Source organism: Eleutherodactylus coqui, chromosome 11 (genome assembly GCF_035609145.1).
Source record: "Eleutherodactylus coqui strain aEleCoq1 chromosome 11, aEleCoq1.hap1, whole genome shotgun sequence".
NCBI lineage: Eukaryota > Metazoa > Chordata > Amphibia > Anura > Eleutherodactylidae > Eleutherodactylus > Eleutherodactylus coqui.
In genome coordinates this window covers 120,035,218-120,179,396 of record NC_089847.1, presented here as the reverse complement: position 1 = coordinate 120,179,396, position 144,179 = coordinate 120,035,218, and the positions used below count along the sequence as shown (strand labels likewise).

Genomic DNA, 144,179 nt, shown 5'->3' with positions numbered 1-144,179 from the left:
ATGAAGGTCTCTGAAAATAATTCTATTTCTTAATTTGATGTATTGTCCTCCTACAAAAAAGTCACTTCTCTTTCAGAAAAACAAACATCTTTTTTCACACGCTGACATTGACAAATGGACCTCATTAGGTGACTCTTCAAAATGTGTGACTGAAGAAGACCCACAGCCTTACAAGCCACGCTCATCTTGTTTGTTTTCCTTGGGTTACGGAATGAAGCGCCGTTCACGGCTGAGTTCTTCCATCTTTCAGCAATTTGAACATTGGTTTGTTGATCTCCTATAGAGATGCATCAATACTTCATGGGTAATATGCAGGTTTGTGGAACAGTAATAGCCCCATTAGGCACATATTTGCTATAGGATCTCCTAGAATAATGTGGCTGCCTGGACCACCAGAAACATTCATGTAGAGACTGGTGATTAGAGATGAGCAAATTTTTTTAAAAGGTCCCTCGAAGTTCATCAAAACATTTGTGGTGGTGCTCAGTGGTTGGCACTGTTGCCTTGTAGCGCTTGGGGTCCTAGGTTCAAATCTGACAGACTACATCTGCATGGAATTGTGGAAGTGCAACACCCCAGAGGGGTGACCCTGGGCACCTGGCTAATGTGAAGAGCTGGGATGGATAAGTGCTGTCTCGACACGGTGGCACTTACCACCGGAGGGATTACACGCAGCCAAGGCCAGAGCAGGATTGCAAGCCAGCTTCGACCCTCTTTTGGCAGGGAGTGCCAATAAAGGGGATGATAGGAGTAGTACTATATATCACTCGTGACGCCACCGTTCCCGCACACCGATATTCTATGCGGTGGAGTAATAAACACGGAGACTTGTGTGTAGTATCTCGGGTCCCTAGGAACTTTTACTAGGTAATAACTTGGTATAACAGGTAATACAGGTACAATTCACTTTAAGACACTTACAGGCTACGACTCAGAGGTAGGGAGGATACACAGGATAAATATGACCCTACAGTCTACGTTATCTGTATGTCACCGGTTCTGGATTAGGAGCACTCTGGAGTAGGAAGGAGGTAGAGGTCACTCCGCATACACTGTGGCAAAAACAATTATTCAGGAAGGCTTAGCCAATATACACCCCGCACAGCAGATGCGTGGGTGTCTCATTAGAGTACCTCTGTGCGGTGATCCTAATTATGGACGGCCGCACAGGAAAAGCCTGTGGTGTGAACGGGTCCCTGCTTTAGGAACTGGGTAGTTGGCTCTGTCTCTTTTTCTGTCTTGAAGGAACTCCCTCTTCTCACTTCCACACTCCAAACGTTACGGGATGTCGCTCTTCTCCCTCCATCTTCACCTACATGGAAGCTGAAGGTGCTTCCATATGGCCCTGTGTTAGCACTCTGTTGGAACTCCTGAAGATTGACTCCTTTCCCGCTCTCAATCTCTTTCATTTATCACTTCACTTGTACCACATGACAAGACAAACTGATACATTTACAGGCATACAATGATTTTCGTAAAGTTAACCCTTCAGACACTGCAGCTGTGCAACACACATACAGAAAATGACAAGACAGCTTTGCACAGGGCACCCACATAAGACAATACATGTATGACATTCATGGAGGGGACCAGGATGGTGTTCTGGGCCACTACAGAAGGATGTTTTTCCAGACTCGCCCGCAATCTGTAAGTGTTCTGACCTAAGTGCATAATTAAGTAGTGACTGTCATGCAAGAAATGGACCCGGCATCACCTGAAGTGGGAAGACAGACAACCTCTGCTGGTCGGGTAACCAGACCCAATCAGGTAAACCCATAGGGTTTCTACGAACCCCAAACCGACTCCATGCAGACCGTTGAGTTGTGCTACGCTACAAGAAAAGAAAAGTTGTATCAGATAGTCACAATAAATTATCTCAGTAAGCAAAGAGTTAAAGCGTACCTACACTTACAGGTGAAGTTTCAGAATAGAAATCTGTGTGTATACATGAGAAATAACACTATTCAGCCATTATGTGACTTGTATCCTGTATTTATCACCAGTTTTACCTCTGCACAGTGTCTCTAATTTTCGCTCCTCCCTGGCCGGAGGAGCCTGCTGTTATGTCTTCTATACACAGCACATGGAGAAAACTGAATTCCTTCTTCTCTAACTCATTATAGCACACACAGAGACATAACAGCAGCATGGAGGACAGTGTATGGCAGTACTGAGCAGTGGAGATGTGAATTTAGTGTCTGTCAGACACAATAATTCACTCACCAATGCAAATGCAGTCCTGTCTATCAAGGCAGAATCAACTGAAAGAATTCCTGTTGATGAAGCTGTGAGAGTTTGCTGGTATAAAACCTTAAAAAATATGTGTTTTGAATGAATTTCTGATCTTCCTTCATACACACCATTTTTGTAAAGTTTTTTTCTGGCTAGTAAAAATACGTTGAATTTCATGCATATTTTAGAGGTTTTTTTTTTACATTACACTTTTTCATGCACACATGTGGTTTTTCCTGCATTTTTTTTTTTAGGCTGGGTTCACACACATCGAAATCCCGGCGGAAATCTCGCTGTTTGGTTGCAGCGAAAAACTGCAAGATTTCCGCCGGGAGAAGCTCTGCTTCAAAAGCCATGGCACTTAGCCGCGGGTTTTGAAGCGGCCTGGCCGCTTGCTCTTCCGCTGCGGCTGCCGCACCCATAGGGGAGGGCGCGGAAGAAGACGCACACCCACAACAAAACTGCATGCAGCACGCACATACACACACAGAATACACGCATGAATACACAGAGAATAGAATCCGTTGATTCCAGTGACTTCATCCCCGCTTCCTTTTCTTGCGCACTTTTTTGTCGTGCGTGCAAAAAAAAAAATAGTACCTGCTGTCAGCAAAAACTCATACGCCCGCGCGAAGGAGCCTTTTGTGACATCTGTCCTTTTTTCACGGATCGAAATTGCATCCGCCCATGTGAATTAACGCTTTAATGTGTCCGTTTGCTCTCCACGTTCAGGGATTCTTCAGACAGGCATTTGCGCAAATACACTCATCTCCGTGGAACGTATTTGCGCAGTGAACGAGGTTGTATTACGCGTATCGACACATAGTACTGTACTTTTGCGCAAGCAGGGCCTGTTCACATTTGCACATGACTCTCCCCCTGCCCTGATTTGAAGGCCTAATGAGGTCCAGATGTGCTGTGTGTTACACGGAATGTGTTTTCCGCGCACATTTGCGCATCTCCCATAGACTTCTATGGTCTGTATATATGTACAAAATAGAGCGTGACAGCTTGACCTTTTTTAAAAGGCTGTGCCGCCTAATTAGTCCTGCGCCATTTCACGGAATCGGGTGCGCATAGACTTCTATGCAAGTGCGCACGAAAACAAGGCATGTTACGTTTTTTTCTTATACGCACAAAGTGTGAATGAACCGCCTAGGGCGGCTGCGCACGAGTGTAAGCGCAAAAAGGCTTGCTCCTGCACAATGCATTAGCACAGTAAGGGCTTCGACAGACATGCACGTGCGCAAATACGCTCGCCAATAGGGGGCGCGTTTGCTCATAAACCAGTCAAAAATCTTTTTTTTACCGTTCAAACTTCACGCTTTTGCGTCCGCAAAGAAAAAAGAGCAGAAAGAAAGGGCGATGCCTATTTTTTTACGTGCGCAGGAATATCGCGCTTGTACAAAAGAGACCGTTGAGATCAATGGCTTCACAGCGTACTGCACGGGCAAAGATTCACAGTGCGAATACGTCCGTGGGCGGCCGCCCTTAGGAAAAACACGAACAGCCCACAGATGGGATCAAAGTGCGTGTAAATGAGCCCTGTCATCTCCAGAGGTCAGGAATTAAACCGGCGTCCGATCATTATGGAGGGTGGATGGGATCTACTTAGAATGTCGCCCATGACGCTTCTCTTCGTACGTGATGCAGAACATGGCGGCCCCGTTCCCATGGAAACCCCCGGCCCATTGATATCATTATGTTCTGGATGCTAATTCCCATTAGTCGGAGCAGCTGGGCACTTGTGTGGCTCCCTTATAGATGGCTTTCTATAGCCTAATCCTCGGGGTGCGCCGGCCGCATTCCTACATGGGGGGCGATAATTGCAGAGCGCCTCCCCCCCTTTCATCTACCACAGACGGAGATTAGGAGGAGAAAGAGGTGATTTGTGAATGGAAGGCAGGAGCCGATAGAACGCCTCCATGCAGGATGCTATTGGCTGCTGCGCTCATTCATCCCCATTGTGAGGGCTCGTCCCGCTGAATGGAGGGTCCTTCTCCGCACACAGAGGAAGCCTTGTATTCAAAGACTTACATCCCTGCTGCCCTGCTCCCTCGCCCACTCTGCAGTGCCTGTGTGTCAGTCTTTACTGATGCCCTAACATGCTATTCGTGAAAACAGAGAAACAATTTATATAGAAAGTGCAAAATCTGTTTGTTTGTGTGTTATACAAATCCACAGTTCTGTCCGATTCAAGTGAAATATAGCCTGAGCGTTCTTCAGCACCGGGAGACAAATACGGGCGGAATTAAATATTGAAGACTCACTGGCTGTCATTTTTGTTGCCCCTAGCAACCAATCACAGCACAGCTTTCATTTCTTATACTGCTGAGGTGAAATGAAAGCTGAGCTGTGATTGGTTGCTATGGGCAGCAGCGATTTTCTTTTGGACAGCTTTCACACTTTTCTGGCCACTTTGTATATCCCAGGACTGATATTCATAAAATCGCCATACAATGTAGCGGTATATCACCTAGTATATATATATATATATATATATATATATATATATATATATATATATATATATACACACACAACGCAGCGGTATATCACCTAATATATACTGTATATATATATCGCTGTATATGGGATTTTCACATTATTTCAAAAGGAAACATAAAAACTTGTATCACCGGGCTCCGGCGCATCTTCTCTCAGCAGTCCCAGCACTGATCTAAAGCACTTTCAAGAGGCTTGTCTGATTGGCTGAGTGACTGAGTGCTCAGCCAATCACAGGCAGAGCTCAGCCATTCATTGAATGACAGCTGAGCACTGCCTGTGATTGGTTACAGCGCTCAGCCAATCAGAGGCAGCGCTCAGCCATTCACTGAATTCAGTGCTGTCACGGTGTTCAGTGATGAGAGGACTTCTCGCAGGGATTTTTTGGACCTTCTCGGTGCACGGATTTCCTATCTTTTGCAGGTGCGAGTATTTTGCGCCTCTAAAAGACGGGCATGTGAACACACCATAGGAAACCAATGGTTCTATCAGACGCGCTTTTTTGCGCCCACAGCAGCGCTGAGAAGAAGACAAATGCCGCTCTGAACACCAGGAGTAGGGTAAGTATATGGGTTTAAGGGGTGGTGCTATTACTACTGGGGCTACTGTGGGGGGGGGTCTATATAGGTGACACTATTAGTAAGAGTAGCCCCTATTTGACCCCAAGTAGTAATAGTATTAGCACTGAGACCACTGTGGGGGTTATTATGACTACTGAGGCTACTGTGGGGGTCAGCATTACTACTGGCTCCACTGTGGGGATCACTATTACTACTGGGGTTGATACAGAGGACACTATTACTACAGTGGCCACTGTGGGGTGTCACTATTACTACTGGGACCAATATTGGGGTGTCACTATTACTACTGGGGGCCACTGTGGGAGTCACTATTACTACTGGGACCAATATTGGGGACACTATTACAACTGAGGCCACTGTGGGGGTCACTATTACTACTGGGGTTGATATAGAGGACACTATTACTACTGGGGCCACTGTGGGAGTCACAATTACTACTGGGACAAATATTGGGGACACTATTACAACTGAGGCCACTGTGGGGGTCACTATTACTACTGGGGGCGATATAGGGGACACCATTACTACTGGAGCCACTGTGGAGGGCACTATTACTACTGGGGCCGATATAGGGATATCTATTACTACAGAGGCCACTGTGGAGGTCACTATTACTACTGGGGCCACTGTGGGGGTCACTATTACTACTGGGGGTGATATAGGGCACACTATTACTAATAGGGCCACTGTGGAGGTCACTATTACTACTGGGGCCACTGTGGGGGTCACTATTACTACTGGGGCCACTGTGGGGGTCACTATTACTACTGGGGCCACTGTGGGGGTCACTATTACTACTGGGGCCACTGTGGAGGTCACTATTACTACTGGGGCCACTGTGGGGGTCACTATTACTACTGAGGCCACTGTGGGGGTTACTATTACTACTGGGGCCACTGTGGGGTGTCAGTATTACTACTGAGGCCACTGTGGGAGTTAACTATTACTACAGGGGCCACTGTGATTGCACTATTACTACTGAGGCCACCGTGTGGGACGCTATTACTACAGAAGCCACTGAGGGGGTAATTATTACTACAGGGACCAAAATTGGGGACACTATTACTACAGAGGCCACCGTGGGGGTCATTATTACTACTGGGGCTGATATAGGGGACACTATTACTACTGAGGCCACTGTGGGGGTCACTATTACTCCCCTCCCCTTCTCCAAAGGCTTCTCGCTGTCAGCGCTCCCCAGTTTCTGGTTCCCAGACTGGTCTGGTGCGGTACCGCTGGTCTGGTGATGAGGGTCAGGTGACGCCACTACAGGCCACTGACAGCGCTCAGGGCAGAGCAGATCAGTGTGCAAAACCAAGGCAGGGGTCCAAAGCAGATCCTCGCAGCTAATCCCAAGAAGAAGTAAAGCCTTGGCAGCATAGATTTGGTGCAAAACAGCAAAGAAAAATCTAAGCTGCCAAGTCTTGACTTCTTCTTGGCATCCACACTTAAGCTGACTCTATTAGAAGCTGTTCGGTTGGGACATTACTCTCATTTAAAAACCAAGGAACTGTTCTGGATCTTTAAATTAAACACCTTCGCCCCGAACGGGCCCAACGAGGTCTTAAAAAATGATGGAATTGACATTTGCAGTTTTATATTATTTGCTTTAGATATTTTATAATGGAAAGTTCCTTTTTCATCCGTCCCGCTGTACCCGCCCCCCTTTGTGGAATCGCTTTATTATATACAACTCTTCATTTTATGAGGGGTAGTTTATGATTTTAGGTATTTTATGACTTATCCCGTTACCCCCACTTTTTTTAACCCTGAAAGATCTCCATGATACCTTATATATTAATGTGTGTTACGTTTATTATGCATTTGTGTGGATCATTCTCCTTACTATGGTGCTTATGTACTTTATTTTATCCCTTTTTAACATGTTTCGCATTTTAATATATTTTTTTTTTAATTGTTACATTGTCCATTTCTTTAATTGTGTATAAAGTTATTCAAGCATGCGCCTTCCTGGGATGGGTCACGCATGCCGCCATGATAACGCACTAAATGACGTCCCCTTAGATGCGGCGGTGCATGCCTCCACCCCCTGCCTCGTTCCCTGTCTACTGTAACGCAATCCTGCGTTCCATACTAGGTGCGGGGAGGATCGCCGACCATGGAAGCTTGGCATTTCAAAACTAGGGTAAGTTAAGAGTGTTTTACACCCGCTATAAGTATGAGCGCAGAAGGCTTTTTTCCTCATATATCATATATATTGTCTTTTCCAAGCATGGCTAACTGTTTCATTGTTCACCACCCAGAGACAGGTGGCGCTATCGTTACAGGTTCCGGAATGGAACTGGGTTGTCTTCAGTGATGAATCCAGGTTTAATTTCGCTGCTGGCGACGGTCGTGTCCGTGTCTGGAGACCTCAGGGTGAGCGCCTCAATTCTGCCTTTGCTATGGAGCGGCACACTGCCCCCTGCTGGTGTGATGGTCTGGGTGGGGGGGCCATCGCATACGACAGTTGGTCCCCCCTAGTAGTGGTATGAGGGACAATGACAGCTCAACGATATGTTCAGGACATCCTGCAGCCACATGTGTTCCTCTCATGGAGGCTTCCAAGAGGCAGCAGGATGATGCCCGGCCGCACACATAAGGGGGTCACAGGAAGCCCCCACAATATCGGCATACTTCCGTGGCTGCCCGGTCAGCAGAATTATCACCAATAGAACATGTATGGGACCAACAGGGTACTAGAGCCTCCATGCCCACTGGTATAACATAGTGTATACAAGCTAGAGGTGGTACAACAGGGTACTAGAGCCTTTATGCCACCCGTATCACATCTTGTATCCAAGCTAGAGGCAGTACTACAGGGTACTAGAGCCGCCATGTCCCCCCATATCACATCTTGTGTCCAAGCTAGAGGCGATACAACAGGGTACTAGAGCCTCCATGCCTGCCCATATCACATCTTGTATCCAAGCTAGAGGCGGTACAACTGGGTGCTAGAGCTTCCATGTCCACCCGTATCAAATCTTGTATCTAAGCTAGAGGGGGTACAGCAGGGTACTAGAGCCTCCATAATTGCCCATATCACATCTTGTATCCAAGCTAGAGGGGGTACAACAGGGTACTAGAGCCTCCATAACTGCCCATATCACATCTTGTATCCAAGCTAGAGGCGGTACAACAGGGTACTAGAGCCTCCATGCCCACCTGTATCACATCTTGTATCCAAGCTAGAGGTGGTACAACAGGGTACTAGAACCTCCATGCCCACCCATATCACATCTTGTATCCAAGCTAGAGGTGGTACAACAGGGTACTAGAGCCTCCATGCCCGCCCGTATTACATCTTGTATCCAAGCTAGAGGCGGTACAACAGGGTACTAGAGCCTCTATGCCCACCCGTATCACATCTTGTATCCAAGCTAGAGGCGGTACAACAGGGTACTAGAGCCTCCATGCCCCCTGTATCACATCTTGTATCCAAGCTAGAGGCGGTACAACAGGTACTAGAGCCTCTATGCCTGCCCGTATCACATCTTGTATCCAAGCTAGAGGCGGTACAACAGGTACTAGAGCCTCCATGCCCCCTGTATCACATCTTGTATCCAAGCTAGAGGCAGTACAACAGGGTACTAGAGCCTCCATGCCCACTGGTATAACATATTGTATCCAAGCTAGAGGTGGTACAACAGGGTACTAGAGCCTTTATGCCACCCGTATCACATCTTGTATCCAAGCTAGAGGTGGTACAACAGGGTACTAGAGCCTCCATGCCCCCCGTATCACATCTTGTATTCAAGCTAGAGGTGGTACAACAGGTACTAGAGCCTTTATGCCACCTGTATCACATCTTGTATCCAAGCTAGAGGCGGTACAACAGGTACTAGAGCCTCTATGCCACCCGTATCAAATCTTGTATCCAAGCTAGAGGCGGTACAACAGGTACTAGAGCCTCCATGCCCACCCGTATCACATATTGTATCCAAGCTAGAGGCGGTACAACAGGTACTAGAGCCTCCCTACAAGGGGTCGGTTCTCCTTAATAAACGCTCCTTTTGCTCTGATATTGCAATCACCTGTAACAACGTTACAATCACACAGAGAAAGCTTCATTCCATTCCGACAACTTCTAGGGGAGGGATCGGTCTGACAATGAGTGTATGTATATATATATATATATATATTCCTTCTAGGGGAGGGATCGGTCTGACAATGAGTGTATGTATATATATATATATATATATATATTCCTTCTAGGGGAGGGATCGGTCTGACAATGAGTGTATGTATATATATATATATATATATTCCTTCTAGGGGAGGGATCGGTCTAGGGGAGTGTATGTATATATATATATATATATATATTCCTTCTAGGGGAGGGATCGGTCTGACAATGAGTGTATGTATATATGTATATATATATTCCTTCTAGGGGAGGATCGATCTGACAATGACTGCATTGAGAGATAAATTAGCACAGAATGTTGGATTTATTTAGATACAACAAAACCAAAATGGACATCAGGGTGGACACTCCCTTTAAGAATAACTATTAGCGGTGAGAGTGGGATTAGTGTGTATCCGGCTGTAGTGATCTCTACTAGTATCATAACAGGGTGCACAGGTCCCTATAAGGACAGCTACGCCATAAGTGGTCACAGCAGCAATGTGGTGGCCTATTATAATGATCACACAGTGATATTAGATGTGGGGGGGGGGGGGGGGATTCTGCTGTAGGTGTTGCAGGGTCACTAACCTTCAGACTACAGTAAGGGGACAGATTGGAGCTCTTCACAAGTAATACAAACCTGTATAATCAGCACCTTGGGGTAATAGCATATAATACAACATGCCACATACTAGGAACATGCTGTATACGGGCGTACTGTGGAAGGCACAATGCTGCCACCTACAGGGAAAAGCAGGACAGAGACTCTTGGTTACACGCACAGAAAACCGGAAGCAGGGCTAGATATGCAGGGAATATGCAGCGTTTCAGTCTGTGAAAAGGCTGCGTATTCACGGACTGAAAATTGCGTACGCCCGTGTGAATGAGCCTCGGAGTCTTAGGATGTTTTATTCATATACTGTGCAGGGTTATTACAAATTATCCTCCACACCTCCCGTGTAATGACACGCAGATACAGAAATGTCATATCAATGGGAACAGAAACTCAAAAAGTTTAATTTAGCAAAACTTTCTAACAGTAAGACTTCCTTGTAGCCCAACCAATCACAGCACAGCTTTTATTTCTCAAGCTGCTGCTGTAGAATGAACGCTGCACTGTGATTGGTTCCTCTGGGCAAAAGGGACCATCTTACTGTTTTACCAAAAAGGTTTATTCTTCCCTAGTCATCGCTAGGGGGATATGAGACAAATATGGCTACCAACAAAGACAGTCCTAAGACGGGGACATTCGGCCGCGGGGATTCCCCTTTCCCGCCCTCAGAATGAAATGGAACCCCCAGTGCCGGTGTGAAACCACCCTTTCAAATCGGGAAGATCTATTGTAATAAATGGGAAGCAACCGCGCCCATTAGTCCTGACTCCTAATGTACATGAAGTATGTTGGGAAACTGGAGAAGCCGGAGGAAATCCTTGCAAATGTGGAGAGAAATGCAATTAAAGAGCAGTATCAAAGCAACAGGACTAAATCTTGTCCTGAGACCAGAGGGGTTAACTGTAGTGGTTCTTCTTTGCCCCTCCTCCAATCTGATGCTTCCAGGTCTTGTTTTTGGCCTTCACAGATGGCCATAGCAATTCTCTAACCAGCTGATGCACACTGTGCACTGCTCTAATTGGTCGGTGCTAATCATGTGAGCAGCTCTAGCCAATCAGAGAGCAGGTATAGTGCATTGGTAGTCTAACACTAGCAATACACTGTGAGGATGAGTAGTCTGAAGATCGGAAGCACGGCAGAGAAGAACAGCTGCAGGTAATACCCCTGCCCCTCGTATCCCAGGCCAGAATTATGTCCCCAAACCAGAGGGTTGCTTTAAAGGATTTTTCAAGGCGAAAACTGTTAGTGATTATCCTCAGCATAGGTCACCAATATCAAAATTGTTACGTCCGCCATTCAGGACCACCACCAATCAACTCACTGGAAGGAGCTGCAGACAACAACTGTCAAAATGTAAGGAGGGAGCCCAGGTTCCAGCTGTAATGAGCTCTGTTCTGGTTCCTATAGTTATGAATTCTGGATGGTATAAAGGCGACTTCTACTGGCCGTTATACGTTACTGCAGTTTGTGTATTTGTCTATGGAGTATTGTATACGGCTTCCTATTGGCTGCAGAGGTCAGGTGGGAGATCTGGAGGACTTGAGATCATGGAGAGCTGCAAGTCGGAGAGCAATTCCACTGGTACTGAGCCTTAAGAGTGACTGCATTGCCAGGAGAGAGAGCTGCCGAAGGAGTGAGGAGTCGGCTTAGGGAACCGTGTGCTGGAGAATCTGTACCTGTGTGAGAGGGACAGTTGCACAAGAAATGAGGCAGCCACAAGAAAGCTGATAGCCCAACATTGGTTGGAGGAAATGCCTCCCAGAGTGGGAGAATTTATGACCAAAGTTAATTATCTGTTACCCTGGGGGAAAGGGATATATCTCAAAAGAAACAATGGCCACAAATGTGACAAGATATTGGGGAAACGGCCGAGTACCCTGGGAGTGGCCAATCAGAGACTAGCTGTTAACACCTAGATTATAGCGCTGTCCCAGTCTAGGAATGAGAGTTTGGGATCTGCTCCATTGTAGTGGGGGTACAAACTTATATTTTATATGGGTCATTTGTTATAGTTATCTATTTGATAGCAGAGGGGATCACGCTACAAGATGCCAAAAGACTTCTTACATCTAAGGACATTATGTATCGGCCACTGATTTACTGGCTGGGAATGCAGGAGAGAGAAGAGTGGGGGGAGGCGGGGAAGACATGAAGAGGGTTAAAAATGTAATTTTATGTTTGGAAAAAAATGTGAAAAATCAATAGAAATTATTGAATTAAAAAAACCCAAAGGAGGGCAGCCAGTGTGTGAGAAGCGTAGCTCCATAACACTCCAGAACCAGCGTCGCTGAGAGAACAATGCCGGACGGACAACAGCTAGAGAGACTGCTACAGAGAGTCCACATTGTCCTGCAGCTACGTGAATCGCAGTACCCCCGTCCAAAGATGCATTATGCTGGGGATATGTAAGTGAGGTTGGGCCTCAGGAAAAGGCCCAACCTGTGCACAAGGGTAGTGACATAAAAGCAGGCCTGCCAGTTATAGCAAGCTCGAGCCGAGACCAGAGGAACCAGGGGCGTAACTATAGAGGATGCAGGGGATGCGGTTGCACCCGGGCCCAGGAGCCTTAGGGGGCCCATAAGGCCTCTCTTCTCCATATAGGGAGCCCAGTACTATGAATAAAGCATTATAGTTGGGGGCCCTGTTCCAGGTTTTGCATTGGGGGCCAGAAGATTCAAGTTACGCCTCTGAGAGGAACACATATTAATCCGTCAGTTGCAGACAAGTTATTGGACAACACTAGGTTGAATTGTTGGGTGGTGATACCCTACACCACTCATGTTACAGTTAAGCGTTCTCCTGGTTAGAGTCAGTTAGATTAACTAACGTTTCTGCATAACTGCATACTACTTATCTATTAACAGAAGCTTCTACGGCAACTTGTCCACATAGTCGCCGGATTCCTGTGTTGCCTGAACCTACCGAGACAAAAACACCATCCGTAGCGCAGTGGCCCAGTTTGGTAGTGCAGCCCTTTCGCATTCACTTCAAGCCCTAGTGAAAAGAAGTCCTAGGGTCGCATAATGCATCCATAGACTGAAGGGGGCGGAGCCACTGGTAGGGGGTGGAGCCCAAGGCAAAATTGATTATTCCTATCAGGCTTACCATTCATGGGAATACCTGAAATTGCAGAGCTCAAGCACGCAGCTACCTCAAGCAGTCCCACTGAAATGAATGGAGCAGTTGTATGCATCCTCGAGCGCCACTCCATACATACGGGGACCTTTGGGATCGCACTTTCGGGGTCACTGTGTTTGGACCCTCACAGATCAGATAAGTAATAACTGTAGTAAGTTATAAGGATAACTTTCCATCATGGCATAACCCCTTTACCATTACTAGTAAAAGATAGGCCATTAATAGTAAAAGTCTTGAACCACCCTTTAATTTCTATCCGTAGGAGCCATAGACCATTATTGGTACCCCCACGATCAGCAGAAACAATGAGCCACCCATAGCAGAATCACTGTATTAATCCCCACAGCGCCACTGTTATCCTAGTGGCTGCGTATGGTACTGCAGCTGAGCTACATTCAAGCGACGGATCTGCCGCAGGACAGAGAACGGCCAAATCTCTTTACATTTTATTAAAAATTTTCTTGACTGTCAAAACCTGTCAACATTACAGACGTTTATGTGTCAATTGTTCTCGGCGTTCAGATTCCATTCAGCCTCGTAATGTAAGGCGAATGACTAGAACTGACACATGCAAACCTCAGGGCTAAACTGCATCGTAGCAGATGTAGAGCCGCACGAATGAAGCAAGCCTGACATGCAGTCTGTGTCATATATAGGACAACTGAAATTTCCTATATCTCGTACAGGGGTGGACAAAAATATGGAAACACCTACGAAATGCATGGGAGTTTAATCATTAGCACTGAACTGCCCTTTTGACCCCTGCTTGGCTGAGAGCTTTCCCACCAAATTTGTATTTACTTCACCCCTTTCCCTGCTCTGGGTGATTGTGGGAGCCAGCTGGTAACAGCAGCTAAGTGCTCAAACCCCTGACCAATGGAAACTCGTTGCTCAGGCAGATGTTCACCTCTGCCCAGCAGCATCCGTGTCTTATTACCTCCACTGAAATTGGGATTATAAATCATATTTCCATAAGACATGTAGAGACCAATTTTAAGGCACGCATTTTTTGTACAGTGTTTCCATACTTTTGTCCACCCCCTGTATATCCTCTGTGCTGCTGGGGTACGACGATCCTTACATTAGTCTTTAGTATGTGGTCTCTCACTCTTCATATCCTGGAACGGTATATATTGCATATACTACTTCATAGTCAAAGGAGTAGCAAGCAGCTTTCACCTGGGTCCGCACATGTATGCCCTGAAATACTCTGTGCTGCGGTGTAATAATGCTTTATTCCTCTCCCTACATCGTGGCACAGCCCCTATCACATGCGGTGCCGTCCTCACTCCTGTACTGCGATGGCTTGCGTCTGCAGGTCATTGGCCCCCACAAGGGCAGTATATTATCCTTAAATCCTCTGTGCTGCTCGGATGCCTCACTTTTCCCATCCTTATCATTTGCATAATACAGTCGCACTAGGAGTGGCAAAGAGAGCGGAAACAACAAAGTGCAACTGTATTACTTTGTGACTCCCGACCACCCATGTCCAACATCTTTTCTTAAAACTGTGTTGTGCTGCTCCTCTGTTATTCTTCCTGGAAACCTATAAATCAATTGTACAATCAGTACTGACAGCTCCAAACTTTATAAAGACACACCCTATTGATAAAAATGAATGGTATCGCCCAGTTGTAACGTAACGCCCATACATTTCCAGGAGGAATAACAGAGTAACAACTCAGCAAAGATGCTCTGGAATTCCCTTTGTTGGAAAACACAACTACTTACTGAAACAGACAAGTCAGGAGAGGTGAGGGGTCCTTCTTTAAAATGACTCCAAAGTTGGAACATCACATTTATGACTCGAGAATCTTTTACATTTTTAATACTTTTCTTACCAGAAATCTTGTGTTTAAAATTGGCGCATATATATATATTTTTTTTTTTCCAACGCACATACTAGCCTTAGGCCCTTTTCCTGGTAATATGCTTGAATTTCCCATAAAATGCCAATTCTGAAGCATCTTTTCTTAAAACTGTGTTATGCTGCTCCTCTGTTGTTCCTCCTGGAAATGCAGGAAGAAATTCACAACTGGATGTCATCATTACCCTTTTCAACATTCAGTGTCCCTGCACAGTCTGACATAGAACAATCAGTACTGATAGCTCGAATGTTTGAAGGAATGCCATTACTTACTGAAACACATGTGGTGACGAGTCCCCCCGAGGCTCGGAGCACGCTAAAACGAACGTTTTTTTCATACATTTGTAGCTCCGTGTGGCCTCGGTATTCAGTCCATGTTTTTCCTTCTGTATACCCTCCGTTTTTTACATCCGCAAACAAAAAAAAATGATGCAAGCCCAATTTTTTTATGCATCTTTAAAAAAAAAACGGACAGCCCATGGATGGCATCTGAGCGCTATCCGTTTTTTTTCTATCCTCATTGACATGAATGGGCGGGTCTTGTCCATAAAACGGATCTGAATAACAGGTTGCCACATAGAATAATAGGGGTCAGTGTGTTGTCTGTGTGGAGTCCGTTTCTTTTTAAAGGGACTACGCACGGAAGAAAAAACTCTGGTGCGCTGAAAGCCCTACGGTGACTCTAAAGCTGGACTTGCCCAATCGTCATTCGCGAATTTCTTTTAACCCTTTGCAATCCAATTTGGGATTCAGGGTTCCCTAGGGAGCTTTCTCTTTCTGCCATTATACAATGGCGCCATCTGCTGGCTAGAGCCAGTACTGCGGTATGGAGCATTCTGGAGAGGCCTCCTGACCACAAAGCGACCAGTAATATACAGTAAGAATACCCTGCCGGACATCTTCAGACATCGGAGCCTTCAATCAGAACGTCTTCAGACAACAGACAGTAGATTGGAAAGGGTTAATCTTTACTAATTTCCTTACTGGAAACATTGTTTCAAATGGTCCCATACATATACTAACGTACATACTAGCTGTACGGCCCGACATCTGCTGGGCACAGTTTGGGCGTGCGCCATTGTCGGATGCGCCTCTGTTTTATGGGCCCTCGTTATCTCCCGCGGCTCCGGACGCTCACATTTATGAGCCGGCAGCTCTCAGGTCCAAATCAATATTTAATGTCACAACAACCGTAAAAGTGGCGTTGATTCTCCTTTCTTCAGCCGGCCGGTCTGATGTCTGATTTCCACCCACGCAGGCATTTACCTGAATAGGCAGCGCTGCTGTAGCAGCTGCCATTGTTAATATTTATTCTTGCGGCTGATAAGGAGCGCTCCGTTCTTTTATAGTTCATTGCGCTGATACTCCGAATGTTTCCTGTCCAACCTATTAAAGCGATAATCCCCACCGCACACACTGGAGAACATTGTCATGGACTTTGTATCAGGTTCAGTTTGCTATATTGATGTAGGCCAACGCAGAAGAATGTGGGAACTTCTCGATGTGACCTTTACATTAAGCAGGCTGACACTTATGGCTGAGCCATCTCACTTAACCCTTTTACTTCTACCTTTAATTTCCAGTGATTTGTGTATCACTAACATATGCTGTAACGCTGTACACAGATTATAATCCATGAATCCCCATCTATTTCCCTGTTATCTCTCATTGCATACCACTCAGATTTATCAATATGTTTCTCTACCTCTAGGGGACCCGGCACATACACTACTTGCATGAACCGTCCGTTGATTTCAATGCGGATGGTGTAATGCTTCAGTTTTCCTGTGGAGGCACTGCAGGGAAACTGAACACTAGCAGTCTGGCTCCCCTGAAGTTGCTGGGGGTCCTGTGGTCCTATTTACCTCCCAGCTTTCAAACAATTGAAAAAAGAACACAGAAGCAAGAGACAACAAAATATTTTTACGTTATGCCACATTCTTAACCCTGCCCAATCCCTGTCCATATATGCCCAATCCTACCTAGTCCCTTTTGTGCCTCCACAAAGTAAGAGTTACCCTTTGTGCCCCACATACGTTCTTCTTTGTGCCACACAGTAATAGTTTCCAGACAATAATGATGCCCCTTTTGTGACCCCTCACAGTAAAAAAATGTTGCCTTATTGCCCCATCACACTAGTCATGCCTCCTTATTGCCCCATCACAGTAGTCATGCCTCCTTATTGCCCCATCACAGTAGTCATGCCTCCTTATCGCTTTCCTCACAGTAAGTATGTGCCTTTAGTGCATCATTATAGTAAGAATGCCTTTTAGTGCTCAATCACAGTAGTTATGCCCCCTCGTTGCCCCCCTCAGTGATTCCCCTAAGTGATACCTTCAATGTGTGGTGCCTGCCTCTACCTTGACTCCTCACCCACCTTCCTGGCCTGGCTGAGCAGGCAGAAGATACAACTGAGCATGGCTTTGCCCATTGTCTCCACACAATACCCATCCCGGTCTTGCTGCTTCTCCGGGCTCTGAGTAGTCAGACAGTGGCATCTGGGTGTCATCAGCTGAGGCAGAGGGTCCACTGTGCTGGGGGCCACCTCTCCATCCTGTTTTGGTGGCTCTTGGACCTAACATTATCGTGGTAAGACATCCTGCATGGGTGAAGTGGCATTGTCATGTTCTTGGATGGGTCTACCTGGAGGACCGGTTGGGAAAGTCAACTTTGATGGTCGTCACACCCAGAATTTGAGTCAACTGTGGGAACTTTTGGAAGAACTCTTGGGTACATCATTGCTGAGGAAGCAGTTAATGAGGGGTAAATGATGAGCAATGGGCCACATTCTTGCAGGTAACTTTATTAACAACTGGCAACCTCAGCTAATGGCAACGGCAACTCTATGGTAACGTCTCAAGGTGGTGACAGGCAGAACACACAGAGGCAGTTCTTAGTGACAAACTCTCTAGTTATCTTTAAAACTAAATTACAACCCAGTCGCAACTCAATTCCAGCAGCGCCGGCCTCATTAAAATCAAGGGGCACGATCGCTGAAGAAATCCCCTGCTGCAGCTGTAACGGTGGATCCTGATGTTCTCTGATTGTTCTTAATAGAGCCGTCAGCAGCAGCGCCAGTGGCAGGGGACTCCCCGTGGCGAGGATTTTCAGGGGGTGGGGGGGCTTGAAATATATGCCCAACCCCGAAAATAATCCCTAACTGTTGAAAAATAAAAAAGAAATAATACATCACCTTAGAAGCGCTGTCATCTCCGGTGCGTCTTCTAGCAGGTCCCCAGGACTCTTCTTCAGCTTCTCTTCTACCCAGGGATTGAAAAATTCCCAACTCCTGAAAGCACTGCCTCTGATTGGCTGAGCGCTGTGACCAATTAGAGGCAGCGCTCATTTGTCATACAGTGGCCAGATGGTAGATATCAGTGTAGTGGCCCACAGTTAACGGGGCCCCTCCATAAGTATGCATGTGTTTGTCCTGTGCAATGGTATTGTCAGTGTCTTCAATGTGTGTGCATTTGTGATGTGTATTGCACCTCTGGAGCACTGAATGGGTTAATGTCTGGGTTATGTCTGGAAAATGTACCTTGTTGTGTGTCATGAATGGAAGAAGCTGAGAAATTCCCTTCTGCTTGGCCTGGGACCAGCCTACCCAGGATATGCCAGTGCTACCACTAAGCACTGAGTGAGAGTGAGAGGAGCCGCCATGCAGCGCTGAGTGCCTTTTTCCAAATGTGAGTGTTGACTGGCAGAGAGCTGGAAAGAGAAGGAGATTGGCCGGGAACAGAACCCCACAGATAACTAGGACTGTGGACTCATCTGTCATCCTGTGAATCCTCCCTGTCACTCCACCTTAGTGTTTGCACCGTTATCCTGCTGGCGTATGTAAAGTGGTGTTATGTGTGCTGCTGGGATCTGTAGTTCTAAGCTTCCTAGCAGCACATCCACAGGTGGTCAATGGTTAATGATTAAGCTGGCTGGGTGTGGTATTCTCCAGCAGCCAATCCCCCTGAACCTTCAGCACATATAAACCCAGCTCCTTCAGTCTGAAGCTGGTCTTGTGCTGTTTGGATGTATCTGTTATGTTCCCTCTCAGATCTGTGTTTGTAAGTAGGTCTGTGTCCCTCTGCTTCCCTAAAGACGGTTTGGACACCTGTAGTCCTAGTCTGCATTACATGCAGTGCCCTTTTCCCTTCCCTTGTACAGGTGCGGCCTCCAAACGTCTTATGTCTTGCTCTGTGTGTTAGTTGGTGGATCCCTGACACAGTTCCCTGTGTCAGCTCTGTGGATGACTGTCTATCCCCCTGGTATGAGGACGCATAGACTTGCTGCGAGTTTCATCTGTGTTCATGTGAGCTCTGGGTGGAGTCTGTATGCTTTGCACTATATGTTAGAGTCCGTGCCGGTAGAGTCCATGCTCTGGTTGTCTGTCCTGTTGCAAGCTTGCTGTCTGATCTGTGACCTGTGCTCTGTTCTGTACTGTTGCAGCTTGCTGTGTTATCGGTGTCTTGCTGGTTCAGGTCTGTTTGTATGTTTATTTTCTGTCAGTTTTGTGTCAGCTTGCTGTGTGACCTGGAATCTGTGTCCTGTCCTGTTGCAGCGTGCTGTGTGAACTGTGTCCGGTTCTGCTGGACTCCTGGTTAACGTAGGGACTAGCAGTATAACCAGGAGCCATGAAGTTGGCCCGCTAGCTTCCACGTTTTGTACAAAATGTCAACTAATACCTGGTATTTATATTCAGCTTTACTATCTGTTACTAGTGGTTGCATTGTGCCTGCTGTATGCTGTGTTCTCTGCTCTGTGTTAAGGTAAACTGCTTATTGGTTTACCCTGTGAAACTCCCCCAGCAGTAACTTGGTTGGGTCCCGTGCTACCCTCAAGGGAGGAGATGGTAGAGCCCCAGGACAAGGACCCAATCTGCCCCGCTATCTCCTCGGCTGTAGGCCTGCTCTTCGGACGCTGCACTAGCTGTACACAGGTGTTTTGCAGACGATATCTGTGATTACAGTATCGTTATATCTAGTGATCACAGGTGACATCCTCTCTGAGTTGTTCAGTTCCCCTTTTCTTCTGTATCTGGCCCAGACCGCCATGAATGCTTCTCCCAGCCACAACTTGCTTCTGAGGAATTTTATACAGAGACATTTTTGGCTCCTTGCATTTCCATCACCCTTCCTATGGTTATCTACCCCTTTACACAATTCCCCCTACTATAGTACCCAAGATAGTAATAGTGCCACCAGTGTTACCCATTTTTGCGCCCCTGTAGGCCCCACACAGTAAGTGCTGCTTATGGTGACCTCATGCAGTAAAAGCGCCCCCTTTATATTAATAATGTCCTCTTTATCTCCCCACTCAGTAATAATAACTCCTTTTGCCTCCACTTAGCAATACTGCCCCTTTTGTCCGCATTCACTAATAAATTGTAGAAACAATGCCCCCTTTTCAGTAATAATGCCCCATTTTCAGGAATACTACCCCCTTTTAGTAATAATGTCCCCATTTTCAGTGATAATGCCCCCTTTTAGCAGACTTTTAGCATTTGCCCCAAGTGCTAAATACCAGTAGTGCCCCCAACAAGTGACTCTGCCCTGTTCAGACCTGGGCAAAGAAAAGTCTAGCTACCACTTTATACGATCCTCTTGTGGTCCGTGTTTTGCATTCAGATGCAGAATTAACCACACTATGAATTACAATGACCCCCGGACCTGATATTACACCTTATGACTGATCTATATAATCTCCTCAAACCCAAGGGGATCTTCACCAACTGCACTTCCCTTCAATCTGTGTGTGATTGCTATTTAATATTTTAACAGGTCAATTAGCGCAATTAGTATCCTCCCCTCCGCGGGTTCAGCTGTATATTTGTGGCTCCCAATATGCCAGCCTTTGCATCTGATATCGACGCCAGATGTAAGTAGGAGGGGAGGACTGTGAAAGCGGCACCCGGCTTCTTCTACTAATTTTTTTGCCGTGTTTTCTGCAGTAGGGAAGAGTTGTGCCTCCTTTTGTGAGAGGCGAGTTTTCCACTTGGACTGATTCATTCATAGCGCGCTCGCTAGCAGCTGTCTGAAATCCATTTGTCAGCTCCATTGGCTGCAGGTTCTATTTGATCCTCAGGTTAAGCAGTAGTTATGGGATAGAGAGCTAAGTAGGGGACATGTGATATGCACTACTTACAGGAACAAAGAGGAGGACATGTAGATGCAGACGGCGAGAACATAATGGGACGGAGAATTATAATATACGATATATAATAACTCTGCCTTATACGAGATAGGAGGGTAGAGAATAAAGTGCCCCTTCTCTTAGGCATTCTTAATGAAATATTAGGGTAAGGGCTCCTTCGTTGCGTATGAAAATATGGATCTTTTAAAACTAGTTGCCCGTTCTTCATCCGTATTTGTTCGTTTTTGGGTTTTTTAAATTAAGGGGAGTCTGTCTGATCTTTTTGGCTACTAAACAGATAACAGCGCCAGGTAGGGGACTTTGAAAAACGTTTGGTACCGTGTTATCCAGTAGAGCAAAATGTGATTGTTCCCAGCAAGAGAAATCAAGTCATCTTGTAGATATGATAGCTTTTAATGGGTAACAAAAATACATGATGTTATAGTGAGCTTTCCAACCTCTCAGGGGCCTTCCTCAGGCAATAATGAAATAAATCCGAAGAAGCATGCATATATATACCGTATATTTATGACAAGGCACAGACATGGGTGTGATTAATTTGCAGTTAAAAGGTAGGGAACTTTAGCTCATGTGGCATCAGATAGACTGTTCACTGCAGAGAATGGCTTTAATTGATTATGCTAATGTGTCCTCAGCCCGACAATTGCTCCAGCTCTGTAAGCACTGCCCAACACCATCCCCTTAGACTTGATTGAGAGCTTCATCATTCGGCTACCTCACTGTTATTGATTCTGAAATTCGGGCTGCAAGATATTTTTCCTGATGCCCAGAGTAGACAAGTCCACAATCCTACCCAAAGTAAATGAACCCCTGAGCAAGAATCAAAAGTAGTATTTATTTCCATATGTTAATACTTAATGGGGCTCCTTTGGCCCTAATGACATCGGATACTTTCCGTGGCATACTTTATACTAACATCTAATAAGCATTAGCTGGTGCTTCCCTCCATTCATCCTGCAAATGTCTGGAGAGTTCTCTCATAGAAGATGGATGCTATTAATATTTCCTCACCCGATGTTCTAGTTAGTCCCAAAGATACTTAGTAGTGTTTAGGTTTGGACTGCAACTGTGGAGCATCCATATTCTCAAACCAATGTTAACAGCGTTGGATGTGTGACAAGGCACATTGTCTTGTTGGAAGTATGGCCGACCATTCCCAGAGTATTACCACATTGTCAGCAGCACAGTATTATCTAGAATGTCAGGGTCACCTCCGTGTTCATGGTTCTTGTCAATACAACCAACGGACTGAGACCATGCCATGTAACACATTCCCAGACTATAAGGATATATAGTTAACTGTTGGCAGAACACACTCAGGTAAAACACATTTCCCAGGATCCCTCACACCCAGTTACATCCATCTAATGTGAAATTGGAGTAGTGGGAATCATCACTCCATAGAACATTCTCCCATTGCTTAACTGTCCGATGACGACACTCCTTGTACCATTGTAGATGGGATGATGCTTATTTTTTTGAGAAAACTCAGCAGGAAATTGCAGGATGAATGGAGGGAAATACCAGATGAAGTGTATTAAGTTACCTTTACACAGGATAATTATCACCATAGTAATTGCTGGATACAGCTAATTCCGGCGATAGTCATCCCGTGTACAAGCAGTTGCCAACAGGGTACTGAGCAGTAAAACCAAGTGACTGTCATCCGACGTAAACAGGAGTCACTCAATCTTTGAGCAACTGCCTGTTTGCAGTCAACGGAGGCAAGCGTGCAGAGCGATCTCAGGCTCTGCATTCACAGAATGAACATTGCTCCAGCGGAAAAGCACAGAAGCGAAAGCCAATGGGATGGCTATGGAGCACTAATGCGCCCAACAGTCATCCAGAGTAAGGGGTCCTTTAGACGTTAGTAGAAAGGATGCCACAGAGAGTATCCAATGTCATTAGGGCCAAAGGAGCCCCACTAAGTAGTAACATATGGAAATAAATACTACTTTGGATTCTTGCTCAGGGGTCCACTTACTTTTCAGTAAGTAAGAGTTACGGACTGAAACCTTGGAGCCACCACCTCTTCATACATATTAATATGGTGGCTCAGATAATGCTGGACCTGTATTGCACTTTCGATTACAGGAAGGGAATTTCTTGCCTCTTAGCCCTCCCAGATCCTGCAGGAGAGTCCCGGATTTTGGGTGCTGTCCAGCTGCCAAATATCCCAATTTCAACTATATGGTTGCCCTCAACAAGCAGATACTATTAAATGAAATGGAGAAGTAAGGAGCCTTAAGCTCCTTTTTCTGCCATTTGCCTTGTCAGCACTACACTTGGCGGCTTGGTGCTGGCAGGCGCAATGTAATGATGTCATAGCACCTACCGTGCCAAGCCAAAGACAGCACAGGCCAGAGGTGATCTGCAGAGTGATCTCCTCTGTGGGAGCAGGACCGGGTGAGGGTTTTGTTTGTTATTTTAAAGGGAAGGCAGAAAGGTGGCATGGTTGTGTGTGGGGCATCAAAGTGACATCAATATGTAGTGGCCCGAAGTCTATATATCTGGCTCCTCCATAACTGTTATACATGTCATGTCTTCTATGTGGATGCTCTGTGCAAACTGTCTTGTCTTTAGTCATGTGTATTGCACAGCTGCAGCATGTAAGAGGTTAATGTCTGTGAATGGCTGGGATATGTCTGGAAATTGTAACCAATTGTCTTGTCACGTGATGTTGTTTGATATATATGTGATTGCAAGAGGAGAGAGGGAGTTCCGTTGCTTCAACGGTAGAGTGTGGAGGGAGAGTGCCGGCCACATGGGGGTGCCTTCAACCCTCATGTGGTGAAGAATGGAAGCTGAGGAGAGGTATCCTGATATCCCCAACCTAGGACCCCTACTTTGAGAGCGAGTGAAAGAAGGAGCCAGCGTGCAGTGTTCAAACTACTAAATGCAAGTTGTGTCCACCTCCAGTGTGTTTGTCCAGCGGTGGAGTCAAACAGATAACTAGGACTGTAGGCCCAGTATCATCCTGTGTTCTCCTCCCTGACCTTTTCTGAACTGTTCTTCCTGCAGTGGTATGTGAAGTTTGCATTGGAGAAGTAAAGTTCCAATCACTGCCCGTTACCCGTGATTGAGGTATTCAAATATAACTGTGTGTAAACTCTATTATTTTCCCGCCGGACATCCAACGGTATGAAGGAACGGTGGCATCACGAGTGACAACTTCTCAAGTCCACTATACCACTATACAGGTAACCTCTGTCTCAGCATTGCCTGGAAGAGGCCTAGCAGTGCCTACGCGTCCCTCTGGAAAAGATTTTAGTAGAGGCACCATGACAAGTGCCATTTCTCCCCCCTCAGCATGTGCCTTGCGTCTCGGTTGCTGCAGGACACCATGAATAGGGGTGCATTTTCTGTGTGAGGACACTAAGAGGCAGCATTGCTGTGAGGTGGCATTATCATTGCGTGCCACACAATAAGGGCACTGTGAAAGTGAAAGACATTTTTACCGTGTGGGGCACTAATAGAGGCACCATTACTGCATGGGGAACTAAGGAGAGCATTATTATTGTGTGTGCATAAAACTGCCACAGTGCGCTACTCGCATTGCAGCTATTCTCCCTCGTGCTTTGAAAGTTGGAAGGTGATTGCTGATCCACCATAAAGTATAAACTGAATCTTACGAAACATAGTTGACTACTTGTAACTTTAATGGCAAGGTCATTACCCAACTGCAGTAGAAGCCCATTTAACTGACACCATATGGCACAGATAGCTGATAGGAAAAGCTGATCTTTTTCAACCTTACACATACTTATACAGATATTGTAAAGCACTCCATCACATTTATTGGCATTAAATGTGAGAAATAACATAAGGTGTATTTTTTTTTTTTTTTGCATTTGTTGCCGGTTTTCTTCCCAGAGGGGGAATGAATTCTCATTTAGCATTGTGTGCCTTGTGTAATGACAAACATTTTCCGGTCCTCTTAGCCATCCTATGTTTGTCAGTATAGACAAGGTATCCTTGAATAATCAATTGGGCTTGTAAGAGGAAACTGTGTGCTTAATTCCACGGCAAACAAGGTTTGTTTGTTTTTTTGCATAAATCTACAAAATGGCAGAAATGGAATTCATTATTCTCTGATTTACCTATAGGCACAGGCGGCAGAGTTCTTTGCCAAGAGCGCTATGGTTAGAGTATATTAAAAAACCTATTGTCTCTGTCAGACGCGACCTTGTTATGCCAAGAATATCATTATCCAAGTTATCTCACCACTTGAGGTTATGGGTTGGTAACCAGTTCCTTCCATTAGTCAATTAGCATGCTCAGGTTCATTGACCTCCTATTAAATGTGTCTAGAATGTATGCTGGGGATAGGGAAATTAGATTGTGAGTCCCTGTTGGGACAGGGAGCAATTTCAGTAATTTCTTTGTGACCATGTAAAACCCCTTTTATGGGTTGTTTCTGCCCCGTTTTAGCTTTACTTTGGTCATGTGAGTTATATGCTTGAATGTACTTCAGTATTGGTTCCAAAGAACAGCGACTTGGAAGTTTACATAAAGAGGGGCTATCAGGGGTTCTGTAAGCAGGCCAGAAACTTTCTGATAACTTTGGTGGGATTGGACAGCAACCTAATGTGTGTGGGAATCCTGGACCTTCCCTAGGTATCTGATGTTGGGGGAAAGCAACATTCAACATGTTGGATTTGAGTCCAAGTCCAAATTTTAACATCTTTATTAGCTTTTTGTATGTACTTATTTTACAGGGCTGTGTAGGTACCCATTGCGGTGCCCTGCAATTGCAGAGATGGAATAATACTATTAGGCCCTATTATAAAGTATATTTGAAACGTACTATAATCCTAATTTTTTTACAATATTAATGTAGCAAATTGAACTGCAGATACATACCTGGACAGCAAGGAGTAGAAAAGTAGTAAGCTGGGGAACCCACTTAAAATACTTTTCAATGAACATGAATGTATGCTGCTGCGGTCTGGTTTAGAAAACCCATTTTGGAGTTAAACGAGGGGGTCTTGTCTATTAGTCAGCGACAAGAACAACAACTCTGGAGGACTCAGTAAATCTTTACACTACACAGACTGCTCATTGCTTTGAATGAGAAATGTATAATACTTAATTTCTCCTGTAGGGGCACTACAGGGGAATTGAGCAATTGTTGTCAGATTTGACCACAGACCACACAACTGACTGCAAGGAGTCCTAGTAGCAGGACAACCTATGATCAGGTTAATGTTGGTGGAGAAATTCAAAGCAGACACCCTCTTAATTGATGCTACTTTGAGTATTCTCTCCATATCTGTGTCATATGTATATGGTGCTGTGCCTACAAACTGGTACAGTTGTGATTACACAGGCACCAGAGGCTGGTAATAGTTTGAACTGGGTAGCACACCATCATACTGCTGTCACAGATTATAAGATCACTACATCTACTACAGCAGGGTCAAACTCATTTTTACCGAGGGCCACATCAATAGTATAGTTGCCTTCAAAGGGCCGTTTATAAGGGCTCACTCACACGGACTTATTTGTGCTCCGTATAACGCGTGTATTTTTCCCAATCAAAATGCCGGTTTACACGCTTGCATGTTACACCATTATCGTGGAATATAATTGCAATTAAATGCCTAATTAAGGCCAGCTGCATACTTTTCAGGGTAACTCCCTCCTCCTCCCTTCTTTTTGAGCTACCATAGCAGTCTATGGCAGCTTTCTGCATAACATGGACGAGATAGAGCAGGTCCTATCTTTTCTCGGGCGAAGATTCTGAGCGTAAAAAATGTTCGTCCAAACAATCCATTACAATTGAAGGTATCGGTTTGTCACGTTCTATGAGCAAGATTTTCACGTGCGGTTATGTCTCTGCAAATACGTTCATGTGAATCTACCCTTAACATAGCTATGGAGCTCTATGCACTAGAATAGCGTTTCTCTCCTTCCAGCTTTTTAGCCCTGAGTTTCATACCTTGGAGGGTGACTAAGGTGCCTGGGTAGACCTGGCAGAGCTGTGCCACCACTTGTGAGCTGTTGAATAGAGTGGTGTGGAGGTGCACACTGGAGCTAAGAATCCAAGATGGTACCTGCTCATGTGCTGGCGGTGCACCGTCTGCCAAGCGCTAGCCTGTCGTTTGGGGAAGGTGGAGAGCCGGTCCTTCCACGTCCAAACCTCGTTGAGGGACACATAAAATCATGTGGGGCACAGACCCCATGAAGCCATGAATGCCAGCTGCCAACAAGGCACTGTGCAGGTTGGTGGTGGCTCCATACTGGTGTGGGGTATGTTCTCAAGGCATGGGTTCGGTCCACTGGTTCACTTAAAAACATCATTGACCGGTGTTCACTATGTTTCACTGCTTGGTGACCATTTGCAGCCTTTCATGGACTATATGTACCACCAGAATGATGGGATATTCCAGCAGGACAATGCATCGTGCCATCGGGCCCAGGTTGTCTAGAAATAGTTTGAGGAGCATTCTGGAGAGTTCCTTGCAATGGTGTGGCCTGTAAGTTCACCCCACATGAGCCCAATTGAACATTTATGGGATGTAGTGGAGAGGTCCATTCATACCAAAGATGCTGTACCTTTAAATACCACGGAGCTTTGGATGGCTATCCAGTTGGCATGGCCCAAGATCCCTCCAGACATCTTCCATCCACTTGTGAAATTAATGCCATGCCAAGTTGCTGCACTTTGCTGGGCTAGAAGGGTGGAGAGCCGGTCCTTCTACATCCAGACCTCGTTGAGGGACACATAAAATCACGTGGTGAGCCTCATTCGGTCAGCGGGCCTTGAGTTTGACTTGTGATCTAGAACACATCGTGGTCAAGTTCTTACCTCTCCATTCCTCAGCATAATACAATTTATAGAGTATTCGATTTCTCATCCGCTGAACCTCGTAACTGGAGAAGGCATATTGGCAGATGGACGATGGGATATTTTTTGGAATATTTCAATTACAGTTTTTATAAGTCTACCAGAGCTAGACTTTGCTTCATCAGTCGAACAAAGATAAAGGGCCCCTACCTATCTCATAAAGAAGACGAGCCCCTAGTCAACGTTTTGCCCAAGGGCCTTCACCAACATCTGACCCTGGTTTCCCACGGTTCAGAAGATCTTCTACAGTATTTTATTTCATTTCATTGAACTTTTTAACATGATCACTAGTGAATACAAATATTTGCTGCTCATATATAGCCGGTCCCTCCAGGTAGAATGTGTACAATGTAGCATGGGCATTTTTGGCATATTTTTAATTAAAGCTTTTCTTGCGTGAGATAGACTTGCAGAAGCAGTGTGACGGGAAAGAGGAAAACCTTCAGGCTTGTGATTTCTTTAATTTCAGCTGGCTTGATTATTATTATTTATTTTGAAGCATCATTAATTTCCAGGCCCTTTAAATATGCAAACAGGGGTTTAATTACATTATATATGTATATACACAATGAGAGAAACAATAAGCTCCTACTAAATCAATAGCAAATTAATATAGAGGGAGAGAGGACCCTGTCCGCAAGGAGAGTGTAGGTGAGGGTAGAAGGTGGTCATGTTATGGTGGAGGCAGGGTAATTGTAGGTTGTAGGCTTGTCTGAAGAGGTAGGTTTTCAGGTTCTTTTTGCAGCTTTCCAAGATGCCTGATGGGTTGGAGTAGTGGGTTCTAGAGTATGGGGTAAGCACAAGAGAAATCCTGGAGGTGATGATGTGAGGAGCACCCTAGGGTAGCGTAGAGGAGAAGGTCTTGTGGGGACTGGAGGTTACGTGTGGGGTGGTATTAGGAGATTAGGTCAGAGATGTATGAAGTGGTAGGGTTGGGTTGTACAGTATAAAGGAGATTGGCAGGTATCTGGAGAGATGTTTGGAGAGGACCGGTTGTGCACAACCTTGTATGTCATTGATAATACCTAGGATACCTTTACCTGACATACATGATGCAAGGTCCCATCAATGCACACCAGATTAACCTTTCACGCCAGAGGCGCTTGAAAGTTGTATGAGATTACTTTTTTCCAGAAACAGCGCCACATTTGTCCACAGATATATATAAAGGAGTTCACAACCCCCTCTTAGTATTAACCCTTTGCAATCCAATTTGGATTCAGGGTTTCCTAGGGGGTTTTCTCTTTCTGCCATTATACAATGGCGCCACCTGCTGGCTAGAGCCAGTACTGCGGTATGTGACATGCTCGAGAGGCCTCCGACAACAGAGCGGCCAGTAATATACAGTAAGAATACCCTGCTGGACGTCTTCCGACATCGGAAACTGTACAGCTTTCAATCAGAATGTCTTTAGACGTCAGACAGTGGATTGGAAAGGGTTAAGAACCCCAAGAGTGTCTCTCACCCTGGCAGACTCAGCAGGTCAAGGGCATAGTTATAGGGGTGAATAGGAAGCTCTTGCATCCTGGTACTTGAGGGGGGTCCAATAAGAAGATACCAGTTTTGCAATCGGCACACGGTTGGGGCTTGTAACATATTTTATACTAGGGCCCAGGAGCTTCACATTAGACTTCTGCGCTCCATCCACATAATATATATGCATGGATGGTATTTCTGTAAGAGGTCATCTGTGACCAGATGTGAATCCCCTTGGTAATAAGAAGCAACCACTGGGAGTGTCTAAAGCCGGTCCAGACCAATCAGCTGGGAAAAAAATTGCAATACCATCTATGGACAGTAGTGGCGCTGTTTGGTAAAAAAAAAAAAAGTTGACATTTTTCAAATTCCATGCAACCCTTTTAAAAGTAAATCAGAAGCAAAACTGCAGGAAAACCCCACTGATGTCATTAGCCGATGAAGTCACAACATTATTTTTTTCCCGCAGTCCCTTCAGTGTACGTTAAATGCCCAGCAACGAAGGTGTCAACCAAGAGGTTTGCTAAATGTCAACAGTCAGCGCACTGTTCCTCTCCCCACGTTGCATTGCACTTGTTGAAAGATCTCCAGAGTCCTTTCATTTTCCCATGGGAAGGCAAAGAAACAATAGCGCTTACCTTCACATCCAAGTCATCTCGAAGCCAAAGAGTAAACATTGCAAACATGAGACGGTTTGAAAGAAAGAGAAAGAAAAAAAATAATGACACCAGCAGAGAGTTACATTACATGACAACTTTAATTGCTGCGATGGGAGTCTTTCCGAAAACTCCAAATTACAGAGAAAGTGAGCTGTGGCTGGGTGCATGCTTTCAGGCGGCTGTCATCAGTGCCGTATTGTTCCCCCTATTGATCTTGGTTCTGTGGAAATCCCTTTCCGCAGCTATAAAAACATTATGGAGTAGGGATCGGTCCTTAAAATAACTCTGTAAATAATCAGTCATTGACTTTAAAGAGTGCCGACCCCTTCAATCTACTCACTGCATTCCCAACCCTCCTACAGGTATTTTCTTCATCGTAATTAAGGGTTGGGCAGCCGTTGGCGCATTACCCTTATTATCGATATCATGCCAATTGTGTTGTCAATGGGAAAAGAATGCATGGCAGGTAGTCATACTTATTCTCACTGGTCCGTTTATCATTGTCCCATAGATCTGCATTAGGGGCAGCGAAGAACAATGTGTGTGTAAGGGATTGAAAAGGGATAATTGATAATGTTGCTTAAGTGTCCATTAAATCGCTAATCATAAGGTCTTATGTATATCTAATAACCATTGGTAAGGTGTGGTGGGATCCCGAGGCTATAGATAGGTCCAGTTGTTAGAGACAGGAAGGGAAGGGGACACCAATATGACAGGCCAGCGTCAGAAAAAAAAAATCATATATACATGCCAAAAGTCATGGGATTGTTCCCAGCACGAGAGAAACCAAGTCATCTTGTAGATATGGTACCTTTTAATAGCTAACAAAAATACATGATGTTATAGCGAGCTTTCAAACCTCTCACGGTCCTTCCTCAGCATTAGGCCCCCTGCACACGGGCCGAAATTCTGCGGCGGTATTTCCCGCAGAATTTCCGCCCCTGCCCGCCTGCAGAGGATTGCATTACAATATGCAATCCTATGCAGACGGCCGCGATTTTTCCATGTGGAAATGCACGTGGAAAACAAATCGCGGCATGCTCTATTTCTGTGCGGGTCTCGCAGAGGCCTGCACAGAAATGTCACTCCTGGGCCGCCGGCTCCGCTCTGCGCATGCACCGGCTGGCCAGCAGCCGGCACATCAAAGAGCCGGAGCCGCGGGAGAAGGGGAGTGCCGCACTAGTCCCTGCAGGGGCTCGGGTTGGGTCCTGCTTCGAGAATTCTCACTACGGGATCCGACCCGGCCATCTGCAGGTGGCCCTAATGTAATAGATCCGAAGAGGCATGCATATATATACACACATACTTATGACAAGGCACAGACACGGATGTGATTAATTTGCACTTCAAAGAATACTGCAACAGGATGAGTAGAGAAATAAATAAATACTTAAATAGTGCACTGGTAGAGATGTGAAGGCTTATGGTCCCTGAATTAGTGTTAGGGGGCACCAGTCCTGTGTGTTATCTCTGCTATAAATTTCAGATAGTTCCCATTCATTGAAGAATTTAACCCTCTGTTGAAAGTGTCAAAAGTCTTGGAATAGCAATGTAAATTGATTATGAAATGGCGTTATATCAGGTGATGCCTTGGGAATGTCCGCACCTGTATAACTTGTTAGATATCTTCTGAGTGAGGTTGAACCCTGACCAGCGTGCTCAAGGCAAGGCAATGTAAGTTATGGGAGTTCAAACGAGGCATGATAGTGGGCGTCAGACAATTGGGACACTTCATTTCCGAAGTTGTGCGGGCATTTGACATTCCTCGATCTGCAGTGTCATGCATGTATTGGGAAACTGTTCTAGGAGGGATTACCACCCACGGTGGACAGCGCAGTTGGCGCTCATGGGTGCTTAATGGTTGAGACTAGCAGTCTGGCTAGAATTGTCCATGCAAACAGACAAGCGAGCCCAGCAGAAATCGCATCCCCATTCAATGCAGGAGACCCTACACACATATTGTGCTATCAGTGCAGTGTTCTTTAGCTTCCATGAGTTTTGGGAGCAGAAGACTCACCAGAGGCCTCTGTAAACCCCACAACACTGGACACCATGGGCGTAACTATAGGGGATGCAGGGGATGCAGTTGCACCCGGACCCAGGACGCTTAGGGGGCCCATAAAGCCTATCTTCTCCTTATAGGGAGCCTAGTAGTATGAATAAAGCATTATAGTTAGGGGGGCCCTATTACAGATTTTGCATTGGGGCCCCGAATCTTTAAGTTACACCTCTGCTGGACACAATACCTCACCTGGGCTTGTGAGGTTGCTTAATTGGCCCAAGAGGACTGTCAATATGTGGCATGGTTAAATGAATCATGGTTCCAATAGTTTCAGGCTGATGGCAGGGTTTGTGTGTGGCACAGACGCCATGAAGCCATGAATGCCAGCTGCCAACAAGGCACTGTGCAAGTTGGTGGTGGCTCCATACTAGTGTAGGGTATGTTCTCAAGGCATGGGTTCGGTCCACTGGTTCACTTAAAAACATCATTGACCGGTGTTCACTATGTTTCACTGCTTGGTGACCATTTGCAGCCCTTCATGGACTATATGTACCACCAGAATGATGGGATATTCCAGCAGGACAATGCCTCGTGCCATCGGGCCCAGGTTGTCTAGAATTAGTTTGAGGAGCATTCTGGAGAGCTCCTTGCAATGGTGTGGCCTGTAAGTTCACCCCACATGAGCCCAATTGAACATTTATGGGATGTAGTGGAGAGGTCCATTCATACCCAAGATGATGTACCTTTAAATACCACAGAGCTTTGGATGGCTATCCAGTTGGCATGGCCCAAGATCCCTCCAGACATCTTCCATCCACTTGTGAAATTAATGCCATGCCAAGTTGCTGCACTTTGCCAGGCTAGAAGGGGTACTACATGATATTATTTTCTTTCCCATGACTTTTGGCATGCCAGTTTATAGTAGTCTAGTAGAGGCGACACCCTGCTAAGACAGTGCGTAGGATATTGCAGTGAAGTATAGAGCAATCTGTGGGCTAGGTTACAGGTGCCAGCCCTGAGTACAAAGCAGTGCCCAAGCGATGGGCTGTCCATGTGTGGTGGACACCTCTTGGTTGAGGCCCAACATGCTAGTCCAGGTGGCATGAACCTAGCTGTTGTTGCTGCTTATCACTATGAGAACAAATGGGTTGCACATGTTGAAATCCAACTGTCTGATCCTTATTTTGTCGGAGACGAGTCAACATACTTGTTAGAGGATCAGCTGATGTCACCAAAATCGGAAGGGTCACATCCACCCGAAGGGAAGGTACTACAGCTGCTTAGCTGTTGGCCAATTTAGCCTTGTTGTATAAGGCTGTTACTTTACTATTCCAACCATGCGGTCAGATTCTGCAATCAGCAAACAACCCATCGCGAGTTGACAGACCTCTGTCTCTTTCGTATACAACACCCTGCATCCAGCAGGTAACCTAACCAGCCTATATGTTTACAGTGCAGGCATCTAGGGCCAAGCTTTATATCCAGTGTCCTAGTTCCCCTATTTGAGGTCGAAAGGAAGCTATTCATTATGGTCTATGGGACTAGAACTGATAATACACATTAGATAGCTGTTAGCCCAGCACTGCTTTGATGGACCGCTATTCCCTGAATTGTCCTCTCTCATACATGTGCATGCTTGACTTGGCTGAGCATGTATGTGTTGTGAATGGGGAGAGGGGATTAAACTGCCAGTGCACTGTGGGGATTGGGTAGTCGGAAGATTTTAACAGCAACTTTGAATGGCTTAAAATGGGACCTGGAACTGGTGGATTGGAGGGATGACAAAGAACTGCAGGTAATATCACCCTCTCCGGTCATGGGACAGAATTTTGTCCCCAAACCGGAGGGTCCTTTTAAGTAGAGTGACTATATGTGTATGGCCATCTCTACATTGCCAATAGTGGACATGGGACCACCATTCTTTATGTGACATAGAGCTGTTTATGTACGAAGAATGTGGCTCTACAGCAGATCGCATGCGCATCTGCCTGTTCCTAATATCTTTTTAAACTATGGATGGCCCCATTCACTTTGCTATTGAGTGACAAGAGCTGATGCAGGACTCCCACCTCAAGAGGAATTGCATTGCTACCAGAAGGAGGGAATTAGGTAATGGAAAAGGTATGGCGGGGGTAGCAATCATCTATCCCTACCTGCCCTGTAGAGCAAAACTTTGCATCACAATGGGGGAAATGTTAATCTCTGCTATGGGGCCACCTCTCTTCTGCAGGTAACTATGTGCAGAATTGAATATATGTGCACAGATGAATAACTCTTTGTGGGGAATTGCCTTTTTAACAGATGGAGGTGAATCTTCTAATGGGCTCCCCTAAAGGGTCTTAACAAAGGACCAAGATGGCCACTTAAAACAGAACTGGGCATGCTCTCTAGGAACTTCCTAGTGAGATGATGTCACCACTATAAAAGGAATTTCTGCTGCACCACAGCCAGAATGCAAAGACTATGTTAGTGAATGAAGGTTCTGCTGGGAGCCTGCAGAGGAGCTGCTACTGCCGAATAGGAAAAGGCAGCAGGAGCCTGAACCCCTAGATGTGAGAGCAGCTGTTCTAGTTGCTGCTGCTGTATCGTCTATGTGAATCGCAGGATCAAGGAGTAGAGCCATTTAGAGTACAGAGAACATAAGGAACTGAATGGCAGAGTAATGGACCAGGACCAAGACCAAAAGAGGACACCGAGAAGTTTGTTGTCAACAAGTTGTAAGTGCGGACGGCTTTACTAAAAACCTTGAAGTGTGCCCACTGTAGGGAAGCAAACAGTTGAATGGGTTTCCAGGGAGATTAATACTGATGACCTATCCCCAGGATAGGTCATAAATAGTTGATCGGCTTGGGTCCATCGCTAGGGACCCCGACCGATCAGCTGAGCGGGTGCATGCTGTCAGCGCCGCAAATGCACAGAGGTCAGGGTGGAAGCAGTGGAAGTCGGCGTGCCAACCTCCGTGTAGTGGCCGGCGCTTGTAACTGCAGGCACGGCTCTCATTGAAATCAACGTGAGCCGTGCCTGCAGTTACAAACACTGGCCACTACACAGAGGTTGGCGCCCCGACTTTCGAGTATTTGCGGCACCTACAACATAATCGAGCGGGGGCCCAAGCGCCGAGCCCCAGCCGATCAACTATTGATGACGTATCCTTAGCATAGGTCATCAGTAGTATTCTCCCTGGAAAAACCCCTTTAAACAACAGGTCTGTTTTGTAGTACTTGGACTGTACTGGTTCTTGCGGGTACGGACTGAGACAGTGTCACAGGATCTACCAGATAGAAAGACATTAGCGGGAATTTGAACTCTATGTCTCAGTTGGACTATGTTGCTAGTAGCAAAGTGTTAACCCCGTAAGGTATAGACTGTGTTATTTATATTTCTGTTTAACAGGACTGATCTTTACAACACTATGGATGCTGTTTTCCACATTACTGTTGTTTCATATTGTGCTTAAAGTATATTGATCCTAAAGTTAGCCGGACATAGCATCAGGCAAATCTACAGTAAAAAGTAACTACTTGCTTGTTGCTACAACATTACTTGTTTTCATTCCTTTGTTTGTAAATAAGTATTGTATATTTCTGTAACTCCTTCTGCTGTGTCGTATCCCGACATCACCCACCCTCAGCAATCTCCTAAAAGTCCCTTTTAAAGAACTATTCCCACACCGCACAGTAACGTACTCCCTGCTCTCATGCATCATCCCAGAAAATAGATACATGAGGATATGAGTCTATTTAAGACTTCCGTAGATGTCAAGGAATTGCACCTGAGGCAAGAAAGCCAAGTGAGACTTTAAGGAAGCGTGTGACACAAATGCTATTGAAAGAGCAGGGATAAATCAAGTCTCAGATGTGTGGCCCCGACAGGTTTACTTACCAGCTTTAAACATCCTGTACAGTTGAGCCGGTTAGTAGTTAGACCAGAAAGCCTTAGAAAACAGGCATGGGAAAGATCAAGAATGCTATAAGAACAACAAATAGCCACTCCTGGCTTATTATATAGGTCTTTCTATATGGCTCCAGTGGCTCGAAAACTATCCAATAGTTCAGCAGGCGCTTACCAAACAATCAGTCTAAAATAAAACTGTGACTACTGAACCTGAAGCAGGAGGTGATGGGGGAAGCAAAAGCAGTATCTGTCCTTAAAGGCTTATTCAGATGAACGTATACATTAACCCTTTGCAATTCAATTTTGGATTCAGGATTCCTAGGGGGTTTTCTCTTTCTGCCGTTATACAATGGCGCCATCTGCTGGCTAGAGCCAGTACTGTGGTATAGGATATGCTGGAGAGGCGTCTGACAACAGAGCGGTCAGTAGTAAACAGTAAGAATACCCCGCTGGACGTCTTCCGATATCGGAGCTGTACAGCCTTCAATCAGAATGTCTTTAGACATCAGACAGTGGATTGAAAAGGCTTAATACGGTAACCTGTACGCAAAAAGCAAGCGGATACGTCCGTGCTAGACAAAATATTTTTTATTTCCTTCGCGTTTAAAATGCCCGTTGACACACTCGCGTGTAACACCCTTCCCGTGGAATAGAATATGCAGGCTAACTCCCTCCCCCTCCCTTTTTTCAGCTGCCATACAAGTCTATGGCAGCTTTCTGCGTAACTCGGACTACTATCTTTTCGCGGATGAAGATTTTGCGTAGAAAAAGCACGTTCGTCCGAACAAATCTGTTGTAATGGAAGGCATCGCTCGGTCGAGTCATACTGGCGACTTTTTCACGAGCCGAAATAGTTCACACATGCGTTCAGAAAACACCGTATGAAAATGCGGTATTTTATCGCAATTTTGCGCAGTGTTTTCGAACGCGTGTTAGAGCGTTTGACAGCGGTTTTTAATGCAATGCATCACTGCGATGGGTGATGAGGTGCGTTAAAAAAGCACTAAAACAAGCAAAAAATTGAGCAGACGGCTCTTGAAAAACGGCAAGGCCCTATTGAAATCAATGGCGGCGTTGTACCGTGGTTAGCGCGGCGCTCGGGACACTGCACTAATCACAGTAAATAGTGTCTGGTGTGAGAGCAGCCGTAGGCCGCCTGCAGATGGGCGGAAATTCCGCGGCGGAAGCCTGGATAGGATTGTGTTAACAAACGCAATCCTATGCAGACGGACGCGGTTTGGCCGCGCGAAATCTCGCGCAGCAAACAAACCGCAGCATGTTCTATTTCTGTGAGCCGAGCCCCGCACAGAAACGTCACTCACCCGCCACCGGCTCCGGTCTGCGCATGCGCCTACTGCCCGGCAGCCGGCTCATGAAAGATCCGGAGCTTCGGGGCGCGGGTGAGTAGGCGCTGCTCTCTTCAGGGGCTCGGGTCGGGTCCCACGGCGAGAATTCTCGCTGACGGATCCGACCCGGCTGTCTGTAGGCGGCCTTAGTGTCCGTGTAAGAGGGGTGCTGGCCTCTCAGGATGCTTGTGCTAAGAATTGATATAATTGCACCTTGCACAAAGACAGAACATCCACTATTATTTTGGGGAGAACTGATTATAGTATTATTATTTTTGGTCATTGGGTGAGTAACATTATTTTTTGGGAGACACTAAAATTGTGGGATGGACTAAAAGTGTGGAGCTATTATTTTCTAGGGATACTATATTTACAGCACTGTTATGTCTGCAATGTAATATGCAACAGGTACAGTACAATAACGACACCTTGAGTTGCAGCATGTATGCTGTAGGCAAAGTATGGGAATAAGGCAAAGCACTAAGGGTAGCAGCATGATGGAAATGTTAAAGGGAGCAGCAGGACAAGGGGGTTGTATTACTATAGAGGATTGTCATGCACTCAAGAAGCAACAGGTTAAATATTTCTCGGCAGCAAATCCTGCAGAGATGAGTTGAGACTAGGAGAAGTTGTCATAGAGGTCTGGGCCAGGTGGAGAAGAAAGGGAAAGCAAGTGACTACAATCAGAAAAGACGTCACCTGTAAGCAAATGGATGTGATTGTTATGTATTCTGCATGTGACTTCGTCCAATCAGTGTTGTGTTCTCTTTTATGGTCTGCAGTGTGATAATACTCTGCAGATCATCTGTGTAGAACTGGTATCTCCCTACTATATGGTCAATATATGGTGGTAGTTACATTGGTCTTTGTCTGTAAGAGCAACTGTACACCAGAAGCGTAACTTGAAGCTCCCGGGCCCCGATGCAAAACTTGTAACAGGGCCCCCAACTATATTGCTTTACTCATAGTACTGGGTTCCCTATATGGAGAAGAGAGGCCTTATGGGCCCGGGTGCAACCGCATCCCTTATAGTTACGGCCCTGGCCTGACCCCAAACTATATTTAGGAGTCTTTTATGTTCCACCTTGATTTTCTCTCTGGTACTAAAGGTATGAGTTACGCTTTTAGGGGTCCATGATGAACCATAGGCTGTTTAGCATAGTCTATGTATTTCATAGTCAATGACTACATTACTGGAGGTTTAGGCTAGCGCTTGCCTCTTCTTGCCAGTCCCTATAATAGACATTGCATGGTCTTAGTGATATCTAACCCCCAACATTCGGGATGGAGCGGCCATCGCTGAACATACTATAAATTAAGAAGGTTCTTCGTCTCTTACATAAACTGCTGTACGGCATTTAAATGGGGTTTAAGAACGATTGCAGACATTTCTTGGCAAGGAAATGATTCAATGTATCATACTAAAAATATATTGACCATTTCAAAGCAGAGGAAGCAGATGTCTGCATATCCAATATCCCATATGTGCCCTCCTCTGCTCACCATTCCCTCATTCTGGATAATCAGTGTTGACAAAAAGATTAAAACAATGCCATAAAGAACATGCTGCAGGAATCCCTATAGGACATATTAGAGAACCGAATACATAAAAGAGGGCATTAAACGGGTTCTCTCAGATTTTTCCTTAAGAACAGCGCCACTCTTGTCCAGAGGCTGTATCTGGTATTGCAGCTCAACCCCATCCCCTTCAATGGTAGTAAGCTGCAATACCAGACACATTCTCTGTCCCCATAATGGTAACAGCTCATGCCACTTCACCAGCTCGATCCTCTGTGGTAGGGGATGCTCCACCTAGAGTTCCCACTTTCCTATTTGTGACAAAGCATTCTGGCAGTGCTGTGGGTTAGAGAGTTCGGCTGCTGCTGAAAGGAGCTGAGGGAGAACAGGGTGGGAGACACTTTAACTTTCAGGGGGCAAAGTGGGGGCCCAATAACTTTAAGGGGCATAGAGGGGGCGCTATAGCTTTGAGGGAAACAGAGGGGGGCACTATAACAATGAGGGGCACAGAGGGGGCACTATTAATTTGTGGAGTCACACAGGGGCAACTAGTACTATGAACGGGCTCTATTTCTTTTTAGGGCCACAGAGAAGGAAGGCAATATTATTTGGTGAGGCCATAGAGGATGCATTATTACTTTGTGGTGCTATAGAAGGGGTATTATTACTTTTTGGGGCCACAGAGGGGGGACTGTTATTATAGGGAGCACGGTATTGAGAATTGCTGTCAGGAAATAAAAAATAGATCCTTTTTCTGATGCCATACAACATGGCTGGTATAATAGCCACTAGTATATTACTTGTGTATAGGCCATGATTTACGGCATCCATGCGGTTCTGAGACGGAAGGGGCCCGGATTCAAAAGATGAAAAAAGTTCCAAAAAATAACCCAGGATGAATCATAAGACCCTTCAGTTACCATGTGATGTCTTTAAAATCATTCTGCTCTCAGCACCCTGTAACATTTTTCTAAGAACATTTGCATATATTTGCATAGGAAAATGCTGAGTCAGCAAGAAAACAATGCATCGGTACTTCTTTGTTTGTCTACAAAAGAAATAATAGTCAACTCTGTTAGAAAATGATAAAATATTGCATTTCATTTTCCGTCCATTAGCAGTCACGCCCCGTAGCTTTACAGGTTTGTTCTCTAGTACATTATAAGAAGTATAATGCTGCTAAATCTCCCCCATTCACTTCCTTTTTTAACCCTCCTTTTATTCCTTCGGAGGAAGGGGCATTCGGGTCCATTCCTCTTCTTAAATTTTCCCTGCACAGATTCTTAAATGGTTTTTAGGAGAATAGAAGGAAGGGGCACTTTTTTTTAGACACAGCGCCACTGTTGCCCATAGGTTGTGTCTGGTATTGCAGCTCTGCCCCATTCACTCTCCCTCAGCATCACCTCTCACAACCTAGACTACCAAGTAAACCTGTAAGGAGGAACTGAGTGTACTATGGGTTCGCCTACAGATTCTCTCACTTCGCTCAGGGCCAAGACATGGCTTTGGGCTATTTTATGGATGGTCAGTATCCTACAGTTAGGGCTCCGTCAGACTAGCGTAAGCGCAGAAACAATAGCGCGACTTTTTGCACTGAGAAGTTCGTGCTATAGCACGTGTATCTACGCTTTTTACTGTACTTTCTCCGCTGACGGGAACTGTTCACATCGGCGCGGGATACACCTGCGCCATAATTAAAAAGGCTGCGCAGCCTAATTAGTCCTCGGTGTTTCCAACTTCCCTGCGAAATTGCACAGTTCATTGTTCTATTGCGTGGGGATGGGGTGTGATTTTGTGCATCCGCATTGAGTCCTATCATGCCTTTGGTGCGCTAATGGGCACTGAAATAGCGCATGTCGCAGTTAGTTTTTTTTGGCGCGCACTCCTGTGTGTAAGCCCTTAAGGTTACCCCCTGGGCAGTGAACTACTAGCCTGGTCAGTAATTTAGTCTACAGGCTGACGCAGTATACATTTTTTACTGGGCATATTAATGGGCAGTAAAATATGATACCCAGCTACCCTGTCATGAAGCGCTATAACTCACTATGAAATTCCAGGGCGCAAGAACGTACAGTACATCACACAGACGTGAGCGCAAATTAACCTTGTTCATAGCGGCAATACATTGCACTGAAGCATGTGCGTTTAACCTTCTGAAGGAGCCCTAAATGACTAGTGAGCAACTCACTTTCAGTGTAAACAGGCAGTTGCTCATCTTTGAATGACTGCCTGTTCCCAGTATATGGAGTCCGGTTGACTGGAAGAGATCTCCATGAGCCTAGAATCACTATTATGAGGACAAACAACTGTTACTACTAGATTGGTCACAGAATGCTAAGATCTCAGGTTGATACTACCAGAATCTACACAACCAATGATCCTCTACCAACAGAAATGTCTGAAATGCACTAAGAAGACTAGTTATGTGATAAAGGCTGCCTGTCCACGGGCAATAGTTCATTGCATTACCTGCGGCGATAATCCAGTCGCCCCAGTGTGTCAGACCTGACAGCTCTTTCCCCTGCTCCCCTGTGGTGAAATATGAGGTCAGAGACTCATTTCTCAGTGCATAGTTTGGTACGAGGAGGAAACTAGGACTGAGCTAGCCCTGAACTGGTGAGCAATACGGAAATCCCTGCCTAACAGAGAGCAGGGTAATCGTCCCAACAAGGACGGCCCTGAGCTGGAACCTGAGCGTGACTAACCCTGTCACAACCCTAACACCAGAACAGATCGTACCAAGCAGGAACAGAGGCTGAGGATGAGAGTAGGTAACAGAGAGTCTGGCAGGAACCCAAGAAGCAGCTAGCTACAGCAGACAAGAGATCAGTAGAAACAGAGATTACTGCAGGAGCAGCAGCCACAAGCGGTCATAAGGTACAACAACACTGCAGCACTGATGACCAGGTCTGAGGGAGCTTTATAGCAGAGTAATTGGCAAACAGCGTCCAATTGAGTGAAGGAGTCAGAAACTGTTAACTCCGGAGATGCTGGAGCAAAATAAATACCAACTTAGATAACAGACAGAGCAGAGTGTGTAGATGCGTTTCATTCAGCTGGCCCGCTCGATTCCAAAAATATAATTCATACCGGGCTAGGACCTTCGCATGACTCATAATCCTTAATAAAATCTTGGCGCAGGGATTCTGTGGGAACCATCCAAGGTGTCACACCTCACTTACAGGGGGGTTAATTAACATCTCCCTGTCACTGCCTTAACTTTATTGCCATCTGAACAAAGAACTTCCTAAGGCCTCATGATCATGAAAGGCCTGGCAGTTGTGAGGGAGGGGAAAGACAAGGGTTGAGGATGTCAGTTCAACTTTCCAGTATCCTCAACAGCAGCTGATCGGCAGCTGGCTGATAATGCATCAATCCATATACCACATGAATTTTTACAAAAGTTTGGGAAACCAGCCGGACTGAACTTTTCAAAAATTCACTCATCACTAGTTAGTACCATCATTCGTTCCGATAGGGTCAGCTGTACATATTCCTGTTCACGTGCACAGGGGAACAGCCAACCAGCGAGCTCTTTCTATGCCTTAGAGTACTTTTATAAACATTAGTTTCACCTGTAAGGAGTGCAGATCAACGAAATCAGCACTTGTATGTCTGGCTTTTACATAGGCTGATCAGACTATAATAGGTGATGAAAGATTATTCGACTTATCATTTGTCCCCCATGCAGTTTCAACATTGTTGGCAGCTCATGGGAAGATATGCTGCTGGCAATTAATAATTTTTGTGCTGCAAAAAAGATACAAATGCTTGTTCGTCAATTGATTGGCGGCAACTTCAAAGAACTTTAGAGTCCTTCAAAATTTAATATGCGCATTGAAGTTCACCCTTGAGCCTAAGGACCCATTCAGATGGGCACATATCCCATCTGTGTGCTGTCCATGTATTTCATGGAAGGCACATGGCCCCATTATAACCAATTAGTTTATTCATACAAGCACTTTTTTGGACCACATGGAAAAAAATTACTACATGTCCAATTCTGGTCCATTTCACAGACAAGAGTTGGACCTGTAATGTCTATTGCCCTCGCTGCTCGGACAGCACACAGAATCTCATGCACAATTCACATACACCTGTCTGAATAGGGCTTAGGGGTCCCAATTGAATAAATGGTAATCAAAAAAAGCACATCAAAGTGCGCTCATTTACGTTGGCCCAATATTTTCTGTATGGGGACGAACGATAATACATTTCCATAAACGTGTTCATCCCCTGTTGACCTTGGGAGATGTATAGCTCAGTAGCAACGATCAGCTGACTAATGAACATTTGTTCATTCATTGGCTGATTATTGTTCGTTTTACATGGCCCGATGATCAGGAAAACAAGTGAAAGTTCGTCCCTGATTATCAGGCTGTGTACAAGGGCCTTTACTCTTTGTAGAGGATATCCAATGACTCGACTTCCGAGGACTCAGACAAGCATTCCTTCTAGTCTATAGATTATATCTGTTACTCGGTTCTACGTGTTTTGTGTTTGATGCCCCCCTTCCTCCAGGCTCGGTCGGAAGTACGCTGAACACTTGATTGAACTTTTTTTGATTTTTTTCCAATTTTTTTTCTTCTTCTACACAATACAATGGGTGGTGGAATCCAACCACATGCATGTTCCAAGCATTACCTTAATGTAAGGAATGTTTTAGGAATTTATTTAATGTGGGATTTTGCACTATTCTACCAGTCTGAGCAATATATGGGATCCAAATGCAAACAGACGGTGAATTCCAACTGAAAGGTGTCTGTGTTCACAATACCTGGAGGTGGGTGTTTGGACGCTGTAGGAAACATTCTTTGAAGAAAACATCAAAATGAAGATCTCTTCTTCAGGCAACAGAAAACAGGCAACATAATAATTAATCACTTGTACAAAATTAAAAACAGAACTTGAATAATTTAAGAGCGTTCAAGACAACTGTTGGAAGTTCCCTTTGGCAATCGGCAGATATACAACGGTGCTCAGAAATTAAGGATCTGCTTGGAATTCCATCTTCACCCCACCCCAAGTCAGTCAGATGTTTGACATATACTTTACTGGTAAATAGTCACTTTAAGACAACCAAATAAAATTCCTGATGCACATATTACAGAAATGTCTCCTTTTTTTGGCTATGAGCCCATTACAAGGATCTACACCATCAATGATCCTCTACCAATAGAATCATCCGAAATGCACTAGAAGGACTCAGTATGTGATTTAGCCAGAGTAACCAGTCTGGTGTTGCCCTACTGAAGACCCGTCCACATCAGTATTACATTTTTGTGATGGATCATTCTATGGATCCTATGCTTTTCTGTGGGACAGTCTGATACCAAAGTGCACCAGCTTGCAGTAATTAAAAGACATACTTCAAAAAGGGTCTACGGTGGGCATGTCCTTAGGCTGGTTTCATTTTTAGGTCTGTGTTATGGACACACATTGGAATTCCATAGTTCTTGTGAAACAAACTTAGATCATTTTTAGAGATGAGCGAACGTGTCCGTTACGGACACATCCGCACCCGGACACCGGCTTTAGCGAACACTGCAGTGTTCGCGCGTAAGTGTCCGGGTGCCGCCGGGGGGCGGGGAGATGCGCGGCGGCGCGGGCGGCAGTAGCGGGGAACAGGGGGGAGCCCTCTCTCTCTCCCTCTCCCCCCCACTCCCCGCCGCACCCCCCCGCGCTGCCACGGCGGCCCCCGAACTTTTTCGCCCGAACACCGAGGTGTTCGCAAAGTTCGGTGTTCGGGCGAAAAAGGGGCGGGGCCGAACGTGTTCGCTCATCTCTAATCATTTTAGAAGCCTTGACATCTAACTTCAGGTTGGTAGGACCATGGAGGGTTTTGGTATTGCCAGTATGGGAAAAAGGTTCCTTGGGCCCACCAGTGGAGATGATTCTGAGGGTGCACTCTTCATCTATATAGAACATGTGCAAGCTCACTCTTAATTGCATCAGAATCTTTGCTGTTATCATTGTACACACAGGACATGTCATCAATAAGGTATAACAGGTTATTTGTGAATTAACCCTACAGAAATACACTGAAGGGACGCTTTATTAGATATGTCTATCTAGTAGCGCGTTGGACCTACTTTAGCCTCCAGAACCAGCGCCATTCATCTTGGCATCCATCCATAGGTTTTAGAGGACCCAGAAAATATTCCCCAAACCACCTCCACCACACTGACAGGAAGGGGTCATCAATTTATGTTGCTTGCACCCAATTCTGATCTTTCCATCAGCACGGTGCAACAAAAATTGAACAGGCAATTCATCTAAACAGCCAATGTTTTTCCATTGCACAGTGATCCAATTTTTGTCCTTTTTTAGCCCACTGAAGTCTCATCTTTTTGTTTCTCTTAGACAGAAATCGTGTTGGAACTGGTCATCTGCTATTACAGCCCATCCGTGCTAAGAAGCGATGAGTTGTGCATTTGGACACGTTAGTTGGAGCACCAACCTTGTATTCATCTGCAATTTTCTTGACTGTGCACCATCTATTGATTAGAATGCTTCTTGACATCCTCCTCTGACCCCTTTCATCGAGGAGTTGTTTATGTTCACAGGATCCCCTTTCATTGGATCTTTTTCCTTGATCACACCATTCTCAGTATAGTCTTACATCGCTGCACAAAACCCTACGCAGTTGGCAACAAAACCCTGGCCTTGGCTAGTTTAGCACTGATGACCAGGTCTTGTTGGAAGTTGCTCAAGTCACGGGATTTTCCCATCCAATGTGGATTCACATTAAAACTGATCCACAGAAAACTTCTCATATTATTTTATGCTGCAGTCCGGCTCTAATTTCCATACAAGGAAACCCCAATCGTGAAAGGGTCGGGTTCAAAATACCCATACAATGTAGACACTAGAGACAAATGAATGGCTCCAAAGTCACCTTTAATGGGGTTGTCTTCTACTGAACTTTGGGTGTATTATCATTTGAAGTCCCTGAGCCCATCATAGGACCCTCTGATACTCTGGTGGACAGTATAACCTGGGGTGTTCCTGCCATAACACAGACCCTAAAGTATGATTACAGTATGGCCATGTTTAGTTCTGTCTAGATCAAGAGACATAAGGAACCTTTGGTGGATTGACTATGGGTGAAGGATTTTGTTGCTCATGATCAAGGACCCCCCAATTGCCAATTGCCGGTTGACAATGGCTTGTAGTGTGATGGGATCTTGAATGGGACCTCCTTGATAAAGACTGAATTTCTTGTATGCTACTTGTAGCAGAAAAAGGATAATTTTATTGGATACCTATGATCTATATGAAAAGTGGCATTTGCTATATTTGAGACCCATATATGAAATTATGGTTTTCAACCTGTAAGCCAATAAATCCACAAAATTGCGGCATACTAGCTCTATTCAGAACATGGGTTTCTTCAGAACATGATAAGGGAGGAACCGCAGAATCATCTCTCACCAATTAAGTTAACATCTCTCATCTTTTTCATTCATGTGCCAGAGACGTTGCAGCCTTAGGGCAATCATATGGCTCTTTATCATTTAATGGCTTGATTACAAAGCAGGTTCCACGGCTAATGTTATGATGTCTTGGAAACTGGCCTTGCTGAATTCAATGAGTGGGTGTGAGGCTGCTGTGAAAATAAGTACTCATCCCCTCCTCCCAAATTAGATATATGACAGACTTACGAAAATAGCTTCAGGTTTATGTCTTGTCTTGGGAATTGCAACTGATTCCAAACTGGCGAAATCCACACAAAACAGCTTTTATTTGCCAAGCAAAGTATCCTGACTTGAACTGCCCATGGTGCTTGCTTTTTGCCTATGGCTATTAGACCATGCTGGGAGTTGTAGTGTGCACCAGCAACTAAGCTACAACTCTACCAGATTAACTTCCATTGGATCCCCCAAACAGGAATGGTCCTATTCCCTTTGGTAGCAATGAATAAACTTTTCAAAAGTTTGGTTTGGATGGTTCGCCGAATGTGGGCAAAAGGTTTGGGTCAAACTAAACCCAAAATTCACCGATATCCCTAATACTGGTGTATAGCAGTGTCTATAAAGCCATAAAAGCCAGGAAGAGGAAGAGAAGAAGAAACCATTTTTGTGGGTTCTGCCAAGACAAACCTCCTGAGGTTCAGGTTTGCGCTGTTCCAAACTTTTGAAAAGTTCAACCCAAAATCGGGTTCAACTGTTTTGCTTCGCTCAATTCTACGCTTCGGCATCCAACAGTTGATCCAGTAATGCCATATCTTTGGCAATGTGTTATGTGTTCCCCTCAATATAACCATAATGTCCTCCATTCTCATACCTTCTTGAACATTTAAAAGCCACAGGGACCTTGAAAGATGGCTTGTTTGACCATAGTTTTGTAGACGGACACAGAGATGTTGTATAAATGAAGTAGAAATGGAGAGGAGGGCAGGTGCATTTTCCCCAAGACTTCGTTGGTCTTTGCCCCTTATTCGGTGGGTTTGGCCAGAACACCAGATTAGACTAACACTTTGTGTCACCCATTTTTGACTGATAAAACCTTGTGACTATCCATAAATTATTCTCTTCCTGGCCGGGTGCTAATTTTGTTTATTTTCTACTTTTATCAGAAATTTAAAGCGACTCTCCAGTCCTGGACAAACAAGGTTGGCTTCACCACTTCTCTGACTACCTGATGCACATTGCGTTGATTGGCCAGAGTTGCCCACATGGATAGCATGTAGTGTCTAGACTATGAATGCATACTAATGCACAGAGTGCATCAGGTAGTCAGACAAGCAGTGTGACCTTCTTTGTTTGTCCAGCACTGGAGGGTTGCTTTAAAGACAGAAACATTAATGGTGTCATCAAGATAATCAAGGAGCTCAATCCTTAGATTTCGATTCCAGAAGGAAGCATCCAGTCATCAGACACTGTCTATGCTCCAGGTTAGCAATATTAATCTTTTTAAGGAAGGTCTTAAAGGGGTTGCCCAGGATTAGAAGAACATGGCTGCTTCCTTGCAAAAAAAGGAACCACGTCTGTCCATGGAATGTATCTAATATTTCAGCTTAGCTTCATAGAAGTGAATGGTTCTATGCTGCAAATATCATACACAGGTGTTAGGCCTCTTTCACACGAGCGTCATTTTGACGCTGAGTAGGTGGTTCTAAAAGAACCTATGGTTTTCTATGGGTTTTTTCAGATGAACGTTTCTTTGACGCGACGAAAAAATCGCGCCAAGATTTCTCTCCGTCAAAGGAAAGGTCATGTCCTATCTTTTGATGGCACAGCACATGCGGGTCCCATAGACTCCTATGGGAGCCGACTAGCAAAGGAAGGGGGCGGGGGGGGGGAACAGCATTCTCTCTAATAGCAGCCAAGACGTGCTCATGGCTGCTATTCGTTCACCCAATTTAATGCTCAAATAGCCGCACTGTTTTAGAGCGGCTATCTGAGCGATAAAATGATGCTCATCTGAATAAGCCCTCAGAGTGTAAGGCTTAGACTGTTTTTGGAAGAAAGCACCCACGTTTTCCTAATCCTGAAAACCCTTTTATGGATGTCCAGGAAATGTCTACATGTTGAGCTTTCTGGACTCATGAGGCATGCTGAAATGACTTTGGCCCCCATGCACACTAGCATATTTGGGACAATGTGCTGTCCACGTTACTCCACGGACAGCTCACAGCCCCACTGTAGCCTATGAAGCTATACACATTGTAGTTTTTTTATACAGACCGATGGTCCGTATAAAAATAACTCATTGCACGTCTTATTCCTGCAGGACATGCAAATGCATATGAATGTGCTGCCTCAGCATAAATCAGACAGCACACAGACTGGTGTCCATGTGATGTACAACGCAAGTTGCACCTGAGCCTTTCGGGTGCAACTTGCATTCAAAGCTAGTGTGCACCTAGTCTAGAGGGCCAAAGGTTGAAGACCACTGCTTTTTCTCCTACATTGGTCATCTTTGCCACTGTAAGAGCATTAGACTTGGCTGTGCAGATCCTGAAGAAGGTGTTTGTAGATACAATGGTGAGCTTTCTCATCACTTATGTTGACCATATGGGAATATATAACTGTCCACGATACAATAACTTGTTTCCATCAGAGGGGTAAAGTATAGAAAGTGCAGAAGTAGCAATCACAACCGGACCCTGGTGCCTAAGAAGAGCCAAATTCCCTCTGCCAAACAAGAAGACTTCAGTATTATAAATGGTACATAGTAGGTGGTGGTCTTCCTACACATTTTGCACTGGGGCTCAGGAATCTTAGCAGTGCCTTTTAACCCCTTCAAGAACACGCCTGTCTGTGCCTTAATGATCAGGCCAAATTTTGGAAATCTGGCATGTGTCAATTTAACAGAGAATAACTCCATAGAGTTTCTACACATCCAAGTTATACTTAGATTTTTTTTCATTATGTACTGTACTTTATTGTTTTATTTCAACTACAGTATGTCAAATATATTCATACATGCTGTACTAATGCTTAAGAGGATATTTATTTCCATTTGTTTATTTTATTTTGGAAGCACATTTGAAAAAGTTTGCACATTTCTAAGCAATTTAGAAGAATTACAAATTTACATTCGTATTAAAAATGTTGAAGTATCTTGTTTTGCATTTTTATTTAGAATGTTTAATTTATGTAAATGGTATTGATGGTTACATTTAATTAATTTATGTAATAGTTGATGTAATAAATTATTGTAAGCGTACATACATTCACAAGTAGCAGAATTGATGCTGATTTTTGGTAGCAGAAAACCAGCACCAAAATCGGCGGCAAATTCCACATTACATCATTGTTGTGGATTTTGATGCAAATTTTCTGCGGACTTCACCTCTTCATTTGAAAGGGTGATATCAGCTGCGGATCTACGTCAAACTCTACACAAATGGTGTAATGCGGAATATGACAAGACTTTTTGTGCAAATCCAAACCAAAACTGCTATGTAGTATGTTCTAGATAGATGATTAAAAAAGAACCCTGCACTATACAGTCACCTATACTAACTAAATAGTATAGGTGATTGTAGTAGAAGGGGTTAATTTGGGGTTAAGTTTTGTCTTTTACAGTACTGTAGGCTTCTTTTTCCTCCAATGTCAAACTGACGGAAGACCGGTTCGAGAGTGGCTGGTATAGCGCTTAACTGCAGGGAAAGTTTGTTACTACAACAAACTTTCCCTGCAGGAGCTTTGACTGGCTGTCAGGTTGATGACGTCATCGGAATCTGTCAGTAACAGCCTGTTTTGGTTGTTTCACCCTCTCTGGGGCATGTGCTCAATCGCAGAGTGGACAACATAAATTTACGTCGCTGCTGCACAAAGCCCAGCAAGCAGCGACGTAAATTTACAGTCAATTAAAATGGTCCCACCAATTCCTATAGCAGTTTCTTTTACAGAATCACTCCATATAAAGGGTAGGTTCATCTTGGGTTCATTAGAGGTGATCTGGCCCAATGAGTTTATTCTCAGGCCCCGTGTAACACGAAATATAGAAATAGCCCAATGACACGCACATCCTGTGTGTCCACCGAAAACAATTCTTGAACATTGCACACCCTCATCTGCCACGATGATGCTCTTCTGTAAATACTCAAGTGAAAGGAAGTGAGAAAGAATCAAACCTTTGCAGAATCTTGCCCCGGCGACCTATTGGACCATATCTCATATGATAAAAACAATGTTTTACATTGTTCAAAAGTTCAACCAGATGCAAGGAAAGATACTGTGAGGAGGGAGAACAAATGGTTGTAGAGATGTGTTTACATACAGAATAAACCAATGCAAACACAATGAGGGTATTATGGTAGGAACTTAGGAAAACAAAAGCTCCGAAGAACAAAGTAGGATCTGCTTCTGCATGAGTTCATAGTCTAAATATCAGCGTTTGAAAGCTTTGGTGGCCTGTTTAGCCCTTCCTGTGCACACAAATACTGTCAGTGATACCTGGTGCATCAAAGACTTTGGCTCGGCTATAAGGGAAAGTGAGATTATAAAGCGCATAAATGGGCTACAATTCATAGACCCTAATCTGGGGGGCGAAAATAGCTGTTGCAGAGCTCTGGCCGCTTCTTCCATGGAGGTGCTGTACTCTGCTAATATTGTCCATGTCTCTTGTGCTATAGTCCAAGGCATTTGTTGGCCAAATAGTGCTTCCTAGAGAACGACCACTTGTCAGCAGTTTGACTTTTCTTACTTGGTCTGGTTCTTGTATCTCATCTTCTTAATTTGTTTCCTACTGGTTTCAAGGAGAGCATCCAGATGATTCTCATGTGTGACCGGGTACTGGTATATTAATTGGCTCCAAAGGTTCAGTAGAAGACAACCCCACTTGGAGGTAACTTTGGAACCAATCACTTACCATTGGGGCCTATTGCTTATTAACCTATTAGATCTTAACAATGATGCATCCCATGTGAGCAGTAATAGCAACATAGATGACGATGTAATTAAATGTGGACATGTACATGTTCTATATAGAGAGTAACCTTTGAAATAACTTCTCTTATGGACACAAGGGACGTCAATTGTAGCACTCAACAGGACCCATCAATCTCAAGTATGAGAACAGTTAAAGGGGCACTAACTTTTCAGACAACCTCTGCTCACCTACTAGTTTGTGTTAATCTCATAATTTCTGTAATATACTTGCATTAAAAATGTTCTTGCTTTACCGTTATAGATCACGTTTGAAGCGGTTGCCACTAGGGGTCTCCCTTTTAGCTTCTCTGCAATCCACTGTCTGTCGTTAGGGTAAGAGCTTCTGTAGTAACAAGGACACAGGGACATTTCCTTAGCAACAGGGGTTGAAGCTATCTTCACAGGTGGCTTTTTTGCACTCAGAGGCAGCAGGCTGACTTATCTGTAGACACTGCGATAACAATCTTCACATTCTCGGCGGGGTAAGTGTGTACACTTTTTATTGGGTTTACTCACCACATGGCCAGAACGCCTAAATCTTTCAGGGAGAGCAGAGGGGTGGAAACACAGATACTGCCTCCCTGCTTATAGGACCACAGACTGTGCTATGCAGCATGGGAAGTATGGTCAAGGAAGTGCAGTACAGTGTACTACTGGCAGAATCCTAGACTTGCTACATAACCTTAGGATAGGTCATCAATAGTTGATCGTCTGGAATCTACCGCTTGAGATCCCCACTAATTAGCTGTTCATCAGGCCACAGTTAATGTGGTCAGAGCTAGAAGCAGATAGCTCTATCCACAGTGCAGCAGCCTGGGTTGGTATTGCCTTGAATTCAATGACAGCTGTGCCTGCAATATCAACCCAGATCACTACAATATGGATAGAACTGTCTGCTTCGTTTTTTATCTGCACTGACAGCAGCCTGGTGAGCAGCTGATCTGTGGGGATCCCGAGTGGTGGACCTCCACTGATCAACTTCTGATGACCTATCTTAAGGATAGGTGTCACAGTGCAGACTGCAGAGTAAGGATCAGGTCTGGGATGACATCATGTCATCAGTCCCAGCCTACTATGTCCTCACTCCAGTGCATGCTCACTGTCACTTTGCTTCTAGGTGCCGACAAAGACATATTTCCTGCATTTATGGGTGAATTGGTTGGTTGGTAGGTGAGATAGCCCAGCCAGCCAATTGCCATTAGTCTATGTATATTTATTCCAGCCCCTCCTCTCAGATCGTGCAAGTTATACTCCTGCCTAGTTTGGTCTGGTCTGACCAGCTGTCTGAGCTCTTCATTATTAACCTGTCTGATTCCTGTCTGGCTTATATCGGTCTCCTGTCTGACATCGGGTTTACTCCTGTCTGAAGATCCTCTCCCTGAAGTGGTATCTGGTCCAGGCTGCTTTTCCTGATCCTGACTTGTATATTAATAAAAATAAATAAATATGTCTGGTGATTACTTTCTCTGGGGTGTGGTAATATTCATTCCCTGTACATTGTGGAATTATATTATGCATCATCTTTGCCACTTTTCCCTGTTATCATCCAGAGGAAGTCATGACCACCCCAAGTTCCTAACAAGGAGCCGTCCTTATCAGGATGATCACCCTGCTTATAGGCAGAGCTCTTTTCCATCAGTAAGTGAAGGTCAGATTTAGCTTTTCCCCACTTTTGGTTTCGTTCTATATATTTTTGTGTTGTCCATGTTATAATATTGTGTATATACCCATCCATTAAGGACATTATATTCACGCTGGTGTAGGCTGCGCGGGATAAGCCCAGAATCGATGTAACAATAAGTCATCAATAGTAAACTCCTGAAAAATCCCTGTAATTCAGCAACAAAACTTTATTCATTAAATTTTATTCACAAGCAGAGCTATTGGCATTTTTTTCTTTTGTTGCAGCGCCCATTATTGCAAATGTGACCGGAAGTTCAGCCATATTGGTTGTCGCTAGAGATGAGCGAGTGTACTCGGTTCGGGTGTTTTTGCACTCGAGCACCGCTTTTTCCGAGTAACTGACTGCTCGGACGAAAAGATTCGGGGGGCACTGGGGGTGAGCGGGGGGTTGCAGAGGGAAGTGTGTGGGGGGGGGGGGAGAGAGAGAGCAACAAGTAATTTGATTGTACTCCCAGTTGTCACTATTGCAAGAATGGCCACCGCAACAGAAAAGAACATTGCCGATATCTCAGTAAGTAACTAAAATACAATGACCAAACTTTGGCTGCTCCTCTAACTTTTGATTGACTAATATATGGATACTTTTTGAAATTTGTTTGGATGGAAATCTTCTTATAACAGTAAGAAAATCCTGACATTATGATCCTGAACTGTCTGCCTGCCTGTTTGAATGCATGATTATTGCACATTTGTAATGTAATGGTGTTATATGACACAGAATGAAATTAAATCCTATACACTAATGGATTTAACACCCATGAAGATTAAAGGATTATAGAATTTCTAATGTCTTCTCGAACGTGGAGAACAATGACTTTTGTTGCCTATGGGGATATAAAAATTGGAATGGATTTATACTCCCATTAGGAATCTCTAGGGAATATGAGCAATCAATGATGTAAGGTTTATGGGAAGATATAATGTTCTCCTAATTTCTATGCTACATTATGGTCAAATTGTCCACTCCAGCCATACAGAGGTGACCCAACTGGTAGGATAGCTAAAGGGGGTACAGAAGTTGTAGTCATACCCAAGCCTGGTGCTTGAGGGGGTTCAAAAAGTTTCTCTTCCACACAAGAGGACACCAATACTAGAAATGGCAGATGATGGTTAGGTGGCATGATAGCCCATTGCTGGAGAACTTAATTTTTGGTGGGGCAAGTAAGCCCTATAGTCTGAGATGACATCATGTCATCAGTCCCAGCCTACTATGTCCTCACTCCAGTGCATGCTCACTGTCACTTTGCTTCTAGGTGCCGACAAAGACATATTTCCTGCATTTATGGGTGAATTTTGAATTCCTATCAAATAGTACTAAAAAGAGAGACTCTTTAGGTCTTCAATGCATATTATGTCATCAATTTTGGAGAACCATTGGCCAACAGAGAGGGATCCCACTTCTTCCTCACCAAGGGAGAAGAAGGAGCGATGGCTTGCATTGGTTGAGAGACATAGACCTGAAGAAGAGAAGAAATAAATTTAGATCCGGCGGTATGCTCTCATCTGTCCAAGTGGTCACACTTGGTCTTTTGTATTTGGTCTCCAGATGCTTGAGGTTTGCAACTGAAGACAGCTATTGGTAATGTTGTATGCTGTTTGTGAGGTTAAGGTCAGGAACCTGTGATACTCCTCACGGGTTTATCCATCGGCAACAAACCTTGGTAGGTCTACTGCATACCTCCTTTCTGGCCATCAGACAAAACTGCTGTACCATACATACTTTCCTTTTATCACCTTCTAATCACCACCTCAGTGTTGCCAGGGCCCCTACACCAGGTTCCCAGTTTTTCTCTTGAAGGAACAGTTTCCAACATACAAAATAAACAGTTTCTTGGTAAAAGTTTACCCCTCTTGCCTTAACACTGAACACAACCTAAAATTTTCAAAAATTACCTATCTGTCTTTTTTTGAAGGGTTCACCTGGCACAATCCATGCACTTGCCTTTGAGTCTGGATGTAAAAGAGGGGTATACTACAGTTTATTTTACTGTTTATGTATGTTGTTATGTGAAGTTTCAACTGTGACTTTCAGGGGAGCAGAGATGTAGAGAGTTGCTTTGAGCAGGAACAAATAGGAAGTGGGAGTTTGTGCAGCTATGCTGCGGAGTGAGAAGTAGGGATACTCCCTGGTGTGAAAACCTGCAGTGTGGGAATTACTTATGGGCGTGAGCTCCCCCCAGAGCATAGATATTGTTGGACACAGTCCAGGCTTGCTGAAACACTTCAGAGAGGGACTTCTCTTCACCTTCCCTTCTCCAGTACTTGATGTCATTGTGATATTCTGCGGCTACAGACTACTAGGACCAGTACCGGAGAGACAGTTCCAGTGAAGCTGATAATTGAATTGCTTGGTAAATAGAAAGAGTGACACTGGAATACACCTTACAGCTGGATAAAGACATTACCGTTTGTTTACGGCCTAAGAAGGGCAGTTTGTCATCAAACTGGAAGAACCAATAATAACAGAGTCTGTAGAGTTTTAGACTTTCCTGCGACACCTTCACACCACCATAAACACCATGTCCTATTTTTTTTATACGCGACCCTCCATTAACCCCTTTAGTGGCACGCCTGGAAAATCTCCATGGCTTGCTGCACTGACCATGCAGTTAAACCCCGGAAGAGTTCCTTGGACAGCTCAAGTGCTGAAATGTGCAGCGCACTGAACCTTCATCTGAAATCTTCTGGGGTTTTTACTGCATACTCAGCTCAGCAAGCCCTGGAGAGTTCCCTGACATGACGTGCTAATAATAAACCTGCCACTGAAGGAGTTAAACCAATATGGCTCGAACTAGGCTATGAGGCCCTGCCTATGTGGACCAACGTTTCCATGCAGGAGTTGGGCCATAAGGTGCTTTTAGACATAACGATTATCTTTCGAATTCTCATTATCCAGTGAGAATCTTAATGGTTATCTTAGGTGTAAAGGCATGCCCCGAGTGAATGAAGAATGAGACATCTATCACTTCTCGTTCAGCTTCTGCATGCAGAAAACCGAGCCACGTATCATTCCGCATAAACAGGCAGTCGTTCACTTATGAATGACTGCCTGTTTACTGTGACTGGAGACGGGCAGGCCAAAACGTTCCCAGCCCATTTTACCTCCATTCATTAGTGATGCTCGTTTCTATGTAAAAGCACAGGAACAATTACCACTGGGATAGCCTATCAGGCATCTGTTGCCCGATAGATCGTCCCGTATAGAAGCACCCCAACACTCCGTCCCCCAACTGGTATGTAACTCTCCTCCAGAGTGCAGGAAGATCCCAGACATGTCCCTAGAGCCACTTCACGTAGGACTCATAGGTGCTGTAATAAACCACTTTACACTATAGAGTCAATAGAACACTTATTACAGACACACCGGAATAGATTTGTGTACTGACATGCATTAAGCATACTAAAACCTCCATGCCACCTGTGCATTCTATCACTACGACGTTACCCAGCTCACCTTTTTTATGGCCCCTAATGTTTTATTGCCTTCTAAGAATGACTTTTTTTTTTTCTTAATGGATCTACATTTCTCTACAATCAGATTACCATATGGACCCTCGAAAAACCAATTGGCAAGCAGGGAAACAGCATTACAACATATTCTGCTGTTTGCCCAGCTGCCCTGATTGCCTGCTGCACCTGCTTGCTCCGGGCACTCCGCTATGGCCGGAGGATACGTGCAAACACTACATCTTGCTTCTTTATCAGTTTTATTAACTTGCAGGACGTCCGCTGATGCGGTTACACGGGAGCGCAGCTCATCCATCTCTATGACCTGTCAGCTAGATGATTCCGTGTCACGGCTTATGACACGTTTTATGGCGGCGCTGATTTATAGACGAGCGGTGGAAATCGTATAAAGGATAATAGAAGGGGACTTATAGTGGTGGCCGTACGCTGCGATGTAATGGTGGCCCTGCGGCTGAAACACCTGGACCTGACCCATCCATCATCAATGATATCACGCGGGGTATTCAGCGCACGGAAAATATAACGTATATTTCATTTGTCTGGATTTTGCAAAAAATGTTGTATATTTAGGAGAATAAGGGAGCGGTCCGACTGCAAATGTATAAAATGTGGCCCCTCTCTGCTTACATGGTTATTGCACCTGTTTTATATCATTGTGTATGTATGGGCTGTGTAAATGGTATAGGCCCCATGCACATGGTAATGCTGTGTGCATGGGGTCTATATGGAGGCATGCAGAGTCCCTATGCATCTTTATAGGAGCCACACAGTACTAAGGTTGCCACCTTTATTACCCAACAATACTGGCCAAGGTAAAGGGGCATGGTTTGGGATGTGGCTTATCACAAAATATGTTTTTACCTTGTTTATCCAGTGATTTCAGTAATAGTGCTCCCTCTCACTGGCTGCAGTAGTAATAGTGCTCCCTCTCACTGGCCGCAGTAGTAATAGTGCTCCTTCTCACTGGCCGCAGTAGTAATAGTGCTCCCTCTCACTGGCCGCAGTAGTAATAGTGCTCCCTCTCACTGGCCGCAGTAGTAATAGTGCTCCCTCTCACTGGCCGCAGTAGTAATAGTGCTCCCTCTCACTGGCCGCAGTAGTAATAGTGCTCCCTCTCACTGGCCGCAGTAGTAATAGTGCTCCTTCTCACTGGCCGCAGTAGTAATAGTGCTCCCTCTCACTGGCCGCAGTAGTAATAGTGCTCCTTCTCACTGGCCGCAGTAGTAATAGTGCTCCCTCTCACTGGCCGCAGTAGTAATAGTGCTCCTTCTCACTGGCCACAGTAGTAATAGTGCTCCCTCTCACTGGCCGCAGTAGTAATAGAGCTCCTTCTCACTGGCCGCAGTAGTAATAGTGCTCCCTCTCACTGGCCGCAGTAGTAATAGTGCTCCTTCTCACTGGCCGCAGTAGTAATAGTGCTCCTTCTCACTGGCCGCAGTAGTAATAGTGCTCCTTCTCACTGGCCGCAGTAGTAATAGTGCTCCCTCTCACTGGCCGCAGTAGTAATAGTGCTCCTTCTCACTGGCCGCAGTAGTAATAGTGCTCCTTCTCACTGGCCGCAGTAGTAATAGTGCTCCCTCTCACTGGCCGCAGTAGTAATAGTGCTCCTTCTCACTGGCCGCAGTAGTAATAGTGCTCCCTCTCACTGGCCGCAGTAGTAATAGTGCTCCTTCTCACTGGCCGCAGTAGTAATAGTGCTCCTTCTCACTGGCCGCAATAGTAATAGTGCTCCCTCTCACTGGCCGCAGTAGTAATAGTGCTCCCTCTCACTGGCCGCAGTAGCGCAGTAGTAATAGTGCTCCTTCTCACTGGCCGCAGTAGTAATAGTGCTCCCTCTCACTGGCCGCAGTAGTAATAGTGCTCCTTCTCACTGGCCGCAGTAGTAATAGTGCTCCTTCTCACTGGCCGCAGTAGTAATAGTGCTCCTTCTCAGTGGCCGCAGTAGTAATAGTGCTCCCTCTCACTGGCCGCAGTAGTAATAGTGCTCCTTCTCACTGGCCGCAGTAGTAATAGTGCTCCTTCTCACTGGCCGCAGTAGTAATAGTGCTCCCTCTCACTGGCCGCAGTAGTAATAGTGCTCCTCACTGGCCGCAGTAGTAATAGTGCTCCTTCTCACTGGCCGCAGTAGTAATAGTGCTCCCTCTCACTGGCCGCAGTAATAATAGTGCTCCTTCTCACTGGCCGCAGTAGTAATAGTGCTCCCTCTCACTGGCCGCAGTAGTAATAGTGCTCCTTCTCACTGGCCGCAGTAGTAATAGTGCTCCTTCTCACTGGCCGCAGTAGTAATAGTGCTCCTTCTCAGTGGCCGCAGTAGTAATAGTGCTCCCTCTCACTGGCCGCAGTAGTAATAGTGCTCCCTCTCAGTGGCCGCAGTAGTAATAGTGCTCCTTCTCAGTGGCCGCAGTAGTAATAGTGCTCCCTCTCACTGGCCGCAGTAGTAATAGTGCTCCCTCTCAGTGGCCGCAGTAGTAATAGTGCTCCTTCTCACTGGCCACAGTAGTAATAGTGCTCCCTCTCACTGGCCGCAGTAGTAATAGTGCTCCCTCTCACTGGCCGCAGTAGTAATAGTGCTCCCTCTCACTGGCCGCAGTAGTAATAGTGCTCCTTCTCAGTGGCCGCAGTAGTAATAGTGCTCCTTCTCACTGGCCGCAGTAGTAATAGTGCTCCTTCTTACTGGCCGCAGAGTTAAAGTGCTCCTTCTCAGTGGCCCCAATAGCAACATTACTCCATTTTGTGTCTTCAGTAATAACAGTGCCCCCTTTAGTGTCCCAGTAGTAATAGTGCTCTGTTTTGTGTTCCTAGTAATAGTTCCTTCTTCTGTGTCCCAATAGTAATATAGCCCCTTTAGTGTTTCTAACAGTAATAGAGCCCCTGTTAGTGGCTCCAGCAGTAATAGTTCCCCCCATGTTAGTGGTCCCAGCAATAGTATTTTCCCCCTTTTAGTGGACCCAGCAGTAATAGTGCTCCCTCTCAGTGGCCCCAATAGTGAAAGTGCCCCTTCTCACTGGCCGCAGTTGTAAAACACTGCTCCTTCTCAGTGGCCCCAACAGCAACAGTGCTCTGCTTTGTGTCTCCAGTAATAACAGTGCCCTATTTAGTCTCCAAATAGTAATAGTGCTTTCTTTTCTCCTGGGGGCCTTTATTGGCCCCAGGAGAAATAGTGCCCCCTTTAATTGTCCCAGTAGTAAAAGTGCTTTCTTTTGTGTTCCCAGTAATAGTACCCCTTCTGTTTCCCAACAGTAATAGAGCCCCTGTTAGTGGCCCCAGCAGAAATAGTTTCCCCATTAGTGGCCCCAGCAGAAATAGTTTCCCCATTAGTGGCCTCAGCAGTAATAGTTTACCCCCCTTAGTGGATCCAGCAGTAATAGTGCTTCCCCTCAGCGGCCCCAATAGTAATAGTGCTCTTTTTTACTGGCCGCAGTAGTAATAGTGATTCTTCTAAGTAACCCCAACAGCAACAGTGCTCCGTTTTGTGTCTCCAGTAATAACAGTGCCCCCTTCACCTTCACTAAAAATTTCTGCACTAAGATGATTATGCCCAATGTCCAGAGGCTGCATCTAAAGCTAAGGCCTTATTCACACAACCGTATATACGCCGCCATTTAGCGTCATCAAAACATTGTCCAAAAAGTTGCGACTACCTAAAGCATTGGATTCCAATGTAATCAGTCAGATGAACGTTTTCAGTCGCCGATTTTATACGTCATAGGTCTCGCCCTATCTTTTGCCGAGATACGCTGGAAGCTCCCATAGACTTCTATGGAAGCCAGAAAAAAAAGGGAGAGAGAGGGAGTTTACCTGCGTCCAAGGCTGGGAAAAAGAAGACAGCTGCCTCTATTTAAGCATTAGCAGTCAATCTGAGGATTTCTGCCGAGCGATTGATTTCCGCCAATTTTTTGCCAATACGCAGCAGCCGCCCGTGTGAGTGGCAGAAAATACGCGGATAAAGTTGGGACTTGATCGCAGCTATTCTTCATTCACGTGATTTTGTGGCATGTACAGGTGAACATAAAAACGCATACAGTTGTGTTAAGGCCTAAGGGAGCATTCAGACGACCGTATATCAGTCGGGTTTCCACGCCCGGCCGATATACGGCGTCCCTCTCTGCAGGGGGAGGAAGCTGGAAGAGCCGGGAGCAGTGCACTGAGCTCCCACCCCCACTCTGCCCCTCGCCACTATTTGCAATGGGAGGGGTCGGGATGGGGGAGGAGCTAAGTGCGCGGGCGTAGAGAGGGACGCCGTATATCGGCTAGGCGTGATTAAGCTAACTGTGCTCTCCCCCCCATCACTGACTCCTAGAAGCAATGAAAAATGCCATACTCACTTACTGAAAGAGATTTAAACACATCTTAAAAGTAACAGATAAAGGTAGCTTGAATATTTAATCTGGTGACTCATTTTATTTTTCTTCTCCATTCAGCCCAGACCATCTTGACAATTTCTCCTACTACAGAGTTTGCTGCTGGGAGATTTTTGACCAGAACTATATATTAGAGTGGGTGCAGAATTAGCAGTTGCACCCATGCCCTGGAGCCTGAGGATGCTCAAAGGCACCTCAGCCACAAGAGAAGACACCAGTATTATAAATAACACATGGTAGCTGGGGGCCCTATTGCAAAATTTCCAATGGCCCCCATATTGACCCATATAATTAATACAGATCGCTAATCTGAACCAACAATTAAAACAGACCCCAGATCTGACCTCATAATTACAACATGTGGGCGGCGGTGAAATTCAGTACAACGCTGGTGCCCAGAGCAGAGGAAAAACAGTCAGAAACTTGGAGTGGTAAGCAATACAAAAGATGCTCAACGCTCGTCGGGATTGATGGGAGCGCTCGTCGTATAGAAACTTAAATGTTGCGAAAAAACTTTTCACCAATAATAGAATTGTGTCCCCTCTGACCTGTGGCAAGGTGGCGCCCTGGGCAATACTCTTACCTACCCTCATCCCAGCCCTGATCGAGCCCACAGTTCAGTGTAAATACAGGCTCTTAAGGAAAAACTTCCCTTTGAAGTAACAATTTACAACATTCAACGACTATTATCTATAGGCACAAGCCTACTGTGCCTATAGATTAACCCTTTGCAATCCATTTTTGGATTCAGGGTTTCCTAGGGGGCTCTCTCTTTCTGCCATTATACAATGGCGCCATCTGCTGGCTAGAGCCAGTACTGCGGTATGGGACATGCTGGAGAGGCCCCTGACAACAAAGCGGCCAGTAACATACAGTAAGAATACCCTGCCGGACGTCTTCTAACATCGAAGCTGTACAGCCTTCAATCAGAATGTCTTCAGACGTCAGACAGTGGATTGGAAAGGGTTAATCCAGCCCTGTAGGTATAGAAATGTCCGACCCTGAAAATCTTTTTGCCAAGTCTTTCTGTGGTGTACAGTATCATTTCTCCTAGCCCAGTATTTCTTGATTTTCTTTCCTTTTCCTTCAATCACCATAGGTGGAAACAGTCAGCAGACTTGCTGACAGATTCACTCGTCTTAGCTGAGTTTCTCCTGATGGTAACGGTTGAGTTAAATCCAGTGATACAGACTCTAAAAAGTGCCACATCAGCTATAGGAGGACTTATAATTCCATTCATTTGTCAGCTTTGAGATCATGAATGTGCTGAAACGCGTTGTGTTGAGTTTGCCCTGCGGAAACTTCAAAACTGCAAATATTTCTGTAAATATTAACTTTTCATGGGCAGAAACCATTGAAAGAATGAACAATAAAGAGCAAACGAGGCGCATCAGAGGATGGTTCGGTTTTACGAGGAACACCGTCTACCTGAATAACCTTTACTAAACTTCAATCAGTGATATTTCATTTGCTTAGACAAACCTGGCAGAGATTCAGGGGCTGTAAGGAAGGCGAAGGATTTCAGGCCTGGAGGAACTGCAGGCATTATATCCAAACTGAGATCTGTGATCTGCCCCACATTCCGATACGGATGCAACAACAAAAAGGAGCCAAAAAACAAACAACCAAATGCAACGCGTCCCCGGAAATCATCCATTCATCATTGCCTAAGGTGCTACATTGTCCTGGAAGGTAAAAGGCCAGTGCCGTCCACCCTAGTGGTGGATCTAACCAGCATGGACAACTCTATACCTAGAGACACAACACATGGGGGCAATTAAGAAATGACTTCATGAAGAAATTTCAGGTGGCATCACAAATTTTGCAACAACCAAAAGGTTACACTCCCAAACACACCTTGAGTCATGGGTAGAGTATATGTACTGTAGGAACAGACGTTTATGCCTTTAGGCATGGCATCATATTTAAAAGAGGTTTTCCAGGACTTAATGACTTCTATTTGGAGCAGGTCATCGATATCAGATTGGTAGGGTCCAATTTCAGGCACACCCACCAATTGGCTCTTTGAAGGGGCTGTAGCACTTGGGATAAGCACTGTGAACCCATTATTATATACTAAGCACAGTGCCGTACATTGTATAGTGGCTATAGCTGGTATTGCAGCTTAATCCAATTTACTTGAATGGAATTGAGATCCAGAAAGGCCATGTGACCGATGAACATGATGTCATAGGCTGAGGAAGCGGCTGTAGTTCCTCATCAGAGCGTTGCAACCCCTTAGGACTCATTCACATGGCCTTAGGGCTTTAACACATGAATGCGTTTTTGTCCCATTATGCAGCCATGATAATTAGCAATCCGCCTGCTTATCTACTACTGTGTGTGACTACGAAGTATGGAGACTCTGGCAAACATTGGGGGGAGCCTGGAGAGGGGACTTATAGTTCAGCCGCTGCTGTTGCTGCTCCAAGTTGTAGGAGTCACTATGGAGTGGAGAGCCAATAGGGAGCCATGCTGGCCAAGTCTAAGCCAGTGAGCCCCCTCATTAGTCCAGCGCTCTTGGACTGCAGATAGGCCAGTACCCGGTGGTAGTACTATTAGGGTGGCCCAATGCAGACAGTAGTTCATTGACTAGCCATATCATCCACCTCAGCCGCACTAATTTAAAAGTCATCGGTTCAGATGTTGTCAGATTTGCACCTAGGACCCCAGCACTGCAAGGCAATAATGCTAACCATAGAGCCACAGAAGGAAAGGCAATGTCAGGGATTGAACCCAGGACCTGCTGTGCTCTAGTCATTAGCTCTCACTGTGGATTGTTCCCTTGCATGACTCTCAGCCATGTTTCTTGATCCCAGTTACCTAGTTCCTGCCTCCTGGTCCTGACCCCGCCTCTGTCTTGATTGCACTTTCTGCCACTGCCTTATTGCATGATTATTCTGCTACACAGCACCGTTTAATCAAGCGTCACTTGCTTGTTCCTCTTCCGTTTCTGCAAGACCTCCTGATACCGACTTCTGGCTTCCCTTCTGACTACACTACCCGTCTCATCCATGTGTACTGCAAACCAAGACCTCCCGTTGCTGACTCCTGGCTCTTTCTTGACTACCCTCCAGACCTACGGCTATTACACCTAAGGCTCCAACACAGTGCCTGAAATCGCTACAGGCAATGTCGTCCCATGATCATTTTTATTGGTGAAGGCTTGGTTCAATCTAATTTAGACTGAACCCAACTTTTTTCTGAAATTCAGCAAATCCACCGAATCGAACTTTTCAATAGTACGATCATCTCTAATAATGGTATTACATGGCATTCAATTATATGAATGGGTGACTGTTTCATACATTGTGATTCCTTCAAGATGCTGTTAGGCTACCATAATAGAGTGGGATCCCCCCTTCCATGGTGACCATGTTCTCTAATAGGACAACCCCTTTAAATCTTCTTCCATTGCGAGGTCGAATTGGGTAGTCTAATTTGGGCACACCTCCTGTCTGCTGCTTTGTTTCTCCCCCATGTTCTTTGCTGCCGCTCATCTGCACAGATACTCCAGATAAGCAGTAGCCCAGCACAAGCTCAAGAGGAAGAAAGGGATGCCACAGTTAAACATTATTTCCTATCCATAGGATAGGGGATAACTTTCTTCTGGCCACTGGGACCCTCACTAATCCCAAAAACAGAGATCCTGAAGGTGGCCCCATTAATGGAGTGGTGGTTGAGCATACACACTGATGCCCCATTTACTTCAGTGGAACTGACAGTGATAGCTAAATGTAAAGGGGGTGTCCAGTTTAATCTATTGATGGTTTGTCTTTAGGATAGGCCAACAATAGTAGATCAGCGAGATCCAGCCACTTGCCATCCTCCATAGGAGACCTAACAATGTACCACTGAGTGTTGCTATATTGAATAAAAGGATTGTACTAGTTCAGCATGAACCATTGTGGACTCTGAATTCAGCGCAACCTATGCTGCGGCCCTTGTGGGCAGGTACTGTTCTGAAGCATGTGCATGGTATGTGTTATGGTACAGTGGTGATGTCACTGGAGGGAATGGAGCCTCCACCCAGCAGCTCTCTACAGCCTCCTCTTCCTGTTTCTCCCCCCCCCCCCGGATGAGTCACATGGCCAAAGGAGGCAATGCTTTGCTCAGCCATAGGCCTCTGCTTTCCTGCTGACTACACCATTATGAATCAGATGAGTAGTATGTGTTGTGGTGTGGCAGTGACGTCACTGGGGGGGTCAGGGTCTTCGGTACTAGTGTACCATGTCTCCACCGGAATATGGGTTGGCCGGCCTCGGTTACAGGTAACGCCCAGGTCACACCCAAAAGCTCCCAATTGGCTCTCGCCCACACACCCTTGAAGATTACTGCGTTCCGATGAGCTGTACAGCCCTGCCAACCTCCGAGCTCCTGACCTGAGCTTCTGAGTGGCCACCACGCCCACCTCCACCTTCACAGATCTCCAAGCTCCAAGTTGAGTTACCCTGAGGCTACAGACATGCCAACCTCTGAGCTCCCTTGTAGCCACCATGCCCACCTCCGAGCTTCTAACCTGAGCTCCTGAGCAGCAACCACACCCACCTCCGAGCTCCTGACCCGAGCTCCTGACAATTACACGGCAACTTCCTGAGCGCCAGCGAGCAATGGTTTCTGGCTGTAGCCTCTGGGCTGATCGCTCGTCAGCTCAACTTGGAACTCGGGAATCTGTGAAGGTGTGTGTGTGCGGGAGCCAATCGGAAGCTTTTGGGCATGACCTGGGTGTTACCTGTAGCTGAGGTTGGTCAACCCATACTTCCGGTGGAGACATGGTACACTAGTACTGGATCCTTCTGCCAGCAGTTCCCTAAAGCCTCCTCTTCCTGTTATACCCCTGGCCAAGTCACATGGCTGAAGATGGTGGGGCTTAGCTCAGTTACCTGGTCTCTGCTTTCTGTGATGGACCATTTACATGGGACAAACTGTTGGGCAAACGATGCCCCCCCCCCCACTCGTCCCAGTGTTGCTCGCTCATGTGCTGCTACACAGGAATGAGTAGCGTTGCTCAAAGCGCTGCCAGAATGGCGGTGAGTGGGCCGGGGAGCATTCTTCCCTCAGTTGTCTGCTTTCACAGACTGCTCTTTACACTGAATTCTCGTTGAGTCTCTGTGTGCATTTATATGGGATGAATATTGCTTAAATTCCCGCGGGGGCGCAGGGATTTGGACGATTTTGAACAATAATCATCCCGTGTAAAAGGGCCAAAAGGGCCATGTGAAGCGCTGGATTCCTATCTTTTGACTTAAGCTACTGTAGACTCCTATGGGAGCTGAAAAAAAGGGAGGGGAGGGAAGTTTACCTGCGTCCGGCGCTCGGAATAGAAGACGGCTAGCTCTATTTAAGCTTTAGAAGTCATTACGAGGATTTCTGTCGACCGACGGAATTCCGCGCTGCAGCTTTTTTTTTCCCCGTGATATGCCCAGGTGAATGGACGAGAAAACTGCAATTAATCTCAGGACTCAATCACGGCTATTCTGCAGTGATGCGATTTTCGGCCGCGATGCGGTTGGCAGAACGTGTGAATGCGGTTGGCAGGTGTTCGTGTGAATGAGGCTTAATTGGTTGATTGGCAGTGGAAAGTCCGCAGTGGGCATCCTGCTGCAGATCCGCAATGGTAGGCTTGCCACCAAACCCGGAGCTTTTTGTGCAGATTTTGAAGTGGGTTTTATCACGTATTTTTGTACGGAATTCAATCGCTCACTGAGAGGAGGGGACTCCCACACCGATAAAATTGAGATGCTGCGGAATTAAATTTTGCGCCGCGTGTTAATTTATACATTGATTTTGTGGAGATTATTTCCGCCACTTGTGGATGACAGTTTCAAAATGTCATTCACTTTGCTGCTTCCGTAAAGAAGGGTCTGCACGGAAATTCCACAGCAAATCCGCCCCATCTGGACCCCCTATACAGTTCCTTGCACAACAACTAAGGCTGCCTGCCCACGGGCGGATTTGCATCACGGAATTTGGAGCGGGCGTCCGCCTACGGGTTCTGCAGCAAATACCACCTGTAACATGCTATGGAAAAGTGATTCTTTCTGCACACGAGCGGAAACCAGTTGCGGTTTCCGCTCATGGAGGCAAAATAGCAGCACGTTCCATGTTTGCGCGGATTCAACGCGGACGGCGTCCATTGAAGTCAATGGAAGCCGTCCAATCTACGGCGCTTCCACATTTGACATTGCGGAGAGATTGCGGATACCGCTAGGCGATAACACGGTTAGAGCAGGAGTTAAATAAATATCTGTACTGCGGATATCCGATGAAGAAGAACGAGGGCAGGTACGTGCGGATGCCGCTGCTGCCAGGGACAGATTTCACATGCAGAATTAGACCCGGCCGTGTGCAGGCGGCCTGGAGATGGGAGATGTTACGGTCTCATCCGACAGATCCTGGCCACGGATCCGCAGATTCCCAAGCCTTCTTCAGTCCCCTGAGATGGTTGCACCGCTTCTCAGACACCCCCATGCATTGGGAGTCCGAGGCGTTTCCTCTGTGGCTTTTGATAACTACCCTCAAGCCCAAATGAATCAACGCAATGACAAACTCAGCTCTACTACATCTTCCATCTTTTGGACAGGAAATGGTTACTGGCTGCAGAATAATACTAATTAGCAGTTTGTGTGTTTATTTTGTATCTCTCCCAGATTCCGCACAACACAGTAGCAGCAACATGACAAAAGCTATTCATGGCGGGGCGCGGCCCGGTCCCCTGTACGTAGGCAGCGCCACTAGGCTTCTTCTCCGTCTCCACACGTTTAAGGGGATTTCCGCCCATCTTTCATCTTTTTGCTCCCAGTGAAAGCGATTCCGGTAGAATTTAAATAGCCTTTTTAATGTGATGTTTTATGACACTTTTGCTCGAGGAATCGGCGCTCTTGGATGACAAGTTGATATCCGTATAATGATTCCTTGTAACCTGCAAAGGCGAATCCAGGAATCGCCCGTAAGCAGAAGTCTTCCCTGGCGTGTCAAAAATGAATTCTAAGGGGTTGTCCCATGAGAGCAAACCCCTTTAGAATGTGGCCATCAGTGCAATCAACTGATCGCCCTCATTGCCGATCTTGCTGGGAAAAGCTAAGACCAGCTAGACACTCCCCCTAGAGTGGCCACTACAGGGGAAATGTAGTATTACATGACAGCCATACTAAAGTATAGCCGTGTATTAGAAGAACGATAAAAGATAGTTATATTCACATCTCCTAGTTGCACAAGAAAACTTGTAAAAAGTGATTTAAAAAAATAAATTATATAATATATATATATATATATATAATCTAAATCTAACTTTTTGTAAAAAAAAATTGCAAATATGGTATCTCCAATTTCTCTAATGAGCCATTAGGGGCTCAGTCACATGAGTGACGATCCGTGCGTATTTCCGCACGGAAAAACGCCCACACCGCAGGTGCGGATGAAAACCTGACAGAGAAAGAACATATGGCTGGCAATGGACCTGGCCATGCGGATTTTTGTCCACACGTGGTGCAGGCGTTTTGTCGTGCAGAAATAGCCACGGATCGCCGCTCATGTGACTGAGCCCTAAGAAAATAGTTAGCACATTATTTAACCCGCACACTGTGAGGCTGCATTCACACGACCGTATATTGGCTCGGTTTTCACACCCAGCCGATATACGGCATCTCTCTCTGCAGGGGGAGGAGGCTGGAAGAGCCAGGAGCAGTGCTCTGAGCTCCCACCCCCTCTCTGCCTCCTCTCCACCCCTCTGCACTATTTTCAATGAGGAGAGGCGGGGTGGGGGTGGAGCTAATTCCCGAAACTTATCCCCACCCCCGTTCCACCTCCTCAGTGGTCAACATGTTATATAAGGCAATGCTCCTCCTCTTTGTAATGTGCTGTTTGGACATTTGACCAAAAAAAATACACATGAACCTAAACTGCACAACCAGACCTGGAAATGTGCCTCTTCTACTAATTTGATGTTCTCTTCCCCTTTTTTTTGTTCTCTTCTTTTTTCTCTTTCCCCCTTTCTCTTTTTCTCTCTCCCTCTCTTCTTGTTTTGTATGGAAAAAATTCATTAATAAAAAAAAACTATTTAAAAAAAAAAAATGTTATATATTCCCGAAAATGGGATAAATGAAGAATAGAGTTGATCTCGCAAAAAACGCGTTTTCACAGAGCTCTGTCGATGGAAAAATAAAAATGTTACGGCTCATCGAATGCGGCAACACAAAAGCGAATATTTTTTAAAGTTTTTTTAGTGTAGAAAAATAACAAAGCATAAAAAAAATGTATAAGGGTGCAGTCACGAGTGATTTTTTTAGCACATGTATACGTGCGCTAAAAAAAATCGCGACTATAAGAACGAATGCTTTCCTATGAGAGCGGTCACATATTCGATTTTTACAAGCGCAAAAAAAAAAATCGCACCTGTAAAAGATAGCACAGCGGTTTTAAGCACACATCGTACGTGTAAAAAATGTGTGACCAAGGCAAAAAAATGTGAAACCCTTGGATGCTGTCACATAAAGGGGTTTCACCTTGTTGCCAATAGGGACAGCAGCAGCAGTGCCGACACCATTGAAAACATAGGGAAAAGATGCGCTCCTCTGCCACAGCTGTGGCAGGGGATTCCTTCATCCTCGTGGGGAGTCTCCTCATCACTGAACACTATGACAGCACTGTCAGTGTTCACTGAGGACAGGACTCCCTGCGGAGATGAAGGAATCCCCTGCCACAGCTGTGGCAGAGGAGCGCAATGCTATCCCATTGCTTTCAATGGGGCAGGCGCTGCTGCCGCCCCAATGAAAGCAATGGGATGAAGCGATTTCCCGTAGTGATGATTTTCAAGGGGGGGGGGGGCTTGAAATATAGGCTGTAACCCAAAAATCATCCCTGGCTGCAGGAAAAAAAAGTTATACATCATCTTAGAAGCTCTGTCATCTCCAGAGTCTTCTTCCAGGTCCCCGCACTGCTCTTCCTTTGGCCGGGGAGTGAAAAATCCCCGCCTCCTGAAAGCACTGCCTCTACTTGGCTGAGCGCTGTGACCAATCAGAGGCAGCACTCAGATTACCAATCAGACCAATCAGAGGCAGCCATTCAATGAATGGCTGAGCGCTGCCTCTGATTGATCATCGCTCATGTGACTGCACCCTAAACTTGGTGTCACTGGAATCGTGATGGCCCAGAGAATATCACATTCATTCTGCATGCTGAACACTAAGTCCAAAAACAAATGCCTGAATTTTTTCCAATCCCCTTTTGAAAAAAAAAGTTCATAAAAATTAAACAGTAAATTAAATGTACCCATTAAAAAAATACAACTTGTCCCAAAAAAAACAAGCCCTCATATGGCTGTGTCAGTGGGAGAATTTTAAAAGCTATGGCTGTAGGAGAGTGCCGATGAAAAAAATTGAAAAATTAGTTGGTCATCATTAACCCTTTCCAATTCACTGTCTGACGTCTGAAGACATTCTGATTGGAGCCTGTACAGCTCTGATGTCAGAAGACGTCCAGCAGGGTATTCTTACTGTATATTACTGGCTGCTATGTTCTTGGGGGGCCTCTCCAGCATGTCCAATACCACAATACTGTCTCTAGCCAGCAGATGGCGCCATTGTATAATGGTCGAAAGAAAAGACTCCCTAGGAAACCCTGAATCCAAAATTGGATTGCAAAGGGTTAAGGCGCAAACAGGCTTTGGTGCTATGGGCTTAAAGAGGTTGTACCAAAATCAACATTTATCCCCATAAGTGGATAGAAGGCTGATCAGTGGGGGTCTCACCACTGAGACCCCCACAGATCCTGAGAATGGTGGTCCAGTCTCCCCTTCAGCGTGCTCCCTGTACCACCCACAGTGAGGAGCAGATTGAATGGAGCGGTGACCACTTATGCGCATTGCTGCTCCATTCACTGTCAATGGAACTGCTGTAGATAGACAGGCATTGGTACTTGGCTATTTCCATCAGCCTCATTGAAATGAATGGATTGGCCACCTACATGTGTGCCCATTACATCTCTATGGCATTGTGGGTAGGTGCAGTGAGCCCACAGTGAAGAAGACAGGGGTTCATGGGAGCCCCAGTCTCGGAATTGTTGGAGGTCTCACCTCAGACTTCCATCAATTATCCTATGTATAGGGGTTGCACCAGAATCAACTTTTATCCTCTTAAGGGGTTAAAAGACTGATCAGTGGGGGTCTCACCACCTCCACACATCTTGAGAATGGTGGTCCCATCTCCCCTTCAGCGTGCTCTCTGCACCACTCACAGTGAGGAGCAGATTGAATGGAGCGGTGACCACTTATGCACACTGCTGCTTCATTCACTGTCAATGGGACCACTGTAGATAGACAGGCATTGGTACTTGGCTATGTCCATCAGCCTCATTGAAATGAATGGATTGGCCACCTACATGGTTGTCCATTAAATCTCTACGGCATTGTGGGTAGGTGCAGTGAGCCTACAGTGAAGAAGACAGGGGCTCACGGGATCCTCACTCTTGGAATTGTTGGAGGTCTCACCTCAGACTGCCATCACTTATCCTATGTGTAGGGGATAAAGTTGCTTTTGGTGCAGCCCCTTTAATACTATATTTAGAGCCACTTTATAATCAGATATGGATTTTTGTACCATGATTCTCTTCTGTACTTTAAACATCGCTCCTCCTGGAACGCTGAACATGTGGGGAATCCCAAATTATTCACAATGTGTTGGAAGAAGAAGTGAGTCACCAAATATTTGGAAACAGATACAGTGGATATATAAAGTCTACATACCCTGGCCAGTTCTTGTCATGTTCAAAAAATCCAATAAAGATGACCCATTTCAGATGTATTTCCCCCTCCATGTGACCCGCTCTCTGCACAGATCCACTGAAGAACAGTCGGAAACTTTTTTAGGCTGCAAACATGTAAAAAAATCAAATAATGTGGTTGCATAAATCTGCACACCCTAAAACCAATACTTTGTTGATGCACCCTTTGACTTTATGATGGCATTCAGTCTTTTTGGTTGGTGTCTATCGGCATGGCAGATCTCGACTTGCCAATCTTTGCCAGCTCTTCCTCGCAAAAGTGCTCTATCTGTCAGATTGCGAGGGATGCCCATGTGTAGCGCCGTCTTCAGGTCACCCACAGATCTTCAGTGGGTTCAGGTCTGGGCTCTGGCTGGGCCATTCCAAAAGTTTGATATTCTTCCGGTGAAGCCATTCTCTTGGTGATCTGGAGGTCTGCTTTGGGTCGTTGTCCTACTGAAAGGTGAAATTCCTCTTCATCTTCAGCTTTTTAGCCGAGGCCTGAAGGTTTTGTGCCAAAATGGACTAATATTTGGAACTGTTCATAACTCCCTTCACCTTGACTAAAGCTGAAGTTCCAGTAGCCTAAAAACACCCCAAGAACATAATGCTGCCCCCACCATCTTCACTGCGGGTTGGGGGTCTTCTGGTGATGCGCAGTGTTGGCTTTGCACCAAACATACCTTTTGGAATTATGGCCAAGAAGCTCCCCTTCACTCTCATCAGACCATCATACATTCTCCCACAGACTCTGGACAGACTTGATGGAGGTTTTGACAAAACAGAGCCGGGCTTGGATGTTTTTCTTTGTTAGAAGAGGCTTCTATCTTCCCTCCCTTCCCCACAGCCCAGACATGAAGAATACGGGAGATGGTTGTCCCATGACTACACAACCAGTACTGTCCAGAAACTCCTGCAGCTCCTTTAGTGTTGTTGCCAGCCTCCTCTTCACGGCCACTAAGTGTGCCGAGCATCAATGTTGTTTCCAGAGAGTTGGCGTTTGTGCCCGCTAGTGATATTTTTGGTTTTATAAGACCATCTTGCTGCTGGCCATTGCCAACCGTGGTATACGCAGCATTCTCCTCCACCACCAGAGGTCAAAAGCATCAATTTTCCTTCTATCTGCCTTCCTCAGTGACCAACTTTCTCATGCGTCCATGGAGATCGGGAACACGATTGCATTTATCATTCGGCTCTTTGTAGCAATGCTGATATCGTTGCTCTTACATATCCTTGACATCCCTAGTATTACGCTACGGCCAAGTGCAGTTCTTCATTTGATTTCTGGTTCTGATTCTCCATTGCTGGCCATCTTGGATCCGAGGAGGAGGAAATCTTTAGCCGATTCCATTACCTTGTTGATTGGATATCGAAGGTTGTTGATGTTTCTTCCACCCAGAGGCGTAACTTGAAGCTTCTGGGCCCCGATGCAAAACCTGTAACAGGGCCCCCAACTATAATGCTTTACTTATAGTACTGGGTTCCCTATATGGAGAAGAGAGGCCTTATGGGCCCCCTAAGGCTCCTGGGCCCGGATGCAACCACATCCCCTGCACCCTCTATACTTACGCCCCTGCTTCCACCGATTTTCACTCCAGTTGTTGATTGGTTGCATCGTCTCATGATTGTTTCGGCGTTCAGATTGAACAGGGCCGGTGATAAAATGCAGCCTTGTCGGCCGCCTTTCTCAATCTCGAACCAATCAGTGTTGCCGAATGTTGCCCATACTGCGACTTCTTTGTTCTCATAAAGTGATCGTATCAGTTCTTCTAGATGCCCGAGATGCCAACTTACTTCATACATGTCCATGGCTTGCTGCGTTCAATGCAGTCTAATGCTTTGCACATGTGATAGACATTTGTCTAGGATGCCCACATACACGCCTATAGCGTCAACACATGACTACCGTGTTTCCCCCAAAATAAGACACTGTCTTATATTAATTTTTGCCCCAAAACAGGCACAGTGTCTTATTTTCGGGGTTGTCTTACGCTTACCTAGCAGACGGCGTCCCGGTGCCTCGCGCTGGTCTCCGGCTGCCATGTCCTCCACGCTGACAGCATTCTCTTCCTGATAACGAAGGCCTCCAGCAAGCGAGTGCTGTGATTGGATCATGAGCGCCACTGACTCAGCCAGTCAGAGCCGTCGCTCGATCATTCGCAGCCCTTCAGTGAATGACCTCAAAACTCTGATTGTCTGAGGCCCGTTACCAGGAAGAGAATGCAGATGCAGTCAGCACAGAGGACACAGTAGCTTGCCGCAGCGCTGGAGACCTGCGCAAGGGACCTGGATGCCACCGGCTAGGTGAGTATTGCTGTGTTTTGTGTTTTTTTTTAATCTAGTGTAGCTAGGGCTTATTTTTAGGGCAGGGCTTATTATTGGGGAAACATGGTACTATTTAGCATGAGTTTAAAAGTGATTGGCTCATTGTGAACACAATCACATCCGCAAATATAAGAAGGTGTGAACACTTAAGCAACCACATTATTTAAGTTTTGTTATCCTTCCACCCTAGATGAGGTCAGTTTGGTTTTCAGTGGAATTGCACAGATTACGGGTCACATGGGGGAGGGGAATAAATCTGAAATGACTTTATATCCACTGCACTGTGTTAGTCTCTTGCAGATACGGCTGCAGCCGGCGTCAGGCAGAACGCTTACAAATATTTGGTGAGTTGCAATGGACTGCCAGTATTAACACATTAATTTCCATTTATAAGCACACTTGCCTGCTCCCCCTAGTGGTGGCTACACGCAATCAGAATGATGTAATTTATCAGGATAGATATAAGGTCTTCCCGCAACTGTCTCCCATCCTGTGTGCCTACTGCTGTCAGAGCATGTTGGGCAGTGCCAGCCTTAGTTTAGATGGCAGCCTGTGTGGAATTTCTTCTCATAAGAAGAAAACGATTTATTGCACTGATAGGCAGTCTGCCTGTATACTGCTTTGCAGAAAGCAGCAATTTAGTAATATATCCACACCATAATAGCTCAAGAAATGAATGCAGCCACAGAACCAAGCTCATACCATAAATACAGAAGCAGAACCTAGCTAATAACATACATACAGTACCAGAACCAAGCTGAGCACATAAATACAGAAACAGAACTAACCTCATTACATAATTACAGTACCAGAAATAAGCTCATAACATAATTGCAGTACCAGAAATAAGCTCATAACATAGTTACAGAAACAGAACCCATCAAATAACATACATACAGTTCCAGAACCAAGCTGAGCACATAAATACAGAAACAGAACTAAGCTCATAACATAATTACAGTACCAGAATTAAGCTCATAACATACATACAGTACCAGAACCAAGCTCAGCACATAAATACAAAAACAGAACTAAGCTCATAACATAATTACAGTACCAGAATCAAGCTCATAGCACAGTTACAGAAACAGAACCTGGCTCATAACATAAATTCAGTACCAGAACCAAGCTCAGCACATAAATACAGCACAAAGCAACCTCAGTACATAGATGCAATACCACAACCAAGCTCAGCACATAAATACAGCACAAAGCAACCTCAGTACATAGATGCAATACCACAACCAAGCTCAGCACATAAATACAGCACAAAGCAACCTCAGTACATAGATGCAATACCAGAACCAAGCCCAGGATATAAATACAGCAGCAAACTGAACTCATAACATAAATATAGACACAGAACTAAGCGATTTTATTGCAGAGGTGCCAGTGGACTGACAGCGGCGGCTTGGACCATCAAAGGAGTGGACACTTAGGAGGAGGATGATTCCACAAGATGCTGTTGTATAGACACAGAAGATCATCTAGCCAGGTGAACCTAAGGGAGGTGATCTCCCCTGGTCTATGTATGCCGGCTTCTTCCTATAAATTGGCGGTCAGCGCCTTGTGCGACAGCACAGGTCGCAGATAGCCAAGGCCAGCCATGATGATGGGAGTTGTAGTTCTGCAACAGCTGGAGAGCTACATGCTTAGAGAAATGGAAGTACAAGACGTGGGACCAGGCCAGATCTAGTCCGGCTGCAGTCAGGAGTCACCAGGTCCTTCTATACACAACCTAATCCCAGTTATAATCTCAGAAGATACTTTTACACCACAAGCGCCCCATCCCTGTCGCTGCTCTCCCATGTCCTGGAGATGTCACGTCAGACTAGTAGGGCGTCACTTTATGTCCCTGTGAGGTGCTGTAATGGTTTGGCTCTGGTTGGGTCCAGTCTCAGATGAGCTTTGACCTTTTCCTTTAATCCTATATTTATCCTGTGAGTCAGACCAGAGCTTCGTATTGAGATACATTGTGTTCATTCCAGTGGTTAAGACTATTAGTCGTGGCAGAGTTGCCAATAAGACTTTATAGCTTTATAAACGCATTGTTTCTTTTCATAGGCATCTGTATAACAACCCATTTCCCATGACAGTTTATGGCCTAAACTTTGTTCTTAAAGGGGTTTTACAACATTAGAAAAAAGTGATTGCTTTCTTCTAAAAACAGTGCCACGCTTGCTTACAGGTCATTTGTGGTATTGCAGCTCAGTCCCATTTACTTCAATACAGCTGATCTGCAATGCCATGATCTGCACATCCCATGTATAGGCATTGCACTATTTTTGTAATGCTATACAACCCTTTTAAATGGAGCCTCCACAAGTGGAAACATATTGAAAGAACATATTAGAGATCTACTACTTACCATTACATACCATGGCCATTAAAGGGGTATTTCAAGCAGCGCCCGCAGTCGGTGTGGGGATAAACCTGGGTGGGAGTGGGAGCCGACTCTCCAACTCTTGTTTAGTGGCCATGGAATAAATCCTCCACAGTGCCACCTATTGAAAGGCCTTTCAATAGGTGGCACTGTGGAGGATTTATTCCATCTCCCTTATTTGCATATTACCCAGAGGAGCGTGCGTGGCCATTTGAGTCTCCTCACTTAGTTTATAGTATATAGTTGCTCTCCCTAAGTGCCGCCGCACTTTCATTGAAATCAATGGGGAGTTGCACTTGTAATTGCAGGCTGGGTTCCCATTGATTTCAATGAGAACTAACCTGCAATTACGAGTGTCGGCCACTACACAGGAGACGGGGTGGCAGGTTCCGTTCCAATGTATCTTTATATTGGGCAGTGCCTGGAGAACTCCTTTAATTCTTTCTTTCTGGTCACTCAAATGCACTATGTACACTGTAGGTTGTAGAAGTGCAGTACACAAAGTGGCCTTTAGGGTGACTTGACTTATGCTAAATTATTACTACAAAGGGAGAAGAGGCTGCTGAGACAGCCACAGAAGCTGCAAGCCTGAGGTCTGGTGTGGACCAAACTGTGTCTGTCATGAGTCTGACAGGGGAGGACGCCCCCTCGTGGCCCTTATTGGGTAGAGCGACAAAAACACTGTGGGCTGTCAACACAGACGTTTATGTTGTATTCCAGTGTCTATGCAGCGAGTTGATGCTGTAACCCTTTGTGGTGTGCAATAAAGCTGGCAAAAGCCAGAGATTTCAAGAAATCCAGTTGTCCAGAGTCTATGTGAGAGTGCTGCAACCCATGGGAGAAGATGGCGATCCCCATGAGGGAGTAACCCCCAAGGTCTTTAAAGGGATTGTACCACAACAGACCTTTATCACCTATTCATAGGACAGCTGATAAAAGTCGGATTGGTGGGGGTCTCATCACTAAGACCCCCACCAATCCCTAGAACAGGGGTCCCATGTCACCCTATTCTTTTCACTGTGGCTCGCTGCACCTATACTAGAGATGTGATAAAAGTCCATTGTGCTACAGCCCTTTTAACCACAAGTTCTATGCATATTACTGGGCTGTATAGCTAAAGTTGCCAAAATGAAGCCCCCCTCTCTGACATCACTTCCTGCTGTGCAGCTATTGGCTGAAGCTGCCCCTCACAGACATCCTGCTTTGCCTGCCCCTTTCATGCCTTCTGTACATAATGCTGGTAATAATGGATTTCACTCTGTCCCCGTACAGGTAATTCACCTGCTTCCTGGTCCAAATGCAAGAAGAAGCATGGAGGGGCAAGCTCTGCATCTTCAGCCAAAACTCTGGAAACCTATACACACCTCAGTATAGACAGTGCAACAGGGTAATCCTTGAGGGCAGCAATGAATTTGAGCAAAATAGTTTAAAAAGTGATGATAAACTAATAGATTGAACAGGAAGAGATGGAGTACAGCTGTCCATCCAGCCCAGAGACCAATGAGCGGCAGCATAGCTGCATACAGAGCCTTATCTGTCTATATAGTGTTGATATTCTGTCTTACCTTCTACCTAGTAGTACAACATAGCTGCCATTAAATCCACTGCAATCTAATAATAATGAGATGACTCGACTCGTTCTGTCCTACTCTACACAGCAAAGCCGATAAAGGAGCTTCAGAAAACAGGTCAGTCTATTGTGTGTTTTCCAATAGTCAGAGTAAAAACTGGAATATTTCAGTTATATTGTAATCAGTTTTATATTACGTAAGCCCTGGTGACTCAGTGGTTAACACTGTTACCTTACAATGCTGGCATCCTGGGGTCCAACCAACTTGGAACATCTTCATAGCTCGTCTGTTCACCTCGTGTTTGCATGAGCTTCCTCCCACACTCCAAAAACATACTAATAGGTCATTATAGATTTGTTAGTCCTTAATAAGGACCGGTTTATTTGGTGTATTAGGGAATCTTTTAGCAAGTTTGTAGTCGATGTAAGTGCTCAGGCAGGACCACAAGATGAACCGTGATAGGATGATAAGAACAAGCAAAAACACCAGGACCCCCGACTCCATTATTGAATGTCAGACATACACAGGTATATCAGAGCGGAAGATTATTACATTCACACAAGCACCATCCGCCTGCTCTGGCTCCAATAGGCATCAGATGCTGCAAGTCTTTGCTCCTCCGAGGTGGTCTTCAGTTCCTCGAGGGCGTCGGTGTTTGAGTCGTCCTCCTCAACTCACTAAAGCTCTACAAAAAGATTATATATATTGTAAGTTTATATCCATCGGTGTTCAGAGGTGTAATAGAGGAGGCAATAGTAGATTGTCGAGGGTCTGTCAGCAAGGACTCTTGTCAATCAGCTGTTCTGAGCTGTTGTGCTTGTGCGCTGAGCTGATATCTATACGAAGCAGACAGCTCCATTCCGACTGCAGTGGCCAAGCTTGGTATTACAGGCACTGAAGCGAATGGGAATTTCATCTGCAGTACCAAGCCTGGCCACTGCAGAGAGAACAGAGCTGTCTGCTTCCTGCAGTAACCAGCTCCGTGCATGAGCACACTGGCCCAGGAAATAGCTGATTGGCAGGGATCTCAGACATGGGACAACCCCTTGAAGGTCTCCTTCATTATATATATAATATATATATGATATTAGCATTTTTTTTGCCCAAATACTACATAAATGTGTAATCAACAATAAAGAGCAATTTGTTAAAATCGAGGGCATGTTCACACGGCGGAATTATGGGGTGTCTGTGTGCTGTACAATGCAAGACGCACCCATGAATGTCGGGTGCAACTCGCTGTCGCCCATGTGAAGGCACCCTACATTTAACCCGAATTGTAAATAACGATCGCACATTCCAGGACATTATTCCTCATATAGCGCCAACATAAGTGGTAGGGCAGCACATGAACCGCCGTAGTGCATTGTAATGAATGCCACTAATGGTTGTCACTTGCCATCTGTTACACAGAAAAAGCAAAAGAAGCCAAAAGTCTTATTAATTTACTGAAATTCTCGCTTTTCTGTAACATTTCTAGGATGTTCTTATCTAGATCAGCTGGTAATTCAAAGATGTCAACTTGCATTTGTAGGAACGTTCCTCCAGAACATCAAAGATCAGTTGTTTTTAGCAAAACCCCAGTAAAACGGCCAGATCTCTATATATGGGCACCACCTCTCTGCCCAGTTACATAACACACAGCTAATGACATGAGCAAATCTACTTAGAAGTAGCCATAAATTGTAAGGAAATCCGTATGACTTACATGGCGGAAGCTCGTCTTAATTGACTGCCTTCTCCTTCACATTAGCTTCAGCTGAAACTCACGAAGATATAAGCAACGTGTTCCTCCAATTTATGCAATCACACTGCAAGAAGATTAGGGCACGTGAACATTGAAGAGAGTCAACACATAGGCCGGAAGAATGGATCTGATATCAGGGGGCAAGGTGACTTTCGTACACTTCGAGGGTTTCACCTTGGTAGCACCAAGAGAAAAGTTACAACCAGACTTGTATGGACTTATGGAACTTTTATAGGTTCCTCTTTGCTTTGTGTTGTTGCTTTCTTTTTACCTATGTCTTACCTTCCTGAGCACCAACTTCCTTTTTTTTAGCTGCTTACACGGACATATGGGCTCATGCACTGTTGAGGAGTAGGTCCTAGCGATGGCACCTCCAGCGAGGCCACAAATAATCTTACCACCCACTTCAAAACCACAACAAGACTGTTTGATGATGCAGTGAGAAACCCATTAATGAGGGCGCTCCTTTGCCTTGTCAAGTGTCCGGTGTTGTGGGCATCAGGGTATCTTGCAATTGGAATCTTACTGACCAGACATCTGATGTCCTACTGAAATTTCCAAGATCTGTAGTAAGAAAACCATTAGCAGGATTACCACTCATCGCTTCCCATCATGGGCAGACATTGATTTACACAACACTTTCCATCCAACACTGGAGCCCTAGGTATATTCCATTCCATCCAACACCGGAGCCCTAGGTATATTCCATGCCACCCTCTATAATCACCTGGTAAGAGATCCTTCGTCTGTGCAGTTTCCTTCTGATATCATAATACTGTGGCTTCTACCCTTCTACATTTGCTACTAGTCCCCTCAGAAAGACCAAATAGTGAAAAAATAAATCCTTCGCATACTTATGGCATCTCCAATGGCCAATAAGGACTAATACATCCTTTTCCTCTAAGAAACCTTGCATGTAAGACATTATCCTCGCCGATTCCACAGTACCCATATATCTGCTGTAAGATGTATCAGTTGACCAGGACCCATCATGTGCCACTTGTCCTTCACAGTCAGTTTTCATATGCATTTCTTGAATCTTGTGTTGACAGTCCTTTCCCGTTTCTTAAGATCTCTATTTCCGATGTACTTTGCACCTTAGGTAATGGTGATCTCCAAAACCAGCACCAAGTTTGCAGAAGGCATTTTAATACTGGGATAGACCACCGGGTCGATTCTTCTTGTAGGACAGCGGTTCTTCTGATTCTTAACTCTCCACACTAATGAAGTATTGGGTGTTTCACTTGAAATGCAACCCTTATTTTAGCTCATACTTGTGCAGAACTATACTCATTTTCAGGAGTCTATTGTTCATGATATGGTCAAGCATGTGGAGTGTGGAAAGTGGTTCCAGCCAACATCAGGAACTGTTGGAAGCATGGTTCCATCTGTGTGGCCACGTAAATAACCAAAATACACAGATTTGGTCCACATCCAACCCACATGAAATCCACAGAAAACTCTGTATCCCCTAAAAGTCACTGTTTGGGGTGCATAGTCCCACTATTGCATCAATCCATCTTCTTCAGTGACGCCATCAACCGCAAACTATACCTGAGAATAGTCACAGAATCCATGAACTGGCTGGATGTTGAGGATTTGCAGAATGGTTACTTCTAGCCAGACAGCGCGACTTGTCACACGTCCAACCAGAGCATGAGGGAAACTGGTTCTTTCTTCAGGCACAGGATCATCTTGATGAGTCTGTAGCCCCCGAGATCGCCAAATCTTATAACAGCAGACTTTTTCCTGTGGGGTTACATAAAGGTAAAGTGTTGGCCAATAAACCCCCACAGCGTTACCGTATTGAAGAATAACATTGGAAGTGACATTGCCTGCAATGGATATGAACAAGCTGTAGCGCACTGCCGACAACATGGTGCACCGGGTTCAGAAGGGCCTAGAGTTTAGCGGTGGCCAACATCTTCTGTGACAACTCTGTGCTCACCAAGAACCAAAGTGGTGCCGGTATTCACTCCTGTGAAACATGGCTGTGAATACATTACTGGGTTGCACTTCGAGTGGAATTCCTTGTATAACAAAGATGTAGTTGAGGTCTGGCATTTACTACAGGGCCACAATATGGACAGTTGACTTCATGAGCCAAGTTGGAATCCTAATTTCTCATTCGGATGGTGCTATGGACCAATCATGCATCAACTGTATTGCTCTTGGACCTTTAGGTCTTGGTGGTTCCATGATGGCTTAGTGAAAGGTACTGATAGCACAAGACATCTTTAGAGTGGCCATGTCAGTGAATGGTGAATATCTGATCCAGCGCTCACCAAAAATATTGATTAAGTGCCTCATAAAGCAGAGGATTTTATTTTTAAACCTATTAAAACCCCCGCTGGAAGAGGCACAGGGCTGTTCTTAAAGAACTATAGGCCTAGGGGGATTAGCCAAGGGTGCAGCAGGTAGATAAAGTCCTAAGCCATGTTCTAAGCCATTGACTCCATCATTAGCCTTCCAAACTTCTTGTACACTTCAGAGTTCTTTCCTCGCTGATGGAACAATGCCCCATTCGGTATTTAGAGATACATTTAACTTGGCCAGTGTGTGACAACATTACAGTATATCAGCCAAATAGAACAAACCAAACGTAACTTCGTAATTCAGTTGAGCGGACTTGGTAACTATTCAGTCAACTGATGCTGGACTTTGTGGATGGGAAGTGCAAAGTCTGGTTGCAACTCCAGCCTCTTCACTCCCCCATCATACTCAGGTCAGTACCACTTCACCATAGTAATTGCTCACTACTCTCGTAAATCCACATCGCCTACTGTGGATGGACGATACTCTACAAACTTTACTCGTGGTCTGTAGAATGGCGGCATTTTCCATGATACCTGACCCTGCATTTCATGCCAACATCTGAGGGATGCAAAATGTACAAGAAGCAGTTACACAGTCGCATAACATATTCTCACACCAGACAGAAAAAACGGTACCTATCAAAACCTCTGTTAGGACTGGCAGGGGCAGATGGACAGGGGATCCCTACGCCAGCCCTCTCCCGTGTCCCTACCTACTTGCCACCCTGGGCTAGGCTCCAGGGCAACAACTGGGGGACGGTCCCTGTGCTGCACTAGTGACAGGGACCCCAAGGAAGGAAGGACAGGGAGACCGGCAGGTGAGCACCGCGTAGCTGACTGGAAGCAACAAATGAACAGACCAGAGAGTAGTCGTGAAAGAAGCAGGGTCAAACCGCAGGACACGTACGGAGTACAGGAGGGCACAACAGAGGCAGAGTCCAATGAAAGCCTGAAGTCAAAACACAGAAGTCAGGTCAATGATTTGGGGGTGTAGGCAAACCAAAGTCAAAGTCAAACCAAACACTGGCAACCCGTGTCTGGGCCAGCCATGTATACATTTAGAACTCCCCGCCCAGAGGGGCAGGGCGAAGTCCTATGATGACCGGAGAAAGAATCCTAAAGCCGCCTCCCCCTGGCGGCGCGCACCGGCCTGAGCGCTGTGTGGACGACCAACGGACAGGTGCATCCGAACGGGACGCGCCGCCGGCCGTCGTGACCAACCACCAGAGTGGGAGAGCCACCAGCCCGGCTCCTGCAGCACCAGGACGAGCATCCCGCACCAAGCAGACCCGGCGCCCCAATGGCAACCCCATATCGAACAACCCCTCTATATCTACCCTAGATAAATGACACCCTTGTGGAAGTACCATAGAAAAATCTGAAGGACGTTGTGAGATCAAAAAAGAGGACGGTCCTGTAACCCGGACCCTAGGTCAACGGAAGAAGTCCAACCAAGCATTGATTTCGCATGATATCCCAAGAGCTACAAAGTTTCCGTACGGCCCAAATCACCATGACCCTTTTTTCCACACAAGTGTCTCTACAGCAGCCCCCGTGTTACTGTCACCTTCCCGACTCCCCCTCCCCGTATAGCGCGCCATAATTTATGTTACTTTGTATCTGAAAGCCTCGGATAAAAAAAAAAAAAAGAGCCAAGAATCACTTTCAGCATGAAAATACAAGTCTCTATTGGATTGTTATATTTAACAACTGTTCTCTCATTGTCACCATTGCATTTGTATTAAAATAATCAAATCTGCTTTATCTGAGACCCGAAAGCAGCCTATGCAGAGGACCCCATGCGTGCCATAATTTTTAACGTTCACAGTTGCTTTTTAAGCCATTAGTCCTGCTATTCTTGTAGACTCAGTGTGCCCCAACACACAGCCCTTGTAAAGTTTTACTGCCAGTGAATAGACTGGAATCCGGGCGTCATTAGGGATGAGAAATGAGGAATACATGGCTGTTCAGGGGGAATTTCACAGACGATTGATCACAGGCTGCTCCAGTGGCTTCTAACACCAGCTGCAAGGCTCGTGCAGGCCAGCCAAACAAAGGCACAAAGCTTGCAGCTAAGAAAATGTTGACAGCTTGTTGGTTGTGGCAGAAACTAACTGTGTGAGGCTTGGCACAAAAGCCAGATCTGAGACGGCGAGCAGCTTGTGGAGGGGCATTATGAAGTGTGGAAGAAGAAAAAAAAAAGGCTTTGTTTTTCCCCAAAAAAATCACTTTAAGAAAGTTTTAGAAAAAGTTGACAGTTGAGTCGTCCTCCGGGGGGGCGAAATGTTAATAATTCTGTTCTGCATCAGAGTTCTATCTGTTTCTGGGACAGATGGGTAACATGTAATGCGGCGCACACACAGGGGGTGGCACCCAGCTTTCCAAGAAGACTAAAGTTTTTGGAAGGATGGATCATTCCACTCCAGCAGCAGCCGGTCTGGAGGAAATGTAGTGCAGCCATTCAGATCAGTTAGGCGATATATACTGAGACCGCGAGAAATGGATGTAAAGTGTAGAAAAATTACGCAATGAATACGTTTTACAAGAACTTTATGAGGAACGGAGCGGCCATGCCTTGGCGATTATTGTACAAGACGGGGAACCCATATGAATATGGAGAGAACTACACTACCATAGCGTACTTCCTTTATCAATACAAGGGATTGTGTCTTATTAGCATGTCAGGTGACCTAAACCATGCTACATATGATGCTGACCCTTGGAGGGGTCAGCCATAGCTTGTGATGGGAACGGCATGCTGTAGTATATACGGGTTATGCTGCTGCACACAAGCCATCCATCACGAAGCGCAATGCATCGGCCCGTCTGCAGTAGCGCAAGGAAAGTCATCATTGGACAGTTGAGCGATGGAAGAACGTTCTATAGACGAATCATATTACCGTGTTTCCCTGAAAATAAGACAGTGTCTTATATTAATTTTTGTTCAAAAAGGTTTCACTTTTTTACATGTATAGCTGCCCGGACACTATTTAAATTGACTTTTTAAATTAACGGTTAGCAGGGCTTAATTTTGGAGTAGGGCTTATATTTCAAGCATCCTCAAAAACCTGAAAAATCATTTTGCATCCTCAAAAATTCTGGAATATCATGATATGTCTTATTTTCAGGGTATGTCTTATTTTCAGGGAAACAGGGGACTCCAGCTTCACTGGGCAATGAGTGATTCTGAATGTATCTTCTTTCGGTCTTACGATAAGGATGATGGACAGCAGTCATTGATGATCTCTGGCTGAGCCTGATGGGCACATGTCACCCCAGAGCTCCTTGTAGCTATGATGTGTGATGATGATGATGATGACGGAGGGATACTGATCAGTCTAATCGTGCTGACATGAGTGTTGAGGAACTAGGACGGCCATGTCTGTTGCTTTCATCTTCTGCTCCTACACATCACCTTGTGTCCTCATCAATAGAGAATAATGTCACAGCGTTTCCAAGAGTAGTTCCGTGCCCAGATCTGCTCACAAAGCCCCGAGTCCAGCAGTCCTAAAGAGCTCGCCAATTAGGGACTAGAATGGCACACGTCTAGGGAGACAAAAAGCCTGTCATTGCATACATTATCCTTGGCACCGGCATGGCCATGTCCCTTCACCTCCCTGCGATTTGGCTTTGGTATCAAAGCCAACAGTAAAATGCCAGGCTCCAACTAGGGACCTGCCTATCAGCCTGCGCCGGGCGCAGTCCGTGTCCTGGAATCCATACTGGGTGCAGCGTCTGGATCCGGCGCTTGGAGGAGGACCATTCAGCAATGATGTAGCGCTGCACATAGAACTATTCGGAGAGGGGTGCACACTTCTGCAACATTTCCCTTTGTTGCTACAACTTTGCAAATAGTGTTAGCTAGTAGAATCCTGCCATTATTCCTATACAGCGTGCAGTCCGATGCATTTCATGTATCCATTACTTATGTTCTGTTTACATAAAACCCGAGAAACTTCTTCATATTCTATTAACCCCTTAGTGACCAGCCCATTGTGTTTTTATGTCCTGTATCTCCGGGCTATGTATGAAGAGAGATCACGTGGCGATCTTCCCCTATACATCGTGGCTGCTGACTACTTATTATAGTCGACACTCAGCGGGAACAGCTCCGATAAGCCACACAGCTCATCGGAGCTGTTAAGCCTTTAAATGCTGGCAGTGGCATTTAAACTCCCCCAATGATGTTCAGGGGTCCCGTACAGTCATCGCAGGAAGCTATGCAGGTGTCATAGCAGCTGGGGGCCTAATGAAAGGCTCCAGGGCTGTCAAGGTAGAATGCCTATGAGGCCATCCCCGTGGGGTGGCGTGATGGAATGTCTGCCCGATTGCAGTATGATGTAAATGCTATGGCATTACATCATACTGCAGGAGCAATCAAAGCATCAAAAGTTGTTGTCCCCTCTGGGGACTAAAATAAACATTAAAAAGGACATCAATAAAGTTTTACTAATTATTTTAAAAAAGTAATAAAAGTTAAAAAAAACAACTCTTTTGACCTATGTACAATAAAAGAATCTAAATCATAAAACAAAAATACATATTTGGTATCGCTGCATCCGTAAACGTCCGATCTATCAAAGTAGCGCATTATTTACGCTGCAGAATGAACGTTGTCAGGGAAAAAAAATAAAGTACACCAGAAATGGGCTTTTTTTGGTCACCTGGTCTCCAAGGCAAAATGCAATAAAAAGCAATCAAAAAGTCGTATCTATTCCAAAATGGGACCAACACAAATAAATAGGACGTCCCGCAAAAAATGAGCCCTGGCACAAGTATGTCGAGGGAAAAATATTAAAGTTATTGCGCGAAGAAGACGGCGGCAGAAAATCATTTAAAAAATTAAATATCTTTGAAAAAAAAAATACAAGTAGTACAGCAAAAAAATATATATGAGTTTGTTACCGCAGTAATCGTACCGACCCATGGAGGTTATCGGGTCATTTGTGTTGCAGTTTGTGTTCCGTAGAAACAAGACGCACCGAAAGATGGCGGAATGTCATTTCCCATTTCTTTCCACTTAGAATTTTTTAAAACTTTTTCAGTACATTATTTGGTACTTTTAATAGCACCATTGCAAAATACAACTCGGCCCTCAAAAAACAACAAGCCCTCCTACAGCGACGGCGATGGATAAATAAAGGAGTCACGATTTTTTTAAAAGGGGGAGGAAAAAAATGTAAATGGGGTAAAAAGCTTGGTCACTAAGGGGTTAAATAACTGCGTAACATTTGGAGAGAATTCTATTTATTTGTTTGTGGTTTTTTTATTACTATTCTAGGGGCCAACTGTTACTTTGTAGCGCTATACGGATCCGGCGCTATACCTCAGTACTGGCGTCCTGCGAGTGACATAACAATAGCGTGCTTGAATAGGATGGCATGGATGCGCTATATGATGGTCTGGCGCACGGCCTCTGGGGGCCCCGGAACATGGATTTCAGTTTTGTCTTGTGGCCCCTGTGAGAGAGAGTAAAACAATTGCAAAGTTGAAAAGTAGCGTGTGAGGAGCAGGAAATCCGCTTTCCGCGTCTTTCTAAGACCGGCTTTATACGAGCATTGGCACATTTGTGTGCGTCTGCGCACTACGTTTTTGCAGAATTGCGCGCACATCTGCATATTTTGCTGTCATTTTGCCACCACACGCCATGTTAATTTGCGAGCTGCTATCATATACACCTACTGAAATGGCTCATTAGTTCCAGATATGGACTTTTTAAGTGCAATTCCGCGGTATTTCACGCATTTCCTTGTGTGTTGCCTTTGCGCACCCCCATTGACTGCTATGCAGACTTTTAGTGCGCAAATACGCAGAAAGATAAAGAATGGTCAATTTTTTTGTGCAACCAAAAACGCACGTGAAAAATACGAATGATCTCATTGAAATCAATGGGTTTTATTCTATGCGTATCGCCCGCACAAATACCCCCGTGTGAAGCTGGCATAAGCGCCTAAGTCCCGTGGGACCGCTGCTATGAATGGAGTAAGGAAAGCGGACTGGAAGTGTCCTCCTCCTGCTATGGTACATGCATGGAGCCGTTGGACAGCGCAGTCCAGGACTGACGCCATCATCGCAGGACCGTGTTAGTGAACGGTGAGACGCCGATTCTGTGCAGCTTAAACGGAAATGACTAGTAAGAGCCCGAGCCAATCAGAAGATAATGCAAATTTCAGCGTGAACGTGTGGTTTAAATTTGGCGCAATCGCCTCGTTGGACCGGTGTTCATTCCAGTGACTCAACACGGATCGGTACCGGAATCTCCTGCAGACGACTTTCTGGATGATCGGCACCTGTCGAAGTAGAAGGAGCCACTTCCAGTACGCTTTCCTTACTTTAGTCCCAACAGCGGTCCCACAGGGCTTGGCGAGACGCGGAAAGCGGATTTCTGCTTCTCACATGCTGCTCTTCAACTCTGCAGTTGGGCTTTACTCTCTTACTGGGGCTACAATATACAATCCATGTTCCGGGGCACTTTGGGTTATCCACAGGATTTCAGCATCAGCACACTTCTGTCTCCATCACTGAGCATGTTTCCCCATACTTGAACTTACTTGGCACCAAAAAAAAAAAAGGTGGGTGGGGGGTCATCCTAAATTGTCATATATGATTGTGCACATATACAGAACCGCTCAGCACTTCTATGGCTCTTCACCTGCACTAATTACATCTTTGGGTTCTCAAGGGTGAACTAAGTCAGAAACTGTACAGTATATGCAAAGCTGATGTGCCATGCCCAGTGATTAGGCGCCCTCTAGTGGTTCAAAGTGTATTTGAACTCTGAGAAGTTATTTTGAGCATCTGAGGTAGTGAGTGAATTCTAATTGGCAGGCTGATTCCAAAGTCCGGGCCACCCAGAATGTCTTCTGAATGAAAAGAGATACAAGGAGGAAACTTTTTAGAAAACTTAGATTAGTGGGGGAAATGTTTTGGCGCTATAGTGGTGCTTGTTGGTCATCTTAGATTCCGTCCAGGAAACTTCAATGGAAAAGGGGTCATGGGATACAGGATTAAAATTGGCTTCACAGGGGCAAAATTTGCGCTCGCAATGCACTGAGAATACAACCCATCGACTTCAGTGCGTTCGTTCGCATGCACAGATTTGCTCTGCATATTTCAATTGCGCAAGAAAAACGCAGCCTGCTCTATTTTCCTGCACATTTGTGCACTAAAAATACCCATAGAAGTCAATAATAATGTGCACACAATACATAGACTGGTAGGGTTAGAAGGGACCCCCGGGGTCATCAGGTCCAGCCCCCTGCTCAGTGCAGGATTGACTAAATCATGCCAGACAGATGTCTGTCCAGCCTCTGTTTGAAGACTTCCATTGATGGAGAACTCCCCACCTCCTGTGGTAACCTGTTCCACTCATTGATCGCTCTCACTGTCTAATATCTAATCTGTGTCTCCTCCCTTTCATTTCATCCCATTGCTTCTAGTCTTTCCTTGTACAGATGAGAATAGGGCTGATCCCTCTGTACTGTGACAGCCCTTCAGATATTTGTAGACAGCTATTAAGTCTCCTCTCAGCCTTCTTTTTTGCAAGCTAAACATTCCCAGATCCTCTAACCGTTCCTCATAGGACATGATTTGCAGACCGCTTACCATCTTGGTAACTCTTCTCTGAACTTGCTCCAGTTTGTCTATGTCTTTTTTAAAGTGGGGTGCCCAGAACTGGACACAGTATTCCAGATGACTGACTAAGGAAGAGTAGAGGGGGATAATGACCTCACGTGATCTAGACTCTATGCTTCTTTTAATACACCCCAGAATTGTGTTTGCCTTTTTGGCTGCTGCATCACATTGTTGACTCATGTTCAGTCTATCATCTATTAGTATACTCCTAGTCTATACGCTTGGAGATGTGTGTAACACTGTGTAATTGTGCAGAAAAAAGAACACTTCTGGAATTCATTAGACGAATTATGGCTGTGAGCATCAGTGCATATTTTTTTGTGCACGCAATTGCGCAAGACTTGCACACAAAAACTACAGTAAAATACATTGCAGCTCATGTGAATCCAGACTTAAAGGTAGAATTTAAATAGAAATTGATAGGTGCAGTCATTTATTTCAATATCTACAACCGTTTTTGGAGTTGTAGATAATGTATTGTATGTATACACCAGCAGAGCACTGAGTGCAGCTCTGGAGTATAATACTGGATGTAACTCAGGATCAGTACAGGATAAGTAATGTATGTACACAGTGACTCCACCAGCAGAATAGTGAGTGCAGCTCTGGAGTATAATACTTGATGTAACTCAGAATCAGTACAGGATAAGTAATGTATGTACACAACAACTCCACCAGCAGAATAGTGAGTGCAGCTTTGGAGTATAATACTGGATGTAACTCAGGAGCAGTACAGGATAAGTAATGTATGTACACAGTGATTCCACCAGCAGAATAGTGAGTGCAGCTCTGGAGTATAATAGTGGATGTAACTCAGGATCAGTACAGGATAAGTAATGTATGTACACAGTGATTCCACCAGCAGAATAGTGAGTGCAGCTCTGGAGTATAATACTGGATGTAACTCAGGATCAGTACAGGATAAGTAATGTATGTACACAGTGACTCCACCAGCAGAATAGTAAGTGCAGCTCTGGGATATAATACTGGATATAACTCAGGATCAGTACAGGATAAGTAATGTATGTACACAGTAACTCCACCAGCAGAATAGTGAGTGCAGCTCTGGAGTATAATACAGTATGTAACTCTGCAGCAGTATAGGATAAGTAATGTATGTACACAGTGACTCCAGAAGCAGAATAGTGAGTGTAGCTCTGGAGTATAATACAGTATGTAACTCTGCAGCAGTATAGGATAAGTAATGTATGTACACAGTGACTCCACCAGCAGAATAGTGAGTGCAGCTCTGGAGTATAATACAGAATGTAACTCAGGATCAGTACAGGATAAGTAATGTAATGTACACTGTGACTCCACCAGCAGAATAGTGAGTGCAGCTCTGGGGTATAATACAGGATATAACTCTGGAGCAGTATAGGATAAGTAATGTTCTTAGAAAGGGACTCCATTTTTTATATAGCTTGGCTAGTAATAATCTCTGACACCTGTAACTATGTATCAAGATGCTCAAAAAAAAAATACATCTTCGCCCGTGGATCTCATTATGAAATACTGTACAGTAGCTCAGCCTTAGTCAAAATGTGTGAATTCTGACACTGGGTGAATATAAGGTTCAAGGGGTGGGGGGACTGAACACGGCAATGTGAAAAATGCCTGCTTCCCCTTTAAGGGAACAGCTGAGCTTGTCACTTTGAACAATTCTATCTGGTATTTGCACAGGATTAACATTTTACTGCAGGTCTCCCCTGAGACAGAGCGGCTCCTGCCAGGCTCAAGGTGCAGCATTCGGAGGGACACCTCCAGGACTTGTAAGTCAACAGGTTTCCTTACATGATAACCATCAAGAGGAGGGAGCTGGCAGGGAGTGAAGGTTTTTTTTCTTCCAGTAGCATACCTTGAAATGCTGAGATGGGAGAGATCAATGTGAATGTGTTTTTTGGCAAAGGCCAAGGATATTGTCTCAGCACTGTGGGAAAATGTTTAATGCTCAAACATTTCCTTAAAATGAGATTACAAAGGAACATTATAGGTCATGGAGTAACAGCGGCCATGTTGGCTGGTGCTCCATGTTGTGCCATGTTGGCTGGTGCTCTCATGTTGGCTGGTGCTCCCATGTTGTGCCATGTTGGCTGGTGCTCCAGGTTGTGCCCATTATCTGTCCGGCTGACATAAGAGACCTATTCGTTCCCAAGTTATGCAGTTCTATCTATTATTAAGAAGTGGCGGAGATCCCGGACGGCCGTCGGTTGGATGGAGTCCTGTGTGGCTTCTCTATGTATTACCGTACGGCGCACATATAATACTGCCAGACAGCTGCTCAAATATCATAGCCCAAGTTCTACTTGAAAACCAACCAGATTCCTGCACAGATGCTTGGCCAGAGATTGTTGGCACTAAATGTGGGATAGGGGTACCTGCCCCGGGTGCCCACATCTTCAGGGCCACTTTCCATAAAGTCAATTGATGTGCCATGTGGGACTACACACGGTCAGTTTGGTTGGTCATGCGGGTTACTTTACATATGCCTACATGTAGCCCGAGTGTCATTAAACACACCATTATGGTTAACTTCACAATGCAGACTTAAAATTTATGTACTTAAAAAGTCACTGTGTATGTTACATTACTTATAATAATATCCTGTATTATACTCCAGAGCTGCACTCACTATTCTGCTGGTGGAGTCACTGTGTACATACATTACTTATCCTGTACTGATCCTGAGTTACATCCTGTATTATACTCCAGAGCTGCACTCACTATTCTGCTGGTGGAGTCACTGTGTACATACATTACTTATCCTGTACTGATCCTGAGTTACATCCTGTATTATACTCCAGAGCTGCACTCACTATTCTGCTGGTGGAGTCACTGGGTACATACATTACTTATCCTGTACTGATCCTGAGTTACATCCTGTATTATACTCCAGAGCTGCACTCACTATTCTGCTGGTGGAGTCACTGTGTACATACATTACTTATCCTGTACTGATCCTGAGTTACATCCTGTATTATACTCCAGAGCTGCACTCACTATTCTGCTGGTGGAGTCACTGTATACATACATTACTTATCCTGTACTAATCCTGAGTTACATCCTGTATTATACTCCAGAGCTGCACTCACTATTCTGCTGGTGGAGTCACTGTGTACATACATTACTTATCCTGTACTGCTCCAGAGTTACATTCTGTATTATACTCCAGAGCTGCACTCACGATTCTGCTGCTGTAGTCACTGTGTACATACATTACTTATCCTGTACTGATCCTGAGTTACATCCAGTATTATACTGCAGAGCTGCACTCACTATTCTGTTGGTGGAGTCACTGTGTACATACATTACCTATCCTGTACTGATCCTGAGTTACATCCTGTATTATACTCCAGAGCTGCACTCACTATTCTGCTGGTGGAGTTGCTGTGTACATACGTTGCTTATCCTGTACTGATCCTGCGTTACATCCTGTATTATACTCCAGAGCTGCACTCACTATTCTGCTGGTGGAGTCACTGTGTACATTACATTACTTATCCTGTACTGATCCTGAGTTACATCCTGCATTATACTCCAGAGCTGCACTCACTATTCTGCTGGTGGAGTCACTGTGTACATACATTACTTTTCCTGTACTGATCCTGAGTTACATCCAGTATTATACTGCAGAGCTGCACTCACTATTCTGTTGGTGGAGTCACTGTGTACATACATTACCTATCCTGTACTGATCCTGAGTTACATCCTGTATTATACTCCAGAGCTGCACTCACTATTCTGCTGGTGGAGTCGCTGTGTACATACGTTGCTTATCCTGTACTGCTCCAGTTACATTCTGTATTATACTCCAGAGCTGCACTCACGATTCTGCTGCTGTAGTCACTGTGTACATACATTACTTATCCTGTACTGATCCTGAGTTACATCCTGTATTATACTGCAGAGCTGCACTCACTATTCTGCTGGTGGAGTCACTGTGTACATACATTACCTATCCTGTACTGATCCTGAGTTACATCCTGTATTATACTGCAGAGCTGCACTCACTATTCTGCTGGTGGAGTCACTGTGTACATACATTACTTATCCTGTACTGCTCCTGAGTTACATCCTGTATTATACTCCAGAGCTGCACTCACTATTCTGCTGGTGGAGTCACTGTGTACATACATTACTTATCCTGTACTGCTCCTGAGTTACATCCTGTATTATCCTCCAGAGCTGCACTCACTATTCTGCTGGTGGAGTCACTGTGTACATACATTACTTATCCTGTACTGATCCTGAGTTACATCCTGTATTATACTCCAGAGCTGCACTCACTATTCTGCTGGTGGAGTCACTATGTATGTACATTACTGATCATGAGTTCTATCCTGCATTATCATCCAGAGCTGCACTCACTATTCTGCTATTGGTGTCACTGTGTACATACATTATTTATATGTACTGAACTGGTGTTACAGCTTGTACATTACTCCAGAGCTGCACTCACTATTTTGCTGGTTACCCATGGAAACAATCATCAAGTTTACAAAGTTTACAAATAGCATAGTTATTATAATACAGGGGTTAGTTAGTGCTTCCCACATTAGACGACTTCACAATATATCATGGGAAGATGACATCTCTGTGCAGATACTGAAGCAGGGACTGCTGGGAGATTTCAGCTCTGAAGCTTGCAAAATTGTGAGTTCAGGGTTGGTAAGTCACTACAAACAGGAGCTTGGATACTTGATTTAATTTGAGCTATTGCTTCTATAGCGCCAACATATTCCACAGCGCTCTACACGGGTGATATGATATGCTTCACTTTTGACAGCTGAGGAGTTACTATACTGAGAAATTCAATAACTATGACATCACAAGTGGATGACATCACTAGTGGATGACATCACAAGTGGGTTTCAGGTAACAAGCTATGACATCAAAAAGGGGAATCAATCAGGGAAGCTGCAGGGACATCTCCACTAGTTCTAAATCACATAGACGTGCTATGACATCACAGATCTACTTGTGGCAGGTGATCGGCTGTGACATCACTGGTTTGTCACAGTAGGACGTTATAGGGTATACTTACTATTGAAAATTGTCCTTTTTTGCGCAAATTGTGCCATCTTACATCTGCTGCGCGACTGTGTGTTTTAGACACTTTTGGAAACTTTTTTCTGTTGTATCCGGCAAAGTGGCGTTCCGTTGTGGAAAAGGCGGCATAGTCAGAATTGTGCCAAAAACTAACAGTGCGCCAAAAATTGGCTCAGTTTGTGTGTAAACAAAGCTAAAAGGTGGTCCGAATGTAGAGTAGACAGATTCTGAAGATCCCACCGATTTACCATCCAGCAGTCACTGTGATAAATCTGGGGCATTCTAAGGCCGTCTATAAGGCCGGTGTCACGCAGGCGTAAATAAGATGCGTTATGCGTACATTCAAGATAGCCATTGGAAATTGGCGCGTATGGCTTTTTTTATTTGGGGTTTCTTCCATCAGAGTCCCCTCTGTTGTAGATGTCTGATGTGCCGTCTGCCAGCCCTAAACGCCCGCTCTACTACATTATGTGGCATCCAGACAAGGAGCCTTCATTCATCAGTGCTTTACTGCCCCCTAGTGGTTATGTATTTAAATGCCGCCTTCTTCATAGTGATGTATAGACTGGTCAGGAATAGAGATGAGCGAGCATACTCGCTAAGGCACATTACTGGAGCGAGTAGTGCCTTAGCCGAGTATCTCCCGGCTCGTCTCTAAAGATTCGGGGAGCGGCGGGGAGGAACGGAGGGGATCTCTCTCTCCCCCACGCCGCTCCCCGCCGGCCCCCGAATCTTTAGAGACGAGCGGGGAGATACTCGGCTAAGGCACTACTCGCTCAAGGAATGTGCCTTAGCGAGTATACTCGCTCATCTCTAGTCAGGAACAATAAGGATAGTCGCAGGCCGGCTTTACACGACCATAAGTACATTTGCGCACACCTGAGGGCTGCATTTTTGCGGAACAAACAATTTTTTTTGCACCAAATAGGCGATTTTTACTGTACCTTTTGCGCCTGCAAGGCATGTTCATTTGTGCGCAGCAAAACCGACAAACCGACGCGCCAATTGAAATGGATAGATCATTAATAGCTGATTGGCAGGGATCCACCACATGGCAACCCCAGCAATTAGCCGTTTCCCCCTGTTGGGGTCTCGGTTTAGTAAGCCGTAAGCAGACAACTGAGTAATTTACTCAGTACCCCAGGTTGGTACTGCAGGCTATTGAAATGAATGGGACTCAGCCTGCAATACCCATCAAGGCCACTGTGCAATGTACAGTGCTATCAGCTTCCTGCAGGAAGGCTGCTCAATATACAAAAACACGGACCTGGGGGAACAGCTGACTGTGAGGGGGTCCTCGGCGGCACACCCCTGCGATCTGTTGTGGATGACTATCCTAAGGATATCTAGAAGTGGGACGACCCCTTTAGTATATACTGAATGTCTTCACACGATTGCTGCCTGGTACTTGTCCGTTTGTACCCGTAGTTATGCATTCACCAGTTGCTCTCCACCTGTTCCCGCTCGCAGGTGCCGGTGGTGCAGCGGCCGCCGCCAGCATTGATTGAATTACATAAAGAATGGCCGCCTTTTCATTTTTCCCGTAACTCGATGTGTGAATAGAATGGCGCGCTTGGCTTGAGGTGCTGAAGTTTAAAGGACAATCTGCCCCCTTCTTGGCACTCCGTCCCTCACTTTGATCTGCGCCTTTTCTTGTGCCGTCTTAACACCTTGAAGCTTTGTTCTGGCTTTCTTCAGTAAAGTCATTGTCCCGGCCTTTTCACGGAAAAAACGGCAATTACAGTCCGTGGGACACAAGACACCGGCGCGCCTCGCACTGCTGTAACACAAGAGTGCGCACATGGGGGGGCTTAACTGTGAAGGTGCAGAAAGGGGCTTCCAGGAACTTTGGGGGTCAAGTTGGATATTGGCCATAGGAAAAAAAAAGTGGTGGGAGGGGCGCAAAAAGTTAGGGTGGCAGAGGGCAGCGCTGCTCTGCAGGAGGGATGCATGCCTACAACAAGAAACAGCTCCACCACCATCCGTAGGTTGGATGCGGTATTGCAGCTTAGCTCCATTGACAAGTATGAACTGCGTTCCAATACCACATTAACCTCTGGCCAGGTGTGGCGCTGTTTTTGGGAAAATCATTTGGACAACTCCAACCTTATTCCATGTGTAATAAAAGGGACAAGTCATTAACCCCTTAGCACGTCATTAACCCCTTAGCACGTCATTAACCCCTTAGCATCTCAGAACGTATATTTGTATCATTATTATAGCGCGGATTCAGACGCTGCCCACGTTCGCTGTCTTTGATAGCAGACACCCAGTCGCAACAGCGGTTATGGGTGTTGTTATGGCTACTAACCTGCTAATGCCCCGATTGGAATTTTGAGGTCCCGCAAACTCCTCCCCTCTTCCCGATGAGATTGCAAGGTGCCATCTAGGTGTCATGGCAGCCAGGAGGCTTCTGAGGGGCCCCAGGGCTGCTATATAGAGCTGTCTATTAAGAGGGGCATGTAGCTTGTCTTTATAGAATGCTTGCAGAAATATTAGATACTGCAGGTATTGCAGTGTACAGTCTGAGCAATAAAACGGTTTTAAAAAAATTAAGTATATTGAGATTTAGAAAACTCCACCCCATTAAAAAAAAATAAAAAGACAGACATTTGGTATCAACATGTCCGAAAAAGTCTGCTCTATCAAAATGATGCATTATCTGCATGGTGAAGGTTTTCAGAAAAAAAGTAAAAAAAGAAAAAAAAAAATACTTAGCACCGTAATTGCACTTTTTTGGTCACCTTAGATCAAAAGAAAAAAAATGTAATAAAAAGTGATCAGAATGGTACCATAGAAAGCGCAGGTCGTCCTGCAAAAAGCCAAGCCCGCCCCCACTGATAAAGTTATGGCCGGCAGAAGCTGGCAGCAAAAAGTGAACATTAAGAGGTTTTTTTTTTGGTTTTTTTTTTTTCTTTAAGCAGTACAAAGGGGGGGAAAAAAAAGAAAAAAACTACCTGAAAGAATTTGGTATTAGAATATTACAGACCCACAGAAAAAAAGTGATGCAACTTTGGTCATAGAGAGTATGATGTAAAAATAAGGCCCCGCCCCCCCCCCCAAGATGGCAAAATTGTAGTTTTTTTTCCATTTCCTTCCGCTTAAAATTTTTAAAAAGTTTCTTTGTACTTTATCTGGCACCACTAAAAATACACCTTGGATGGCAAAAAACGAGCCTTCTAAACAGCTTTGTCAATGGAAGACCTAGAAAAAAAAAAAAAAAAAGTTATGACTTTTAAAAAGTGGGGAGATAAAAACTAAAATAGAAAAAAAAAAAAAAAAGGGGTTAAAAGGCAACTCTGGGGAAGCTTTTATTGTGGCTCGAGGCTGCAGTTGCCATACTAGGACAAATAATACACTTACCGATCCCCATATTGGTGAAGCAGTGGCTCTGGGCCCCCGTTGTCCCACATGACCGGTACTGGGACGGGGTGAATCCTACTGCAGTCTCTATTTATTGCCTTACATTGCGGCTCTCATAGGAATTAATAGCGAGAGTAACACTGGATGTTTCAACCAGCCGCAGTGGGGGTCATATAGGATGATGGAGGACCGGAGGGGCTATTTCATCAGCAGAGGTATATTATCTGCCCTAGTACACTCTGTAGGACAACTGCGCCCCATACAGAAAAGAAAAAGTTTTGCCAGAGCGGCCCTTTAAGGAAGTTGTTCCAAGATTAGGACAAAAAGCATTCACTACTTGCTACACAATATTGACCTCTAGGGCATCTTCTTGGCATTGAGTGTACAACTCTTGACAAATAAATCAGACAGGTGCCAGGAAATAGCTGCGCCCTGGCAGACAATCAAAGCCTCAAAAGGTTGCCGCCTTTCTTTATGTCATGGCAGCTGGATACACGGATCTACAAGGAGCAGGTGAAGATAGGGTAGAACCACAGGACCCAGGAGGGAAGTCTTACCTGACAGGTGCTCATAGGTGTACAGTGCAGATAGCTACAAGAGCCAGTCAGACCTACATCCTGAGTGAGACGCCAAGGAAGGTCCTTTAGGCCCCGGGAGCGGCGGTGCAACCAACAGCGATGCAGAAAGTTTCTCCTGGGAAGCCGAAAGTTGTGCCGGAGTTGGAAGCACTTTTTTGGAAAGTTAAAAAACATTGGGGTGACCTTGTAAAGGGAGTGATAAAAATAAATTGAAGATCGACTCAGAACATGGGGGAGGGGGGGGGGGTCTAATCCTGAGAGGACAAATATACTTGTTTACTTACCCAAGATACAATAATGTGCCTGGTTTGCCGAGACGTTATAGCTATTGGGGACAAAGACCATCTTTGTCACTAAAAACCCATCCGCGGCTCCAAGAAGTTTGCCAATTTTAATTTTGGCGCCTACCTACTGCCAAGTTGTTCAGGTCTGCACTATTGCATGGTCTGGACTCAACAGTCCAGACCAGGCATTACACAGACAACTCATCGATTCCAGTGGGCCACCTGTAATACTTCATTTCTACTCTGGAGGCGCTGCAGGAGATTTAAAGTGACAAAATCTTTTTAAAGCCCATCTGACATTTCAGACGCTTTGATCAGTGGACGAACAGAGGTGCCTTCTAAGAGCTGTGCCCATTCAGTGCCCATATGAGTGTTTCGGCCCACTCGTTTTAATGATTGGCGTAAAGAAAAAAAAAGTCACATTGAGCTCGAGGCTTGCTTGTGGAACAGTTTTGAGACTTGGCAGTTTGCACCGCCATCTGACATTTTTCTGAAAAGGAGGCATGGCTGGTTGGGAGGAGGCATGGCTGGTTGGGAGGAGGCATGGCTGGTTGGGAGGAGGCATGGCTGGTTGGGAGGAGGCATGGCTGCCCAGGACCAGAACATTTATGTATATAATGTACACCAGAAACGGACACATTTTTGCAGAAATGTATGCCAGGTGAGACGCGATGTACTCTCTGCGAAGGTGCACGGAGAAGATGAGACGCGCCCAATATATAAAGAGGTGTGCGCATTGTACATTGAGGAGGGGGGAGGGGGGTGTCTTCTGGCAATGGGACATTTTTTTTTCCAGTTTTCACTCATCCACTGGATAGGTGAAAACTGATAGCTTGGTGGGGGTCCCAGCAGTTGGACCCCCAGCAATCTCAAGAATGGTGGATCCATCCGTGACCCCAATATTTTACAGTTCAACGTATATTGTCACATTTTTGTAGTGTAGTGGGGAATGGAGCCGCTGCTTGCACTAGGCCAGTGTTCCCCAATTCTAGTCCTCAGGGACCGCCAACAGGTCATGTTTTCAGGATTTCCTCAGTGTTGCACAGGTGATGTCATTATTGTGAATGCCTCAGTATTGCACAGGTGTTCTTACTAGAGGATATCCTGAAAACATGGCTTGTTGGTGGTCCCTGAGGACTGGAGTTGGGGACCTCTGCACTAGGCCAGCGGCGGGTCCATTCCTCTCAATGGCACTGGCCAATAGACAAGCGCTGGGTTCGACTACCTACCTTCCCCATCAAAATGCCCCAGGTCATTTGTCGGCTGATCGGATCTTCTATACTGGCATGAAAATTCTCATTTGTTAGCAGGGAATGCCAGCAGACGTGAAAATGAACGGCCGCGCGAATGACGATCACAAGCAGAAAACTACCGTTTGCATAACAGTTTATCTGTGCGTTCCTCATCCTGGGTGCACTTCCTTTAAAACAAGTCCTGATCCAATTGTAACATTACTGATCGGCGCTCATACAGGCAATCAGGTGGTCCATAATAATGGGACGCCATAACCACGGAGAATCCCTTTATTTCCATTAATTGTATTAAAAATGCACTAAAATAATACTAAAATATAAACTCCAGGAGGCTCTAAAGGCAAGAGGGACACAGTTAGAGAACCCGTTGAGCAGTAAGGCTGTTCTCGTTGCCCACACAGCAGCCAAGCAGTTTCCACTTTTCAAGAACACTAAGAAAAGAAAGCTGCGCCGATTGGTTGCTATGGGCAACAAGGACGGTTTTTCTTTCAGACAAATTTTCAAAAATCACTATTTTCGGGCAAAAACATGGACTGGCCAACAGTAGATACAACCTGGACTGAACCTAGTGCATAAAAATCAGGAGAAAACACAAAAGATATGAAGAGCGGGGCTCCAGCATGTCCTGAAGGGAGGGCATTAGTGTCGCATCGCCACTCCTCTCATTTCCATGGGACCACCACGGATACAAAGTGCTTGAACTCCACAATATCGGGGGTTCCTATTAGAATGAATGGAGCAGTCGTACATGTTCTTGACAACCACTCTTCATTCATTCAGGGACTTCTGGGACTCCCATTCTTGGGATCGGTGGGGGCCTTAGTGCTTGGACCGCCACTGACCAGTAGGTTAGACCCTATGCTGTGGATTGGGGATAACTTGCTTTCATGGGACAATCCCTTTAAGGGCAAGTTCACACTTAGTGGAAATGGTACAGATTTTGACCCGGATCTGCCGCTGACTTCACCCATTCAATCGAAAGAGTGAAATCTCTTGCAGATCCACATCAAAAACAGTCAAAATCCGCACCCATGATATGGATTCTGGTGAACATACCATAATGAGGATTTTACAGTTATTTGCGCCAAAGTTGGGTGTGGATTCAAATGGAATGGTAAATCTAAAGGAACGTCTTCTACTTCTCCTCCTTGCTGGATCCAGGTCTGCCCTTGGCTCGAAAACTCACCAAAAACTCCTTCCCCGTCCCCAAAGTAGGGTGTGACAGTCCGAAAGGGCAAATCCTGTGAAATGTATCAGAGGAGAACATTAGTGGCGCTTTACTTCCAGTTGGCAACAGAAACCTCAAAAGGTTTAGAGGATTGTCTTGGTAAATGGTCCCCATAGTGAAAATCTGTACAGATCTTTTTGTTATGCCCATGAGGTGTCATTTAAAAGGGATTTCCTAAGACTAAAATATTGATTACCAGTCATCAGTATCAGATTAGTGTGCGTCCGTCGCCTGGGAACCTCGCTGACCAGCAGTTTGAATAGGCACTGACGTCACGTTCATTCGTCACATGCCCCAAAGGCAGATCGGTCCCATTATAGCGAGTTGCTAGACCAAGTAATGCTGCTAGGACATGTAGGATTCTGTGCCTAGTCTGTGAAGAGGCTGCAGCGCTCACCCAAGCCTCGCCAGCCCATCGATGGGTATCCAGAGCAGCGGAGCCCCACCTCTGTGATAGCGATGACCCATCCTGAGGATAGGTCATCAATATTTTAGTACTGGAAAACCCTTAGAATTAAATTTCACCTTTAAAAAAAATGGCACTTTGGGCTCTAAGGAAGGCTAAGAACATAGGATAGCAGCTGGCTATGAACACTGTGGGGAAAAACGGATCAACAGCGTTCTGCATAGTGCAGGGTGGAAGCAGAGAAGGACCTCTATGACTCAGCACCAAAGTGAGTTCTACACCATGCTCTGCCCCCTCAGACCTCACAGTAGGCATTCACACAGTATTAGCTAGTCCAGGCGTTGCGTCTGGTATTGCAGTTTAGCTCCCTTGAAGTGTATGGGGCTAAGTTGCAATACTCCATATAATCTGATCAGTTGTGGCGCCATTTCTGGAAGAAAGTAGCCCCTTTAAAGTGTCCCGATGAACGTATAAACCGAACGTAACAAGGGAGGTAAAACACTTAAAACATTAATGGGACTCGCTGTAAAATCAGAGCCTCGTTTGCAATTGAATAAAAAGGTCCACTGATAACGAACACGTCGGGTGCAGACCGTCCGCCTCTGTAACAATAGAGGGGCCTGCACCTACGCACTCCTAGTAGAACAAGCAGCAGGTTTGGCAGTTTCGGAGTGGTTTAGTCCTGATTGTCCAGTTCAGATCAGCTTAAAGTGACATGTGCGAAGTGAGGGTCATCTGGAGAGATGGAGATGAGGGTGATGATGTAAGCGGTCCAGCAGCTCCTCGTCCGTCGGCTCTTCCAAGTCTTCCCTGTGGATCAGAATCAAATCAAGAATCAAATGGGCAGATTGATGAAGGTGGCAGAGTTTTCAAAACTTCCTGAGTTATTAGCCAGAGTGGCTATAAAATGGGTGTTTTCTGGAGGACGCCTACATTACATGGAGAAGCCATTGACAAACAAATGGCATTGTGTAATACTTCACTTCTCCTCTGGAGGTGCTGCAGGAAAACTGAACACTCGCAATGAATTACAGCTAATCCAGGGGGAGAATTCTCAACCGACCAGTAGACAAATAGCTGGTAGCCTGACTCAATGGAAGGCAATTGGCAGAGAGGGGTTCAGGCTGCTCGCATGAGCGTCTGTAATTACCGCGGGTGTGGGCGAAGTGCGAGGCTCTGGCTATAGTCTGTCTGGAGCCTTCTGTCTTGCTAGAGGTGCTGCAGAGGGGGCAGAGCTTATCCCTCCCTTTATTTTATTAAACTCCCATAGGAGCCACCAGCATATCTTGCAAAAAATAGGACAAGACCTATCTTTTCACGCACCATATAAAATAGGTCACCATTGTCGGTCGCCGATGTCCTATTAGCCCAGACATGTTTTTTTACGCGCGCGGGAAGGGGGGGGGGGGGGGGTACCGCTTAACATAAGAAAGGAGATATTAAAAACGAGTCATTGTTAAAGGGCATAAGGTAACGACAATAAAAAACTACATAAATCCAGGAATTGCTGATCATAATGATAATGACGGACTGAGAGAGTAATACGTAGTGGTTTGCAATTGTATGGAGGGGAGAAAGGGAAGACCCTCCCCAGTCCTGGGACAACGAGATAGGCTAAGAGGGTGGCGCTAGTCCTCCCCCAGCAAGGAAAGCCTCCTTATTGGCCACAAGGCGCTTTTCTCACCCTCTCCTTGGACTGGCAGCATAGAAGACCCAACCAGTGCCGCTATTGAGAGCTGGAAGGGCAGTACTCTCCAATGGAAGAAGAGCAGTGATGGCATGACCTCCATCAGGCCACACAACACACCGGGCAAGCTCGCCAACCATTGTAGAGCAAGGCTATGCTCTGGTAATGGGGAGGGGGGGGCGTGAATACTATGGCTGCTGGGTTGCAGTCCACTTAGCCTGTGGACAGTACCTGCTTGTCTTCTAAGGGTAAAGCCTACAACAGTGGTGGACTCCACGCCATTAGGTCTCCTCGGTGGGGTAAAAGTAGAGTTTAGTGCCAACTCTATTACTAGTCCACAAAGGAAACGCCAGTTAAAGACGGGCGATGGAAGAGGTCTGCGTCCTACGAACACAAAAGCTAAAACGGATTATGAGGGGTATATCTGGTAGGAGGAGCTAACGCTTTTGGTTAGAGTCCACCTCTTAGCAGCAGCAACTATGCCCACGGCCTTCATCTGTGCCCCCCGATAACAAATCTTGTCTTGAAGGGTGTTAATCACATGCACTGAGTGGGCTCAGAAGACAAGTCTTCTACATACACAGCTGGTGCCGGCTGTCTTTGACAGCTGACACCAGCCTGCAATAGCGGCGATCAGTGATTGATACTTTAAATGCCACTGTCAATTCTGATAGAAAGCATTTGAATGCCACTGTCAATACTATAGTATTGCATTATACTGTATAAGCAAGCGGGCAATCTAAAGTTAAAGCCCCCTATGGGAACTTAAGAGAAAAGTAGCAAATTAAACTTAAAAAAAAAAAGAAAAAAATTGGGCATCGCCACGTCCATAAAGTCCAATTTGGCAAAATGTCAAAATTATTAATCCTGCACAGAAAAGTAGGGAGCAAATAAGAAAAAAAAAAAAAACGGCTGCAGGGAGAAGGGATTAAACTCGTGCATTTTACCTGAACATAAGCTGAACAGTCATGTGATATTCCACTTGCTGAGACTGAGCCAGCGCTGCCGTCTGCTGCCGATAACTGCGGTCCCATTTATGGATAAAATTCTATAGGATACAAAAAAAAAATGGATATCAGCAAAATAAACCCTCAGAATCTCATCCATCGCTCTTATAGTGAAAATAAGGACGGCGGCGAAGAGGCCAAAGGCTGCGCAATACGGCAACCACCCTGTAGTATTCGCTGTCCCTCCAACCCTCCACTGCGTTATTCATCATGTGCGGGCGGGAATCAGCTCCTGGATGTCTGAAGACCCTTCTACAGGGCTGATGATCGGGCACAAACATCTGCGAGAACCTTCAGTCGCCCGATCATGGGGACCCCGTAGCTATTAATCCGGGGACCCCGTAGCTATTAATCCGGGGACCCCGTAGCTATTAATCCGGGGACCCCGTAGCCATTAATCCGGGGACCCCGTAGCTATTAATCCGGGGACCCCGTAGCTATTAATCCGGGGACCCCGTAGCTATAATCGTACCATTTGCTTGTCTGTCAACTGATTGGATCTTTAGTGCTGCAGTAAATATCTTCATTGTCAGCGGCACATCTCCCCATGTTAAGGGGGGGGTGCTGTCAACAGCGATGAAACTGTACGGAGAAGGGAGAAGGAACGACCTCCTGTGCAGTCTTAGTCGGCCTGTGCCAAGGCGTCAAACGATTGCTGATCTCTTTGATCAATGTTTGTAGAGAATTGTGTAAAAAAGGCCTTCGCTGCCTCTAGTCTGGTGAGCTCTGATAAAGAAGGGTCTTCACTAGATGCACATAGCCCGGTGACCCCACAGTGGGATCAGGCCGGATAATGCAGCAACATTACAGGGCGTCAGGCCGTGGCACACGTATGGTCTGTTCCCCATTCCTGGTCATGGCATTAGTAAATGTGTCCCTACCGCTCCTGTAGTTACCTCCAAAATCAGCGCCACAAACAGATTCACCCAAACCACAGAGGAGACGAGCCACCAAGCCACGAAGTACAACTTTGACCATCTAGAAATAAAGAACATGAACATATTATAGCGATATCAGCTACAGGGGCTCAGTGGCCTCACAGCAGGCGGCAGAGCACAGCCTCCATGTACAGACAGCATGGTGGGCAAGTCATCCGGGAAGACAATACCCAGCTAATCCTACATGGCATGGCTTGCTAATAGGGCCAACAAAGCTTCTGAAAATTTGCGCATCCCCATTAGAACATAACCGGCTCATAAAACCGCACTTGAGAAAGAAAAGACGCCGCTACATTGTAACCGGTAGCGCAAGCCGCAGTTTGGGCCGTTTTCACACGGACGTATTTGTACGCGCAATATGCAGTGAATAGAACCCTTTGTTTTCAGCCGAGCAAAAAGAGGGGAAAACATGTTCTATCTGTCTGCATATTTGTGCACCAAAAGGTCCCAATTAAAGTCCCTGGAGGGAGGTGCAGAAATACGCTCAATACGCAAGGGGATGTGCGAGACACTGCGCAATTCCGCTGGAAAAAGAGGACATCTGGAGCTAATGAGCCATTACGATTGGTGCGTTTGTTTGCAGCGCACAAATAAGTGTCCCGTGGGCAGAAAAAGAAAGAAAAAAAGCTAGTAAAATACACCAATACTCGCGCAAAAAGACCCCGTTCATAGCGCAAAAACATTGCACTAAGGCGCACGCAAATGCGCTTCGCTCGTCTGCCTTAAACCCAACCCGTCTGCTCTCCTGGCACGTTTGTTTTAGTAAATACTACTTTTCATTCATGATTGAAAAAAATCTGTGTTGTGGCTCTGTTGTTCCTCCTGGAAATGTATAACTAAATTACGCAGTCCAGGGTTTACAATGTCAAACAGTTCATGGATACAATATAGGAAGAGGAACCCGCTCACCGGCCGCTCCAGATCCGCAGGACAGCATGGACTTGTTTGACCATCCAGATAAGAAAGAGACCCAGAAAAGGACGACTATGGGCGCAGGTACGTGCCAGAAACGCATCAGAGGGGGTTTGCACTGGTGCTCATCTCTGTCTCTTTAATATTTATGAAATAAAGCGGATGTTTAATACTTTTCTGGGTCTCTGGATGAGCGGAGTTCCTTCCAAAGTTCATGGATACATCTTACTGACAAGAAGAATTGTAACACCCAATATTCCCGCATTTCCAGGAGTAACAACAGAGGAATGGCACAATATTTTAAGACAAGATGCTCCGGCATAGAAGGAGGAGAGGAAGGGGAAGAGAGAGGGAGGTACCTTTTAGAGATGAGCGAACGTACTCGGTTCGGGTGTTTTTGCACTCGAGCACCGCTTTTTCCGAGTAACTGACTACTCGGATGAAAAGATTCGGGGGGCGCCGGTGGTGAGCGGGGGGTTGCAGAGGGGAGGGGGGGGGGGGGGGGAAAGAGAGAGAGCTCAGTAGTTGCTAGTTGTTATGTTCCAGTAAGCTGAAATGGAACGACTACTGAGCAACCTCTAAACAGGAATTGCCCGATCTAAGAGCGACTGCCTGTTTGCGGAGAATAGAGGCCGACATCCGGAAGAGATCTCTGGCCGCTCCGCCCGCATTCTCAGAGCGACTATCATTCCTGTGGAGAAACCCCATAGTGGGGTATGTAGACTAAATATCATCACTGGAGTCCCATGTGGGGACTGTGAGGGGCTAGATCCAGAAATTCATAGGGAGGTGCCGCCAACTACAGGGCATGAAACTGGTAGAGAGATGTAGATGGAACTGCTGGATTAGGTCGCAACACTCGGTAAAAAAACATATGGAATAACCGGTTAGGTAGAAGGAGTTTATTGGACAATATTAAAAGCCCCCCCCCCCAAAAAAAAAAAAAAACTAAACCGTGTTTTGAGGACAAAGCCTCTTCCTCAGGTTGGCCGGGCTAAAACCCTATAATGGGTGAGAATTTAAAAAAAAAATCTAGAGAGAATTCAACATAATTGGACAAAACAGTTTAGAAATAGTCGTAATAAAATATGGATGCATAAAAAAACTAAGATATATCGCACAATGCCCACGCCACCTGCAGTGTCCGCACGCCCATCGCTCCTGTGAGAAGGCCCAGAAGCAACACTCGCTGGAGCCGCTATCGGGTGTAGAGGTACCTTAAAGCCCCATTTACATGAAACCAATATCTGGTCAGTTTAAACACGAGCCAATGACTGAACAATGAACAAGAATCCTGTTGGTTGTCCAGTTCAACCGGCATAAAAGCCAGCGCCCGCTGGGGCGCTTAGCATGCTGTTTAAGCCCTAGTCTTTAACCCTTTCCAATCCATTGTCTGATGTCTTCCAACATTCTGACTGAAGGCTGTACAGCTCCGATATCAGAAGACGTCCGGCAGGGTATTCTTACTGTATATTGCCAGCCGCTCTGTTGTCGGGTCCTCTCTGGCATGTCACATACTGCAGTACTGGCTCTATCCAGCAGATGGCGCCATTGTATAATGGCAGAAAGAGAAAGTCCCCTAGGAAACCCTGAATCCAAAAATTGGATTGCAAAGGGTTAATGGTTTCACATAGGAATGTGACTGATAAGCGCCCACAGACTACACAGTTCTCAACAAGTCTAAACGGGCTGCCCGATGTGAATGAGTGGCTGATCACCAGCGTGTTGTTTTGGGCAAATGAGAATCAGGACATTCTCATCCCATGTAAAAGGGGCGTTAGACTCGTTCACTTCAATAGAGCAAACACAATCCATGCCCGGGGGTAGTGCTGCTGTTGGTGGAAGAGAACTGGACAGGGTTCTGCACAATCCCTGTAATGAAAGTGCAGCCTGTGCAGACAGCGAAACCCCCCACTAGGACATTGCTACATGTGGTGGACATCACTCACGGACTGGAGTATCTAGAATAGGCGTCCAGGAACACTTGCCAGTTGTTCACCACCATTACATCCCATAAGGTAACCAGGGCCGCCTGCAACACAAAGACAGAATCTGTAAGTCCCAAGGGATTACCCGCTGGGGGGGGGGGGGGGGGGGGGGGAACGACCCGAGAAGACGCCGAACTCACCGCAAAGTCATCAAAGTTGTTGGGCCAATACTCCAGCTGCTCAAAGCTCCCACACGATAGAGTCTCATTACCGGGCGCCTCGCCGGAGGAGCTGAAATGTAAGACATGCAGAAGGGATTTTATGCCATCGGTTATCGGAATCAAATTAAAACAATCGCTAATGGACATCGCAGTAATACGTCAATAAACTGGACTAGATCAGAGATGGCGCTCTACTGCCGGGTGTCAGAGAAACTAGGATTTAGGTGGATCAAGAACCGGCTAGCCATTTAACTCCAATGACACAGACCAATTTCACCAAGTCTGGTCCGCCCCATGCTCTAAAGTGTATGGTTTGACAAGATGTTGGCATATGTATGGGCATGACAACGGAGTCCACAGTAAGCCGTCCCAGAAGGGTTACTACTCAGCTTTCCTAGACTCCAGAGTGACAATGCTGTCTCATTATGCAGTGAATTCTCTCGTATTGTTACAGATTTGTCATGTATGGAAGTAGGACAACAATGGGAGACGCAGCAGCTGCCATATTGGTTGCCATTCAGCTTTATTAGAAAGAGTATACAGTTGATGGTTCTCATTTTAATCAAGATGTTCTTCTAGGGATCTCATAAAGCTACATGCTGATTTGCTGCCAATTTTGGTGCAGACCTGCAGCACATTTCACTCCTCAATCTGAGTTCAATTGAAAGATGCAGATCTGCACCAAAATCCGCAGCAAATCAGATACTTGTGAACACACCCCAAAGGGGTATTCTCACCTTGGAGTGATGGCATATACCATCACTTTATAATTGGTGAGGGTCTGACCCATCCGGAGAATAAGAGAGCTGCAGTTGGGCATCCCCCTCACCGTTTTACTTGCCCAGTGATGCCCTGGCCACCCGCTGTACCGGAAACTGCTACGTCTGGCTCCATTCAGTGAGTAAGACCCATAGTGGTTCCCTACAGAACAGAGTAGCCGAAGCCATCGCTGCACAGGGAAAAAAACCTGGACATGGCATTGCAGCCGCTTGATTCTCTGGTGGGTGTCCGACTGATCCTAAGTGTTTTCATTGGATGCCATACTGCTAGGATATGCCAAGATGGAAATACTCTTTACACCAGTGATGCACAATGATGAAAATCTGATGTAAAGGCTTCCTCGCACCTACCTTGTATTTCTAGGATTAGGAATGGCTCCTTTAAACAGGTCGATACCGATAATAGCAAATACATAGTAGACCACCTAAAGGGAAGGCAGGCGTTAATAATCTACAACATGCGTTAAAGGGTTTGTGGCAGGATCACATTATTCCCTATACACTAGGGGATATACTGGGGATACCTCGCTGGGTGTCTCACTGCTGCAACCCTGCTGATCCCGAGGTCAGGGGTCCCGTGTCTTCCATCTTCCTCACTGCAGATCTACCGCACCCCCATTAGTGAGGAAAAGACTGAACGAAGCAATGCAGCAGCTCCATTCACTTTCGACAGGACTGCCGGAGATATCCCAGCGGCAAGCGCTCGGGTATATCCAGTAGCCCAGCGGCAAGCGCTCGGGTATATCCAGCAGCAAGCGCTCGGGTATATCCAGCAGCCCAGCGGCAAGCGCTCGGGTATATCCAGCAGCCCAGCGGCAAGCGCTCGGGTATATCCAGCAGCCCAGCGGCAAGCGCTCGGGTATATCCAGCAGCCCAGCGGCAAGCGCTCGGGTATATCCAGCAGCCCAGCGGCAAGCGCTCGGGTATATCCAGCAGCCCAGCGGCAAGCGCTCGGGTATATCCAGCAGCCCAGCGGCAAGCGCTCGGGTATATCCAGCAGCTCAGCGGCAAGCGCTCGGGTATATCCAGCAGCCCCATTGGAATAAGTAAAGCGTCAACTGCGCACGCTTGGCTAGCACTCCATTCATTCCGATATCACAGCAGGGGTGAGGGTTAGCAACTCTGCAGCCATAGGCAGTGGGGGACACGGGACCCCCGTTCTCAAGATCAGTGAAACCCTGACCCATCAGCACGTTACCGCCTATTCTGATAGGGAATGACTTGGGATTCTAGTAGAAACCCCTTTAAAGAGGGTGGTTCATGTAAAGTCAGTGAGGCTGGCTGCATAGCTCTGCAGACTATGTTGCCACTTTTCTTTGGTTCATCCTCGCCTCCACTTAGATCCGGTTCCCACTGCTGTGAATGTGACAAGTGAGCAGTCCCCACGGTTCACTGTCCATGGGGGATATCAGGCTTGATTGAAGAGCCCGTAAAGGAGAACGGGTGCAAGGATATACTAAATAAAAGTGGCAATACAGTCAGGGGGCCGCAGCTGCAGAGTTACTCCCCCCCCACCGCTGCCTTTATGATATGGTAGGTCCTCTGTAATCCGTGACCAAAATATAGGAATTCCCGCTAAATAAATTGGACGTATATGAAGGTCTATACGTTGTTGTCTGAATGTCATGAGTATATGTCAACAGTATCAGCTCTACTAAAATTGCCATGTGCTGTGCTAAAGAAAGGGATTTTCTGCACTAAGCCCTACAAAAAGCGATACAATGTCCTTCTAGAGGATCAGAGTTCCCATTATCTTATACAGTTAGAGGATACAATTCTGGCAGCCAATGCTAGAGGGTGCTCAGAGTATACAGCTCCCATTGAAGTCAATTATAAAAATCAGTATAAAGTGAGCTCCCCCTAGTGGTGGCTGCAGGCAGGCAGAATTTCTGCAACTATGAATGTCTGAAGAAAAGCAGGGGATAGGTCATTACTACAGGAAAAACATGTGAAAGTATTCTTCATCTCTAAAGTCAATTTGTGACTCCTATTCATTAAACTTTACCAGCAGGATGCCAGCGAAGGCCCGTAAATTCTTTACTAGATCCAGCACAGTACCCGCCACGAGCGCCATCACCTACAAGGAAGGGAGAGAGGTTACTTTAGCTGTATAGGGTTTGTTAGACCATTTATCAGTGAAGCTGCTCTATATATCTAGTAGGCCATGCAAACACTGTCAATGCTCTACAGTCACAGGTGCGTCCAATGCCTCTCAGTGCTGTATGTACAGGAACGTGATTTATCAGACTAGGTCATGTGACCATTCTGCATCATGCTGTGTAGGACAATGTGTCACCCACGTATCTGCTTCCAGGCTGTTCCCACAGTGTTCACCCTATTTAAATAGTTATGAGGTTTGATTGTGACCTAGAAAGGGTTAAAAAAAAGTACCAACTTTTTAAAAACTTCTGACATGGCAGAAGTTTTGATCGCTGGGGAAGGGGGGGGGGGGGTCTGGGTGCTGAGACGTCAAGTGCTTGCTGAAACAAACGGGCAGAAGGGTTCAGCTGAGCTGTGTGCTCATTTGGCTATTACTGCAGGTGGTTACGGACTGCATAGACCTTCTCAGGCGCCCATACACCATTACCAGCAGGGACAGAAAGCACTAAATGAGCGCAGTGCTGGGATGAGTGCCTCCGTCTATTCATTTTAGCAGTCTATGGGGATTCCTCCTGATTGGCTGGAATCGGCACACGTGACAGGGCGGAGCTACGAGGACCAGCTCTCCGGCACGAGCGGCCCCATTCAGAAGGGAGAAGACCGGACTGCGCAAGCGCGTCTAATCGGGAGATTAGACGCTGAAATTAGACGGCACCATGGAGACGAGGACGCCAGCAACGGAGCAGGTAAGTGAATAACTTCTGTATGGCTCATATTTAATGCACGATGTATATTACAAAGTGCATTAATATGGCCATACAGAAGTGTATAACCCCACTTGCTGCCGCGGGACAACCCCTTTAAGGTACTGCAAACATTTCTAAGTGAAGTCAAACGGGTAGAAAAGAAAGGAAAAAAAAAAATTCTGCTTCTTTTTCTCTTTTCTTGTAGGGGAGGGAGTCTTGCATTCATATAGTTTTTTTTACTGTACCAGCATAGTTACCAGGGCAGTGATTCTTCAAGTATTTTCAGAGAGATTCACTGACGAAGAATCAGTTAAAATTAACTAACTTTATTAATTTTTTGTTAAAAATCTATACAGAACAAAAACATATATAGAAAATTCGGAGGGCCCTCGGGAATATATCTTTAGGATGAAAAAAAAAAAAAAAAAGAGATGTTTTATTCCCTGGCGTCTCAGTTGTATATACCGTCTCTTATATATCCCTGCTATTCAATGGGTAACGGGCAGTTCAGTCACTTATGAGATATTGATAATATATGTGGGATGATTGCCACCATTGACTCAGTCAGGGTTGTAGAGATGGGTAAGGCAGTGCCTTTTTTTTATCAGGACTCTTTCTATAGATAGTCAGGTGTTTTGCAGTGTTTTATACTGAGGTTTTGCCCTCAGTGGTCTAGTCAGAGTCCCCTGTCCCTGGAACATAGAGTGAGATCACATGTATTGTGTTCTTGGTTACTTAAACATACAGTGAATAGAGATGAGCGAGCGTACTCGGAAAAGCACTACTCGCTCGAGTAATTGGCTTTATCCGAGTATCGCTGTGCTCGTCCCTGGAGATTCGGGTGCCGGCACGGAGCGGGGAGCTGCAGGGGAGAGCGGGGAGGAACGGAGGTAAGATCTTTCTCTCCCTCTCTCCCGCCTGCTCTCCCCTGCTCCCCGCTGTGACTCACCTGTCAGCCGCAGCGGCACCCGAATCTTCAGGGACGAGCACAGCGATACTCGGATAAAGCAAATTACTCGAGCGAGTAGTGCTTTTCCGAGTACGCTCGCTCATCTCTAACAGTGACCCATCAGGACAGAGGAATGTACGTCTCCCAATTGGGGAGATAGTGAGGAGAGGGGGTGTTAGATTGTGTAATATATCCTCTGTGATACTTAGTATCTAAAGGCTTAAGCAGTCCCTTTTTAGAATTCAAACAGGAAAAACAGCAGCAATGGAGATGAATATTGCCTGTTTCCAGAGTTTGAATTCAAATTAGATTTGTTTTAACCCAGGAGGTAGATATTGCCCCTGAATGGAGAGGAAAGGGTAAATTTTGAATAAGTGGGTTCCTGGGTGATATATATTCCTGGCCCAATTACCCAGTTATGATACAAAATTGATGGGTATTCAAAATTATGCCTTTTCCAGTTTAAATGCAAATCAGCGCATAAGGGGTTAACTCCCGTTAATTAGGAGAGTTTCTGTGCGCTGCTGATTCATCCCCCATATTCAGGTATATCCCCCATTAGAGAAAAATCCTCAATATTGCATGAGAAATTCCCTATCTCCTCTCACAGCAGGACACACTGTGAAATGAAAGTAACCAGCTCGGCATCGATGTAGCCGCCCGACAGATGGTATCAGGCAGCCGATGGAGAAACTACACTGCACCGACTATCCAAATGGAAGGATCTGAACTCACTAACTCTGCGTCATCATTTAAAACCTAAAAATAATCTTTGGAGTGCATACGCCTTTTTGATCACGCTTTAGTAAATCTTTTCTTGTAGACTGGGTAACTTTTTTTTTTTTTTTTTTTTTTAAGGTCGGTTCTGCCGTATCTTCTTCTGGGCTGTGCTCAGTATGCAGGAGAAATCATGTGTTCCTTTGATAGATGGCCCATATGGGCGCAGCAATACTAAATGTGTTTGGGGGGGGGGGGGGGTTTCTCATTTTGATTTTGCTATTATAAATAAATATAGGAAAAGTTTTATTTCAAACTTTTAAATCTCTTTTAATAATAAATAACAACATTTTTAAACTCATGTTTACATTTTTTTTTTTTTAACCACACAATGCCACTTATTGTTAATAACCGCCATCAGTGTGAACTGGCATCACGGCTGTTGCTGGCGGGTGTCAGCTGGCAGAAACAGCCGACACTCACCATGTATGGAGCAGGATCCATATAAACCCCCAGGATGTAACGGTACGTCTTGTGTCATTAAGGCGTTAATGCGACATAACCTTTATACAAAACTGAAACTGGGTTTTTTAGTTTGCTCTTCCACCTGACGGTCGCACTCACCTTTATATTTGGGATGATTCTCAGAAATCGGAAGACTATAAACATGTTGACAAGACGGACCATTTCCCAGAGAGAGAGCAGCCCCTGCATGTCCGGCTTCCTGCAACAAACCACACGTTTACTGGTACGTTAGCTGCCCTCCTCACCTCTCCCCATTAGCTGAACCCAGTGACACCGGTCCATCCTGACGGATCCTGTAGGCGACTGGATTAATTCCAGAGCATAAGTTTAAAGAATATGATATTGGTGCGTACTGTCATCCAGAACATCACCCTCGCCCTCTATTAGTTCTACGGGGGTTCTCCAATACAGAGGTGAGCTCGCTCCTTGAACTGCTATTACCCGAAGACTCACTTATTGGATATGATCGAGCTTTCAGAGAACTTCTAAGGCCGCCTTCACACACTCCGTGTTCGCTTCAGGCTTTCCGCAGCAAAATCTGCATGTAAATGGTGTCTATTTTGTAGAAGATTTGTTGGGGGTTTCAAACATTTTATTACCAAACATGTTGTGGATTTTGCGCAGAAGTTTTCTGCATCACATAGAGGAGATTTTTGGAAATCCCGTCCCCGGGGCCTGTACAGCAATTGCTGCAAATTTTCACCAAATTTTTAAGAACAACTGAACAGCCCCATGTGAATACAGCCTAAAGCCGGGGCCCACACAGCTCTCACAGAGCTCGCCGGCTCTGATTGGCTGAGCCAGTCAATGAATGGCTGTGATTGGTGCATTAAGCCAGTGCCGAGAACCAATCTTAGCCATCTATTGCTGGAGGTGGGGTTCTCAAACCTCGCTTACAGCAATAGATGATCTGTCAGTGCAGGGGAAGTCCGGAGCAGTGCCAGAGATCAGCGGCCGGGACCCGGACAGCACCTGCTAGGTGAGTATTGCTTTCCCCCCCCCCCCCCCCCCCCCATCTAGTGTAGCTAGGGCCAATTTTTGGAGTAAACCTGAAAACTATACAGATTTACAGTGTATAAAAAAAAATAAATAAAAAAAATAAAAAAGCTTCAATGTGATTCTCGAACGCATCGCATGTGCACTTTGACCACAAAGGAGCCTCAGCTGCTATATGTGGCTGCACGTACAGCAAGCATCTTCATATTAGCAAGTGAATAGATCTAAGAGTTGATACGTACCAGTCGGGACGCGGGAAGCTGTATATTGCAAAGGTACAAATCTGCAAAACCTACAAGGCAACAATATGAATATGAATATTAATGCACTTTTTAGTCTGCAGGACTGCTTTTTGAGGTTTCAAAAGCAAACAGTGAATGTCACTAAATCCAGTCAAAGAGGTCGGACTGCCAGCAGGGATTCAATATTCCTGCACTACAGCTCCCTGATGTATACCTGCTGTGTAGATCTAGAAGTAACTTACCAGTAGAATCAGTGTGAGGACTCCATCAAAAATGTTGCTTGTATAGGAGACATAGTTTTTAATCCCCAAGGAGAACATCTTCAGAGCCATTTCCAGGACATAGTACAGGATGAAGAAGCAGTTTATGGCCTGCAGATAATGGCAGAAATATGTAAGCATCATTCCTGTACTCCCAGCAGCCTCTGCATCCGGCAAACAGATACTCACACCCAAGGAAAAATCATCTCGATCGCTCCCGGATTTCTCAGCATCAATCATTAACACAACCTGCGAATACAACAAACGATATAGAAGATCTCACTCTGAAAGAGCAGCTAAAAAAAGTCATATTGAAACATTTGGGGGAATTTATTAAGACTACGGATTCGGATAGCAGTCTTAAAACGGGTCATCAATAGAGGATTGGCTGGGATTCACCAATACAAAGGTGTTAGAGCGGAAGCAGTTGCAGCTATCATTAAAATCAATGACCACTGCGTAGAGATGAGCGAGTAGTGCCTTATTAGAGTACCTGCCTGCTGGTCTCTAAAGTTTGGGGTGCCGGCACGGGTGACCGGTAAGTTGCGGCGCTGAGCAGGAGGGAGCGGGGGGAGAAGAGGGAGAGCGAGAGAGATCTCCCCTCCGTTCCTCCCTGCTCTCCCCCGCCGCTCCCCGCCGGCCCCAGAATCTTTAGAGACGAGCGGGGAGGTACTCGAATAAGGCACTACTCACTCGAGTAGTTAGCCTCATCGAGTATGCTCGCTCATCTCTACCACTGCGCTTACAATTACAGTAGCTGGCCATTACACAAGGGTCGGAGCTGCAGCTTCTGTTCCCTAGTCCTGTGTATTGTGGCGCTCACGAGTGGTAAATTCAGCTGATGAACTACTGATTGCCTATCCTAAAGACAGACCCTTTAAATAGAATCCCAATAAAATGTGTGAAATACTATTGAAAAGCTGCATTAATTACTTACACAGATAGAGAGGAGATTGGCCAGGGCAACCACATTCCCAAGGTAGTCAAAATATCGATGGCTGCCAAGGATTTGCAAAATTTGAAGGCACCTGGACTGGTACACAGGTCGGGGTGGGTGCTGGGAAAACAAAGGTTGATAGAGTTAAAGTAGTTGTCTGGTCTCAAACAAATTAAAAGTTTGTATGAAATTAGAAAAACATGGCTGCCTTCTTCCAGAAACAGCGCCGCTCTTGCTCATGGGTTGCGTCTGGTACTGCAGCTGGGGAGAAGCTATACCAGACTCCTGAATATACACTAATGGAGGGAACTGGAATGACAACCAGATTCCAGATCACCCATCCTTTGGCCTCTGGGGCACCAGCAAACTTGGCTCCATGTGTTAATCCATTGTGAGACAATAGCCGTTAGACCAACGATTGCTCGCCCAACAGTTGGGAAGGCGTGTGGAGGACTTAAGAAATAGGCAAAGTAAGCGGAATAAAGCGATACCTGTCTGACCGGATCCTTATCCAGCTCATCGAATATCTTCTGGAAGCGCTCAGCGGAGAGGACGCCACCGGCGCTGCGTTTGGCTTGCTAGAATACATGATTGCATTGACATGAGCCAAGGGAAAGACAAGAAGTACAAGAATGAATGCAAGAACCTAGGCGGCCCGCCCCTACCTCAATGATCGCCATCTTGCAGTAGGCATCCAGTTTGACCTTCTCCAAGACTTTAATGAACGTTTCGCAGTCTACACAAGCCCTGTGAGAGGGAAGGACTCAGAGGTTACGTCTCATCCACATGTATTGTGCTGTAAGCGTTGGCGGATTTTCTAAACCGAAGACCCGCGACGGATCCGTAAAGCGCGAATTCACCCTTATATCGCAGATTTAACAGGTTAGGTGTTGACCTAGTAAGTAATATACACTATTCTATGACCGGCTAAACAGTCCTGCATTAATCGGGTCTAAATGATGTCAGCCTCTACGGGTTCTGCCAAAATGCACAACCCCTCCAAGATAGCAAATCCTGGGGATCATCCAGGGCCTCACTATGAGGACCACCAGCGAACAGCTGATTTTATCATGGGAGGTGTAGTGTTATAGAGCAGCCAGTCTCATATATGGCCGTTCTGTAATACCAAGACTGCAGAAAATCAGCCAGAATGAGACAGTTTTACTGAGCAGGTCTCCCCGCTAGGTCGTAGAAGGGGAAAGTCTTAAGTAGGGACCTCTTTCAATCACAATCTGTGTATAAAAACCAAAAAAGTAAAAAAAAAAAAAAATCCTGAAATCCGGCATTTTTCACTCTGACCACAAAGCCTGACACTAGTTTGTCACTTCCTGTTCTGTAGGGAAAGCTTTGCAGCCGTCATCTCATTTGGGGCCCTTTAACACTGGCTGATAAAGCGTTAAGATTTGCGCATCCAGCGGGAATCTGAACAGTTATCGCTCAGTGTAAACGCATGCACGGACTGAACGACAAACGAGAATTCATTCGCTTCTCGTTAGCCTTCAGTTTGGATTGGACCGTGTAAACAGGCAGCCATTCATCTATGAATGGGTGAAAAGAAAGTGGTGGAGCTACTCCGTGGGCGGATGTATATAGTTCGTTGTGAATAGTGGCACAAGTGTACGTGGGAGGTGCTACCGGCCAGACGTGTACCTGTACAAGACAGGTCAAGAAGTACACAGGGGGCGTAAGAGAAAACGGCTGAAGGCGCAACGACTCCAAAAAATGGTGATGATGGGAATATATAACAAGCAGAACAATACTGGTTATACTGCTCATATAATAAAGTCTTCCTCTTCTTATCATCATCACCATTTTTTGGAGTCGTTGGGCCTTGAGCCATTTTTCTTTCACTCCCACTGTATTCATCTATGAACGACGGCCTGTTTACTGTGAATTGAGGGGGGTGGGCCGGAACGATCCGCTGTCTGCTCCCCCTCCATTCACTTGGCGATGCTTGTTCCCATGTAAAAGCACATGAACACAGCAGCGGCGGACAAGTTATATATATTTTAACCTTAAAAGGGATGTTTTTCACGGAAGGGCTTATACTTAAAGCTCTTCCCTGAAAAATCACTTCAGGGGTGCCATCAGACCATTGCCTGCAATGGAGCCACCAGCAGCAGCGGCGGCTCAGTTGAAGGCAATGCACACACCTGCATACACGCATATTTTTGCGCGTACAGGGGTGCGCACATATGTACACATCTATGTACACACAAGCACACGCTCGCGTGAAGCCACCCTTAAGCCCGGGCTCACATGAGTGTAATTTGTGTCTTACGCGCGCATAATACGTGGTGAATAGAGCCAATGAGTCAACTGCGATTTTTATGGAGCGTTTTACCATACGGTCGTGTGGGCCCGGCCTAATGCTGTTAAATGTAGCTCAGAAAAGATGGCCGCCCACACAGTCCTGTATAAAGCACAGTATACAAAAAATCTGCAACTCAGAAAATAAAACAGATTAGAAAAACGGAAAGTGCTTCACGATCTGGTTTTAATTAATACTAAAGAGGTTTGGGCGATATGGTCCCTTTAAGGAAGGTTACAGTACAGACCGGTAGAAAGCTTTTTTCTAGGTGTTGCTCTAGGTCTTGATGCAGTACAGGTCCCTCTCTGATATAAGGGTTTGCAGCTTATATTGTGTGACCATGCAATTACTAATTGTTACATTATACTAAAAAAGTACATAAATGCCTCTTAAGGCGTATACTAACGTCTCCTCGCGGCTCGGGGACGCCACGACCCTGTAGAAGGCAAGAACTTCAAATGCTGCCCGAATTCCCAATCGTCTTCTCAGTAAGGACGCCTGTACGGATTTCTGGAGGAAACAACCAAACAAGACAGAAGTCATGAGACTGTCACACCCGACAGACACCATTCACTTTAATGAGGCCTGTCGGGGGCCTCCGCCACTTTTAGTAGCAGAAGTCAATGATGATCCAAACCAAAGACGTTGTAGAGAGTGGCAGCAATGAAGGTGGTCTCTCAACTAAAAGTAGAACATTTTAGTAATTCCATAAAAAGCAACATTCCGGCCCGAGCTTTCTTTTCCTTGAAGAAGGCCATTTGTTCGGGCCGAAACGTTGCCTTTATGGATTGAGTAAAATGTTCTACTTTTAATTGAGAGACCACCGTCAATGCTGCCGCTCTCTACAACTTCTTTGGTTAGGACACACGGGGAGACCTTGGGTTCAGGTCAACATTAAGTGGCTTTGCATACAATTTGCCTCCCACTGGATGATTTATTTCGAGTGCCGTGGTGCCTGCTGATTTTATGGTGTCCATGATGAAACACAGCAATGCAAGAGAGTCTAATTAAATGTGAATTAAGATAAGCTAGGTGCGTTAGGGGACAACTACACACATAACCAGCTTCATTCATTGTTTTTCATGTATTTAAAATATGGCTGCTATCCATATGTAGCTTCCATTATCTTTACAGAGGTTGTACAAGATTAGAAATACAAGAACACTTTCTTCTCAAAACAGCGCCACACCGGTCAACAGGCTGTTTCTGGTACTGCGACTCATCTTCACTGAAGTGAATAAGGCCGAATGCACACGGGCGGGCCATAACTGCGGCAGGTGACCCTGTTGTACCTGTCATCTTCTTCGCCAGCGCGCGGACTTTTCTTCCGGCTTCTCTGTGCTGCGGATGGTCCGCACGGCTCACCGTCGGACATGCACAATACAGATTTTGTAGGTTTTTTTTTAACTCCTGATTTTCTTGCGGAATCCGCGGCCCGTCCACAATGTAAATTGTGGATGGGCCGAGGGTCGGACGGCTTCCATTGACTTCAATGGAAGCCGTTAGTCCAGGAACCGCAGTAAAATGGAGCATGCTGTGATTTTCCATTGGCTTCCGCTCGTGTGCGTGAAGAATCATTTTTCCATAGCGTGCTACGGAGGGTTATTGCTGCAGAACCCGGATTCCGCAGCAAAAATCCACCTGTGTGCATGAGGCCTAAGGCCGGCTGCACACGGCCGTGACTGGCTCCGCCGCGGAATTCCGGGGTGGAGCCAGTCATGGCGCCCCCTAGAGAACCCCAAACTTACCTGCGGATCCGGCGTCCTCGCTCCCGCATGACGCTTCGGCGTGACGCGCCGGCCGCGTCATATGAGTTGGCGGTGGTAGGCGGAGAAGCGGTTTCACGCTATCTTCCGCTGTGCTACAGCGGAAGATAGCGTGACGGACGGCTTCCATTGACTGCAATGGAAGCCGTCCGCGTGTACGCCCGCGACAAATAGAGCATGCCGCGGGTGAGGACGGGTGATTTCACGGTGCGGAATTCTGCACCGTGAGCACTGAGCTATTAGGTTCAATAGAAGAATTACGCGGCGGAAATCCATCCGTGGGAAGGAGCCCTAAGACAGAGTTGCGATATTACACAACATATGAACAGACGTGGCACTATTTTGGGAAGGAAGCCGCCATATTTCTCTACTCCTGTACAACATGTCAGATTGCGTCACTGCAGAAAAAAAACAAAAAAGCACGCCATTACCATTAAATAACCGCGGAACTGATTGTAGATGATGGCCGTCAGCAGGTTCATCAATATCAGACTTCCTATGGAACAAAGATGATGTAAGTGATTACATTGTAACGTTAATGGCTGGTACTTACAGTAAGCTTTACTATAGAGCACTTACCTATCACTGAGAAGATGATGAAGAAGAGGCAGTACGCCCGGTTAAGCGAGTACGCCGGAATCATCACTGGAAGGGTACAAAGCTCCAGGTCAGTCCGTTACAATATAGCATCGCTAAGTCACGGGCTTTATAGTAAGAGTACCGTAATTAACCCCTTCAAGACCAGAGATTTTTCAGTTTTTATTTTCGGTTCTCATTCCCACCTTCCAAGAGCCAAAACTGCATGAGGGCTTACTGTATGCAGGACGAGTTGTATCTTAATTGTACCATATAATGTACAATGAAATGTACCGCAAAATGTAATCTTTAAGTGGAGTGAAATTGCAAGAAAACCGTGCAGTATCTATTTTTCTTTGCAGTTAAAAACAAATTAACTTTGTTCTGTGGGTCAGTACGATTACAGGGATACCAAAATGTATATAGTGGGCGACCAACTAACTATGTATAAGTACATGAGGGGACAATACAAGGATCTCTCCCATGATCTGCTTATACCCAGGACTGCGAAGGTAACGAGAGGGCATCCACTACGTCTAGAGGAAAGCAGGTTTCATCACCAACACAGAAGGGGGTTCTCTACTGTAAGAGCAGTGAGACTTTGGAACTCTCTGCCTGAGGAGGTGGTGATGGTAAAATCCATAGAGGAGTTTAAGAGGAGACTAGATGTCTTTCTAAAGTGCAAGGATATTACAGGATATAGTCATTAAATAACCAACAGGGTTGTTGATCTGGATCTTGTAGTCAGGTAGGAACTCAAACATTGATCCAGGGATTATTCTGACTGCCATTATGGAGCCGGGAAGTAATTTTCCCCCCCAAAAGGACTAATTGGCTTCTGCCTCATTGGGGTTTTATTTTGCCTTCCTTTGGATCAACAAGGAGGAGGTGGAAACAGGCTGAACTAGATGGATGTTGTCTCCCTTCAGCCTAACATACTATGTTACTATGTATGTATACAGATCCCAGAACCAAAGTTTGGAGAGCTGTATACTGAACACAGTATCATGCTGAACAGGAGAATAGGGAGGAGTTCTGTGGGAGTGTCTTGTCAGTGAGCAGCCAATCAGCATCATGCAGTGTTCTCTGCAATATTGATTGGCTCTGAGTAGCTAATAGAAAGGGCTCATCCCAAATGTCCTTTTCAGCTGGATTCCAAGCCAATCCCAAACACTAGAAAGCCATTAATGGACATTTAAAGAGAAGACAATCACATGACAGTTAGTTATAAGATGCCTGCTACTTACCATCTGGGTTGTTAGCGGTGGTTAGAAGCACCAGGAGCGTAGTCAGGGAGTCCGGCAGATTGCGGAAGTATCTAGACCACTCAACGTCAACCTTAGAATCCTGGCAAACACCAACATGGCGAGGGAAGCAGAAATATTCTATGTAACACCCAAGATAGCAGTTGCATCTACTTCTAAATACAATGGATCTATCTAAGTGTTTAGCGTTATGGATCAGGTCAAGGAGAAGCAAGAAGATGACCAAGAGGTGAGAGTAGTAAGAAAGAAAAAGAAGAACAGGTGCTTACACACAAAAGAGAGCCTAGTCCTGACAACAGAGGAAAGCAGAAGGTTGGAAACCTACACAGAAACAAGAGCAAAGTGAGACAATTGTTATAAAAGCTCATTACATTGTACATGTTAACACGGTTGCGTATACATGCTAGGAGCAGACTTTACGCCATAGTTATAATGTCAGTAAAACGGAAAAAAAAGTTTGGTACCGTGTTATCCAGTAGAGCAAAATGTGATTGTTCTCAGCAAGAGAAACCAAGTCATCTTGTAGATATGATAGCTTTTAATGGGTAACAAAAATACATGATGTTACAGCGAGCTTTCCAACCTAAGGAAAACCACAAAGAAACTCCACCATACCCTGCACAAGGATGACCGTCTGACACCATATTCCCGAACCCTCCCCTTTTGCGTTATAGGCAACCTCCTAATATGAGGAACTTTATAATCAGGAGTGCATTGCCCACTGACACACAAAAAGGAACTTATCCCTGTAATGTAAGGAGCTGTAAGAGCTGCTCACATATACTGACTGTGGACAGGATACAAATCCCCAACACACAGCAGGACTATAAGTTCCTGGGGACATTCACATGTTCCAGGTCTCTTGTTGTGTACCTGATCCACTGCAGTAAATGTCCTGTTGGGGGGCTTTATGTTGGGGAAACAGGACAAAAACTGAAAGCGAGGATGAGATCTCATCGCCACACGATTAAACAGAGAAAGACAGAATTACCTGTGGCCGAACACTTCTCTAGTCACGGACACAACATAGAACATATGAAAGCTACTATACTAAAAGGCCATTTCAAATCTCAACGTCACAGAAGAATTTGGGAGTATAAGTTTATAACCATCCTTGATATTCTCAAGAACGGAATGAACCTCGGAGGGGGCTTCTTGCATCAGTGGAGAATATGAGAAATCTATAGCAGAGATAACACGCTGGCCTGGTGACCCCCCCAACACCAATTTAGAGAGCATAAAACTTTCACATTACTTACCAGTGGGCTAATTAGGCATTTACTCCATTGCTCATCCTGTTCTGGTATTGGTTTAAGTGCAAATTACTCACAGGAGGTCTGTGCCTTTTCATATGTAGGAGTGTGTTTATAAAATCTTTATATATCACACATACAGTAAATAATTTGCAACACACACACACACACACACACACACACACACACACACACACACACACACACACACACACACACACACACCTTCTGATCCATTTCATTTGCCTGAGGAAGAACCCCAAGTAGGTTGGAAAACTCGCTACAAGATCATGTATTTTTGTTAGCCATTAAAAGGTATCAGATCTACTAAAAGATAAATAAAAAGGCCCTTTTATACAGAACAATTATCATTCCAGTAATCGTTGGATCATGAAAACTGAACGATAATCAGTGTAAACACGGCCAACGATTTTACGTCTGGCGATAATTTGGTCGCGCCTCATTTTACGCAGGCATACAAACCTGATGATAATCAGCCTGTGTAAAAAGGCAGTTGTTGATCTATGAGCGGCTGCCTGTTTACTCTGGAAGTGGGCAGCAGGATGACAACCAATTAGTGGTTCCTCAGCTCTCACCGCTCATCCCCCTGCCGCCAGCTCCGGTCCCCAATGTCTTAGGTTTAAGGGACGTAAACAACTGTAGCAGCCAATGACAGCCATAATTACAGAGCGCTGTCATTGGCTGCTGCAGTTGGTTTATAGACGGGCTCAGGCTGACATAGGGAGACCGGAGCTGGCGGTGGAGACCAGCGGGGTAGCGTGGAGAAGCAAGTAGCTGCTGATTTGTTATTTTTAAGACATGATGTATCCGATGACAGGGGGTTCCTTAACTCCAACAACTCCATTAAGAGCCCGACAGTCGCCCCGTGTGAAAGAACCCATGGAGTACAGATTATATAGATTACATTTTATAGAAAACAACATTCATGCAAGAAGTCAGGACTGAGAATACAGAAGCGGGACCAAAAGAATAAAAATAACCAAACTACAAAACATAAAGCCACAAACAGCTTATGAGTTACCGAGGATATGAAAGCGGTTATTATAGTAGAACCATACAGCAGGCGAGCGCAGATGGCACATCCTCCACACCCGGGGTGGTGCCTCTTCATCGCTCCATGCGGAATAAGACAAGTAGTAGGAACTTCCTAGGGTTAAGCCCCATTTACATGCAAAGATGATCGCTCAAAATTCGTTCAAAAGATAGGATGATTGACAGTTTGAGCGATCATTCTGCATAAGCTGCTAATGGTCACTAATGCCCATTAGCAGCTTATTAGCTTCATTTGCATGCAAATGAGCCTCCCTGAGCTGTATGCAGGTAGTCTGTTATCTGCATACAGCCCCTTTGTTCTGTTCTGGGATTGCAGCTGAATACAATGTAATCAGCGCTCCCGTGGAGAATCACAGTGTGGGGTCCCTGCTATCAGCTTTCCAGCCGACCAGTGGATTTTAAACAGAGCGAGGCCAGCTCTGTGCTGTGCGAGTATGATGGCTAGCTAGTTGTGGCTGCTTGTATGGCGTCAGTTTTCCAGAAACCAGCATATAGAACGAGTGAGTCTTCAGAAGAGGTAGTTATCTAGTTTAGATAGGGAATTTTGACTTCTTATAGGGAGGGGGGTCTGTTCCTCATCTGTTGTTCCTCATCTCTTTGTCACTTACAAAGAGCATCTATTAGGCTCTTTTCACACCTCATTTTCACAATTCAGTGCCGGTTCCATTCTGGCTTCTATGGCGAAAACCGCATGAGGATAGAGACCAGAATAGATACAGGACGGCACCATAGGAGAACATTTGTGAACAGAGACTTCTTTGGTCTCAGTCATATAATTTCCACTCAAGTCAGACTTTTTTAGCTGGACCAAAAAAAAATAAATTTCTTGCTCAGTACTTTTCTATTCAGTTTAAAGGACTGAGGCCAGATTCACGTAGGCGAGGGCAGAGGAGCTTTTCATTCAAAAAGCCTTGCATCACTTCTGTGAGATTGTGATCCAGGTGAGCGAGAGAAGATCGCAAGCGTTTTGCATTGATTTCACTGGGACAGATCACCTCGCACTCACATGCAAAGTCTTTAAAGGTCCCATTGAAAACAACGGGCGAGGCGTTCCGAGGGAACGCTAAAAGACAGAACATACAGTGCTCTGGGGGCAAAAATAAATAATAAATGGTCGTTTGAATAACTCCATTCAAAATAATGGACTTCATATTCGTGCGTCTCGCAACTCACAGAACGCACGCAAAAATTCTCGCTCGTTTTAATGTAACATAATCCATGTGAAAGACCAAAAAAGGGCTCCAGCTCACATTTTTGACCCCTATGGTTCTTTCCAGTTTCCATCACTATGCAATTTTCTGCACAGACAGCAAAAAAAAAGCAGAACAGAACAGAACCAGACCTGGATTGTAAAAAATAAAGTCAAAGCGAGACTTTTCATAAGTGTGACCCATTTTATAAAGAGTGTACTGGCGGCATCGGTCAGGCTTATTTCTCAATAGTAATGTAGTTACCTTTGCATGAGCAAACAGCAGCATACCGAACATGGTGAAGAGGCAGAGGTGCAAAGCCAGGAGCAGCATCACACTGTCAGGACACAAAGCCACGCGTTAGGGCGCTTTTATACATCACATGAGCGAACAATGTCACAAGCCGCTCCTGTGCGGGCAGATAAGTTGTTCGTTCGTTCACTCACCAAGTTGTTCAGTTGTTCATAATCACTATTATTGTACGAGAACAACTGGGCGATCGGCATTTAAACTGAAAGATCAGCGAACAAGCCAACGATTTGTACGCTTGCGTGAAATGAACAAGAATTCGTTTGCTTATCGTTCATCAGTCGATCCTTGGACACGTTTACACGGAACGCTCAGTCAAATTTGAACAATAAATCGTTCCAGCTGAACGCACCTTTAGACTCGACACAAACAAGACGCTTGCACCACGTGATAGATTTCATAAGAGGATCCCCGGGACGCGGCCATCTCATGGATGTGATCAAAAACAAACAGGCAGAGTTGTCCTCAGGTAAGTGAGACGGGGCTGTATACTTCTGCAAGCACTTTTTATTCCTGCAATGCGCGCAACTTGTGAAAATTAAGCAGTTTTGCTAATGGTGTTGATCCAACATTAACCCTTTGCAATTCCATTTTGGATTCAGGGTTTCCTAGGGGGTTTCTCTTTCGACCATTATACAATGGTGCCATCTGCTGGCTAGAGCCAGTACTGCGGTATGGGACATGCTGGAGAGGCCCCCCTGACAACAGAGCGGCCAGTAATATACAGTAAGAATACCCTGCCGGACATCTTCCGACATCGGAGCTGTACAGGCTTCAATCAGAATGTCTTCAGAAGTCACAGTGGATTGGAAAGGGTTAACCTGCAGTTTTATGTATACGGCAACTATATAAACCTACCGTATGCGTGTCTATGGTTAAATACGGCACACCGACCCTGCGTGTCTTATACCGCAGACCTGTGTTGCTCTCCTCCTTTCTGCACATCTACCAAAGTAGTAGAGAGGGCAGGGGGAGAATAATGTAACGCATGACAGGGTATGTATGCCATCTGTAACCATGGAGACAGGCCGGGTTAGGGTAAGTAGGAGAGTTTTAATTAAGGGTCCATCCACTCCTTTGGTATGCCCCTTTTACACGGGACGACAGTCGGCAGAACGATTGCAAGAGTGCCGACGTCACCGCTAAGGTTGTTAGCGCTCATGCAGAGCGTTTAGACATACAGACTTTGCCGCTGGATCGCCGGCTGGGGAGCATTTACATTGAGCGAAAAGCAAGCAATCCAGCAATAGTTTGTATGCTGACTGAACGTAGTCGATAACTAATAGCGAACAAATAGTAGGGTTCTTCTTTTTTTCGGCATTTACACCGTCCCGTGTAATTGGCCCATTAGACTTTCCTGCACAGTTCCATATTTTGGTTCCATTTTGGGAGCAGAAAAACAGAATTAAACATTTTTTCCCCTCTGCTTTCGATAGCTGGGTACTCATTTTACCGACCTCAGAAGGATGGAAGGCTGAGTCAACCTTGAGCCGGCTAGCTGAACCAAGTGGTGATTGAGCCTGCAACCTTCAGGTCATGAGAAAGAGCTTAGGACTGCATTCTGCTGCCTTAACACGACAAACGCAGATGTGAATAGGCCCAAAGTCCATTTGCAAACTTGCTTGATTTTAGATTTAAGAGGGGTATGTTCAGCTGTAAACTACTCATGGCCTATTCTTCAGTAGGCCAACCATGGTAGATCGTTGGGAGTCTCTCAAAACAGATCCCCACTGATCAGCTGTTAATCGGGTCAGCGCACTGTGCTGGTATGTGCAGGAAGCAGACAGCTCCTTTCTTGCTGCTGTGGCCAGGCTTGGTAGTACAGATCATTCCCTACATTGGGAACTTTGCCAGCAATACCAAGCCTGGCCACAGCAACAGGAAACAGAGCTGTTCAAGAGCCTGACAGATACCTAATTGGCTGGGTGGCAGACTCCAACAGGTCTATTACTGATTTTCTATTCTGCAGATAGCTGACAACTGGACAACCCATTCAACAAAAAAATTATTGCTGCAAACATGTACAATTCAGCCTCCATACCTGCCCATCTCTGGGAGCGTTCTCTTGATGCATTTGAGAGTCTTTTTCATTAAAGAGGAGTTTTGGAGAAGAAAGAACGGTCGCAGGAGCCGCCGGATTCTCACCCCCTGAAAGTAATAAATCGGGTTATTCTTTAGATAAACTTATAAAACTTTTATAACATTTCTAAACTTTTCCAATGTACGCTCTCTACTAGTTCAACATGGCTTTCAAAACTCCTGCTTGCTGTCCTTGTATAACAGGAGGGGTGCGACCTCTATGAGGAGGATCCGTAAGGAGAGGGGATGTTTGACCCCGCTTGGTTTCATTACAGAGAGAGCATGGTGAGCGGGGCACTGCTGCAGCTCAAGGGCCCGCTTACATGGGACGACTGTTGGGCACAGATGCGCCTGACAGTCGAAGCAGCGAGGATTACTCCAGTGCTTTTACACAGGAGCGATCATCATTCAGTGAATGGAGGCGGGGCTGGACGGAAATTGTTCTGGCCCATTCACCCGTTTATTTCGGACAATCGCGATTCCGTTTTTATGCACGCAGAGAGTGAAGGACAAAGACAAGCGAATTATTTCTCGCTCAGTCACTGCAGGCGGTTACACTAAACGGTAATCTTCAGATTCCCACGATCCGGCAAGAATCTGAACAATTATCAGCTGGTGTAAAAGCGCGCCAAGTCGGATGTCTTTCCCCAAATAAGGCCGGCTTCACGCGCGATAAACGCAGAGAATAGAACCCATTGATCTTAATGGGTTTATTCACATGCGCGTCTTTCAGCAGAGTACAAAAAAAAAAAAGTAGAACATGCTCTTTCTGCATATCTGCGCACCAAACGTGCCTTTAGAAATCAATGGAGGTGGTACAAATATGTACAGAATACGCAAGGATATGCATGAAACACTGGGCAATTCCACTGGAAGGAGAACACATCTGGGACTCAAGCATTTCAAGAGGTTCGTGTTTGTGCTCCGAGCGTAAAAAACACGAAATTAGTGCAGTAAACTACACTGCCGCATGCAAAAAGCCTCGTTCATAGCGCAAAATCGTGGCACCAAGGAGTACGCAATTGCACATACGCTCGTATGACGCCGGCCTTTTAGTTCACCTGCTCTCAGCACTGCAGTGGGGTACAATGAAAACCTCCCGGCAGATACTTAGAATTCTTTGTTCGGGAGACGCACTTTTTGTGCCATTGGCCTAAATCCAAGAGGTAAAGAAGCGTATAAAAGCCCTCCAGACTATATGTAGTTCTGTATGTGGTCTGGGTGGCCGTTTTTTTAACTTCAGAATGTCATCTATTTTTTTCATGTCGGGGGGGGGAAAAAAAAAAAAAAAAAAAGGCCCAATTTTTTTTCTGCCTTTCTTAGATTTATGCGATATGGACGCACAGCACATACGTTGGGGTCCAATTTTTTTTTGTATCCCCATTGACTTGAATAGTCAAATCTCATCTGCAAACAAGAGAGATGCGTTCCATGTGTCCGTGTGAAAAAGCACCCGATGTGTGAATGAGCAGACCGACCACTAGGGGTCCACGTGCTGTCAGAGTATAGTTCGTCGGAGAACCCCACGGCACGCGGCCAATATACACGCTTGTGGGCCTTGGGCCCATGGGTGCGCAGCATGTCCTAGTCAACGCTTCCAGGGCTTTCAGCTGATATCTAAGCTCTAAGTCTGCACTGTTCTTCCCAGATTAGCCGTCCGTCTGCACCAGTCGCTCCCTCGCACCACACCCTAGTTCTTGCACAAGGGACATACATGCGAGGCCGGCTTAGTCATAAAGTCACATTACCTCTCTGCACATGAAGCATAGAGACACCGTCCAATCGGCGAAGGAAACCGAAAGAGCCAGGAAGTAGCCGAGCAGCCATTTGTTCTTCATGAATTCCGTCCACCCAAATAAATAACTCTGAAAACAAAAAGATCCAAAAACATTTTTTACGATAATCTTCATTGACATTTCTAGTCCTTCTAAAGGCTTCTAAAAAGGTAATTAAAGGGACTTCAATTTTTATGTAGGTTTCAATTAGAAAGGTATGCGAGTTGTAAGCCCCTCAATCCCAACTGCAACGGGGGTCTGAGCAGCACTTGGGCTACCATCGCCAGATCAGTGCTGGTAAGAAGGATGCAAGTCAAAGCTTGGGTATTAATAGAGAATAGCCTCCTGTATTTAGGACCGTCATCTAGTAGGTGGACAGTACTTTGATACCAATGCAAGCGGTGTAATGCCTAATCTCCCCTGCGGAGGCACTGCAGCGAAACTGAACACTGGCTGCTTAAAGGGGGATTTCAGTTACACAAAGTTGTTAAATTAATGCTAATCAAATGTTATTAAAGTCTGCAATGTGGTTCTGCTTTGGATTTTGTGGCTGTAGCTCTATAAACCATTACCCCTTTCCTGAAGGGTTTACTGATAGGTTGCCCTGGACACGTCCTGTAGGCATTCCAGTAGTACAGACCGGTAGAAATGACCTGGGATGGCTTTTTTTCTCTATTTAGCTCTTGGGACCGGACTGCTGACCAATACCAGGGCAGCGCTTAGTGGGGACGGTACAGGTAGCAAATACAGAACAGGGAATTGTGGTAAATGTAGTTTCAAGCCACATGTCAGCGGGGATGTAGTGGCCATCTTGGAAAATGGCAATGTGGGGGAAACATGTGAAATGAAGAACGGCTGTGCGATTTATACCCATAACCTGCTGTGTACAAACACGGCACAAACACCTTTAATATCTGGAATACCACTTTAATTCCTCTACAGATTATGGATGATCTGAGGGTCTCAGCAGTAAAGCCCCATTTACACACACAGATGATCACTCAAAATTCATCAGAAACTGACAGTTTTGAGCGATCATTTTGCATTAGCTAGTAGCTAACTAGCTTTATTTGCAGGTATTTAGAGAACAGCGGGTGGTCTGTTCTCTAAATACACTATTGTTCTCCAGCGGGAAAACAGCTGAAAGAAGGTTATCAGCGCTGCCAACCGAAAACTCAGCATGCCGTCCCTCTTATTAGGGACGACGGATTTTAAGCTGAGCTGAACTCAGCGATGGACGAAAAGTGCACGATGGGACACATTTACCAGCAAGAATTATCGCTCAAAAGATGGTTTTTGAGCGAGTTTTGAGCAATAATTGTTGTGTGTAAAAGGGCCTTAAGGGACCCAGAGATCACAATATTGAAGGAGCCTTCCAAGAAACAGACTGTCTAAAGTGGAGACCCCCTTTAATTCTCTGCTGATTGCTCCTGCTGAAGGGCAGCACTTGGTCTGCAAGGCTTAGATTTTCCAGTCTCTTTATAGATGGAGCAGTGGGGAAGGGCTCCTGTGACCCTCGGACTCTTACCTTCACAGAGAGATCAGCAATAAACAGCAGAAACGTGACCAACTCTATGCCTTCCGTCAGTCCACACGGAGGCTCCCAGGCAGCTTTGCGGTAACGGACGTCCGACGTCAAGGTCAGGGAGGATGGCTTTTCTACAAAGGCCAATGCCAGATTCACAAAGATTGTCACATTTATTATCCTGAAGAAGAAAAAAAAAAAAGGAGTATAAGGGAACTCGACCTCTGTTTGAACATTTCCATTAAAGGAGAACTCACCACCTCCCGTGGTAACCTGTTCCACTCATTGATCGCCCTCAGTGACATCTAACTTATGTGATTTTACACAGTGTGATTGTTCTTCACTTACTCAATTTCACGATTGCAAAAAGAATTGTTGAAAACCTTTATATTGTTCATCGACTAGTTATGGGGCACGAGTTCATTCGCTAGTTGCTGCGTCTCAGCTCACCAAAAGTAGTCGCTGGTTGATTGCTAGTCATTAACAGACAACAATTACCTGTTTGCAGCAGACAACTGTAGTCTTTTAATGACTAGCCAACAACCTTGCAGTAAGGTGGGCACTTGGCATGCGCCTACCACAGAATGCCAGTCGTCTGCCACCTTCTTCTGAACATTTTTCCATCCCACTTCACACTCATTGGTTCCCAAAAACGCAAATATGTACGAGTGATCCTTGACTGAACAGGACCTTCTGGTCTTTGAAAGAACACTCGCTGCTACCATCCCTGGCTGGTTTTGGTCTAGTGAGAGGCCGCAGTAGTGAGCGCTACTTGAAGACCACTCACATGTATTTATGTGTGTTTCGCGGACTCGCCAACCAATGACCGTGCGTTGGGGAGTGGTTGAAATTTACAACAGACCCCTGGCCAAAAAACCTCATGCGCCCTAAATAGTTGAACGCAATTTTGGCCCATGTGTATGCTCCCAATTGACCACAGATAGTCCAAATCTTGGCACAGAAGGAAGATGTTGCGCTGCTCACCATTGGCACGGATCGGAATACCACCAGCGATACAACTGCAGGGAGTTCTGGTCAACGCGATGGTCTATGGAGCGATACTGCAAGCACAAGGAAAATGGTTTGTCTGGGTATATACAAGTACATCACTATCCCATCCCCTTATCGACATACAGACACAAGAGAGAGTGGAGCAACACATGACTGCAGGATCAGACTACACAGAGCTTGTTTGTAGTCTGTTACCTTGACGACACACAGGTTTACATAGGAGCTGTGTACACAAACCGACAGAAGAATTTTTAAATTAAGACTATTTGCAAAGTTACTTTTTTTTAACTTTAGATGAATTAGAGCCTCACAACTGGTTATGGTGGTGGATGTAGCCCAGCAATGCCGCCAATGGGAACAGTTGGCTTCTGAGGACTATTAACCAAAATTAGATATTAAAAACTATATTAGATGGGACTATAGATAAAGACGGGATTCACTGACAAGACGAGGTCTCGTAGCAGAATAGCTAAGGAAATGGTGAGAAAGCCTGGAATAAACCCTCAGCCCTCTCATGTCTGGAGTGACAAGCTCTTCTTGTTCTGTGCTGGAATATTCTGGAACATAAAATGCCAGAGGCGAGGTATGACTTATATCATATGAGAAGACACCGAAGAGCCATTATTCATCTATTACCAAGTTATAGATGTGCTGAATATTCGTGTCCAGCTCAAAGTCATATACGGATATAATCTAGATAAATATGGAGTTACTGTGTACATACATCACCTTACCTGTACTGAGTTACATCCTGTATTATACTCCAGAGCTGCACTCACTATTCTGCTGGTGGAGTCACTGTGTACATACATTACTTATCCTGTACTGATCCTGAGTTACATCCTGCATTATACTCCAGAGCTGCACTCACTATTCTGCTGGTGGAGTCACTGTGTACATACATTACTTATCCTGTACTGATCCTGAGTTACATCCTGTATTATACTCCAGAGCTGCACTCACTATTCTGCTGGTGGAGTCACTGTGTACATACATTACTTATCCTGTACTGATCCTGAGTTACATCCTGCATTATACTCCAGAGCTGCACTCACTATTCTGCTGGTGGAGTCACTGTGTACATACATTACTTATCCTGTACTGATCCTGAGTTACATCCTGTATTATACTCCAGAGCTGCACTCACTATTCTGCTGGTGGAGTCACTGTGTACATACATTACTTATCCTGTACTGATCCTGAGTTACATCCTGTATTATACTCCAGAGCTGCACTCACTATTCTGCTGGTGGAGTCACTGTGTACATACATTACTTATCCTATACTGATCCCGAGTTACATCCTGTATTATACTCCAGAGCTGCCCTCACTATTCTGCTGGTGGAGTCACTGTGTACATACATTACTTATCCTGTACTGATCCTGAGTTACATCCTGTATTATACTCCAGAGCTGCACTCACTATTCTGCTGGTGGAGTCACTGTGTACATACATTACTTATCCTGTACTGATCCTGAGTTACATTCTGTATTATACTCCAGAGCTGCACTCACTATTCTGCTGGTGGAGTCACTGTGTACATACATTACTTATCCTGTACTGATCCTGAGTTACACCCTGTATTATACTCAGGAGCTGCACTCACTATTCTGCTGATGGAGTCACCATGTACATACATTATTTTCTGGTGGAGTCACTGTGTAGATACATTACTTATCCTGTACTGATCCCGAGTTATATCCTGTATTATACTCCAGAGCTGAACTCATTATTCTGCTGGTTAGTATTAGAAACAGTCAACAAGCTTATCATGATGCAACCAAGGATACCCACATTGGCCTCCTCGCTGCCTCCTCTCACTCACCTGGATCGCATCTTCAATGAACACCACGGCCTGATTTACGTAGAGGCTTTCATCCGCGTTCCCTACGGAAATATAAATGGATTCCACCTTAAACCTCTGCCAGCAGTTTTCTGTTGGTTGGACTGAACCTCGCTCAGGACCCTGACAGGTTTTATATACGACGCACAATTTCTACAAGACCCTGCTTGCTGTCAGTGAATGGTAACACACTTACATCCCGAGAACGGTAGAACCTGTGCAGCTCCTGTACATCACAGTGGAGGTGATACAACTGTATCCAGTGCAGACAACCCCCGCTGATACACTGTAGCGAAGTGCAGTACATTCTGCCAGTTCTGACTGCTACCCTCTTCCATGGATCTACAGGAGCGGATATGATATCTGACAGAGCACTTGGGACGTCTGACTTATTACATGGCCTCTTAATGAGTAGGTTGTGTGTTACCGTGAGGGTGTAACCTCCCATGACAATCACTCACATCATTGCCAACACCCTCTTATTAGTCCCTCCATCATTTCTAACTCTACTCCCAGCATCTTAAAAGGACTGTCAGTTATAAACTACCAACGCTCTATTCTTAAGAGGAGACCATCAATAATAGATTGGAAAGGGTCCGCTGTTTGGGACCCCCGTTGATCAGCTGTTTGCAGATCCTATGTACTGAGCAGTTTCTGCAGGAAGCAGACAGCTCTGTTCTCACTGCAGTGGCCAGGCTTGGTATTACATGCAAAATTCCTATTTACTTCACTGGAAACTTTGCCTGTAATACCAAGCCTGGCCACTGCAGGGAGAACGGAGCTGTCTACTTCCTGTAGAATTCAGCTAAGTGCACAGTCACAGCGAATAGGGGTCCGGGGCAGATAACCCTAATGATTTACCATTAATGGCCTATCCTGAGGCTAGTCCATGAATAGTTTAGAAATGGGCAACCCCTTTAAGTGTAATAACAGAAATCTGGTCTTAAAGGGGGTTGCCAGGACTCAAAAGGGTATTCCCAAGATTGACTTATCTATCCAGATGGCCTGTTGGCGACAGAGGGAGTTATTTGCAGGGTAATGGGGGTTGTTTTTGAGGAGGATGCCCTGCATCATTAGTGTATTTAAAAGGGGTTTTCCAGGCAGTGCCTGAGTCAGGGTGGAAGCCGCTGCTCCGATCCCCATGTAGTGGCTGACGTTGGTATTGCAGGCGCAGCGCTCATTGAAATCAAAGGAAGCTGAGCTTGTAACTGCAGCCTGGGGTTCCATTGATTCCAATGAGAGCTGGGCCTGCAATACCAGCGACGGCCACTACATGGGGATCGGAGCAGCTGCTTACACTCTGTTGCCAGTGTATCCCGGCACTGACAGCAGGCGCCGCCTGTAGATCACACGCATCCATAGAGATCAATGGAGACCATACGCACGGAAACAGCGTTAAGATAGGGCGCGCAGCGATTTTCTTCCGCTTGTAGAATCCGCCATTCCTGCCCGCACATCTAAGCGAACCGGTGACAGTCCACACCCGCGCGGACGGCGATCACAGAATCCGCCATTCAAATCCAGTCGTGCGAGGCCGGCCATAAAGCCGGTGTGAACGAGTCCTTCGAGAGGATCCATTACCCCTCCTGACAGTTTACTTATGAACCCCTAAATGTACAACTGGGAGGAGCTGCAACTCAAAGGGGTTAAACTGGATTATTATTATCATATTCATGAGACAATTTGCATATTCTCACCATTTGCTTCTTCCAGGTTGGGAGCCCTCACGTCCCCCTGCAGCAGAGCACCCCCTCCTGAGGAGGCAACGGAGGAGTAGGAGCCGGTCCGGGGTGCCCTCTCCAGGCTGTTGAAGTCCGGGTCCGCACACCAGCTCTTGTCCGCCGCAGACAGGAGAGGCTCCGACTCCATCGCGGCCGCCGCACACAACCGACCACCCCGGAAAAACGAGCAATTAATACGTCAAACTAAAAACTAACAGCCCATAAACTAATCTCTGACAGAACATCGCCAGTCACACGGAACATGAGACCTTCGCGGTGCATGCCGGGAATTGTAGTCCAAACGTACTCTCAAGCAGTTCACGTTTACATTGTATAAATATCCGCCTCTGAACTACACTTCCCAGAAACACGTTGCTTTGAATGTATTAAACTTTATTGAAAAAAAAACAAGATATAGAATTTTGTTACCGTCGGGACAGGTGATTCTCAATAATTGAAGTTATATTTAACCCTTTGAGGACGTCTTTTGTTCTTTTATTTTTTTGTTTACTCCTCCCCACTTAAAAAAAAAATCATACATTTTTATGCTTTCCTGTCAAATATAGGTGTCTGAGCTTTTTAAAAAATCTTAAAGTGAAGTGAAATGGAGAAGAATGCAATTGCGCCATTTCTGGTGTGGGGGGGGGGGTCGTCACAGTATATACTTTGTGGTAATAGTTACATTTTGACGTTTTTTCTGTGGGACGGTGTGATTATGTTGATACTAAATTAATAGTTTTTTCGTTAAGGCTGCATTCACACTGGTGCAAAATCGTGCGAGATTTGTGCGTTGAAAGACGCACAAATATGAACCCCATTTATTTGAATAGGGTCATACACATGAGCGATGTTTTCCAGCATGGCGCTGCGAGGCGGGAAACACATCGCAGCATAGCCTATCTTTCTGCAATATCGCCCATTGTTATCAACGGGGTCCGCAGCAGCAGCGTCGTCTACATTGAAACCAATGGGAGAACTCAGTGATCCTCTGTGACAGCACCGGCAGGGCAATCCTTCATCCTGGGAGGAATCCCTTCAGACTCGGCTGGGAAATCCCCTCCTTTATCCACACGGCAGGGGTGAAGGGATTCCCCACAGGGATGAAGGAATCCCATGCCACGGCTGTCATAGAGACGTGCGGAGTTCTCCTATTGCCTTCCATGGGGCCGGCGCTGTTGCTTCCCCATGGAAAGCAATGGGATGAAGGGATTCCCTGCAGTGATGCGAGGCTGTTTTCGCATGGTGGAAAGTGCGATATCGGGACGCGAATCATGGCCCAATATCGCCCTCGCCTGCGTGAAACTAGCCTTAGACTTATGGTCCACACTGATGCACAGTGTGCATCAGGTAGTCAGAGAAGTTGGTGGCCATCTTTGTTTCTCCAGGCCCAGACAATCGCTTTAAGACATGCCACAGGCAGGAAAGAAAAGGAGTTATTCGATTATTGGACAGACCTGCCTCAATAGGGCTGAAGGGGTTCAAATAATAAACTGAAACATACCTGCCCCTCCGCGACCGCCGGGGTCCAGCGCTGCAGCCCTGCAATGGTCCCGGTGGTTGTTGTGATCGCTGCAGTGGTCACCGGAGTTCCAGTGATGTCAGCGATCACAACCACCACTGGGACCACTGCAGGGCTGGAACTCGGTGGTTGTTGTGATCCTGGGGGTCGGTAATCAGACAACTCCTTTAATAGGTAGAAATACTTGGCAGTCCTTTCCCAAGGCCCGGGCTGCCATGACACCTGAACGGCACCCTTGAATCTCATTGTGGTCGGAGAAGTGTTCAGGAGACAAAGGGAGCCCCTTCACTGTCTGAGCATTTGAAGGGTTAATGGCTGCAATCAAAGCCATCTCTGATAGTAATAATGGCACATTGAATAGTGCCCCTTTTGTGGCCCCACTAAATAATAGTGCCCCTCTTTCCCCTACATTATATGCCCCCGTTCCTGAACCTCTAACGGAGTGTTACAATGGTGGCCGCCAGCAGTCATTGCAATTCTGTCTCTTTTTGGTGAGCCGATCATTGGCTCTGGAACCCCACACGTCAGTTTCTCTAGATCAGTGTTCCCCAACTCCAGTCCTGAGGGACCGCCAACAGGTCATGTTTTCAGGATTTCCTCAGTGTTGCACAGGTGATGTAATTATGGTCGGTGCCTCAGACATTGCCACAGGTGTTCTTACTATAGGATATCCTGAAAACATGACCTGTTGGTGGTCCCTGAGGACTGGAGTTGGGGACCTCTGCTCTAGACGAATGGAGCACTTTATCTTAACCAGTTCCTCTAGCTAATTGGCACACTGGAGTAGTATTAATATTATTGGAGTACCTACCAGTATTCCCAGTGGTCAGCTTTCCTGTGAGGGGTCTCTTACCCTGGAGACCCCTCTCTAAGTAAGTGACTTTTTTCTGCATTTCACAATTGTGTATAAGTAGCGCAGACCCTTTCAATCTTTTTTGCCCCGTGGTTTATTCTGGGGTCCTGGGTGCCTTTATTTCCCGGATCACTAATATCTAGTGTTTGTGGGGTTTTGCTGCTCTCCACCTTCCAGTGGATTTGCGTGTAATTCTTGGTTTTTATATCTGTATTTCTACAAAATTCTTGCCAGTCTTTTTGTATGTACCGACTTTACCAAAGCGCTCTCCTTTTCCTTTTGTGTATGGGTGGAAGGGTCGGGGTTTCCCCGATTCACCAATTCGATGAGTTTCCGACAGACGGTGAAAAATGATGAGCGAGCATACTCGCTAAGGGCAATTGCTGGAGCGAGCATTGCCCTTAGCGAGTACCTGCCCGCTCGAGAGAAAAGGTTCGGCTGCCGGCGCGGGTGAGAGGTGAGTTGCGGCAGTGAGCGGGAGGGGGGAGAGATCTCCCCTCCATTCCTCCCTGCTCTCCCCCGCCGCCGGCAGCCAAACCTTTTCTCTCGAGCAGGCAGGTACTCGCTAAGGGCAATGCTCACTCGAGCAATTGCCCTTAGCGAGTATGCTCGCTCATCACTAACGGTGAACAGACCTGGCTCTGAAGCAGCAAGTGCTGGACCAAGTTCCACAAGCAAAGTCGTGGTCTCCTTTTCCTCTTGTGTGGGCAGATGGGCCATCAGGGATTCATGATCTGTTTCCGGCCATATGATTCGGGGGAGGGCAAGGTCCTAAAGTAGGCCTGGTTGGTGGTCCTGGCCCGGAGGCTTCCTGGGTAATTGACATAGACCATGGGAGATATCATTGCTGCTCCAAACATTACATTTTAATTAACGGCAACAAAGGAAGTCAAACGAAGTCCTGGACTCCGAGATAGCTTAGTCTCTTATACCGTATGACATGGGTTACAACTAGAGATGAGCGAGCGTACTCGTTTAGGGCGATTTCGCAATCGAGCACCGCTTTTTTCAAGTAACTGACTACTCGGGCGAAAAGATTCGGGGGGCACTGGGGGTGAGCGGGGGGTTGCAGAGGGGAGTGGGGGGGGGCAGAGAGAGAGAGAGCTCCCCCCTGTTCCCCACTGCTACCCCCCGCTCCACCATGCCACCCGGCGCCCCCCGAATCTTTTCGCCCGAGTAGTCAGTTACTCAGAAAAAGCGGTGCTCGAGTGCAAAAACACCCGAACCGAGTACGCTCGCTCATCTCTAGTTACAACCAACAGAAACAGGACTGCTGTTCCACGCTAGTGGTGAAATAAGGAAAGTCCATACTTGGCGCCAGTAAAGCTACGCAGACAGTTTGAAGGCCCATCAGCACGGGTAAGCTGCATCTGCGTTTGGCCTGGTTGCCCGTGGTTGGGTAGTGGCAGGCCCGACGATCAATATTATTTTTGTGGAAAACGCCTTTAAAAGGGAATTTTCCAACCTCTAAAAAAACTTGCCCCATGGTAGAGAATAGCATGAAAAAGTAAATGCACTTTTCACCATTATTCACCCTTCCACTGTCCCTCCAGCCTCGACCCCACCAAGACAGGAAGCAATGACTCTACGGTGCCACCTATTGGAAGGCAACATTCCAGCAAGTTAATCTTCCATTAGGTGGTGCTGTAGAGATATTGTTCCAGCTTCCAATTTGCATATTTCCCAGAGGAGCATGGATGGCCTTATAAAAGATTCCTCACACCTTCTAAGTGCTTTCCCTAAGGAGAAATGACACCCTTCCTGGACCACATTTATAAGCCTCTCACTAGCCAAGCCAGAAACCAGCTGCACACTGATGAGGGGTAATCACCCCAAAACAGCTGTCTGTGTATGGTTATTCTGGCTTTGGCTCACAATTCCCAGTCATTGTTATATACAGTATATACATTGCAGGAATGCCTTCCCATAGGCGGTGCTGTAGAGGTATTGGTCCATCCTCCCATTTGCAGGAAGGAATGACTTATGTGACCACTGTAGCTAAACACTGGTCTTAGTGGTACGGTTTGCAATGAATGTGACATTATTGCATCCTGTTTCAGTGGGAAGTGGAGGAGAGCGGGTTGGCGGCTGTGGACCGGAGTCAAAGTGGAAGGCTGACTAATGACCATTTTATTTTTTAAGCCACTCCCTATCCTCAGACAAGTTTTCTTTAGGCTGGATTCAGACGCTGTATATCGGCTCGGTTTTCACGCCCAGCCGATATACATTGGCTCTCTCTGCAGGGGGGGAGCCTGGAAGAGCCAGGAGCAGGAACTGAGCTCCCGCCCCCTCTGCCTCCTCTCCGCCCCTCAGCACTATTTGCAATGGGGAGATCCGGGGCGGGGCTAAGTCTCGTCACTTAGCCCCGCCCCCGTCCTGCCTCCTTTCATTGCAAATAGTACAGAGGGGCAGAGAGGGGGCAGGAGCTCAGTTCCTGCTCCTGGCTCTTCCATCCCCCCCCCTCCCCTGCAGATGAGGACACCGTATATCGGCTTGGCGTGAAAACCGAGCCGATATATGGTCGTCTGAATCCAGCCTTAAAGGGGTTGTCTCGCGAAAGCAAGTGGGGTCATACACTTCTGTATGGCCATATTAATGCACTTTATAATATACATCGTGCATTAAATATGAGCCATACAGAAGTTATTCACTTACCTGCTCCGTTGCTGGCGTCCCCGTCTCCATGGCTCTGTCTAATTTTGCTGGCTTCTTGCTTTTTTAGACGCGCTTGCGCTGTGCGGTCTTCTGCCTGGTGAATGGGGCCGCTCGTGCCGGAGAGCTGGTCATCGCGTCGTCATCGTAGCTCCGCCCCGTCACGTGTGCCTCCTGATTGGCTGGAATCGGCAATGGAACGCAAGGAAGGAGAAGAAAATCCACGGTGCACCATGGGAGAAGACCCGCGGTCCACCGTGGGAGAAGACCAGCGGCGCCATCTTTAAAAGAAGAATAGAAGAAGCTGCAGAACGCTGATGCAGGTAAGTGCAATGTGCTTTTTAAAAACTAACCTATGCTTTCTTTTTAACAGGGCAGAATGCGGGGGTAAGTGAAAAAAAAAATTTCTTTCGCTTTCGCCACGAGACAACCCCTTTAAGTTCAGAAAACCTTTTTTAAAAATTAGAAGATTCCCTACTGAGAACTCCACCACACGTACGACATCTTTATGAACGTTAGTCCCCTCCATTTCGGTTTATCCTATAATATATCTGTATGGGGAGCTGGCCTTTTTTTAATTGGATAAATGATATAATTTTCCTTTGTGTGGCCACCTCTAGGGGGAGCTAGTTGTGTACAGATGTATACAGCTAATACTAAACATGATGTGAGCTGTAGAACTCTTTTCTATACATCACTTGGTTTTTTTGCCACTGATGGGAAGCCACTTTACAGCACTTATGGGCCTAGAAGAATATGGCTGGCAAATTATCCAAATACCATTTCCAACAAACACTCGTTACTAAATGACACAACTCAGACATTAGTTCAAAAATTGAAGTGATTTAATTTTAGGTATTGAAATCCCAGTAATAATCATATTTATAGTTCTTTTAATAAAGCAATCATTTTTTACATTGAATGGCGTGACATGACAGAGGCAAGTCTCAATCTACTTCATCAGACAGCGCCCCCTTCTTAGAGTCCTCCAGAATAGATACCTGGAATGCAAAACAACAACGAGATAACGGAATCCACATTAGGATGGCATGTCAATATGTATTCAGTTGGATGCACATGTAGTGGTAGTGTGGCGCATGAGCAATTACCGTACGGCAAAACCCGCAGCGTTTTACCGCTTATTGACGGATGTGGCTTCACGATGCAGTTATGGGTTCTGGCAAATGTAATCCATTTTTATACATATTTCAGCTATATAGAAACCTGCAGCCAAATATCATATTGCAAAACCACAGGAATTAGCTATAAAGCACTTGCGGTTTTCCCATTCAGTAATTGTACATACTCCACACTAACTCTACAGGTCAACCCAGCCTTGATATGGAAAACACGGCTCTGCTGAATATGAGGAAGGGGTGAAAGTAAAGGGGAAGAAACAAGGAAGGGAGGAACTGTAAAGATGGAAAGCGTAAAAGAATGAAAGGGGGGGGTGGAGAAGAATGGATGATAGACTAGTCAAATATTATCCGCATCACCTGTTCATGAAACGTGAATCCTCATCCTCTTAGGGCTTCTTTCAGGAGACCAAACAGGTGACAGTCCGATAGGGCAAGATCAGGACTATAGAGTGGATGCTTTAACACTAGAGATGAGCGAGTATACTCGCTAAAGGCAATTGCTCGAGCGAGCATTGCCTTTAGCGAGTACCTGCCCGCTTGAGACAAAAGGTTCGGGTGCCGGCGGCGGGCAGGGAGCTGCGGGGCAGAGCGGGGCGGAACGGAGGGGAGATCTCTCTCTCCTTCTCTCCCCCCTGCTCCCTCCTGCTGACTGCCGCTACTCACCGCTCCCCCGCGCCGGCACTCGAACCTTTCGTCTCGAGCGGGCAGGTACTCGCTAAGGGCAATGCTCGCTCGACCAATTGCCTTTAGCAAGTATACTCGCTCATCTCTATTTAACACCTCAAAAGAACATTTTTTGAGAATGTCAACAGTATGGACAACGGTGTGTGGATGTGCATTGTCAAAAACACAATCCTCTTGGATAGCAGTCCTCTGCATTATACTTGAGCTTTAGGCTTCAGCTCTTCAGTGAGCATCTCACCTGTAATGAGCACTGTTGATTGTTGAACCTTTTTCCTGATAATGCTCCAATGTTAAAAAAGAGAAAAAAAACGGGATGGAGCAACTTCTGCTAAAGATTTTTCTTTTCGAATAGGTAAAACAGAGGAGGGAAGGTCCTGCCTGCCCACTGTCCACCAATCGTGTCAATGGAGCGTGGTAGTTTAGTGTGTTGAGAAGTAAAACATGTAAGCTGAGGGTGCAACACTTCTAGTCAAAAAATTTCAAAGCAAGTGAATTACCTGATTCTTTACTAATTTTGTTAAAAACAGACAGCCTTAACACGTTTCGCGGACGCAGCCCCTTCTTCAGAAACGTCTGTAAGAGTGCAGGAAATGTATAAAGAGGAGTCTGTCAAAGAAGAAAAATCACAACAGTACGGCGGCGGCAGACTCTCTACATCTCCCACACTCTTACAGTCTGCTCGCTGCACACTTCTCTTCTTTTGTGCATATCACAAGTGGGGCGGCCATTTTTTTCTTGCACTGCAGTCGCAAATTAACCAACGCAAGTCGTTCAAACCTGCACAGCAGTGACCAGGAAGATGGCGACCGACAATGGAAAATGTTAAAACAATGCGGCCAGAAGAAGTTGTAATATAACTGGAGTGCGGCTAATTTTTGACTCACCCTCGTACATAGACATACAGATAGGTCAATTGATCAAGGTCGAAGAAAGCAGTTGAATAAA

The 144,179-nt window shown here is 45.6% G+C and overlaps 3 protein-coding genes across 4 annotated transcripts in view; all 3 read right to left on the bottom strand.

Annotated features, from left to right (window-relative positions):
- Nucleotides 1-78,243: 78,243 nt before the first annotated feature.
- On the bottom strand, nucleotides 78,244-78,390 carry SMIM38 (small integral membrane protein 38). Its single transcript, XM_066582403.1, has one exon. It carries the CDS (start codon nucleotides 78,388-78,390, stop codon nucleotides 78,244-78,246), a length of 147 nt encoding a protein of 48 aa, XP_066438500.1.
- A 21,976-nt stretch (nucleotides 78,391-100,366) lies between these two features.
- On the bottom strand, nucleotides 100,367-136,683 carry TPCN2 (two pore segment channel 2). Its single transcript, XM_066583428.1, has 25 exons — nucleotides 136,364-136,683; nucleotides 134,649-134,710; nucleotides 132,796-132,872; nucleotides 131,815-131,992; nucleotides 130,260-130,376; nucleotides 128,474-128,580; nucleotides 126,388-126,460; nucleotides 122,589-122,688; nucleotides 121,345-121,410; nucleotides 121,197-121,261; nucleotides 119,406-119,509; nucleotides 117,354-117,435; nucleotides 117,180-117,266; nucleotides 116,689-116,808; nucleotides 115,941-116,000; nucleotides 115,734-115,862; nucleotides 115,492-115,541; nucleotides 114,353-114,452; nucleotides 111,222-111,293; nucleotides 109,568-109,641; nucleotides 108,417-108,507; nucleotides 108,238-108,320; nucleotides 105,335-105,416; nucleotides 104,379-104,479; nucleotides 100,367-102,554 (listed from the first exon to the last, which is right to left on the bottom strand). The coding sequence occupies exons 1-25, from the start codon at nucleotides 136,533-136,535 to the stop codon at nucleotides 102,476-102,478; spliced, it is 2,331 nt and encodes a 776-aa protein (XP_066439525.1). The 5' UTR covers nucleotides 136,536-136,683; the 3' UTR covers nucleotides 100,367-102,475.
- A 5,555-nt stretch (nucleotides 136,684-142,238) lies between these two features.
- Nucleotides 142,239-144,179, bottom strand: part of NADSYN1 (NAD synthetase 1) — a 25,123-nt gene continuing 23,182 nt past the window's right edge. For both annotated transcript variants that reach the window (XM_066583426.1, XM_066583427.1), the window contains one exon: nucleotides 142,239-142,412. In XM_066583426.1, coding sequence (XP_066439523.1) covers nucleotides 142,359-142,412 — 54 coding nt within the window. In that variant the 3' untranslated portion in view covers nucleotides 142,239-142,358. The remainder of the gene's footprint in view (nucleotides 142,413-144,179) is intronic.

Bases quoted from the DNA above. Each gene is read 5' to 3' on its own strand.
- TPCN2 (XM_066583428.1), bottom strand. From the start codon at position 136,535: ATGGAGTCGGAGCCTCTCCTGTCTGCGGCGGACAAGAGCTGGTGTGCG. The intron at 117,267-117,353 runs GTAGGGGCGGGC...CATGTATTCTAG, and splicing joins GCAAGATGGCGATCATTGAG to CAAGCCAAACGCAGCGCCGG. The intron at 111,294-114,352 runs GTGAGTGCGACC...CCTTCCTTGTAG, and splicing joins GAATCATCCCAAATATAAAG to GTGATGGCGCTCGTGGCGGG.
- SMIM38 (XM_066582403.1), bottom strand. From the start codon at position 78,390: ATGGAGTCGGGGGTCCTGGTGTTTTTGCTTGTTCTTATCATCCTATCA.